The sequence below is a fragment of the Acomys russatus genome, chromosome 11, assembly GCF_903995435.1.
Source record: "Acomys russatus chromosome 11, mAcoRus1.1, whole genome shotgun sequence".
NCBI classification, from domain to species: Eukaryota; Metazoa; Chordata; class Mammalia; order Rodentia; family Muridae; genus Acomys; species Acomys russatus.
Window position 1 is genome coordinate 33505057 of NC_067147.1, and position 144179 is coordinate 33649235.

The 144179-nt window shown below is 42.1% G+C and overlaps 1 protein-coding gene across 8 annotated transcripts; it reads right to left on the reverse strand.

Moving 5' to 3' along the window:
* Positions 1 to 10995: 10995 nt before the first annotated feature.
* Satb1 (SATB homeobox 1) lies at positions 10996 to 106125 on the reverse strand. 8 transcript variants are annotated; one of them, XM_051153051.1, is made up of 12 exons: positions 106103 to 106125; positions 81684 to 81929; positions 77890 to 78066; positions 77002 to 77128; positions 76114 to 76237; positions 57435 to 57546; positions 54493 to 54947; positions 46522 to 46734; positions 39104 to 39259; positions 15176 to 15379; positions 14518 to 14613; positions 10996 to 12827 (listed from the first exon to the last, which is right to left on the reverse strand). In XM_051153051.1, exons 2-12 carry the CDS (start codon positions 81892 to 81894, stop codon positions 12315 to 12317), a joined length of 2388 nt encoding a protein of 795 aa, XP_051009008.1. In that variant the 5' UTR covers positions 81895 to 81929; positions 106103 to 106125; the 3' UTR covers positions 10996 to 12314. The 8 variants fall into 8 exon arrangements, with proteins under 8 accessions (XP_051009008.1, XP_051009009.1, XP_051009007.1 ...); XM_051153052.1 differs by lacking the exon at positions 106103 to 106125 and adding an exon at positions 105400 to 105461; XM_051153050.1 differs by lacking the exon at positions 106103 to 106125 and adding an exon at positions 99433 to 100310.
* Between the last annotated feature and the right edge of the window lie 38054 nt (positions 106126 to 144179).

The following is a 144179-nucleotide window of genomic DNA, read 5'->3' on the forward strand; positions in this document are numbered from 1 at the left end:
ATTGCCCCAGGCAGCAAGCAGCATGGGATAAATACCGGTGTGTACCTTGCTTTCTCCTTTTCCTGTTTTTATCCAGTCCGTGAGATGGTGCCAACAACTGTCAGGGTTTTCTCTCCTCAGTTGAGTGTCTCTGGAAACACACAGAGATGTGTCTCCTAGGTGAGCCCAAAGCCAGTCAAGTTGACAAAGAAGAGTTCAACCTTCACACACATCATGGTCACTGAAAGCCCACCGTTCATATTAAGCTTCATTCTACCGCTGCGAATATTATGGGTTTGGAGGAATTTAGAACAATGTGTATGTGATATACAGAGCTGCACAGTTTTCTGCCCTAGAATCCTGTGGACTTCACCTGTTCTTTGTTCACTCTCCTCTAGCCCTTATTGGCTTTTATATCCACTTTGAGAATTTCCTAGATAGTGGTATGGTTTTTTTTTTTTTTTTTTTTTCTTTCTCCTAAATATGGTTACTTGGGGCATTACATTATGGGACTCCGTATTTTTGTCTTGTTTTGCTTTGTTTCTCTGTGTAGCCTGGCTGTCCTGGACTTTCTTTGTCAACTAGGCTGGCCTCGAGTTCACAGAGATCCACCTGCCTCTGCCTCCAGAGTGCTGAGATTACAGGCGTGTGCCAACATGCCCGGCTGGAACTCTGCAGTTAATCTTTTGCTTTCACTAGCTTTCTGGGTTGCTGCTCTGGCAAGATGCAGCTTTGTTACTGCCAGGTCAGGGCAGCCATTCCAGCTTCCCTCTAGGGCTCTAGGCGTCTTCCTGGCTGGCTAACATGGAAGTACCTGTAACTGTCCTCCTGGCAGCTTCCTCTGACATTGCTAGGACTGAAATAAGAGTCCTGAAGGCTTGACTGTGCACCTGACCTCCTTCAGTACCATCCTTTGGATCCAGAAGCATCCTTGTACAGCCAACGGAGTAGAAATCTAGACCTCTGCTCTGTTGACCAGAGCTGTCCACGGGGGGTGGGGGAGGGGGGAGACTATGCTTTTTCCAGTGGTGTGTAGAAGACAAAGTGTGGCTACTGTGTAGTTTTCTGTCTTGGTAGGGTGTCTCTTTTCTTCAAGTAGAGAGAACAGGCTTTGGTGACTTCTTTTGTGTGTCTCCCTTGGTATTTCTGAATAGTTTATTTCTTTATTGTGTGTCTGGAATAGATAAAGCATAAACAAAACTCAAGGAGGGCTGGCAAGTCAGCTCAGTAGCTAAGAGACTTGCTGGGCTTGGTTTCCAACTTCCATATGATAGCTCAGAACTGTCTAACTCCAGTTTCTAGGGATTTATTACCCTCTTGTAGTGGTACACAGACATACATGCAGAAAAAAAACCCCATACGTATATATAAAGAAGATGTAAATATTTGTTTGAAGAAAACCCAGGGAACGTTGGATTATATTGTTCCTTGATTCTGAAACCCCTAGCTCTCTCTCTACCATCTTCTGGTAAAGTCACTTTCCACAGAAGCCCAATTCCTTCAGTTGCACTTAGCAAAAAACTAATAATAACAATAATGATGATGACGATGATGTAAAGCATCTCCTTCTTTTTACTGTAAATGAACATCTCTAAACATGACATCTATGTATTATGTTTTTGTTGTGTGTGTGACACTATACTGTACATGTGAAGGTCCGAGGGCACCTTGCTGGAGTCAGATCTCTCCTTCTATCATGTAGGTGTTGGGCGTCTGACTCGGGTCCTCATGCATGGTGGCAGATACCTTTATTGGATGAGCCCTCTCAATGGGCCTGACATCAATAGATTTGAGAATTTAAGGATTCTTGAGTTTGGGATTTTATGAATAGGAAAACAAAGCGACAACACAAAAAAGATGTTTAGATGTGATCTTAATAAAGTTGTTTTCACCAATGGAGCCATATGAACACAATTGAAAACAAATGGCCATCTCCTAATCTAACAGTATCTTTTCATACACACACACACACACACACACACACACACTCAGACTCCAAAAATCTCAAAAAAAAAAAGCTCTGTCCTTTCAAATGCACAAATGTGGTGTGACCAGAATATGTGACTTTTCTCGCCTCTATGTACTCAGAGGCAATCCAGGTACTGACTGGAAACAGAGAGGGAGGAGGCTCAGCTCTCACAACCTGACTACAGTGGGAATAAAATTGTTCATAGAAGGGCAGTCTAGAATTTTGAGTGAGATGCTTCCCCGTTCGTCCTGTGGGGTATGCCTCAGGGAAGTTTCTCACAGTTGATCTCTAAAACCCAAGCTATTTTTCTGTGCAGGGCACTAACCTACATATGCCCACATTCTAGAATGACTATCCAATAAGGTAGACATCAATTACGTCCATGATGAATACCCATGATGATGTAATGGCAGAAGCTTGTTTTAAATTTTTAATTTTTATGTGTATAAGTGTCAGATACCCTGGAGTAGTCCACGTTCTTAACTGCTGAGCCATCTCTCCAACATTTCTTCGTTGCTATTTTTCTGTGTAAATTTTTATTTATCTTTCTTTCTTGTGCTTTCACCCTGCCCGTCCCTATCCCTGCCCTAACCTTTTAAGCCTAGGAGTTATTGTGCTAGATGTGGGGGTTTTTTTTTGAAAGCAAAGAATACATAACTAATTAAAATTAAATAAATATTTTAGTGCAATCCCAATGAAATTAGGCTCTGCAACTGCTTTCTGTCAGACATATTGACAGTATGAGTCACCCTGTCTCTTCAGGTTACTGGAGACAGAGTTGAGACGGGCAAAGGCAGAACCCTTGGCTTTGCATCATGGCTCTAGCAGTCTGGAAAAGATTCCCCCAGCATGAGGGTATGGTCTTTGTGGAAAAGAGGGGTTCTCTTTATGGAAAGAAACGCTCACATCCCCATAGTCTCTTCTTATATCAATAGAACTCTCTCTAGACTTGCTTGTTTCCCAGACATCCACCACGCCAAGTGTCAATCTCACCTGAGATCCTCCACAGAAGAGCTTGCAGTTGTCCATGGTGTCAGCTCGGAAAGGAACTGGCTCAGGCTTCCGTGGGGCCAGGATGCAGAGTTGCAGGAGGGAGCGAATGCTCTCACAGTCTCATCAATACCACAGAGCAGATGGATACAGCAATTAGTGTAAAAATAATTTTGCCAAAAATATTAACACTTCTAGACTTTTTTTTTAACCAGGGAGGGGTGAAGTTTCAACTCAATAATTTTCTGAATTTCTAGAATATTTATGGGTGAGCAACAGGATATAGGGGCTTTGGTTTTATATTTATGTGGAGGTCAAGGTAACTGATAGAAGCAAAATGTAGAATTGAGAGCAGAAAGGTTTTCTGGTTAGTATGTGCCATGTGGGGCATGGTAGCACATGCTTGTAATCCCAGCACTCAGGAGGCAGGGGCAGGCAGATCTCTGTGAGCTCGAGACCAGCCTGGTCTACAGAGTGAGTTCCAGGACACAGGACAGCCAAGGCTACACAGAGAAACCCTGTTTCAAAAACTTTAAAAAAAAAAAAAAAAAAAAAAAAAAAAAAAGCGCTGCAGCTCTTTAGACAAAACACTGAAGTGATTGTTTTATTCTCATTTTTTTTTCAAGTTGTCCAGAACAGCTTAGTTTGATGGCTTGAATAGAGACTAACAAACATTTTCTGCAGAGGACCAGAGAGAAAGTATCACTGGCTTGGTGGGCCATGCAGTCTTTTACAAGCATTTGGACTCGTTGGTTTGTTGCACAAAAGGAGTTACAGAGAAGATGATGATGGAAAGGGATGATGATACTCAATTAGACACAATTTGCAACATGGGTGGCAGGTAGATGGCGACTCCTGAGCTAGAGCCATGACCTGGCCATTTCAGTTCCTCCATTCCATATAGAAATAATCTGTCTTCTCCCAAGTTAGAGCGTTTATTGGATGTATCAAACTTCTAAACAGTCTACACCTTTGAAAGCATTAAAAGAAGTCATCTTGGCATGTGGTTTCCAAAAGTTTTTTCATACAGTAACAAACCCTGTAGACGTTATGGCTCCCCTCCGGTGGTTTACTTACTGCTCAAGCATCCTGGTCTTCTTCTTCTGTTTCTAACTCTTTTTTCTTCTTCCTTTAGTATATACTCATTCATTCTTCCTTTTCTTTCCATCGGTCAGGTGGGGTTTTGTAGGGTAGTGTGACATCCTAGTGAGGAGCAGTGGGATAAAATGATGTCAAGAGCAGACAGAAGCCTCGGAGAAGAACCCAGTGCTTGCCGGGCATGGTGGCACTCGGGCGGCAGAGGCAGACAGATTCCTGAATTAGAAATTCTTTAGACCACTCTGGTCTACAAAGTAAGTTGCAAGGTAGCTAGGGCTACACAGAAAAACCCTGTCCTGAAAAACTAAATTGAAAGAAAGAAAGGAAGGAAGGAAGGGAGGGGGGAGGAAGGAAAGAAGGAAGGAAGGAAAAGAGGGAGGGTGGGAGAGAGGAAGGAAGGAAGGAAGGAAGGAAGGAAGGAAGGAAGGAAGGAAGAACTCTGTGTTTATTTGTATCTGATGTGAATGTATAGTAAATTTAACGGAATCTACAAAAATAAAACTATTAAATGACCTTAGAGTAAATTCTAGGACAGATAGAAGTTTCCCTATATTTAGAACAAAGCATGAAAATATTTTTAAGTAAGTAATACTTAGTACTGCATTAGAATAAAAATATGAAATAAATAAGACTGCCCACTGGAAACTATAAAACATTCTAGAAGAGGCCAGGCAGTGGTGGCACACGCCTTTAATCCCAGCATTTGGGAGGCAGAGACAGGCGGATCGCTGTGAGTTCAAGGCCAACCTGGTCTACAAAGTGAGTCCAGGACAGTCAAGGCTACACAGAGAGACGCTGTCTCAAAAAACAAAAACCAAAACAAACAAAAAACCAAAAACAAAAATTCTAGAAGAAATAAAAATTCTCAATAAAGAAGAGATGATACCCTAAAATGAGCTGTGAGATCCAGCAGGTCTCACACAGCCTTTGGGAGAAACCAGCAAGCTAAACCTAAAGTGACAGGAAACCGAAAAGACACCAAGTCCCAAAGATGACTTCGAGGAAAATTTGAAACTACAGACAACCCAGCTTCCAGGATGGTTCCAGAACTGCAGCAGTCAATGCAGGTCCAGCGAGCAAAGCAAAGGGCAAGAAAACCAGGCAGGGACTTTAGAGGACACTGTGTAGTCATTGACACTTGACGAAAGTGCTAAAGTTAATTTAATTCTAGAAAGAATAATCCTTTAAGCAAAATGTACAGAAAAAATTGGTGTGTGTGTGTGTGTGTGTGTGTGTGTGTGTGTGTGTAAGGGAAATTTGGAAAAGGGAATAGAGAGAATTGTGATATAGATCTTGAGTGTGTACAGCAACTAGTTCAAGGTCGACCATAGATCTGATGTAAACCCTAAAACTAGAACTTCTAAAAGAGGAGATAGGAAAGCAATCTTTGTGGTCTTAGACTAGTCTCAACTCAAGTAATATTGGAAGTAAAACCTTTCAAAAATATTAAATTGGATTTCACCACAATGAAGGACATATATCCTTCATAAGACAGTTTGGAGCATGAAATGATGGTGTCTGACAGGAAACACTAGCAAACCACTTTATAGATAAAAGGATCATCAAATTTCAATAATAAGAAAGCAAATGACCTAAAAAAACGGAGAGGGGGCCCAGGCCAGTTTTGTGAAGATGGTGGCAGTTGAGAATGGGAAGGATGGGCAGGTAGGATGACTGGGGACCTGCCTATGAACATGTCACACCACTAGCTGTGTTTGTACATGCACGATATGTAAAGTTGACACATACAATGTACAATGTACCAAATTGTACATCAAATGGGTACATTTATTTTATGTAAGTCACACCTTAAGAAGTTTGATAGTTTCTACTAATAAAATGTATTTTTTATTACATGTGTTTCTCTATGTCACGTTACTTTTTTGTGTGTTTTTATTTGTCCTTCACATTTTCATGTTTTCTGTCCAAATTCTATATTAATTTTAAAATACTCTAATTTATGATGATATATATGGCAATCTTAGCAAATTCTTTTCATGGTAAGATGTTGCTATTTTTTTTTTCAAGAAGATCATGAGATATGACATTTAAAGACTTTTGGAAGCCTCTTTATATCTGTTCATTTAAAATACAGATAAAAAGCTGGTGAGCTGGCTCAGCCTACAAAGGCACTTGCTTCCAACCCATGACCTGAAGACTCACATGGCAGATGGAGAGAACCAATTACCACAAGTTGTTCTTTGATGTCTACACTTGTGCTGTGGTGCGTGTATATGCACACACACACACACACACACACACACACACACACACACACACACACACTCAATAATAAGCATAATTTCAAAAAGAAAATTAAAATGCACTGCAAAGAGGGCTGTCCATAAGATATGATTCTTATTCCATTTTGTGTGATCAAATTTTCAGCTACATTGTTTGTTCTCATTCATTCACTCACTCATTCATTCATCCACCAAATGTATTTCTGGGGCAGGATTTGAAAATACAAGACTCTGATAGTACACTCTATCTAGTTGCAGTTCACGTATTGAATGAAACCCTATTGATATTAAATGCAGAATTCTGACATCTGACTGGTTTGATTTTATCTGACATATTATCTTTTAAAGGTAAGAAAAAAAAATGCCAAAAGCCTCCATGAACTTCAGTACCTGGGGCACAGAACTATTAATGAAACCAAGTTCTTATTCTGAAAAATAAGGTTTCTGAACTGTACCATTTGGTATGTGAATTGCTGAGTGCATCTGGGACGTCGGCATTGCCCAGGCCAGCTTGTCTCTTACTGTGCGATTCCTAGTTCTTCGTGCACGAACCCCTGTTTGAACTGTTTGTTTTTTTAATCTCCTCAGGCAAGGAAGATTCCTGTCCTTTTTAATTTCCTTTTCTTGGGCACATTACAAATACCCTCCCTGCATTTCTTCAGGTCCGTTGTAGTGAAGCCAACTCTTCATTTTCTCTGCCTCTCACCTGCTTCTATTTATTTGTGTACACGATGTCAAAGGAAAGCAAAAAGCAACACCTCAGAATACCACCTTGAAAGCGAAAATGCCAACAAATTCTTTTCTGCACCTGAAGCTTTTAATTCTTTAATCCACGGTGGAATGTTGCTTAATTACATATTTTATTATGCAGAACTGAAAATTATGTACTTTAGTTTCCGAAACAATATGAAAGCATGGACTGTTTATAAAGAGAGAGAGGCTGGCTTACCTCTGGTTTTTCTCTTAAACATATTTGTGGGGTTCTCCTCTTAAAACTTGGCTCTTTGAGAAAAATCTCAGAAGGCTCTGGGGGAAAAACAAAATTTTAAGTTTCCTCTAGAAATGAGAAGATTCACTGTTTGGCAAAAATGCCACATAATCTTGCAGTACTCCAGTGGGCAAAACCTGCCAGACAATTGGCTTCTTTCTGTAGATGCTTTGTCTTAATTTCTGTGAGTTTCATAAGTATTTATAGAAAAACGGGATGATAACGGGGCTTTTCTTTTTTGTGTGTTTTGTTGTTTGTTTATTGTTCCATTTTTCCTAATAGTTTCTTATGAAAAAAATGTGTGTATGCCTCTCATTCATAAGAAAACAACAGAATTTGGGGTTTTTATTCCAGGGTGAAGCATCTCACGTACTGTTTAAATCAGTGCTCAACTTTTTTTTTTTTTTTTTTTTTTTTTTTTAATAAAATGCATGTTGCTTTGTATCTGGATTGCACTGTATTCAAGAACTTCATTGAGAAAATGGGAGAATTGAATTTAAGGTTCATGTGGCCACTTGGTAGCTGAGCAAGTCAGTTAGTGTATTGGAGCTTTCCTGTTCACTTGTTTCTGAAGTGCGGATGTTAGCATCTGCTGTAAGTGCCTCCTGGTGGGATGAAGAGCCTTAAATACGACACAGTGACGTCTTATAAAATGAAGCACTTTTCAAATGTTGCTGTCAGCCTAAGCATGTTGGAGGGCAATGCTGGCAGGTTGGATGTCCTTGCATCAGAATTAAAACTACAAATGTGTGTGAGTGACACACACGGAGCTGCTGTTCGGCAGGTCTGTGGCCTGGACAAGATGGTCCCTTACATTGTGTTGCTACAGAAGCAATACATCAACGCGCACCGCTCATTATGTGTGCTTTAACACTCTTGAGTTAGCAGGCACCGTCAGACCTTCCACAAGGGGAAATTGGATAGTTATAGACACCACGTTTTTCAGTGTGAATTAAGGACTGTCACTAAAAGGAAGATTTATTTGAATGTATTTCTGAGTGAGCTCTCAGTAAAGAAATAACACTTGGTGCAAAATAGATCACTTTGCACTTTCTCCACTCTGACCTTGCACACAGCTCCACCGCATCTCTCACTAGCCACAGCTATGCCAAGCCCAGGTCAAGTGCTTTAGTTACAGCGGCTGGAAATAGCCCATAGGAAAAGATGACCTCATACCCATCTTTGGCACAAGGAAAATGGCTGCGACTGAATTTTAGTAGTGTTCTTTTCATAAAACTAAATGTATGTATACACATATATGTAGAGGAATATAAGAAAGGCTTAAAAATGTTGCTCATATTTTAAACATTAATTTCAAACTATTTTTATTTAACATATGGTATTGTTAAACATGTATAGTAAACTTGACATACACCTTTCACCAGTTTTGTTAGAGGGCACTTTATATTTTATCAAAAATTGTGCGTATTAATAGATTGTGGTTCAGCTTTTGTCCAAAGACATGCAAGTATCCACTATTTACATTTAAAGGGTCGCTTCAGAGGGAACACTGAATTCAAGAATAGGCCCCTTGAGAAAATTCCTTCTACGAACATTTTTGATGGTTCCTGCCTTGGAGCTGCTGGGTCCCACGCTGCCATCACATTTCTGGCTGGCTTTAGCACAATAGTCCCATCTCCATTGCTATATTACAGGCCACACACATTTTAATTGCTCTTGTTGAAAATATCACCAAGCAGTTCATAATATATCATTTATTGAAAATATTGTGACAATCAAGGACCTTGTTATCAGTCAAATGTGAACAATTGTGACCCAGGAAGAATTTAATAATAGCACGTGTGGGACACTCATTTTTAATCACTCCTGAACCATTTTATTTTATTTTTTCTATTCAAGCTATGTATTTTAGATAAGCATAGTTAGCTATAGATACTACTGGGGTGGACACTTAGGCTCAGAATTTCTTAGTGCTAAATTCCAGTGAATACACTCTTTATACATATATACAGACTTTGTTACCAAGTGCCACACAAGTAGGGCACATATATTAGTTACCTTTCAAAGGTTATGTGTCAACTCTGCATATTGTGTGGCAAGAAGATACTATCAACATCATTTTTTGCATAATGTGCAAGTACTATATGGCCACAGAGTGTAATACAAATTAGTGGCAAAGTGCTGAGTGAAGGAATCCATGACAGACTCAGATGCGCACAGTTGAATATTACCCAGAAACTACCTGACTCCGCTAACATCTTAACAGCACGGAGCACTATGTCCTGTCCAGCATTCAAACATCTCCGAAGTACTGGGACAAAATGAAGTTTGCTAAAGGAATTTTACCAACAGCCATAGGCAACAAGAGAAACATGAGTGACGATGACATTGGGAAACAACACGGATCACTAGGAGAAATTTTCCAAAATACACTGTCTTCAACAGTTTTGCCCACACCGTCATGACCGTCATGGTTTGCCAACGTGTGCTTTTTCCTAAAGTAACAGAAAGTCATGCTAAAGTTCAAACATCTGGTAATTTTTGCTGGCACCATGGTGTTGCTTTCTAACACACTCGTTTCCTAGGAAGTATCATTTCAAAAGAACTCAAGACTGCTAGGAAGGGGTAAAATCTTACTTGCAACCTGATTTCTCCTTCCAAAAACCTAACACTTTTTATAAGTATTTTGGTATCTTAAGTGTTGGTTGGTTTTTGTTTTGTTTGTTTGTTTTTTAATTAAAAAGGCACCAATTCTACTTGATGCTCTGTTGACTCTTTCAAACCTGGGGAAAAGGAGGACTTGGTGGCATGCTAGTTGTTTGTTTTCTGTTTTTTTGTTTTTTTTTTTAACATTTGAATTTTAGCTCGTATTATCTTAATTCAAATGCCTCTAGCTCTAATAATTACTTTTCTGCATCCTAGCAAACAAGAAAGTTTGCATTGTTTTCTCATGTAGTTAAAAAAAAAAAAAAAGGACAGGAAATGAGTTTGCATCAAAGCAGCAGCAGTTCAGCTATGTTTCAGAGTAAGGTGTTAGTGGAGTTTTCAAGGAGCCCATTTTGGACCAACAGGAGGGGCCTGCAGCTCCCAACCCTGAGCTCCCCAGGCCTGAGGAAATGGTCCTCAGGAAGAGGATAACTGCAGAACTCTGGCTCCATGAACATACCCCCACTAACACTCAGGGGACCCCCAACAAAGGGATACAAAAGACAAACAGAAAAACAAAAAACCAAAAGTTTTTCTAGAACCACAGCACACCTGCCACTGGGGCATGGAGGGCAGCTCAGAAGTCGGTTAGGGTTCTGGGGGCGTTACTCATATTTTCTTTATGTACTTCTCAGTTTCGACAATGGCAGCCAAATGAACTCAGGGTTATTTACCTTTCCTACTTGTAAAACAAACCAAAACCAAACCAAATCAAACAGCCCAGTCCCTCCCCTAAATGCTTACTATGAAGGGTCCTCACACAGAGGGTCTCTTAGTTCTGCTGCTAATAATGGCTTTTAAGAATACACCCTAGCTTAAAGAAAAATATTGCCGTAATTGAAGGAGTGTGAGGAAAAAGCGGATACAGCCTTTCCAAGTACTTATCAGCTACATTAAGTAATATCTGTTGAGGTCTTTGTCCAGCGTAGTAAGCAAAACAGGTTGTTATCTTCTGCCTTGTGACATCCCATACCTACTTAAAAGTGAGCATGTGTGCGACTTGAGCTCCGTAAGCCGGGGGAGTGTTCAGTTCTCTTGACTGAGCCCGCAAAGCCAGCATCACGTACCTATGTGCCATGGCTGTCCTTGAGCTTGGCCCGAGTTCCTTCACATAAGCAGACAAACCCTGCCATGTCATACCATACAAACAGTTTTAATTGTGTAGTTACAGTCAATAACCACTCCTAATCAGCACATTTCTGCATAAAGAAAATTGTGATACACTTATAAAAACAGCAGCTGTAACAAAATAGCTGGTGTTTTCATAGTCATAAACTCATAAAAAAGAAATACACCTTTATACAGAAATTTTATACAGATGTCGCTTTAAAATTGATTGTAAACCAAAGGAAGACACATTGCAAACATCAATTATTTTCACATTAATTGCATAATTTTCTAAGGTGATCTATTAGTTTTATTTACCTAAGCTTATTTGCATGATAGTAAAAATTGCATACAACAACAAAAGTGAAGCTTCTAGAGTGAATTGCTTGGATAACATAGACTTTTATAGGCAACTGTGTAAAGCACATTTTCTCTATTTAAAACTTTTAAGACACTTTGTTTTACTGCCCATCAAAATACAGTTATAAATAGAAAGGAAATCAGTATGCTAACAAGAGAAGCAACATTACATTGAACAGAAATTTCCAAAAACTTAACTACAACATGTTGCTGCAGGATCTACAAATAAATAACGAGGACTAAATTGTGTTTCACATTTTCTTTTCCTTAAAAAAACCAAAACAAAACAAAAATCATGTAACAATGAGAATGAAAGAAAAAGTACAGTGAACTTTTATTTCCAAAATAAAAAACAAATTTTAATTACGGCAGTGCCATATAATACAAGGCATTTGTTGGCATATGTCATCTTTTAACTGCATTCCACAGTCTATAGTTCTTTTTTTAACATACAATCGAGTAACAAACTCTTTTTTTTCCTTTTTCTCTTTAAAATAAGGGGCCAGTTTCCAAAGACCAGTGTGGAGTGTTACAGAAATAATTAAAGGAAAGGCAGTCATAATCACAGAAGTTATAATGCTTATTTGAGGTTCCAGAATAATAATAATTAAAAGGAAAACCAATCTCTGGTATCATGCTGACAGGGCACAACACCTCGGTGCAGCCCTTGAACACAAATTCTACCATCAAACAATCCTTGTTGCTTCACCGTGGCTGCTAAGCAGTTTGTAAAACAGAGTAAAACCTTGAGTGCAGTTCTGTCTAGTCCGTCCGACTTTCTGTTTGTGCAAGTTTCTGAAGATTCATTGGTCAAACGATAAACAATGAAGGGGTTTCTGAGCGAACGCAAGGTGGACTTTTCGTTTTGTTAGTAAATACGAGTGGTGCCGCGGCTGAAAGGAACACTTTTCTCTCAGTCTTTCAAGTCGGCATTAATGTCCGTGCTCCCTTCCACTGACAGCTCATCCTCTAGTTTGACTGAAAAAAGGGTGTTGGTGCTTTTATCCTGGGCGTTTTCCTCCAAATCCTTAAGCAACTCTTCATCTTTGTACTCGGCCACATCCACCTCCAAGCCGGAGTTGTCCTTCAGCTTGCCGTGGTGCTTAAGGTAGTACCGCTGGTTCTGAAAGAACTTGATGATGGTGTATTTCGGGAGGTCAAGCTGTGCGGACAGAGTCTGGATGGCCTCTTCATCCGGGTACAGGCCCACATCTTGGATGAAGCTCTGAAGGATCCCCAGGGCTTCCACGGAGATTTTGGTTCGTGGCCTGGTCTTCTGCCGGTTCTCCTCATCAGACTCTGCAGACGAGGCCACCGTGGGCTGCCGTGGGGGGAGCCTGGGGCCTGCCTGGGGTTGCGGCTGCGGCTGTGGCGGTGGCGGCGGTGGCTGCTGCTGCTGCTGCTGCTGTTGTTGCTGCTGCTGCTGCTGCTGCGGAGAAAACAAGCAGACAGTCAGATGCTGGGAGCCTGCTGGAGTGAGAGGGGGGTGCTTGCCAAAGCCTGTGCAGTGCCTGACAGGGAGGGGCAGACACTCCGAGAAAGAGCAGGCCAGCTAACCGGGCCCCACAGCCTTTATTAAATAAACAAACCCGCATCTGAGCTCAGAGCTGGGCAGCTAGGAAGCAGGGAAGCTTGCAGGGCCACTGTGCCCCACTTACCAGTTATCTATGGAGGAGAAGAACAGCTGGGAAAAAAAAAATGTGAGCCATGCACTTGCTGAGAAGGCTATGCACCTAAGGCCGCCACCAAAGCACATCATGATGTCACTAATTAATAGACTTAAAAGAAGAATCCTTCTTAGAAAGGATTCCACAGACATCGTCAGAAGGTTGAACTACGCAGCCACAGGGAAAGCATTGTGCCCGGCCACACTGCGTTCTCCACCGGGAAAGCTTAGCTGTGCTGCACTCTGTGACTGTACCATGGAGGAGCGCATAGCAGCAGCTTCGCCCACTCTGCACACCTCTTGGAGGTGCAAGGATGCTTTGTGAAACAGCTGCAATTCTCTCTCTCTTACACACACACACACACACACACACACACACACACACACACACACACACACACACACACGCTTCCCTACCAAACTGCACTAGGCTAACACTAAGTTTTTTTTTCCTTGCCCCCACCAAATAAAGGTTCACTCCATTCTACACCAGCTGGCGAATTGTTTTGTCTATAGTAAACTACGATGTGACTAGGCTTTAAATTTAATGTATACAGACACTTTTTCATAATTAGTATCTGCATATGTGCTGTAATTCCTGTACACAATTATACGTAACAAACGCGTGGCATGTGTCTACTGAGCACTCGACATCCATAATTCTTATCAGCCAACCCAATCAACCCTGGGTGTGCAACGCTGCGACGCATTAGAGCATCCGTCCTGTGCTTAAGCCTTTCCTCTTTTCCCCCTAAGAAGCAATTTTATTAAAAACAATTTACATTTTCAAACAAGTACTATTTTTATTACTTAACATATATCTTTCTTGTCTTTGTTTTAGCTGAAAAATCGGGTTTTCGGGCTTTCACAATTATTTTAGTGCTTAATATCCTAAGGGATTCTCTTTTTCAATTTGTTTTTTCCTTAATAAATACTCAAGGATTTTTTTTCCCCTGGTGGATGGATAACTCTATTATTTTAGCTACAGATATCAGTATTTTTCCCAGATAGCAACACCAAGAAGACATGTGGGTGATTCAACCAAGATGCTAGGCATGTTCCTGGGGCCCTGGAGACAAGGGCATTTCCCTAAAGGAGAAAGTTTCACACTCAGAGCAACCTTCAGACTTCAAAAACAAGTTACAGTTAAATTCCACTAGAACATGCTGCTAAGTCCCTGAAGCCACAGAAAGCCGCAATACGTGGTCCCAGTGCACAATCTTTTAATCAAGTTCCTCACAGACAGCAGCCTCTCAAAAAATAAAGGGCTATGCCCCCACACAGGCTACATGAAACAAGGCTGAAGTGTTGGATTTCTGGACTTTGGCTAGAGCCGTGGTCATCCTATCACTGTCCTCAACACGTCTGAAAACCCTGACTGAGGAAGCTGGCTTTCACGACACCCTCTTTTCTCTCTTTCTCCTGGCACAGGGAACTGGTGCCCGCTCACCTGAGGAGCAGCACTGGGCCATGGTGCAGGGGTCAGCAGGCCTGGGAAGAAAGCGCTTCTAGACTCTCCTTTCCCAAGGGTGCTGGGAGAGGGGCTCTAAGGAAAGACAAACAGACATGACTCACCCTGTCCTGCCCTGGGATGGATAGGGAGGCTGTGTGAGGTGAAAGGCAGGATGAGGAGCGTAAAGCAAGATGCCGGGTGGGGTTTCCCTACCCCCCCCTCACTTGGGACAGGTTCCAAGGTATGAAATGTGCGGCCTTCCACCACAACATAGTGGAGCTTCCTCTCCTCCAGGGTAGTATGGTTTGAATTAGCAAGTAGGTGGTGGTTTAAATTCAAATTAAACACACACACACACACACACACACACACACCCCAAAAGATATATTCTAAGCTTTTATATTCAAAACCCAGTGCTAACCAAGACACCCTTACCAAACTTAACAGTCCAAAAGGAGGCTCCTGCCATGTTATGGTGAGGAGACTACACCCAACAGCCAGAAAGGCTTATTCCCCTGAGCAAGATGGCAGTGTGTTGCTGTCTCCTGTAGAAAACCTCTATGTAGACCGTGGGAAGAGGAGAACCACTAATTTCCCTGCTAGGTTGAAGGCTTTGTTTATTTATGCTGTGCTGAATTGGCCAAGGTAAACGAACCTGAATCTGTTCTGCTGGAACATGGATGATGTGGGGCGGCCTGTCGCCATGGTGATGCACAGCATTGCTCTCCTGCTCATAGATGGCATCGCGCTCAGGCTGGGGAAGGCTGAGGAACCTTCGGATCATGGACAGGTTCTCCCACAGGGTCCTGTTTTCTGGAGACGGGTCTTCTTTCCAGCGCAAGAGCTCACATAACCATCCCTTCAAAGCAAAAGGTAACAGGCCAGTTAGTGGTAGGGCTGGAATCTTCCAGAGATGCTAAAATGGAGACCCCAGTAGTTAGCTTTTTTTTCATCCACTCATCACACTCCAATCTGCTTTAATGTTTTTTTTTTCTTTTAATCCGTTAAGAGAGGATAGCTGCAGCTGTGGAGGGAGGAAGCAGGCTCTGCTTCTGACAAACGGTCAGATTTACATCTTAATGGGCAGACACATGGAGACGGCTTAAGTGGGCAAGAGCTCACTGTGCAACGATGAAGATCTGAGTTCGGTTCCCCAGATAAAAGCCTGTTATGTGCCACCCCAGGAACAGGGGTATGGAGACAGGTACCGAGGGCTTGCCTACCAGCTTAGTCTAGTCAAAATGGGGAGTTCCAGGTCCAAAAGAGACCCTGACTCAAACAAAACAAAACAAAACAAGGTGGAGAACCATAAAGGAGATCCCTGGCCATCAGCCGTTTGCCTCGGTAGACGCATGCAAACGCACGGGCAGCCTATACACTGAAGAGATGTCAGGACAGGCATTTTCAGGCCCCGAGAGCAAGAGAACACTCAGTGAGAGAGAACCGCAGTACGAGAGATGGGACAGAAACAAGGAGCTGGGAACATTCTCGCTTGCCGGTGCCACTGAGGGTTGAGGCGGCAAGGTCAGAGCTTTAGAAACAAACTGTCCCCAAAGGCTTTCCTAAGCTTACACTCTCTGTGTTAGACAGGAAGGGTGGGAGAGAGAACACCATGTGCTTGGGCATGAACATGGTTGGTGTTATTACCATGGGCATCTGGAGACTTCTGCAACAAGAATTTCTTAAAGGGAACCCCAGAGTCCTGCTTTTATGCCTTATGCCAATCAAAGTCCCAGTGTGACCCTGTGCCACCCTAAGATTTTCACCCACTGAATGGTTCGACAGAGAACCACTGATGCCATCTCAGATTTTCTTCCTGTCTACCCTGCTGGACCAGAAGCGATGGTGGGCTCCGGCTGGATGCTTTCCCTCCCTCTTTCCTGCTGGAGCCCACCAGCCAGGACAGCCACCCTCTCAAACCGCTGCACTGCCTGCTCACGGTTGGCTAGACTGGAGACATGTCATCTGGACACACTGGAAGGCAGCTCCACTACTTTGCTGGCCCCATCACCCCAGAGACCTGTGATTAGCATACAGATTGGTACAAAGTCTGCCTTGCCCCAAGTGGACAGCCCTCCTGTCCTGTGCACTCTTCAGAGATGCTGTCTCCGTTCTAGTCCCTCCTACAAGCCTCCACTGAGACCGCCCAAGTCCCTTCCCCTTCCCTGTTTCCCTTCGCTCTTTGGAAGCACGAGCACCATTCCCCATTTTTTTGGTTCTGCTTTTAGGAAACTGGTCTAAAATGAGGGGCTTTACTGAAAATTTCCAGGAAGCTAGTTGGATAGCAAGAGACCAGACACTGTACCTCTAGTATATATGAATTCTAGATCTATGCAGGGAGGTTCTACTTTTTCTGTTATTGGGAGATGAAACCAGAGAATTATATAGCTTTCTTTCTGTTTTCAAACTAAATGAGCCATTCAAAAGAAACTTCGATTTGTGATAAAGGTGAAAAGACACAAGGCCTCCTTCTCTCAGAATCAGTCGGTTTGAGAGATTTCAAAAGAAAAAAAGATGAGGGCCGGCACATTAGCTTCCTACTAGCTCATGATTCCAGCTGAGCTGTGCAGGTTTTGCTGTTGCTTTGTTTTGTTGTAGAGTTCAATATAACACTCACGGCTTTAGACACACCAGCCAAGTGCCTCTGAGAAAGTCTGGATACTTTCACAGTTGTTTCTAAGGAAGCAAAGAACACACACACACACACGTTCATGTGCATATGTGTATATAGAGATCTATGAATCTTCACATCTGTGTATACAAACACACACACACACACACACACACGCACCAGTCACCACGGTGATGACAGGACCCTGAGGCCTGCTTCTCACCTGACCCCAGCAGCTCTGCTGCTCTCCAGGCTGCTGGGAATGATGTAGTTTGGCTCTACTTGTATGAACAGACTATAAACTACGAAGCTCCACTTGAGTATTTCAAGTGTTCGAGACACACCTGTGCACCTGGTCCCCTAGAGATATTATTTGGTTCTTAGGGGCAAACACTATTTGGAGCAAGTCGTAAAAGTATCTATTTTCCTAGATTGAAGCCATTTCCTTACATTATGTCTGTAAATTTTGCTGCTGGGTAGGTTTTAGATATGTACCCCCTGGAGGCTTGAATGTGAACTGAGCTAAGAACACTTTCCTAACTACCTTGTCTGCGTCCTTCACTATGACCTCTGACAGAACCTGGATGCCTAAAAACTGGTCTTATTTGCTTTTCTGGAGAAGGGAAAAAGCTTTCTAATGTGGCTGGTAGAGTACTGTACTGTACTAAACACTGAGCTGCTATCATTTTAAATTTTTTTTTTTTAAGAAATAAATGCTTGAAGCTAAAAATTGTCAAAAGTTAAATTAAGAATGATTCATGTCAGAAAAGCTTCTTGGAGAGAGCTAAAAACACTGATGGTCTCATATCCTTCCGAAACTTCTTTAAGTAAGGCAGAGATCACTCGGCGCTTGGATATAAGTGAAAAACATGTGGATCACAGATGTTCTTTGGAAAAGAAAATCATTAGTTCCTTTAAAACAGCTAATAATAACAGCTAATTCCTAAATAATCACACTCATGCGGGTTTAACAAATATTTCAGAAAGAGAACCCTGACTCATTCAACAAACATTTTGCCTATATTGTCACTTCTGTGTCTCTGCACTTCCCAGACAGATCCTTATTTTTATTAATTGCCCATGACTAACATAACACTTCCAGCACTTTGCTATTAACCCCTGCCCTTAAATAATACTTCTAATTCCTTATCTCAAAATAAACGCGACGGATCTGCATTGAAGCGTGTTTCCACTAGCCTTTTAGAGATAGGACGGGCTGGAGAGACTGAAGTCAGATGCTTCATATAAAAATGTTTCACGGTGCATCTGGGAACTGTTAAAACTCTACAAGGGTCTGTTCACAAGAAAAAAAAAAAAAAAGGAAGGAAGGAAGAATGAAAAGAAAGAAGAAAAGCAGGTTGTGCTTATGTGATCTTTAACGGGTAACACACATTTTTGACACTTTTTTCTTTTGTCACAATAGAAATAGACTGATATATGCCCAACTAAGGTTGGCAAAACAGTGACTAACTTTATACTAAATACTTGCAGTGCTGTGACTGACTACCTAAATTTGCTTGCTTTTCACTCCACTAGTCATGACAGTAATCTATGATTTGAAGAAAGGAACTAAAGAGTATATAAATGCCCTCTAATTCCCCAATACCTTTTCTTAGGCCAGTTCCCCAAACCTTAGAATGAATGCATTTGGGAAAGTGATGAAGAGGTCTGAATGCTCCCAACATCTGACAAATAAAACCAAGAATCCCCAAGAAGTACCATGCTGCTCTGATGGGGAGAGAGATAACAATGGGATGCGGTGCTTTGTTATAAGGTGTGAGCATCAGCCTTTGAGGGGAGGTCTCCGAGACTTGATGTGCTGTGTACAACCAAAGGCAGGAGGATCAGAGAACTGCTTTCAAAATTAAATTAGATCACAACTCTTTAAACAGTACAAAAGACGGTGGTAACCTAACAAGCCTTCAAATAAAAGAGACCAATCCATTCTCAGAAAACTAAAATGGCACAAGGAACAACCTAAACTTTAAATGTAGTAAATTTACCAAGCAGCATCACACTGCATCTAATGAGGGCAAAATATAAACAGTAGCCACATGTAAATAAATTAGTACAACTTTCAGGATGTTACTACTTTTCAAACTGACAAAGTTTAATTTGACACCTTCTGTTCCAAACCCTTTGTTTCTATTCAAAATCACGCCTTGAGCTGTTGCTATCAATCACAGCACTTCCCTATTACTTAAAAAAAAAAAAAAACAAAAAAACAAAAAACAGAAAACAAAAAAAACACAAAAAACAAAAAACTGGCATGGACCCTGAATAAGCTGAAAATGCCATGCAGATGAATTCTGAGATAATATGTTCAAACCTGTTATATACAACACAAATCCTGTAAAGTTATGTATTGTAAACCTACATTTATTGAGAACTAAAAGTCTTAAATCCATCTGCCACAAAGGAGATACTGTTATGTACTTTATAGTAACCGACAGCCATCTGCAAATATCTTGCTATCGTAAGCAAGAAAACAGTGCAGAGGATGCTAAAGTGAAGGCGGGATAAGTAACATCCTTCTGACTGATTTTGGTTCGGGATCTATTAAGGAAACAGGGAGAAATGGGAAAGAGAAAAAGCAGAGTGACTGCCAAACCCGTGTAACAAAAATCAAAACAAACTCAGTGACAACACAATGGCAATTTATTATGGTCCATGAAACACATGACTGTATGCTCATTTTAAAGGAAAAATTAGCAGTTCCAAACTCAATATTCTAATGATGTGCTTTGCTGACAGAATCTTGTTGTGCCACATTTAAATAAAAATCCTGGCACCTCCATCTCTCAGCTGCTAATTTCCAACCAAGCTCAATCTCTGATTTCCATGCCACTCTTTTTTAGAGCAGTGCGTTCAAGTCAATTCACCGCAAAAGGGATACCCAGTGATTCTGAGGCAGGAAGTGAATGTCCCCTAAGAAATGCATTTGTTGTACTTGCAAATCCTCCCATACACAGAGATACTTACAAGGTCTGATCTGGAGCAAAGCTAGGAGTTTCTAACACAACTAGTTTTCAAGGGGAAAATAGACTTTGATACTATGTGGGGAGAGCACTTAATGCAATCTGCATATGTATATAATACCATTATGTACATATACATTTTAAAACTAAGAGCTATAAAGAGAGAAAGAAAAATGGCATGCTTTCCTGCTGCACCTAAGAAGGAAAATACATTTAAAAAAATAGAATGGTAATTTGAGTTCTAAAAGGCAAAACATTTTAAAGTCTGTATCTATCCCCGCTCCCCCTCATCTTTTATGTGTTATTTGCAGGAGTATTTTCTTCCAATCTCTGGGGCATATCGTATAATATATGATATTAAAAGAAATCAATCTAAATAGGAAAGTATTTGATACAAACATTTTAGTGCAAAGCATGAATTACAGTTTTGCAAGTAGTGGGAACAAGAACAGAGTACATAATCCATTAAACAGTACTTCTAACAAAAAATTCACTACCGTAGACTAAACTACACTAGGCATTTTGAATGAGTACATTTTCAACAACAACTAACTATAAAGCTAGCAATTTATCATTCAGGAAATAATTTCCTACTTTTAAAAGAATCTGTAAGTGTTACTTATGCAAATGAAGACAGTTTTTAATCTGCCCACAAACATGCTAATAGAGGGCAATTTTTTTTATTTACAAAGCTGCCGGCACTCAAGGGTAATTTCACATCAGTGTTCTCCTATAAGATGGGGAAATGGGTTCTAATTGTCAGAACTACCAAATCTGTCACCTTTAGCATAAAGGCTTAAGAGGTAACAAAAGATATCACATGACTGCTGGTTTTAAACCACTCCTTCCACATTATAGAAAGTGATTTATATGCACTGTACCCTAAATGTACTATTTTAACATATTATTTTGGGAGTCCTCACTTTCAAAGACACTCAAGATCTACATGTGAGGTCTGAATGGCTCTCAAGCCAAGTCACCATCTTCCACCCCAAAACACTCCTAACTGAACCCTGAGATGTAAAATCCATGGCAGAGCACACTGAAAGCATTTTAAATTATTTACTAGGTTAAAAGGGTGAAATGATACTTTAAATACATCAGATTTCATCATCTAGGCCATTTTTTTGGTGGCAAAGTGGTATTGATCTTTCCAAACGCTTAAAATTAGCTAGTTTGCAGAAGGTCATTATTTGATTAAAGGCATTAAAGTTGAGGGCATGAGGCGATGTGCTTCTTCTCTCTCAATTCAAATCATCATATAATTTAATAAAAAGGATCTCATCTTGTCTTGTAATAAGAACACTTGTCTTAGGGTAGTGTTCTTTACCTAACATGTTAACCTTAAATGCCACAAAATTCTTTAGAAGGGAAACCTCTGTTAAAGCCAATTATTCTATGGACTAAAGAGAGATTCCAGCCATCAACATTAACGAGGACCCATGTTGTCCTCCAGTGACTCACTGAGAAGTAACCCATCTTTCTCTTCCATTTAGCAGCATTGACTGTAGCACAGGGAGTCTAAGCAGACACTGGAGTGACTTCCCTGCTACCTTAACACTGGTCTTATTAAAGAAAAGATGGCGAATAAATTTGACCAGAGATGTACCAGTAAAAGCAGTTCCACACTGAAAGGAACAAGTTATATTCACTTTCTCCCGAGCTGGGTTCTAAAAGGAAATATAGCTTAAATATTCCTAAACGCCTCTGATATATTCATTTTCAAGGTGTGGATTCTGATATATTTGTTAAAAAGAAGAAAATGTAATAATGAAAATATTTTAAACTACTGCTATTTTAAACTCTTGAGATTATTGTTTTTTGTTTTTTTGTTTTTAAATTCCCGAGCTTCTTCCAGAAGCTCTCTAGTTTATTTAAGGGACATAATATCTTAGCCAAAAATCTGTGGCTTTCTATATTGGGGTAATAATAGGCCATAAAATGACTGTCTAGAAGTTTCTCGTTTGCCCCTTTGTTATTAAGAGGTTAAGCAACTCTAGCACCGCTTCAGGAGATTTATTATTAGCATAAAAAATAGCATTTACACATGCCTAGGAAGAGCCTCTTGGAATTTAGTGAAGTTAGAAGGGCTCCCAGAGTCGCTGCAAACCATCTTTATTTTTCAACTTTGCTCACAACGTGATCAGACTTAAAAACAACGACAACAACAACAAAACCAAGTGTCATTTGTTTTCTACTGTTTTTATTCCAGCCTCTTTCCTTCCCTCTCTAAGTCACTGACATAAAAGGCATAAGCGTGGTGGTTTTCCTTTGGCTACACACAGATTGTTCAGTTCATAGCAAGAGTATCAAGTGACAACTTGGCTAGAAGAGCTACAAATGGCTCTTACTTTAAAAGGCTGCAGAGGAGGGAATCTCCAGAATTTAACATATTTTCAGGAGAGAGAACTTGAGAAGGTGAAAAAAAGGAGGAATGAAGAAAAAAAAAGTTGGAATTCTAAAAAATTTTCTAAAATACCTACAACAGCAGTTCTCAACCTGTGGATTGTGACCGTTTTGCGGGTCGAATGACCCTTTTACAGGGGTTGCCGAAGACCACCAGGAAACAGATATTTACATTATGAGTCATAACAGTAGTAAAATTACAGTTATAAAGTAGTAACAAGATAAACTTACAGTTGGAGGTCACCACAACATGAGAAGTTATATTAAAAGCTCACAGCGTTAGGAACATTCAGAGCCACTAGGCTAGAAGACCGTCTCAGTTGACAGAAATACAAGATTTCAAAACTGGATTTGATTTGATTTGATTTTTTCAAGACAAGTTTTAATTGAGGGTATGGTTTCTATGCTGAGCTCCATACAACTGGCTTTGGCCATGTGGGGCCTATGGGTTGCAGGCTGCGCATACCTACGAGCTCTGAAAACTTCCAGACAGGTAAGAGACCAGGCTGATGTAGCTTCCTTGATCCCCCTTGAACATCTCTGAAAGGCTCTTGGGAATGGGACTGCAGGGTGAAAACCTCCATTCCCCACATCCACCTTGTGACTGCACAAGCTGCCCTAGTGTTCACTGTGACCTCTAGAGGTTCTCAACACAGGAGCAAAGCTCACGCCCCCACAGGCTTGCATTCAGTCCTGTGCCTGGTCATGTCCCTCACACTCACTTGGACTAATTATTAGCTACTGCTCAGCACAGCCTCATGTTCTGTTTTCTATTCTTTTACTAAGGCTTTTTTCCTCTCTCCAAATACTACTTTTTCCTCAAGCCATAGTCAAGCAAGTAGAATAATGGAGAGGCACACAGGGGACAGAAAACTGTAAGAATTTGAGCAAATCATCTCCCTGGGCCTCTGTGAAGACTGTCCTCTACTCTACAAAATCTGGAAAGTAACGGCATTACCCTCACAATGGCTGTTAAAAAATGAGACAGAGCACATCCGGTCTGATGCCTGTTCTGAGATAACTACAGAATGCTGCAAATTTAAGTAAAAGTACGTGAACAACTCATAGTCCATTTGGAAAGACACAATGTTGACACCTGTTAGTTTAAAGCAGCTGTGAAAAAGGTCATCAAGGTGCAGACACCAAGCGTGACATAAGAAGCCTGACAGAAACCCTGGGCAGGTTTCTCAACTTCTTCAGATCTCAAATATATCCTTTTTAAAAGTGAGTCTGATTTTATAACCTAATTCAATATGCTGAGAATTAGGAGTGAACACCTATGGAAGGGGCTTGGTACTCAGCAACAGTTTCAACCGTAGCTGTCACATATTGCTGTCGATGCTATCAAAGGGGCATCGTCCCACGGAGACTGGGACGCATTAAGAAGGCCAGAGAGGCTATGCTACCACATCCCTCTCTCACCTGGTTACGTCCTAAACAACAGCTCCGTTAACAACACTACTAACTCCACACAGAGGCTGCTGGAGTGTTAAAGTATAAAGTAGACACTCTTTCTGAAAGGTGAAAATACAGATGGTAAAAACGTCTGGCAATGGCCCTTAAAGGACAAATTCCTTTTCTGAGCCAGCAACTTTTCAATATTTATTCCAAAGAAAATGTAATATATACAAAGAAAGCTACATACAAATCCTTTACAATGATGTTTACATTCCCATCATTTGTGACAGCAAATGCTGAAAATAACCTAAACTCACTGATAGAAAATTGATGGCTACTACAATATGCAAATAGACACAACGCACACATATACATCCATACACACATATGCACACAAGTACATGTCTGTGTATATAAAGAGCCTAAATCAGGATATTAAATCAGAATATCTCTAGGTGATTGAGGTTATGGATATTTTTATGTTCTTCCTTATGCTTGTATTTTCTGATTTTTCTGTAGTGACTATGTAATAAAAATATGCATAGCAAATGGCTTTAATTAAAAATCTAATTTTTCTTGTCTGTCTCTTCTATAATCAACATGAGTTCCTGTCAACTCTAGCCCTCAGGAAGGCCTCTTGGATTTCTTCCACACTCACTGCTCTGGTCCCTCAGCCTTTCACTCTATGTCTTAATACTGATGACTTCTTTATTCCAGCCCATCCCCAACCCTACTGAGCTACATTTACTCCAAATAGATGAGAACACACAGAACCCTGTGGGTAGCAAACTCTCTCCTGCACTCCTCCCAGGGGACCTGAAAATATTCCAAGGCTCACACTTCAGTGAGTATAAAACCTTGGCAGAGCTCTCACCATGACAAACACACATGCCAGTAAGTTGTGGGGCACAGTTATTAAAAATGACCCATCCTGGGCAAAGCTAAAAGAGTGTGCACACCTCCATAATTCCTGGAGTCTCATGTATGGCTGCAAAGTCCAGCAGTGTAAATTTACAAGGAAGATGCTTTATTTAAAAGAAATAAGGGATGAAGTGAACTTGGTTTCCCAGGCTCGAGGAGGCAAAGGACTCAGGAAGGATCCTAAGGCAGAAGTCTACGACGTGCTTAGAAAAGGATAGCAGGCGACCAAGAAGAGACTTGATACCCTATGAGCATATACAGGGGGAGGAGGTCCCCCTCAGTCACAGTCAGAGGGGAGGGGAGTAAGGGGAAATGGGAGGGAGGCAGGAATGGGAGGATACAAGGGATGGGACAACAATTGAGATGTAATATGAATAAATTAATAATATTTTTAAAAAGAAAGGAAAAAGAAGAAGAAGAAGAAGAAGAAGAAGAAGAAGAAGAAGAAGAAGAAGAAGAAGAAGAAGAAGAAAAGGAAACTTGACTTTCCCCAAACCTCAACTCAAATACATGGACACACTTACAAAGTAGATGTGTGTGTGTGTGTGTGTGTGTGTGTGTGTGTGTGTGTGTGTGTTACTTAGTAATCACTATTAACATTTCATAGTGCTTCTTTCTTACTGAAAATTCTGAAGAGTCTTAAGAAAAGGATGATGCTGAATATTGACACATACCACATATGAGAGGAAAAAAGTATAAAAATGAGAATTTATAAAATAAGTAATCTTTAGCTGGTCATGGTGGCGCACGCTTTTAATCCCAGCACTCGGGAGGCAGAGGCAGGTGGATCGCTGTGAGTTTGAGGCCAATCTGGTCTACAAAAGCGAGTCCAGGACAGCCAGGTTTGTTACACAGAGAAACCCTGTCTTGGAAAATTAATTAATTAATTAATTAATTAAAAAATAAATAAATAAAATAAGTAATCTTTTATGTGAGTTACTCGATAGGGTAACACGTTGAGTTACACAAATAATTTACCACTAGATTGTTTTAAACAAATATTTCTGCACTACTGATTTATATAGAACTTTTCAGTACTGCAGACAGCTCCAGAAATGAGCTATACTCTCCATTATGCATAGTTAGGACTGGAGTATTAAAAATTTAAATCTTTCCTTTATGATATTCTAGGAGACGAACAGAGAGGTTTTAAGCCAAGAGAAGGCAGTCTGGAATTTACGAGTCATGGGAGTCAGACCCCAAGAGGGACAGCTATCTATGAGCTCCCAACTTGCTGATAAGTCCGTCTCATGGCTCAAAAACCACATGATTCCCTCCAGTATGCAAACCTGCTCATCAGAAGTTTATCTAATTTCAGAGAATCAAATCCTGTAATTCGTAAGTAGCTACTGAAGACAGAAGAAAGCGTGACTATTTCTGGAAGTATCCTGTGAGTCAGGGTGGTAATGGCCAAGCCAGAGGAGTTAAGCCTAGGTGCAGGCTGCCTCCATTGTTGCCCACATAGGCCCAGCACAACTGGAGACAGCCAGTACAGAAATGCCTCAAGTGTGACCCTGCTCTGTCCTCTGAGCGGGGTCCTCCCGCTGGTCCATACTCTTAGGAATACAAGGCTTGATGCGGTGCCTCTACCTCCCTGCTCGCAGGTCATCTCAAGGGCCATGTCCTAGGCAGCCACAGTGGAGAGGAAGGGAACACACGAGCACACACACATTTTTCCTCATCCAATGAGGTAAGAGCCATCCAGGATTCGGGTGTACATCGTTATTAAAAGTGTAGCTCAACTGGTAAATAAATTCCCTCGTGAAGTACAGCATTCGCTGTGGGTATCTACACTGGAGAAGAGGTTGTTGGTACCTTTTGGGGTTTTGTTTGACATGTTATTGCAATTATTGCAGTCCCCTCTTACTATGCTTTGGAGTGGCGAGCCCTTGAAATATAAGCACACCAGAAAGCAATAAACAAATTGGAAGAAAATGTTTCCCAGGTAAATTCAAACATTCCTAGGCTGATATGTTAAATATGTAATTGTTCCCTCTGCACGATCTATCATTGATCTCATCTCTTTGGTGCCATAGACCCTTCTGGCAGTCTGGATAAAGCCCATGGATGTCTCTTCAGAGGAAGGTTTTTATATGTTTGAAATAAATACATAAGATTACAAAGAAAACCAATTACACTGATATACATAATTGGTTTACGGATAACTTAGACGGGTCGGGTGGGGGGGGGGGGGGGGGGGGGGGATGGACCAGACTAAACTAATCTAACAAAAATTTCTGATGTAGCAAAAGGGATGGGTATGGTATGGTGTGTGTGTGCATGTATGTGCGCGCGCGTGTGTGTGTTTAAATTAACACACTAAACTCCAATTTAAAGCAGCAGCTTCCCAATGATAAAACAGAAAAAAAAACAGTATTTCAAGAGTTCTGTCGTGACATGAAGATGTTTTTCTGCTGATGGCAAGTTTGTATTACAAATGTTGTTGGGATTTGCTGCTGCTACTGATGAATACACGAAGCACCAACTTGTAGTTAGAAGTCACACAAAATGAATCATTTCTTTCCATCTGATTTCATTGTCCCCGTGCAGAACACAGAATAAGAACCCCTGAATGTGATGTGTCCACAGTCTTAAATGTACATATGCATACATACCTACACATATCAAATATATACTAACATACTGCATATATTATTTTTATAATTAATCTAGATGCGATCTCAGCCGATACAAATAACTTGTTATCTGTGTATTTGTGAAATGGGTTTCCTCCCCCTACCCCAAAGGAGCTTGTTTCTTGGCAGGGTTACTCTTAGTAGGACGGCTAAATCCTACTAGGAAGTCTGAGCTTCCCGCCAAAGGAGTTTCAGTGGTGCTGTACCTTTGATTACGTGTGTATGTGGGGGGGGGGGTGGTAAGATGGTTCTCATAACATCGGATTCTTAGGTCAGTTTGATTGAAGAAAACTTTTTATCAGATTTACATAATTCAGTTCTACTGACGACTGCTCCTAAAACACTCCCATGGCATAAGCAGCGTCAAGGAACAACTACACTCGGGTATGCATAGCACACTGTTTTCCTGTTAGTGGCACAAACTTGAAGACCGAGTTTATAAACTCTAAATGCAGCGTTAGTACTCTAACCTGGTTAGCTTCGTACTTTAATACAGTGACTCTAAAGGTAAGTGAGGCTGGGAGAGCATCCGCTGAGAACTGGGGACCTGCCCAGGGAAGCCTCGGAAGCACTTGTGGCTTTCCAGACTAGGGTCTCCCAAAGGGAAGGAGCTAAGAGAGCAGGACAGAGACAGGAGACATGGCACAGGGATGGAACAGAGGCAGGGGTGCTGGGGGTGGGTACAGGGAAGATAGGAGCTAGCACATAACGGGAAGCTGCCAATTGAATGGGGCACTGGGTCTGCTCAGTGCGTCCCAAGGGAACAAATGGGCATCCAATAGGTGCCTTTCAGATGAGCATACAGGCCAGGAGACTAGTCCACTAGAAGAATGAAGATAAAAACTGAGCGTAGGAAATGACTGAGCATGCATCCAGCCCTTACCCTGATGTCACAACGATGATCTACAGAAAATCTACCCAGCAACGACAAAACGCAAACTGAAAATTAAGCCTGATGGATAAGGCTTTAGTCTTTATGACCATCCAGGCTCCAAGTTACTTAGTTTCTTTAATCAAAATTACTAAAATAAAATTATTCTGCATTAGGCTATTACCCTTCCCCCAATCCAGAAACAAAAATGAACTGCCAACCAGGAAGAGAGGGAGAAGGCAGTTTAGGCAGTAACAGCTTGGCATGGTCTAAGCCGCATTTCCTCAGAGCATTTGTTTGTGAGTCTATATTTTACATACAGCCTTCAGTTCCCTGACCTTATTGAAAGTAATTTACTTTTACCTAATCTGCATTTCATTTAGAGCACCAAACTACCCGGGAAGTAGCCAAGGAGACAGAGAGCACTTGTGTTGGTGCTGGGAGGAAACCCTGAATGGTTCTGAGGAGCCCTTTGGGGTGGGACACTTCCTGGCAGGTACACATGCACTGTGTCCCAAGTCATGGGCTGCAAATGTGGGTGGTGAGCCTCCTCTCAAGGGATCTGTCTTCCACATTCCTTTTTCTTTTATTTTCTCCTTTCCTAGCCTCTCCCAAACCTGTGATTTTTTTTTTCCCCACCAGCCTGGAGATTCTCGCTCTGCCCTGATTTTTAACTTTTTAACACGCTATTCTTCCCAGAAAACATCCGAAAGAATAAAGGGCAGTTAAAGTGGATTTCAGATGTTGGTTACAAACCTAAACTGACATTCTCACGGACGCTATTAACAACGTTTGAACCACAGCATCCTGGCAACCCCATGTCCCAGAGCCCATGAAGCCACGCCTGCTCTTCCACTGAGTTCCTCTCACCCCCTGCTCTACTCTGCCTGGACCGTGCCGGCTTGCTGCATAATATAAGGGAGGGCTTCCAGTCATCGCCAACAAGTCTCATACCAAGATGCCATCCATCTTGGGCTCGTCTCAGTCTGTACAACATGGAGCTCAGACACAAGAGTCCAACACTCATGCCACTCAGAAACTATTCTCCTTGATCTCAGACCCCAAAGCAGCATTCCCCACCCCCACCCCACGCCCCATGCCTAATGAAACCTTTCCATTACTCAACCCCTTACCTTTTCTGTGGCTTATTCTCAAGCAAAAGCACCTAGGGACAGTACTGTCCATCAAGACAGAGTTCTCAATCAGACAGTACTCCTGTATCTCAGTCATACACACACCCCTGGGTTTTACATTGCTTGCACGAGGGCCTCCACTTCTGTGACAAGAAAGATTCTGTGTGACATCTTGACTCAGTTGTAACATATGGTTTGTATGGAAGATGGAGGATGAACCCAATCTTCCTCAATAAAGCAGGTCACCAAGAAAAGACCTGATACCCTATGATCATATACAGGGGGAAGAGGTCCCCCTCAGTCACAGTCATAGGGGAGGGGAGTAGGGGGAAAGTGGGAGGAAGGGAGGAATGGGAGGAGACAAGGGATGGGATAACAACTGAGATGTAATATGAATAAATTAATAACATATTAAAAACAAACAAATACAGAGGCTGAGTAGGCTATAAAGACAAAAATAAGCAAAACTAATGAATTTACAAAGATAGATGAAGGGTACAGAAAGGGGCAAAGCCGAGTGTGATGGCGTGCGTGCACCTTTAATCCCAGCACTCAGGGAGATAGAGGCAGGCAGGTCACTGGAGTTCAAGGCCAGCGTTGTTAACAAAGTGAGTCCAGGACTACAGCCAAGGCTACATAGAGAAACCCTGTCTCAAAAAACTGAGAGATGGGGAGACATGAAGAGGGGGAGAGGGATAGAAGGGGAGAGGGGAGGGGGCAGAGGGAGAGGGGGGGAGGGTGAGAGAGAGAACGAGAACCTAAAATAACTCTGAGGATGAACACTTTAACAGCTGAAATAGAAAGGATCTGACTAGTAGGCAAATCCTTTATGAAATGATTAATTTTCCCTTTCGAGTGACACCCCGGGCCAAAAGAACACACAAAAGACAGGCAGAAAATGTTTGATTCCATAGCAAACAGAGAATGCACAACAGCCAGGTCAGAAAGGAAGCTAGCTCCAGCGATCCAAGAGAATGAACAATGACCCCGAGAGCTCAGCAAAGACACTGTGCTCTACAGGAAGAGGAAGCCTGCCCCGTCAGCCAACACAACATGGAGGAGCTCGAGAAAGAAGCTGAGAGAGGCTCACAATTAAAGTAGTAAGGCAGAAAGACAGAGAGTATTTTGTTTGGCATTTAATGGCTTTGGGCTATATCTGTATTTTAAATGGAGCCATTGGTGTTCCTGTGCCTCCCTGGGCCCTTTCTACTTTTTTTTTTTAAACCTCCCTTTCCCACCAGCTCTGGTCTTCATGGGGCATCTAATCTTCTGAGCCTGGTGATAATTCTGGCCTTTTGCCATATTCTCCGTGATGCTGGCACCTTCCTCTAGCTCTCTCTGGTATTCTAGTGCAAAGGCCACCATTCTCCAACTCTATCTTTGAAAGGGACTGCAAGCCAACAAGTATCCATGAGATACATTTTTCTGGCTGAGACTGTTAAGTTTGGGGACTGTCTGACATCTGGCCACAAAGGCTAGAGTAACAACTTATTAACTGCAAAAATATCAATAATGAAAACTACCTTTGGAAAACCATGTATGCTCAATCTTACAAACTCATTCAAGAAGGGTTTACTTTATATATATATATTTTTAAAAAAGGCATAAGGGCAAAGGGCTACCACAGAGCAAAAGAAAAGAAATATTTAAAAAAAAAAAAAAGAAAGAATGAATGAATGAAAGGAAGAAATAACAAACGGAAGAAAAAATGATGCCCCAAAAGTCCCCTAGAGACCACATTTTTTCCCCCACTTAAGTTTTGGTAAAAAAGTATAAAAATGGAAAACGATGAGGTTTTAATAAATAATCTGAAGGGGGGAAAACCCTAGGTAACTTCTCCATTTTTCTATACTTAACTTCTTTTGATTGCACTTTATTTTTTCTTTAAGGACATCTTACACACATATACATACCCCAACCCTTAAAAAAAGGGGGGGGGGGCTGAAATTTTAGTTACACCACATGTGGTTTTCATTTGTGAAAAATGAACAAGCTGTTTGTGGTTAAACTGTCTAATCGCCTGTTATCAATCTAGCGCTGCATTCAAGATTTACAGGATGCATCAGCTTCTGTGCCACACTAGCTGGAGGGGGGGCGGAGGAGGAGAGAGCTTATCCTGCAGAATAATATTTCCAATGCAGCCACACTCGCACTACATCTGGTTGTGCTGGTAGCGGCAGTTAAATTGAAATATTTCACAGCGTGTGTCAGAAACATGCAGAATGGTAATTATGACAGATCTGATTAAGCCCGAGTGCCACAAGCTCCCTGGCCAGCGCTGGTTCTGCAGGTGTGACCTTGTGCGTGCCTGCGTGTGTAAATAAAATTAATTACAAGCGAGAGGGTGAAGGCTTCGGTGACATCACAAAGCGGAGAAACTCCCGAGGGGGAGACCTAATGGAATATTTTCCCTCAGTCTAATAATACAGTTCATATTGACTTGAGGTAATTAGTGGGATCATTAAAGCAGTTTTCCCGGCGTATTTGGCTGCCTGATCAGATTAGTGAAAATGTTCTTCAGAACAAGCCCTGTGTGGTCTGCCAGAGAGGAGGAAATAAAGAGCAACAAAGCATATTTTGGAATGATAAGCAGTGCCGGACTTTCACTCCAGGAAAACCTCCTTCCTTCCCCCTGGAGTCCACACACTCGAGGTCCTATCCATTCCAATCCTTCCTCGGTGCTCGTACCGACGTTGCAGATTCTCTCTCCACCGTCTCCTTCCCCTCTGTTAACTCAGACCACTTCATCACTAACAGCCATCCTCAGCTCCCCCAACAAATCTCCTCTAAACAAGGCAATTTTAAAATACATGGGAAACTATCCGAAGTGACTGTTTTACTATTAGCTGACAATATGGGGCAACTGGGAGAGGCTACCACACACATATCACACAGGCAAGCGCACTGAACGGGGAAAGAGCTGCCACTTAAAAGTCACCTGCTAAACAAAAGCTTCCTCTCTTACATAACCCTGAACACAGCCAACGCTCCTATGTGGATGTCACAATAGGCTTCACGTAGGAGGACGAAGTTGGGTCGCCCATTCTCTTCCAGTTGAGCAGATCGCAGAGCCTCGTCAAGAAGAGGGCCATTTGTTTGAAAATACTCTGTTGAGCACACTCTACCTTGCGACTGGAATATGCCAAGCGCTGTCACAGATGGCAGGCTCTGACAGTTCCCATCCGTAGTGTCGACACTCGACAGTTCAGCACAAGATCAGTGACATTCTGTCTCATTAGAACCACGCTAATTATCACAGCTAGTTCCAGGGAAACCATGTGTTGCGATGGTCAATTTGAAGGAGTCTGTGCATCAACAAACTGGTAATAAGGATCAGACACCTTATTATACGACAGCATGCTGCCTATGATCTGATTTACGGAATCAGAGGCACTGGGGCGGCCGAGGAGGCTGGCAGTTTATGAAACAGTGTGTTTAAACCCAATTCCTGCAGTATACTGCCTGAAAGGAGAACTGCTTGAAAATGACACAAAAGCAACTGGAATTGTTGAATCAAAAAAAAAAAAAAAAAAAAAAAAAAAAAAAATCAAAGGAGAATAGATTTTTTTTCCCCCTTCCTATTAACCTGTAGAAGTAGATTAAGACCCAGGAAGGAAAAACAACTTCATCAATTCGGCAATTAGAAATCAACTTCGCAAATGGATTAGATCTGGTATTTTACAAGTTATTTAGCAGCCAATTATAGAATGGCTCTCTTCCTGTAAGTCTTTAAAACACAGACATTTACTTTTTTTAGTTGGGAATCTGATTTTGTGCCATTTTACCAAGCAAAAGAATTACATACCAAAAAAAAAAAAAAAAAAAAAAAATGCTTAGAACAGATTCTTTCTAAAAAATGTTAAACTGCTGAGGCTACTTGCTAAGGCCCTGACGGCCAGAGAGTGGGCAAGACTCATATTCTCTGCCCAGGTCCTCTGAGGTATAGTTTCTTCCGGAGTTATTTTTCTATTGTTATTCTGCATAAACTTACTTTCATTGCTCACTCATTTCATAGGGCTTTTATTTTTCAGTTCTCATGTGATGGGGGAAAAAGGAGCTAAAATTAAAATAAAGCCTACCTTCATTATGCAAAACATAAAAGGTGATGACTGAGACTCCCAAGAAAAAGCTCACCTTGCCATCAGGCCGTTTGCTGAAAGATTACACCTGTATTCCATTCTGTGCAGACATTTACCGGGTGACATCAAGTTTTCATATGAACTCCAGTTAGGAGCTTTCCCCCTACAGTTTGCTCACTGCCATCTGTCTGTGTCGATGTTGCCTGTGAAGAGCTGACCTGACCGAAGCCTGAATACCAGTGGGCTTCTGAAACAGGAGCCTCCCTGGCGTTCTCAGGGCACACTTAGTGGCTTATGCTACCATTTTAGGACAAAAGGTGGCCTGTGTTAAAGGAGATGCTGAAAGTGCTTGTGCTTCCTAATGCCCTGAACGACTGCCCTGCGGCTGCGCACACAGTCGCCTTCCTCATTTCCTCTCTTGAAAACTTTCTTTACAGAGCTGGTCCAATAGTCACAAAATTCTTTTTCTTTAAATTTTACCTAAAGTTCTTAAAAATGAAAAAACTGTGCTCAATGAGCTGCAATTGTAGTTGTTACAGTTAAACCTATTCAGCTGTTGCAATAATAATAATAATTAATAATAATAATAACAAATTTGTGGCTTTCTGTTAACCTTAGGGGCTGAAAAGGTCTCTGACTTAGGTAAGCATAGTATTTAAGGGGTAAAATATTCCTTTACAGAACTTTTTAGCCAAAAAATGGACAAGTACACACCTTACTTAATAATGCTGGACCTGAAGACTCAAACCTTAGATTTACCAAAACATGTCGTTTGTTTCAGAAGACAAAAATATACTCCTATCCACAAATTTAATTCTAACTACAAATTTGGTCCTAAAAACATCATCTGACATGCAGTGGTGGACTGCCTGCTGTCAAGAGTGGCTGGTACTTAGAGCCATCAGCACCAATAGGCTGGCTTAGTAGTCACCTAGAAATAGACAAATCAATGTTCTAGAAAACTAGAACAATATGGATTCCGGCACTAGCACACATGACGACACCCTAAAACGGAGACCAATGAACCCCTCCTTCTTATTCAAGAATCCAGTACAGGGGCTTCTAACTTGACCTAGCAGGAAGGAAATGAGAGCTGCAGGGGGGTTGTGCAGGCTCTGAGCCTCTTTCTCCTCTTCACTGCTCCTCTTTCCCTTCCTCCTTTAGGCAAGCAGACAGGAGGAACCTGAGCTGCCACTGGCCAAGGTCCGGCTCTACCCAGCTGAAAGGAAAGACTAGGTACAGCTCCCAGTAAGGAGCCTCCACACAGCTAGGAGATGGGCTCTGAGGACACAGCGCCGGGAACTTCTCACAGCCTGCTGCGGAGAGATGTGGCACCAGAAATGAGAGAAACTGTGACTCCCACGTCTGCGGGGCCTCCTTGAGTGCCTTAAAATAAGAGTCTGCACAGGTGAAATCGTGCCACAGCAACGTCTGTGACGTGAACATCCTAAAAGAATGAATTAGCACCCAGCTTGTGCCGAGTGCCAACTCCGCTTTAACAAAACTAACGGTGCCTTCCCTAACAGGCTAGGATAGAGTGTCACAGGCTCCCTGGTTTATTTCGAGGTATTGTCACTATAAACTCTTTCATACACCACGTTTATAGCCCTATTTCTAGCCCACCCTGATTTGTGACAGGTTAACTGTATTTAAGACATCTCAACTAGCCAAACCTACAAGTCAGAGCTATGCTTAACTTTTTTAAACCTACGGCCCAAAACATTGAAGATCTGTTTCTCCTCTCCCTGAGTCTTTCTCATTCATACTACAGCCCGGCACCTCACAGCCAGAAGTACCTGAAATTGATAGAAGAAACCAAAACGGCTTTAAATTATCTGCTGTGTTCTACAAGCCATGTTAGTTTAAAGTAAAAAAAATCCTCTTTTTTCTAACCTGTTTCAAAAATAAAAATAAACACTACTTATGAATCCAGCTCAAACCATGGTAGCCAGAGTCCCCTCCCTTGCAGAGGTTAAAGGTGTGTGTCCAGCCAGATGCACTCACAGCAGCTAGCTCCCCTCCACAGCTGGAAGAAACACCGTGACCTGTGAAGCAGGTGAGAGGAATCGCCTAATGCGGATGGAGATGCAGCACAAAGCCTTGACTCCGCGCATGCAGCTGGGTCTGCAGACTACACATTACAGACACAAAATTCAATGTAAGAACTGCATGTACAAGGCGAGGCCTCCAGTGCTGCTAATGTCCCCTTGCTGGACACACACCTGAAGTCTCAGAGCTCTCGGGGGAGGGTTTGCCGTGGAATAAAATTAGATTCTAACATCTGCCACTATTAAGGAAAACCTCCACTTCCATCTCCCATATGAAAACACTGAAGCCAATGAACAGTAACCAAGCCTCGACACAGTAATGGTTATTACCCAAATCAACTTTTTTTTTTTTTTAAAAAAAACAGTAAAATTAGCAAATCCTGCTCCCATAATAATTTGAATGTTATCAGACTAAATGTTTGATAAAATTCCAATTTGACTCACCTGGAAAAACTGCTGCTTATTTGAATATCCGAAATAGAAAGTGTATTCACTGGTAGCTAGTCACATTACCTTCAAAGCTCATCATCTTTTTCAAGTTTGCAATAGCCTGCTTTTCTAGCCAAGCACAAAAGTAGCCTACCTTCCGTTCTCACTTGCCTATTTCATTTAGACACTTCTTTTAGAGGTAAGACAATCTCATTTCTATTATTCATCAAAGAGATGCGATGATGTAGTCCAGGCTAAAAGGCAGAATCAACATGGGTAGGCTCCTTGTACAGAAAATACTTCATACCTTAGTCACTGTGGCACATGCTTTACCTTCTAAAATGGAAGGTATTCTGACCCATAAATACATGATAAATAAATCACTTTTCTGCATCAAGTGTTCGGGACAAATCTATTACTTGAACACATTATAAAATGCTGTCATTTGTGTACAGTGCCCTGTAACTTAAAGGCTCATATGCAAATATTATATTTTATACACAGCCTACCTGGAGGAATGCTACTCTCTTCTGATGAGCCCTGACTCACTGTGTGAGGTGTAGACAATTATCTTAGAAGTTACAATTTTTTACCGTGTAAACGTCAGTCTGTTCCCTTTAGGAGATATGTGGGCAGAACAAAACTTAAACCCAGCGGCCACCTTTGTTGGTCAGATTTCCCATTATGATAGTCTCTGGACTCTGGCTCCCAGGTGTCCCTAGCTTTATATGTGTTTCCATAAAGAGGGCAGTATAACATCCAAACTGCATAAGCAAGGGGGAAAAAAACCCTGCAACAATGCTATAGGAAGTAGAATACATTAGCAACTGGGGTAACTATTAGAGGGGATGGGAGTCCCATGGCCACTTGGCTTGCAGCCTCTAACTGGTCCCTTGGAGTTCCTTCAACCCACTCATAGGAAGAGTAGAAGTTTGGGGTGTTCTTGCGATTCAGAGAAATGGCACATCTTAGAAGCTGCCTAGCAACATTGCAGAAACATCAAGCCAAGGCTCAGCAAAGGACTGGGGAAAAAATGACAACGTTTAAAAACTCTACAGAACACCAAACAGACCTGAATTAGCAGACTGCTGCTTCCTACATGGCTCCAAAGTTAGTATGTCAATCCAAAGGTGGGGACCCTCCACTATGACATAAGGAAGAGGCAAGCCACAGGTGGCTGGGCACTCGTCAGAAAGGAAGCAGAGAGGGGTGGGAGGAGCCGATGGAATTAAATGACAGGTGACAGGCCACGAAATGATACCGTCTGAAAAGCTTTAATAGTAACTTTTGTTTGTTTTGTTTTCACAGCTGACCTGATTATAATAATGTGTATCTTAACTCCTCCATTTTGGAGATTTGGAGAAAAGTGCCTGGCCCCTGTAGGAAGGCAGTCTGTTATGTAATTGGACAGGCCGGGGTGAGGTGGTGGTGGGGGGTTGGGGGGGGTTGGGGTGGGCTGTAGGATCAGAAAGAAAGGCAAAATAATATATATTTAAATAAGAGATCCTCATCATAATTAGACTAAGTAGTCAAAACAGGACTGTGCCGGTTGGGTGGGGAGTAAGAACAGGACATGTCTCCTTAACGCGCAGTCTTGGCATGTAAATGAAGACATCTGAAGAAGCACACAGGTCTGAAGCGGCTCGAACATTCTATCATAATTAGAAACATTTCAAGAGCCCTGTAATTTCCAATCAAAATTACAGTAATTTCCGATATGCGAGCCATGATTCATGACAGGATTTTACATTCCATGAGAGATTACGGTGGCCTGATGTATGACACGCTGAGTACAGCACTAACACAAACAATTCAGTTTAATGTTTAAACAGTACTTGATGTTTAGAATCTCACAATAAAAGAAACATATTATTGTAGAAATTATCACTTTGACAGTGATTGAAGGGTAGGCAGGCATGCGGCCTATAAAGCTATAATTTTTTTACAGTCCACAGCTTGAGTTCAATCATTTTTATATAACATTTCCAAGATATCCCTTAAGTGTTCATCCGGCCTACGACTTAAACAGGAGCAACATGTTCCTAAGGCAAAAAAGCCCCCATTAAGTGCCATTATTAATGCAGACAGAGTAAAATTTTAGGAAAAGCAGAAAAAAAAAATATTGTGCTATAAATTTGTCGTGCTGTGAGTACTCCCAGAATTGTATATTTTATCACAAACTGACAACAGTTAGGATGGTCTATAAAAGCGCATTTTGCGATTATAAGAACAGTTTATAGCATACCATTTCAAGTTACCCAACCCTCACCCGAGCCCTTGTGTGCCTCTGAGTCCCACCTCAGTGTTTCCATGAGAGGGAGGGAATTGTGTGCTCTAAGCCTTTAAAAAGGATTCATGACTCTGGTGATGGGCTAATAGACAACTGTGAACTTGTCCTACCAGATGAGTCATCCGCATATGAGCATCACGGTGGTAACAGGCTGCATGACCTAGCCGTTGGTTTTACACTGCTTTGAAGAGTTCCATGGCTGCCAGTTTAACTCTATGCAGTCATGAGAGGTGGTCAAGTTTTCTGAGTGTAGTTCAATTCGTCTTGTGTACAATGACAGAAAAACTAAAATCACTAATATGCAATGGTGTGTGTGTGTGTGTGTGTTTGTGTGTGTGTGTGTGTGTTTGTGTGTGTGTGGCTTTGTTCTAATAACTATAGAATAGCTTAGGTAGACTAGCTGCCAAAATAAAGAGTTGTCTGATGATTTGGGAATAAAAAAGTGAAGGTCACCTGAGGAAGGATGAAGCAACAGCACAGCATGCCTTCTGTTACTACGCACCAGCCTAGTAAACTGTAGTCGTGACAGCCCACTTCTGACTAAGAGACCACTCGAGGTATTCTTGCTGGAGCTGGGGTGGGGGGCGGGAGGGGTGGCATACAGGAAACCCAGTGGCCATGTCCTACATCACCACCCCACTGCTCAACAGAGTTTTCTACATAATACTGGAGGCTGCAAACTTCTCAGGGATGCGAAGTCACACTGGACACAGACCATGCCTTTCCCTGACCATGCCACAGGCGTCATGGATGGACATTCTGATGCCAGGTAGAGGCGCTTACCTGGCTTTTCGTGGCAGCAACCTTTGCAAACAGTGCTTGGGACACTTTAGCACGCTTCATTTCCTGCTGAATCTCGTCATAAATGGAGGCATTAATGTTCATTGTATTGTTCTCCGGCTTCCCATTTCTCTCCGTGGCCAGGGTAGCTGTTTTCACCTACAAAACATTTTGAGCATGGCTGTCATTTTTCATTAGCCAAATTGATCCGGAACTTCTCAGGCTCGCCATCCGAGCTAGGCATCGTTACTCGTTTTATGATCAAGGAGATCACCAGTGCGGTCACTCAACATTAGTTATTGCCCTGAGATCAGATAGCTTAAGTTAAGGAAGTCACACTGTCACAGATGATTGCCTCTGTAATGTGACAGCAACTGCCAGATGACGAGCAGGAAAAAATAATGCCATAAAGTAAGTTTTCTGGAAAAGAGAGGAGCTTCAAGGACTTGAAAACACTAAACTAATTGTCTCCCAATTACCTCCCATTTCAGCCCCTAACAAAGGAAATTCACAATTAAAGTCATAATGCACGGTCCTGTGTCTTCACTGGGTGCCCAGTGCCTAATAGGCAGTTACTTCACTGATAGCTGTTAAATACTATGGCCTTTTTAATTTCAGACTTTTTTTTAAATGCCTTTTCCTCTTACGTTTCATTTTAAAATCTTCCATAATAAAGCCATTTTCAGAACTGCATATTTAAATCTTCTATCCATCCATGAAGCAGGTAGAAAGCTTTGCTCAATTATCATAAAGGCTGGTTGCATTTCACACATGATGTCCAAGCTGTTTTGCCTGGTTATTTCATCTTTTCCTGGCATTCTGGTTTTCAATGACTTCCTTTTGACTTATAGAACTAGATAATCAGAAAATGTTTCTTGAAATGTAATTGAACATTTGTGTCAATTACAATATATATATATAACATTGGTGAACTCTACATATATATTCAAAATGGATAATCTTGGCTGAAGAAAAAAAGTCCCCCACCAACAAAGACTGGGGGTTTGAAAGCCAAATCACAACCTTAAAATCCGATACCATTATTATTTTTAATTCAAATTTTTAATTCTTATCACGCAATTATATGAAGCAGTCCTGAAGCTCTTCATATGAATGATAAGCTAAATTTTTCTTAGCTGATGAAAATGCAATTGATACCTTGTACAGAGATAGGACCATGCTGCTCACAGCAAAATGAAACAATGAGGAGCTGACTTTTTAGGGCCCTTTACAGACACCAAGGCTTCTCTAGAAACTTACCATCTTGCAAACTAACTTTGAACAACAGAAAAAGTACATGTTACAATAAATGCCCACATAGTAAAATGTCGAACTGTAGTGTTCCACATTCATTTCACTCCGTTCCCAAAATGCTTTGCATGAAAGGGAGCAGAGGTTGCCCCAGAAGGGGATTAAGTTCTTGAAAAATAAATATAAGACCTCTGTGAAAGGTACCTTCTGCATCCTTCTAACTTCTAGCCTGGAAGCAAAGTCATGTTTCCCTGACTTATCTCCAGGAGACAGGTACACAGCAAGACACCCTCCATGCCAGCTCCAGCAGCAGAAGGAAAGCATTAGGCTGTGCGGTGGCTGGCTACACCACAGGAAGTGGCAAGCACAGCAGCGGGGAAGGGAAAACTGTCAAGCGGTCTCAGTGGGAGTGGCAAGAGATCTCCAGGGCTCCTTTTCCAGCTCTGTGTCTATACTGGCAAGGGGTACGTTAAGACTGGAGGCCACTAGGAACCCACAGGGCTTTGAAGCCATAATCTGCTAAACAGCAGTTAGGAGCCAGAAGAGTTAACACATTACCATAAATTGCCTACAAAGTTGCTCTGGTGAGATTTGAAACTTTGCTCTGGGGTGGTCTTGCTCTGAGGCAGAGGGATAGATCTGATCACCCCATGGGGTCCCTTCTAATACCTATTTTTCTCACTGCTTTAATGAAAGAGAAAAGCCATTTCAATTGCTTTGAAAATTGAAGGTTATGGAAATGGGAGCCCCAAAGTCCAGCACACTAGAAGGAACAGTTTCCTGACAGCAATAGGTGTAGCAACAGGAACAGCTCTGGCTTTAGGAAACTTGGATTTCACCTGGTGTCAGCAATTCTCACTCGTTTGTAAAAATTAAATTGGAGAGTTTAAGTTTCTGGGATTCTGTTTATAAAAATGTCTTTAGGTTTTCTGTAAAGCAATTACAACTTGAACCAAGAAGCCAGAATCCTAAATCACAAAAAACAAAACAACAAAAACAAAACAAAACAAAACAAAAAAACCATATGCTGGCTTCCTGGTGTGTGTGGTGGGGAAAGAAAGCAGAAACGCAGCACTAAAGGAAACTTTAAAAAAATAGACAGTTAGTACCTGGCTGCATTACTCAGTCAAAAAGTATTCAGCAAAGCTCCTCTTACTGGCCCAGATACGCATCTTATCACAGATAAGCCATTAGAATTCTAGAACTGCATTTTTTCCTAAACACAGGAGATTGCTTAAGGGGAACTGACTTGGGCAGCTTTTCAAAAATATGAAAGCAGAATTTTTTTCCCCAGGTAAAAAAATGAAAAAATCTTTTCTACTTCACTCTACTAAGTACTATTTTTGCTTAGTACAAAAAAAAAAATCTTTAATCCTGGTTTAGCTTTTAATATTATATCATCCATTAAAATTCATAAAGTAGTTCATCCCAGGCAAAACAAACTACTCTACACTCTTCTCCACAAATAGCACAGGAGGTGAAATAAATGCAGTTGCAATTGGAATAGCTTTTATCAAGGTAGGTACACGACTCCATTATTACAGTGGCGCCAGGGAAGCAGTTAAGAGTGGGTGCTTCTATTCACCCTCCCGTGCAGGGGACAGGCTCAGCACTGGGGTCTACTTTTCATTTTGCTAAAGTTTTGCAGTAGAGCACACATTTTACATGAGAATCCCACTTTGCTTCTTCACTGATCGCTAAATGCACCAGATCATACTTTCAGGCTTATGAGACTAACACCCCCTCTCCTACGGGCAGACCTGATGCAGGAAAAGCTGAGACGCTGCCTGCCAGCATAAGGTGCTTACAAACATGAAACCAAAGTCTTGTGCTCCTCGAGTTATGAGAACAGAGGCTGACACTTACTGGCTTCTTGGTGTGTGAACATACGTAACAGGCCAAAGTAGGTGCTACGATTCCTCCGCCTTAAAACTGGAAAATTTGTTAGAACAGGTCAAGTAATGTGTACTGCTCTGGGTGGATCTCTGAACTTCAGTTTGCTGGAGTCTGTGTTTCTCTCAAAGACTGGGCAGTTAGTTAGGTGGCGTACGTTTTTCTGTGGGGTCTTGTTGCTTAGAAAAATAGGCTGGGCCTGCTTTTCAGAAGCCCTTTGCTGAATCTAGCTCATTACATTCTACATCTTAGAAGCTAATGGTTTTATAGCCAACATAAAAAACTAATCCAAATTTATTTTCCATGGTATGCCAATTACCTCTTCTTAATAATTTTGTGGGCCTACTTAGGGGTGATGAAAAATAGTCCCATGTAACACTGCCTTTAGTGTCATGGTTTGAACTTTTTAGACCTGATTTTCTTTCATAGGAATAATATTATTACTTTGCAAATCTAGAACTGAAAAAGCCACACCCTTTAAAAGACAACTGGTAATGAGAAATATTCTACAAGTACGTAACAGTTAATGTTTTCTGAGGAATCCACAAGTGATGGTTCTCCTTAGGTGCTAAGATCATGCCTGGAACTGAACCTGGAGTCAAGATGAACCTGTGCCTCATTACATTATGGGGGATTTGTTTTGAAAAGACAGAACAATACAGCGCCAGATTAATTATATATTCCTTATATGGAATTGGTACACTTTCCAATTCATTTCTATGAAACACCACACCTTACTTAGAAAGAAGCCAAAGAATGCAGGAAGAGATGCGAAAAACTGTAAAGTCTAAAAGAACTATATGGTTCGTTTAAAAATTACAACTTGTCAAACAGCCCTCATAGAAGTTAAAATTGGAAAACTTAACTCCAGAAGTCATCATGTATAAAAATACACAAGTAACACAAGGCTACACCTAAAGTAGAAGACATTAGCTTAAGCCCATCTGTTCTGCAGGACAAATCATTCCCAGGAAATAATCATTAGTTTTTATTTATAAAAATCCCTCTATTAAAATCATTAGGCAACTTTCCACAGCATATTCAAAAAAAAAAAAAATTCTGTAAGACAGATCAAACATTTTCTTATGATGAAGGTTTTGAAAGAGAATTTACTTTACGATACCAGAAACAGCACTGTGCAGTCATTCCAAGTAGATCGTTTGTCAACCATTTAATATACTGCACCCTCAAACACTCCCATTTCCTCTGACTTTCACCCTTTTCCTACAAACTGGGTATTTTGAGATGTCTTGAGGTAAAGGAAAATGCAACAAATTTAATTATGATTTGAAATTTTTAATTAATATATTTCATTTTTTTTTTTCATTTTTCTCCTAGCATAGGTTGGTATTAGGATTCAATGAATTAATGCATCTGATGGCACTTAGAAAACTGTGAACCATTAGCAGCCACAAGGTAGTTTTCCTTAAAACTACAGCATGGGATTTAGGAAAATATGCTTTGACAATTAGGTTTAGCACAAAGCGTCCCACCCCAAGGGGAGGACAATGACCATTCCTGGTTGCTTGTACTGGATTACCCAAGATAGGACCTCACTGGCAGCATAAGACTATGACTGGGCCAGCCATGAGCTTTGTTGTTTCCTGTAGATGAGCTGTTTCTCAGTAAGGTGTTTTTAGGGTACCCATCTGCAGACCCCTCAATCTATCCAGAGAAGTCTCATGTTAAAGATGACTTAAAATCCTTGGTCTAGGATGCCCCAGCAACACTGCAAAACCTTCCAAGGTGTAAGATACACACTGCAGAAGCTGAAGGGACTCCCATCTCCCAGGCTTAAGAGCATCTTGGTATCCCGTGAGTCACTCACTAAGGGCCTCTGCCTTTCAACTCTGATGCTTTGTTTTTGTTTTTTCATCAGAATCAGAGTGCAAGTCCAAACTCAAAGTTAGTCTCAAAAATAGGTTTCAAATTTATTTGTTTTACAGGAAATGAAATGCATAGTGATTTCATAAAGACTATTCTCTGGTAATATACAAAACTGAAGACAGTTCTGAGGGCTGTTTCTGTGTGTTTTCTACCTTTTCTTGCAAGTTTAGTTACCTGCATCTGAAAACCTCTCCTGGGGTTCTATGTTAACTTCAACTGCTCATTCACAACTGTCCTCACTCACCAAGATGGAGAGCATGCTTTCTCCCAACTCTATTCATTTTACGGTGAGATAACAGATCAAGAGTTTCTTAAAATTTAATGTGCTGCTTTAAAGGGTAGAATGGAACCAATTGGCAGCAAACACTGTTAGAACAATGAGTAACGCAAATGAATTCATTGAGGAAAAAGTAAGACACACAGGCCTCCATGTATCAAACAATCACCTCTGGATGTGGTTAGACAGCCAATAAAACCGTGCTAAGAGAAATCTGGAAGCATCTCGCAAAGGAGCTAGTGTCTACCCCTGTCCTGTCCCGTGGTCATCACTGGCTGAACAACCCAGGTGGGAGCTTGGTTGGTCTTAACCCCTTTGAGAAGAAAGGAATACAGCAAAAGATGTCTCAACCAAGAACCCTGCAACTTGGAAAAAGTAAATTACATATGTTTTCTAGCCCACATAGCATTACATATAGTGTCTTTATAAATACACACACAGGAAAGCTATTGAACAGGATTTTAAGAGTATATAGAAATTGTTACTTAAGAATTAATACAACTTTGGCTAAGAAAACCCTCAATGAATAAGGATTAGTGTGATCATCAGAACCACATTTAGAAAACAAATAAAATCTCCCAAATCCTAGGAAATGGAAGCTGTATAAGCACTAAATTAAATAATTGGGCAGATTAAAAAGAGAAGATGCTCAGTGGTAAAATTCATATTGTTATTAAAGAAGTAGTTTAAACAGCTCAAAACAAGAAAGAGTAAGGGCAGGCTAATGGCCCCAGTTGTAGAACCACCTTCTTAATGGCTACTATTAATAATAATAATAATAATAATAATAATAATAATAATAATAATAATAATGGTGTGGTAAACACTGAAAGTCTTATATTTCTTTATATGATCACCTACACAAGTCATATATATACATACAGAGTTCCTAACTCTGTATTTTAATGGAATCTTTTATAGATGAGGTTGCCAAGTCAACTCAGTAGCTATGTGTAGGCAGGCAGGCTATGTAGGAACACAGTGACCCTTCTCTCGTGCAGAACAGCACTATCTTATTACAGCCTGCTCCTACAGACATCAAGACAGATCGGTTTTCATTAAAAAATGACTTTAGAACATTATGTCAACAGTTCAAGACCTTCAACAAATAGCTGATGAGTGTGTCTGGTCTTTGTTTACAAAGTTCCTATAACAGTTTCGTTTCTTACCATTGAATGGGCTTTTCCTGTATTTCTGTACTTAGAAATATATGGACTTTTTGTTTATTATTGATGAAATTAAATTATTATTATCAATGATTGTGTTATGATATTATACTACATGGGCACTCTGAATTTGTGTTCTGTATTCAACTTTTTAAAGAACTTTAAAGGTTATTTTAGTTTTACAGGTTTGTACCTGTCAGAAACTCAATATGGAAGAAAATACATTTGCTTATAGATTTTAAGTATGGTCTATCAAACTTTCATCTAACAGTTTGTACTGAAAGTTCATTTCTTGACTTCTCATAGTAGTTATAAGGATACTTTTAAAATTTGATTTAAAACAATAAGACACAACAAAGTTACCTAGAATGTAGATTCTTTCTTTCCTTCCTAAAAAGTGGAAAAATTTTGAAGAACTAGAATGTGCCCATTTCTGGGAATACAGAGAGAATTCTTTATCAGTCCCATTTAAAGCTGCCTTCAAGGATTGTATTAAACTTAATTATGAAAGATTACAAACGAGATGATATGTAATTGGTACCAGCTGCAGTCCGTATTGGAAAGCATAAATATAAATGGAATTGCTTATTTATTTTTTATTTACTATTCAAAAGGCAGTCTTCACACTAGTGACATTAGCCAGGCCTTATTATTTCTGTTTTAACGTGTCTAGGTACCACTGTAATAATGACAGGAGAGGCAGATAGGTCAGTTCTTCAACCCTTAAGAACCTGAAGACTAGAAACAACAGAAAACAGTTTTCTTTCCTCTATCTAATTAGGAGTGGACTGTTTTCCATCAGAATTAGTATTTGGGATGAAATGCTCAAGCAAGTCTATGGAACTTTTAAAAATCTGTATCTATTTATCCAATTTCTTGCTGAGAGCCATCATTAAAAATCTTTTAGGGCAGGAGAAAAAAAAACTGCAAAGAAGAGGCGGCTGCACCTGGGGAGGGCGGCTGGGTGGTGTGCTCAGCAGCGGGGCAGGACCCATGGCGGAGGCAGCATTCAAGCTCCTCTCCCTCTCATCCTGGTATATCCGGTCTCTCTCGGCTTCTGGCAACTGTAAGAAATTCTGCATAGCCCGAAGGTTTACCAGCAGAGACTGGGATGCAGTCTTGGGGTCCTCTTCCTTTCGGAGGATTTCAGAAAGCAGTCCCTGCAGGGGTAAAAAGACACAGGGTGAGCTTGCTCCAGCCAGGGTGTGGGGAATGTCTTACCCCTGCCTTTTCCATGCCCTTCAGAAAGTGAGCAGTCAGAGGCTTTGCGTCTGTAAAGGAATATATTAGCTACAACTGAAGTGGTGGAGAAGAGAGCCTCGATTGTGTCCTCGATTTTATTAAGCATCTGCTTTACATAGAGCAGAAACTGAACCGGCCTAATTGGTCTCCTTTCTTTGAGTAGCTTAACTTGCCGTGAAATCTTTCACAGAGAGTCGGTGGAGGGAAGTTAAGAATGAGTGAAATCCCCATAGCACATTCTCAAGCTTCAAGACAAAGGCCCAGGGCGACCAACAGCTCAATGTGTTAACACACAAGCCATTTCTAGAGGGATGAGCCAAGCATATGAGGAAGAGACCAGAAAACGAACTGCAACACATCAACTGAAGACTGTTAAGGCTTTTGTTTATACAGACAATATTTTGTTATTCCTTAATCTTCACTTTACAGAAGGTCACAGATAGCCACTTGAATTTGCAGTTTAAAGAGAAACAGACTACCACAAGCAATTGTAAAACTTTCTATATCGTACGCATAGGTAACAGGTTGAAAACTTTGCACTTCAGAAACCACAGATCCATCCTGAAGTGCATAACCACTCTTCCACACTGTAAAAATTTATCCGATAATTTGACATATTGAAAAGAATATCATCAAATGTCTTTTAAAAACTAAAAATCACTGTTAGCAACAGCAAAAATGTACACACACTAGACATTTTTCTTAAGGTGTGCCCCCCCCCAAGAACTCAATGTTAATAGTTTTATTTTTTCCTTTGGAAGAATTTGTTTTTAGATGGGTGCTTTCCTCCTAATGTATTTGGAGGGTAGTCTGAAGCAAACGTACAGCACAGGCTACTCTGACTACATGATAAGACTTCAATCTTAAGCCTGCTTCCTTGACTCAGACATATTAGCAAGCCACAGTAGCGCTGCATCAAGCTTTTTGCACAATTTGACAGTCCACCCCACCCAAACCTTGCAGAAATGGTCAAAAGCATACTTTTGAGTGAGAGAGGGCAAAATAGACCCCCAAAGCATTAATATTGGGGGCTGTTTATGGTTTCTCAGAACTATTAACCTGGTTTCCTTCCAAATACCTCACGTCCACGCATCATGTCGCCTGTTGCAGTATGTGCGTACAGAGAGGATGAGAACACTGTCCCTTTAAAATAAACCATTTGATTTATAAGCTGGTGTTTAAGGGGAAAAGAACCCTCCAACAAGCTCTGGGGAATGGAGTCAATCGTAAGTAAATGTCTCAGTTGGCCTGCTGCAACCAAAGTCTGGATGTTGTATCTAGACTTTCATATGAAATGGTGATTAAGAACTGAGGTGCTGCCGGGCGTGGTGGCGCACGCCTTTAATCTCAGCACTTGGGAGGCAGAGGCTGGTGGATCACTGTGAGTTCGAGGCCAGCCTGGTCTACAAAGCAAGTCTAGGATAGCCAAGGCTACACAGAGAAACCTTGTCTCATAAAACCAAACCAAAACAACAACAACAAAAAGAACTGAGGTGCTTATCTTTTTGTCCATGGTGCTAACTAGTAACTGCAACTGTGTCTACTGAGAACAAAACACCCTGTCATCTGAACTCAGATGCAAACAAGTATTCAATCATCCAGCTGCTTAACTTGTTCTAGGCCAACCAATAATCGGACAATTTCTGATGTGTCTTGTGGAAACGAACACACATGGCACACGCAAACTCTGTGCCATTGCTCCTGCAAAACGCTATATACTTCAAACAAACAAACAAACAAAAACTGCTTGGAAACAAGGCACGGTGGCATGCTTATACTCCCAGTACTAGGAAGGATGAAACAGTAAGATCACACTTTTGAGGCCAGCTAGACTACACAGTGTGACCTAGCCTCAAAAACATACATACATCATATATACATATCACACACACACACACACACACACACACACACACACACACACACACACACGAAACAAAAAAACATGGCTGGTAAAGCAATATATAGCAAGTGTATAGGAATGTGTAAATAGATGAAAACACTGAGTATATACAAGATGCCATGAAATCCTCAAGTATAACAGACTAATGCCTTATAGTTACGTTGTTGAGAAATACAGAAACAATTATGTGTATATAGACTACATACAGAAAAGGGGGACATTGGCATATACCCTAACAGTCACATTAGACTGTTGGCATATACCTAACAGACATTAGACTATGACTAATGTCAGAAAAGAATCAAGGCCTTGAGGCCTTCCAGCCAAGGCAATCGAGCACTTCACTAAAGTCACCATTGTGTGGTACTTTGTAAAATGTCAATCTGCGTGATGCTGCTAACTAGTCAGTAAATTCAGAAACAAATCAGGGGCAAAGATACCCTGTAAATATTTCGGTTCTTCCTACGGAGTACTTGAAATAGACGTGTTAACTCGCAAAAAGACAAAGTAACACTTTACGTATCTCTTATTGAAATTGTTCCCCAGCAGGACTATGGTACGAAAGTCAAGTCCATAAGAAAAGCCCACAAAAGCACTTTCTTTGAAGTCCTGCTAACAGAAGACTAAGTCAGGGGTGTGGCTCAGCTAGAAGACAGATCATCACTTGGGAGGGAATTTGGTTTGAAATCAGCAAACCTTCCATTTAAGCACAGGAGTGCTGCCTCTGCAGAACCCTTGCCCCAAACCTTAATCATCCCTTGGAGTGGATGCAGGTTTCCTGCCTGGAGTTCTCCAATTCTCTGATACAGCGTTGCAAACCCCAGACAGTCGAAGAGCTTGAGCAGCCAGTGTAGACAGTCTACTGTGTTTCAGAAAACTTTTTTTTTTTTTGGCCCAGAGCTTTCAATGAGGGGAGTGCCCCCTGGTGGAAATGCCTGAGAAATGTTCTTAGAAACCATATGATTAGTGTTAATTTTTAAAAATTACTTAGAGATCTGGGATAGCCTGGATGAGTATGAATGGTGTTAGAACCCAGATACTACAGTGCATGTCTTGGTCCTGTTCAGCTTGTTGTTGGAACGACTTATGAATTCAATATGTATGGGACCCCTCTCCCCACTTTATATAGGTAGATATAGTGCAGTCTTACCAGGTTAGGCTAAAGTCATTTGTATTCATTCCTCGTGACTGACTGGTAGATCATTACCCACAATCCATCATACTGCATAAATGTGAAGGCCATGCACCCTGTCATATCACAGAACCAACTGAGGAACCAAATTTAAGTTCAGCCATTCTGTGTCTGATAGGTGCTCAATAAATTCACTCAACTAAATTAGGTAAAATCATTAGTAATCTTGTTTCCAAAAGGAACTCAAAAACATTATGAAGGGAGTTCCCAACACATCATACATATTAATTTCACAGGAAATAAGAATCTGCCATTCATTGGGATTTCACATCTTACAAATAATTAGATGTGTGTTGTATATATGAAAATATAAAATATAAAATTATTCTGCATTACTTAGTGGTTAAGTGAGAGGCCTGTTGTTTTTTTCTCAAATTCAATTAAAGAGTACATTTACTTATAAATTCCTAAACCTCTCCTTTTCACATTCCAACAAGAGTTGTACAAGTTATTACAAGTAGAATTCATTAGTAATTGCAAAAGAAAGAAAACCTTCAATAAATATTATCAGTACTTCCAAAAGCTCATTATAAATTCTTTAAAACAGCAGATAAGCGAAAGAGACGGCCAATCTGAACAAAAAGCCTGTCTGGCCTCCAGTTTGTCTCCTCTTTGAACATAATCACTGATTAAAATAGATTTTTATCAGCTCTCTGGAACTTCAAAGCCCTCAGAAAGAAAGAAAAAAAATTAAAAAACGATTTGAGGAAACCTCTCCCCTAAAGAGAAAGATTAGAATATTCTTCGGGCTCCCTGCCTGTTTGGTGAGTTCCTGGTCACATGTCCAGGTAAAAGACTATTTTCACACTCCACCTGCTCATGGACTCATGCCAAGCAAGTTACAAGGAGACGCATTCATCCCCGTCCCCCGCTAGGCTCGTCAAGAGCTGCCACCCAGATAATGGCACCTTTTTACCTTTTATTCAATAGTGCTATGGATAGTGGACTTTTCTTAAATTACGCTGAAGAATTATAGGAACACAGGAGTGATTTCTGTTATACTTAAGCAGGTGAATTTCTCTCCACCACATAATTCACAGAACTCAAATTCAATAAAACATTGCATGATGGTCCATTACTGTTATCAGTTTTGAAATAATCCATCTTCGTTCTTTATTTTACTGGAAAAATAAAGTGTGCCAAAGACAAGAGGGAGGAGACTGAGGGGGGAAAGCCACTGAACAGCATCAGAGTTAAACTCTAAATTTTATTTAAGTCTGTAAAGACATACATTTTCTTTAAATGACAGTATTAGAGAGAGGTGAACTGAAAGGTGTAAGGGCTGAAGCACCGGCACTCACGTCTGGCCATAGGTTGCCATTAAAAAGACATCAAGTAGACATAACCGAATGAATGGCATATGCTAAGAGCTACTATCTTCAGCAGCAGTGAAATAACATATGCCCATCATTCAGAAAGGGAACACTCCTTAACACAAGCAATTATATAAATTTCACCATAAATTTTCAGAAATGGTAGACTTTTTTTCCCCCAACATCATATGTGACAGTCATGAGGGGATTATGGTCTAATTTGGAAAGCCCTATTGAGATAATGAGGAGAGGCTCAAGAGTTAAAACAGGAAACCCAGGACTTTAAAGTTACTCAGAGCTGTCAACGACTAAAATAATCCTAACCATGCTACTCACTACGCCGATGATCTACCATACTCGGCACAGGGTGCGGTGTCTTTCTCTACCCGTATCAAAACTTTGCCTTTTTTTATGCACATATTTTACGGTAATGTTTGAACCCGGGTTGGAACAGCACGCTGAAATGGGAGCACACCAACTCGAGATGTGCGATGTAACTGCAGAGCTCTTGTCGCTACATATGCATCAGCATGTGTATTTTCGTACCCCGCACTCACACCCTACTCTCACTCTGCACCTGCTTTTATTGAAATGCATACACTCTGCAATAAACACACTACATGCATTCATATGAATGTATAATCACTGAACTAAATGCAGCTGTGTGTAGGCGCGTGTACGTGGTGTTTAAGTATGACCACTGAGAAATACATACATGCTTGTGTGTGCAAAAGCTGGCTGTCGATGGACACTTAAACATCCACATAAAACATCATATTTAAGAAAAAAAAATCCAAACAAGGCCCAGCATGTCCTTCCACTAAGACACATCAATCACCAATACATAAAGGTTTAAAATTAAGTCAGTTTATCAATAAACCCAGCGCTCCAAATAATTCTGAGTGGTGATTTTTTTTTTTTTCTTCTAAATGGCCCCTTTAAAAAGTGGTATATGGTTGAGGCTATACCATGCTGTTAATACTCAGAAAAATGAACTCATTGCTCCTCGTGTGAACCATGGAGAACAACCTTTTTAAGGTACTAATTCATATAAAAAGAGAGAATTCACCACTTACTGTAATAAATCCTACAGATAGCCACAAATGTTCTGTGTAAGAACCAGAGACAGACAAATAGTCAGCACTTCGCAGCCACAGCTAAGAGCTAACTCTGCTGGCCCCACCCCCTCCACTCTTCACACACACAGCACACACCCTTTCTGCTTTAGTATACAACTATTTGCTCAATTTTTCAAGGGCTTATCAGTAAATCTATAATCTGTGTCTGTGTCAATGCTGTCTTTGTCTGAAGGCTTTTAATTGAATTCAACAAACATTATCCGACTTTTATGTAGAGTTCCAGTTTTGGGCCCAGTATTAAGCATTACTGGTAATTACTGTATTTACAAAATAAAGAATGTGACCACAAATCAGAATTTCTAGGGAGTGACTTTTGATGCGCTGATCTTTTAAAATTATCGCCCCCAACTGAATTAAAGGGTCATATTAAATTTACTAGCTAATAATGAAAACAGTTTTAAAGCTGTAAAAACATGGATCTTGGCTTTAAAAAAAAATACAAAGTTTTAACCTAAGACATAACCCAGTATAAAATCCGTCCTTTTAAAAACAGAACAATGACAAACAAAAAAGCAGAGAACCAAAAACAGCTGAAGAAATTGAGAACAAGGACTGGGAAGGCCGCACTGGGCCTCCAGCACCTCAATCTAGCTAGTCAGAGCCAGCCAAACACAGGCAACAGCTGGGGCTCTCCCAGGTACAGGAACTCTGCTGACAAGGAATTAATATTACATTATTTTTATACCAGAATTTTATTTTTATAATTGTGTAATAAACAAAATAGAATAAAGATAAAAATTAGTTGGGCAAAAGAAAAAAGAAAGAAAAGGAAAAAAGAAAAAAGAAACAGTAAAAAAAACTAAAAAAACAAAACATTGTCATCAATGTTAAATGTTCCTATTTTAGTGTGCCTTGGCTAAAAATAAACACCATATACTTTATATTAGCTTGTAAACACACACACACACACACACACATGAAACCTTTATAAACACTAAGATAAAAGATACTCCCCTGCAGAGAATATGTCTCACAAGAATTTGCCCAGGAGGAAAAAGGCGTAAACATTAGGGCCATCTGTAGGCCTCAATGGGAAATCTAAATTGAGTATTCAAAACTAATACCTACAGCCAACCCAGCACAAGGCCTGCTGGATAGATAGGCCTGAAATACCACCAAGCCACACCTATTCCTTCACTGCCCAGGGAGTGCTACAGTGCAGTAAGAGGATAAGAGATCTGTTTATAGCCGGGCGTGGTGGCATAGGCCTTTAAACCTAGCACTTGACAGAGGCAGGCGGATCACTGTGAGTTAGAGGCTAGCCTGGTTACAAAGTGAGTCCAAGATAACCAGGGCTACACAGGGAAACCCTGTCTCAGGAAACAAAGAAAAAAGAAAATTTAAAAATGATTTGTTTGTTTTGAGACAGGGTTTCTCTGTGTAGCCTTGGCTATCCTGGGACTCACTCTGTAGACCAGGCTGGCCTCCTATTCAAGAGATTCTCCTGCCTCTGCCTCCTGAGTGCTGGGATTAAAGGCGTGCGCCGCCACTACCTGGCGTGAAAAGAGATTTTTTTTTTTATGGCTCTGGACTTACATTTTTTTAAGTGTGCTTTCTCTGGTCTGAGATAAGCTTTGTCAAACCAACAAAAAACCTCTAGGACTCTGGAAAAGGGGGCACCACACAATGTGCACACAGTGTCATAAGAAACCATACTTTGTCCAATGTATATAACTCTACTACAAAGATGAGGGAAAACAAAAGGGTAAGTCACAGAGAAAGGCAAACTAAGAAACGCTTGTGGAGAATTACATGACGCAGGTCACCATCAAGCTATACAGCATCAAAAAAAAGAAAAAAGCTAGAGAATTTCAACAAAGCACATTATTTAAGTCTGATATGAACAGAAACGTGGAAAAAGACACTAGGCTAGACACGCCTTCACCGTCTATTACTAACAGCTTACTACCCTATGGAATGAGTATAGACAATGCCCGTAGTTTGGCCCTGAAAGGGAGAGCACAGCAAAGGGAAAGAAGTGACAGAATTTAGGCATCACAGCAACAGGCAACGTGATCCCGCGTTAAGGGAAGCTAACCCAGGGCAAAAGAACAAACAGCAGCACAGATGCGGCTCAGGCCAGAAGCAAGGGAAGGAGAAGAGAGCAAGAACAACCGAGCAAAACTGACCTGAGTTCTGTTAAAAGCCACGCGTGCAAACACTGCCTGGGAGATTCCTGCTCGCTTCAGTTCATCCCGCACCCACTGGTAGATTTCTGAAGAGACTTCCGTGTTCGTTGAAACCTGCTGCTCCAAAGGCTTATTCATAGACCTACTGACAGGGGGAGGGTGGTTCAAGTATTGTTGGTTTAAGGACTGCTGGGCTAAGAGTCTGTTGACTGCATACTGCTGGTTCAGCAACTGGGCCATCACCAGCTGCTGGTTGACCAGCTGAGGGCTGATGGGTGTTGACACAAGCCCAGGGTGCAGGTTCGGAAGAGGGGTCCGGACAGAGGGCTGGCTGCCGTGGGAGAGCTGTGCAGGGGATGGAGGCTGCTCAGCTGTGTTCCCTGGGACGGGCTGCTGGCCAAAATTGACATGGTTGGCGCCTTGCTGGGATAGCTCAGACAGAGTATCCATTTCAACTAAAGTAGGAAAAAAGGAAAATCAAGTTCAGACAGCAATACAGAAAAAAATAATATTCCGATCATTGCTAATGTAAGAAATATAAAGAAGATAGCAAGCAAAGGACACACTGCAGAGTAAGGATGCCACGATCCAGGACACAGCTGACTTAGGCTGTGGGTGTTTTCCTCTGCAGACAGTTCCACACATGCTGAGTGCAGACCAGCACTCCTGTTTTGAAGTGTGGCTTAGTTTTAAGGCAGTGGTTCTCAACCTGTGAGTTGTGACTTTTTTGGCAAACCTCTATACCCAAAAAATATTTACATTGTGATTCAGAATCGTAGCAGAATTACAATTAGGAAGTAGTAACAAAAATAATTTTATGGCTGGGGGTCACCACAGCATGAGGATCTATATTGAAGGGTCACAGCGTTAGGAAGGTTGAGCGCCACTGACTTAAGGCATAAAATCTACCGTATACACAGTTGTGTGTGTGTGTGTGTGTGTGTGTGTGTGTGTGTTTGCTTTGAAGTCAAACTATTTACTGGTTCTCAGTTATAAGTGCAAGAAGGCTTTATAAGCAATGGTTGTTTCTTTTAAGATGGCTTTGAAAATATTGTTAGCTAAATGGCAACTAGAAGCCATGAGCTAAACTAAAAGCAAATAAACTATGATTTAAAAAAAAACAACTAAAGACAAAAATTACAGACATTTCATGATTATATTAACTCTAGCAATCCAGGCAAAAGGAGGAAGCAGTGAGTATGATAAGGGGTATAATAAGACGGGCATACGAGCTGGCTGCCATGCTTGGCATCATGTGTGGCTTGTTTCATTTAAGTCCCATCACGGACACTAAGGACATCAGCAAACACTTCTGAGGATGAAGCGAAGGCATAGAGTAGAGCAAGCCAGCACACCCAAGTGTGGCCAAAGCTCCAGTGCTCTTAACAGAAGCTGTGGTTCCAAACAGATGCTAAGGAAGGAGCAGAGAATTGTCCTGGTACAGTGGTGGCGCTGTTACCATTCTGCGATTTATTCCCACGTACCCAGGATGAGTGCTTCTCCCCTGGCTAGAACACTCCTGTGGATTGGCTGAGAGTCAGCTCTAACTGTGTCAAATGCTTTGCTGTTACACAGAAGAGACTAGAGGGAGGCTAGAAAGCAGAGTGTAACACAAATAGGTAAGCCTTTTCTAAAGGGCCACATTTCCCATGTATAGGCTCTGTTTGGATTTTAAATCATCATCATTTCTCCTTTCATGAAATACGCAGATTTTATAATCAGAGGAACTGGTCATCTTGCTATACTCAATGATAATATGCAAAATGTAACTAAGAATGAGAAGAAACCTTAAGTTTCTACCAGTGATATCAGCCCAACTGGGCCATTCACATGGAACAGTAATTCAAGCAGTTATTCCAAAAACTGGTGCATTGCCTTCATTACAGCCCTAAGCTATAAAAGGCAAAGAATCTGTTTTGGTAGATGGATGGCTTTTCTTCAAATATTAAAAGCTAAAACATGCTCAAAATTCAGGTCTCTTGTCTCTAAGTCTTTAGGAAACATTATTATTGTTGTTACCATTAAATGAATGTAATGGTGATTAACAGAGATTTACAGTAGGGCATGAGGGGCTTTGTCTAAGAGGCACCTCACTCCTGTCTAATTTTAACAGGTATTGTTTGGAAGGTACAGTATGTGAAAGAGGGAGGTACATTAACCTTAACCACAGTGTTTGCTCCCGTGAGCACTAACAGATTCACAGCAGAGAAAATGCCAGACTCCATCCAAATGCTCAGCCACAGCATGTAACTGTGACCTGTCATTTTACACCTCAGCTCATCTTGATGCATGTCCTACGTAACAAATGTTGACCTAACACAGCATATTCAGAGAAGGCGCTAGGCTAGAACTGAAAGTTCAGAAATGACAGTGTTGGTTCTGTTCCAGATAGGAAAGCAAGTGCCTACCTACAGCGGGGTCTGAAGCCATAAAAACCACTCCATCTCAGTGGTAGAAAGCAAACTGTCTTTAGCAAGTCAGATGCACTTACGTATTGTTTAAAGGCTGGTGTGAAAGCAGGCCCCCCCCCCTCTCTTTTTCCCAAACAAAAGCAAAAACCCTTAAAGCATGATTATGTCTGTGAGAAATCACAGCTGATATTAGTTATTCAAGGCCTGGTTAGGCCTTCACTGAGATATTACAAAATGACAGCTCTCCTCCTCACGCCTCGGTTTCCTGCATGTCTGACAACCGAGTCAGCGCGGCTGATTTAAACACAAACATTTATTGAATTTAATTATCTCATTATACTCATACCCAGTCCCCCACCCCCAAAGAAACATTCTAAATTGATCTCTAATTGGGCAATCAAAAGATCTGGCTTTCGATGTGACTTTGATAAACCCCCAAATGACATGCAATGGTATGTCGCCGCTGCAAAAGGGGGTGGGCTTTTTTTTTTTTTTTTTTTTTTTTTTCCTTCTTCTTCTCCTTTTGCTTACCCATCATATCCTTTGTCTTCTTGAAATGTTTGTACCACCTTCCAAATTCTTGACATTTTGCTGCGGAGACATTTGCATAGTACGTGCTGTTCACAATGGAGGAGATCATGCTCTGTGTGGAGAGGGAGAACACGTGTAATACATCATGGCATGGGGGGGGGGTGCCCACAACTTCAGCTGTGGGAACTGCTTTCACTTTCTCTAAATCAACCGGGACCAGAGCTTCGGCGTCTTGGAACTCATTAAGTAGATCATCGAATGCTTATCTAAGTAGCAAGCAGGAGCTCACACAGTCTTTCTTTACCCAATCTCTATCCAGCCATCTATTGCTCACAAGTGTACACCGATCCCAGTTAATCCAGAACCAGGGTGCTCATGAGGTGAGGTTATGGCTGAAGTTTATACAAGGACGCTGGTTTGTGGCATGGTGACTGAATATGACAGGTTTGCTGTCCAAAGCATAGTTCAGGCACCACAGCCATGGACATTGCCTGGAGGCCTGCCTGAGATCCAGTCTGGAGCCCTTTCTTTGACCTCCGCTTCCTGGCTACACCACCCAGCCTAGGACAGAAGGCATGGTCAAGTAGGAGGAATCTTTTTTTTTTTTCCCATTTTCTTGTTCATATTATAGCGCTCAGCTGCTGGTACATTAACAGTGCTCAGAGGTCCCACTTGAGCCAACTATCAAGAGCCTGCCTCAGAAGATGAGCATCTTCAGACTTGATTGCTGGCTTTATCTAGTAAAGAAAGCTTGAGTTGTGAACTTCAAATGCCCAGAAAATGTTTAAATACATACATTTTTGTGTTAATTAAATTTTTAGAGTTCCATCTACCAAAAAAAGAAAGATAAAGAAAGGACTATTTGTCATTTTCTCCTTGTTTTAAAAACAAAACAAACAAACAAAACTTGAAGAGCTGGACATAGTGGTGCATGCCTTTAATTCCAGCACTTGGGAGAGAGAGGCAGGCGGATCTCGATTCCTAGACAAGCCTGATTTATATTGTGAGTTCCAGTCCAGGTCAGACTCACAGTGAGACCCTGACTCAAACAAATGGAAACACACTGAAATTAGCATTTAATACGTAAAAATGAAGACAATACTGTTAATGTATCTCACTAAGAGAAGGTTTAAAGTAAAAGATAGAAGAAAACTCAACCACATTTTCAACAAGCAAAAACATTTTTCCCAGATAATTTTGGTTAGAGTAATTGCCGTGACTTCATTCCTGGTTCACCCATAGTCTCTAGTAGCTAAATTAACTCCCTACTGAGCCTTGGGAATGAGACTGAAGCCCCAAGTCTCCTGGTCCTGTGAGTTGATACTTAAGAGCTTAAATTGCAGACTGGCTGCTCTACAGGGAAACAGCTTACAGAAGACTCCATTGTCAGGAGGCCATGAACAACCAGAAAAGCCAGTTTGGGGACAAGAATATTTTTATATCATTATCTTCTTCAAGCTACTTCAAATGTAAAGCTCTTTGGGTTATTATTAACTCTGACATCCATCATTGGTGTTAATTTTGCAGTGCACACACATTCCTGTAATGTGCAAGTTTCGGGGATCCTCTATAGAACTAGGTAAGCTGGGGTGCATTATTTATGTAAAACACAGCTATCTCTCCAATGAGGCCCTGTGATAGCTTTTTTTCTCTGCACACTTTCTGCTTTACCGTCATTTTTACATTTTATTTCCCTAATAAGACATTCTTAATGCACTCGTGAAGCTCTGCCATTAATCCAATAGCTTGCAATTTCACTAAGAGCCTCGCCCCCCGCACCCCCCCCCCCCGGTCCACAGTGCAAAAGACACTTAGCGGGTTGCCAAAAGCAGAGCTAGAGGCCTACCTGGTCCAGCAATCCACCAACTTCCCTCTCACTTACTCTACTGTACTAACAGATCAACACTATTAGATTACAGTGCAACTGCTGAGATCACTGCTAGACAATGACAATCTGCGGATGGAGGACAGCCGATGTTCCTACACTTTGGCCCAATTAAAAAAAAAAAAAAAAAAAAACCACACTTTACCGAGACATTCTGACACTCTCGTATGTTACTCTGACACGGCATAGAAGTTCACACATGTAGAGACATCCAAACTTGCAAGCTTTTGCAGAGGTTGTCGGTGACTAGCCAGTCTGCTTTGTTTCCCATGGTTCTACGCATCACACTTATTGATTCACTGGCCGGCATGAAGAACACAAAGATGGGAAAGACACAGCCTCTGCCCGAGAAGCTTGTCACCTATTAGGAAGCAGGTGATGCACTATGTCCTTTCAATATAATGTGACTCTTTGCACAAATGGTGGGAGAGGAAAGGGGAGATTGCATAATGTGAGTGAAAATGTTCTGAAACACTTTAATAAAATTAAAGCTCACGTGTAAAAGTGATATGCAGCTCACTATTATCCATACATAGAAAGTAACGTCCATACATGCCCTGTTATCAACGCTTCGCCCGTTCCTGCTTAACCCTAAATTTGTAGGCTGTGCTGTAAAGCGGTTTCACTATGTTAGATTACCTGAACGCCTCCTTTACTTCCCTACTTCCTCTTTGGACTTATAGTGTATGATAACACAGATAGGTCAAAGGTGCTTTCAGTAGGACCACTGAGGAGATGGGGGAGCAGGAGAGGGTGCCTGCTAAGCCAAATTACCTGAGTTCAATGCTCAGGAATTACATAATAGAGACCTGACCTCCTCATACACACTCTAGCACACGAACATGTTCATACACAAAGGTACTCACACACACACAGAGGGGGGAGAGGGAGGGAGGAAAGGAGAGGGGGTGGGGGGGGAGAGAGAAACAGCTGTAAATAACAGGAGAATGGAAAATTTAATTTTCAAAATGATGTCTTCTCGTGTATGTGTAGGTGTGTCTCTTACTTAGTTTCAGAGACAGTCTCTTCCTAAAAATAGAGCTCATGGGTTGAGCTGACTAGCTGGCCAGTTAGCCACGGGGACCCTCCTGCTCCAGCTCGTAGGTACTGGAATTCCAAGCAGCTGCATGAAGCTCCCTGTGTTAAGTGCTGGGGATCCATTTGACGTCTTCGTGCATGTGCAACGAGCATAGTACCAACTGAGGCCTCTCCCTATCTCTACAGAAATTTCCTTAGGAAAATCAAAGGATGCACTAATTCAGTGTAGTACTTAGGTCAAGGCAAACAGCAAAGAAACACCTTGCCATCTGTTTCAACATCTCAGCTCAATGAAGCAGGGACGATCTCACAGCAGATATCAGGAAAAGACACCCAACTCCTCAGACCTGGATGTAGGCCCAAAGCTCTTGCAGCTCTGACTAGGAGCTGTCCATCCTTCAGGCTCTACTGTGGCCTGAGTCCTGCCACGCCATCACACCTTCCCACCTTCCAGCAGGCTGCAGCTAACACTGCGCACACTGAACATTTCTTCTAGACTTAACCCCAGATGGCCTGGGTACTCACCACAAGGTTGACCACACCTAGTGATGGCAGAGGGCCACCAAAAGGAAGCACTCCTTTGGGTCACTGGGACACTCTCCTCCCCTTTACCTTCAAGGTCAAAGGCAATAGCATTACTGTGAGGTGAGCCTGTAAATCCCAACTTCTTAGCTACAAAAGCCTTTGTTCATTAATTTGCAAGAAATCCCTCTCCAGGTTTTTCTTTTCTTCTTCTTCCTCCTCCTCCTCCTCTCCTTTTTTAGACAGGGTCTCTCTGTGTAGCCTTGGCTGTCCTGGAATCCCTTTGTAGACCAGGCTGGCCTTGAACTCACAGAGATCCGCCTGCCTCTGCCTCCTGAGTGCTGGGACTAAAGGTGTGTGCCACCACGCCAAGTCAACTCTACAGATTTCTCCAAAGAGGCTGATGGTGTTTCCTGCTCTGCTTCCTTGGTGTCTACAGATATGGGCACTTTCAAAGACACAACCTGTGTGGTCAGTCTGTGGTCAGTAGGGTAAAAACATTAACAATGTGGGAGTCAATTCATCCAACTGACAAAATCCCCACTATATAAATTCTCAGTTCAAATGCTGCCACAGGGCACACTAACCGAAACTAGCCTCAGATCCCAGTGTTGGGAGATACAATTTAAAAGTTGGCAGAAACTGGCCGTGGATCTCCTAACCCTGGTGTGACACAATATTCTCATCCTAGTAGCCAAGTTGTAAGCTTTTCTAAGATCCATAAAGCACACGTCTGCTCCCCATGAGGAGCTTGGCTCTTCCTGAGTCTGCTAAAGTTCCGATCTGTAAGAGTGCCATCTTCCCAGAAACCCCAGCCCTCTAGAAGGGTACCATCTGCCACAGGCTGAGCCTCCTTTTCAGCCAAATACATTATTTATAACCTTTCTAATTGTGAAAAGGTAAGGGTGGAAATTTTCTAAAGCCTGACTTACATATTGTTGGAACATTCTGAACCTTTGCTCGAAAAGCTGCAGGTCTCTCAATGTGAAAAACGGAAAAACGCAAGAAGCTGGTTGAGGTTACATAATTTTTCCAAATGTTATCTTCTTCCAAGCCCCGGCTAGGAAGCCACATGCGCTGCAGTGTCTATGTATAATGCACTAAGAAATGAAGGAAGGTGGCTTTCGTGTGCAGCTTGGTCATCTCAGTGGCCAACCAGACTGGTCTGGGAGAAGTACGGCCTTCTCAAGAACAAGATTGCCAACTGGGAAGGGACAGTGATATGATTACCCTTCAAATTGCTTTGTTGTACCTTTAACAACCCCCCTCAAAAAAAAAAAACACCCCAAAACAATGCTAATCAGGTTATTCAATCATTTAAACCAAAACTGTTCATGCTTTTCTGCCAAATCAACCAACCACAGCAAAATCTGTTATCTCTGATTGCTCAGCTTCCAGTCAAAAAAAAAAAAAAAAAAAAAAAAACAGTTAACCCCCACTATTCCAAAAGTTTCCCAAAATACCCAGAAGCAGGCAAGCTGGGGAGGAGGAGGCCAAGCCCTTTTTAAAGGGGTAAGCCCTGCTGCTCAGCATTTGCATAAGACAATCTATTCCTAGATGCCCATCAGCAGGTCCCTGGTGTTTCTGAGCTCCCCATGTTGGCCTTCGGCTCCCTACAGTGGCTGTTTAAACAGGACTGCAATGTCAGGATCATAACTTGCTTGGAACTTAGGTCTTGGGCTAACTGAGGTGGGAGGAGAAAGAGGTGGATTCTACAAAATGGTGGCTCAGCCATGCTGGAAGCTTGCAGGCTCCTTCAGCAGTGAGGGCAAGGGCTACCACACCTTATTTACACAATTATCTAAATACGATTAAACAGCTGATGGACAAATATTAAACTGGAAAATGTATAGTCATTTCAGCTTAATGTAATCCTCTTTCTGTAAACACCCAAGATGATTTTTTTTCCAACCAGAACAGTCCTGACATCTCATAAGCCTAAGGGTGAATAGCAAGAGATTGTTTTTGATAGTTATAAATATTCAAAAGACATGCAGACCATCTGCTTTCATAATACAGGTAAAGCAAGACTGAAATGGTGGCTGCTGTATAAAAATGATTCTTTTAACAAAGTCTTCCTCTCCTCGAAACTATAAAGACAGATGTCAAAAACTGTTTACACAGAGCAATCAGGAGCGTGTAAAATGTAATATTCCTTTTACACACAGTGCTTGCTAAAGAGGTTTTTTTTTTCTTTTTCTTCCCATCTGTGTGTTGCAACACATTTCTACAAGTTAAAAACATTTTTTTTTTTCAAACAGAGATCTCATGAATACCCAAAAACATGCGATCTGGTTTCTGAATGCTAATTAATTTCAGCTAAGGAATCAGAGTATCTTCTTCCTGTAGGAAGGAATCTATGTTTTGAATTGGAAAACTCCGGAGAGACAAGAAGGGGACTAATGACACACAGGTTCGGTCAATCTCATGGCTTTACCTCACTAGAGTGTATTTGTTCTGCCCATGCTTGAAATGAGAACATGTCATAGCCAAGGTCTTTGTCAGAAAGTTGAAAATAACTGCTTTCTGACAGAAATACCTGCACATGGAAAATATAAAAAAATAAAACCAAAAACTGACTTTTAAGTCTTGTCTAGGCTGAATGCTGTGGGAAACTCAAGAGTTATTTCCAGTGCTGGAATATTAATCTTGACATCCCCCTCTTATTTATTGTATTGGTGTCAAGAAGGCATTAAACACATGTTTGTAATTTTCAGTAAAATGAACATTTTCCTAAACAATCTATTGAACTACCAGCTCCTTGGTATTTTCTGTTTTCTTTCTTTCTTTCTTTCTTTTTTGGGGGGGGGGGGAAGCACAATTCCCCAGGTCTGTGTGTCCTTCCTCCTTAGGTAAGACTTGACTACATATGGCTGAATCTCCTTACAGTTCTTTATATATCGGTGGAAAAGTTGAAAGTCAAACTTGAACTTTCCATCAAACACAGCTGAATCAACCATATGCAAACACTATTGTGATAGATTCTTTGTTAATGGGGTCTTGTTGGAATCCCAAAGAACATAAAATACCATATACAGGATCTTTCTTTTAAAAAGGCACATCCTATGAGATGAGCAGGTAGTCCCTATCTGGTATTTGGGGATGGGAAGGAGGGAAATGCGCTTTTCTTTATGAAAGCAAGTGGCAGGACCACTAAGTGTCATAGTCTCTAATGTCCTTGTTAGCTGATGTCCTCCAAATTTTTCCCTCTGGGGTTTCTATTCCATTCTAAGTTATTCTCTTGGGAGTTACAACCAGAGCACCTTTGAAATCACAATTTGTTAAGAAAAGACAGATCACTTGAAAATGTCATTTAAACTTAAGTTGTCAAAGTTAGGGAGGGATCCTGCCATTCTTGATCAATCCTGGTGCCTGAAAATGGCATTTTCATTCAAAGTAGTCAGGACACACCACTCAAAATCAAAACTCATTATAAAGGTCTCAAGGAAGACCAAACAAAGTAAAAGAAAACACACCCATCTCTGCTCTCATTCCCCCCCCAATATATTTTCAAAAGTGAAAACATCATTATTTTGCAAAGCACAGATATCTTTGTAATAAATATCCAATAAAACAAGTTGTAGCTTTTAAAGAAAATGCTGGTATAGTTTCTGTTTCTCCCATATAATTAAAGCAATTTTACAAAAACCCCAGATGATATCATTTGACCAAACTCTCCAGCCTGCCCTTTTTTCTATAATCAAGCCACTTAAATATGCAAAGAGCATAAACTGTAAAGCATTTGCATAAAGGTCTATCATTGGTATTATTAGAAAGAGTATACAATGTTTCAAAGCAAGTATACACTACAGAGAAATCTGAATCCTCACTGTCTCTTCCAACAGTGTTCAGTCTGTGAGGGGACAAAGACACCATGGGAGAATCAGTTGTGCTATAAACACTTCACCCCTCAAACACACCCTGTACACATGTCTCCTGTGTTTGCAGAAAGCTTGGAGTCTCTTAGCATCTTGCTTGTGACATAACTATTCAAAATATAAATGTTATTGGGTTAAACATCACAGTAATCTAAGTAGACTTCACAGGAGCATTTTCTTTAGATATGCCAAGTTTGGGTAAATCTGGCTAGACACATCTGAAACTCCACAGTCATTTACACACTGGGGAGCTGCTGGCTGACTCCTTAACTGGTGGCCTGATGTGGAGGGATGAATGATTCACCTTTACAGAAGAAACACTGTCTAGTACCTGAACTTAGAAGAGAGAAAATATCAGACTGGCGATGAATTCCTCAGGTCTTATACAGAGCTTTCAAGCTTTCAAACTGCTTTAAGATGCAAAGTCAAAGGAGGAACTCTACTACTTCGAAAGATTCTCCTTTCAAAACATAAATGCTTGTGCTAGACTCTGAAACTATCCACAAGAATGTCACCTCTTTTTGAATTCTTTTTTCATACGAACTCTGTTAGATCTGAAACCATATTGCCTAAATATTGTGTGTGTAGGGCGTGGGGGGGGGGCGGGGATGCCCATCATACACCAAATGTGAGTGTGAGAGCACAGTACCTCAGCTAACCTTTAGGAACCCCCCTCTACTCGTTCCCCGACAAGGCAGGTTAGAACTTTCGGTCTGTACAAGCTCTCAGAACTCTACTTCAGGGGGCTGCAACACCATAATCAAGTGACTACTACCTCACAGGAAACTAGGAGAGGAAGCTTGCCCTTGACTTCAGGGTTCTTGCTTACCACTTTCAGACAAGACTCCCCATGTCTACTACATAAAGGTAAATCGATGTCATCTCTGCATTAAACACAAAGACCTGGCTTCAACCCTATCGATGCTAGAACAATCTTTCTGTGTAGGAAAAATGCCTCTGCCCATGACCTCTACAGTGAAATGACACTATTGGGATGGATTGCACGGCACAAAATAAAGAGCTTCATCCGTGCTGGAGGGATGGGTGCTCACACAGATGGGTGGACACACACGTCCCTGAGGCTCTTCACAGAATGGCTGAACAGTTATCTATATGTGCAGTCCTCTCTAATTGCAGGTGACTCTGGACCTTTACACAGCCGAATTTAGATCATATGTTTAGAGCCGTAAATGAAGTCCGCCGTGCCAGGCACTGGCTTTAGAGCATCGATGGAAGAGTCATGAGCCAACATTGGGTGAGGCCTCCAAGTTGGCAGCCTCAGCACCTGTCTGTAGATCACTGGGCTGTTACTGAAACCTAGCCCACCCCCCTGAATCCTTCCCTTAAATCTGAGAAGAAAATGGACAAACAGAAGTAACAGCTTAAAAAAGAAAAGTATGAGTCTTGAATATGACACAATTGAAACTACTCTGAAAAGGCTAAATGTGTGTGCAATAATGCTAGGAATATATCAAGAAATGTGTGTGTGTGCTAATGCTAGCAATACATCAACAAATGTGTGTGCAATCATGCTAGAAATATAACCAACAAATATATGTGCAATAATGCTAGAAATACAACAAATGTGTGTGCAATAATGCTAGAAATATAACCAACAAATATATGTGCAATAATGCTAGAAATACAACAAATGTGTGTGCAATAATGCTAGAAATATAACCAACAAATATATGTGCAATAATGCTAGAAATACAACAAATGTGTGTGCAATAATGCTAGAAATATAACCAACAAATATATGTGCAATAATGCTAGAAATACATCAAAAAAGGTGTGTGTGCTAATGCTAGAAATACATCAACAAATGTTTATGCAATAATGCTAAAAATACATAAAAAAATGTGTGTGCTAATCCTAGAAATACGTCAAAAATGTGTGTGTACTAATGCTAGAAATACATCAACAAATGTGTGTGCAATAATGCTAGAAATACAACAAATGTGTGTGCAATAATGCTAGAAATATAACCAACAAATATATGTGCAATAATGCTAGAAATACATCAAAAAAGGTGTGTGTGCTAATGCTAGAAATACATCAACAAATGTGTGTGCAGTAATGCTAGAAATACATAAGAAAAGCGTGTGTACTAATGTTAGAAATACATCAACAAATGTGTGTGCAGTAATGCTAGAAATACATAAGAAAAGCGTGTGTACTAATGTTAGAAATACATCAACAAATGTGTGTGCAATAATCCTAGAAATACATAAAAAAATGTGTGTTAATACTAGAAATACATCAACAAATGTCTGTGCAATAATGCTAGAAATATGTCAAAAATGTGTGTGCAATAATTCTAGAAATACTACTTCAACAAATGTGTGTGTGATAATTCGTGCTTAACAGTGATATAGGATTAACTCATTTTTAGCATTTTTCATACCTCTGGGCCATTGTATTCCCAAGACTATTGTTCTGTTTAAAAACTGGTAAATTCTGCAATCTATCAAGAACATTATAAATACATAAAAACACGGGATAGGCTGGAATCTCAATAAGTTTTTCTAAGCGAAGTGTGGAAGTCATTTGCTCCTGGGTTGGGTAAACTTCACATGCATAGCTACATCCAATCACGAAATGGCTTGCAAAGTCGGACACTGCAGAGGAGAGTGTCTACAAAGCCCTACGACCTAGCAACAAAGCTGCCAGCACCACCACGAAATAAATATGGTGCCATCATATGATATTGTTTCGGCTTAGCAAAAATTCCTGAATCCATGCTATGTCCAGGATCCATGCTTGTTGAAATGAGTAAAATTTAATCCTAGGGCTTGTGTGAGGTCCAGTAGGTAAAGGCACTTGCTGACAACCTGAGTATGACCCCGGAACCTGTGTAGTGGCAAATGAAAGCCAACTCCAGAAAGGCGTCTTCTGACCTCCACACAAGTGTCATGATATGACCCCCTCCTCCTCGAACAGGGGGAAAAAAAGTGTTTTACAATGTGGGGGAAAAAAAACAACAACTTAGTTCTGTTAACACAGTCAATTACAGTGCAGTCTTCCTACTTCACAGGTCTTTCCAGAACAGCATAGTGTTGGGTGCATGAAGGGCAGGAAAAGCTGGGGTGCTGAAGAAGGGGGTGAAATTAGCTAAGGAGTTAACATCCTCTTTGGCATTGTGTTGTCTAAAGTATCAAATCCGCTTCATTTGCAAATAGACATAAATTGATAACAGGTTTATATATTGAAACACAGGTTTCTATCTCCCCTCACTTTCATTAAAAGTGTCATATTTATAATGATTTAAAGGTGATACTAAAAGTATCTATTAAAGTTGTGTATATATATGTGTATATGTGTGTGTGTGTGTGTATAATACACACCTTTGCTTTTCACATAAGTTTTAGAAAGAAAGAAGCCTGAATCAAAATAAATCTAACAATAAACTCTTCTCTCTCTCTCTCTCTCTCTCTCTCTCTCTCTCTCTCTCTCTCTCTCCTTTTTGTTTTCTTTTCCAAGACAGGGTTTCTTTGTGTATCCCTGGATGTCTTAGAACTAACTCTGTAGTCAGGCTGGCCTCAAACTCAAAGATTGGTCTGCCCCTGCCTCCAGAGTGCTGAGATGGTATGCACCACCACCCAGCCACAAGCTTTTCTTACCCCATGTAGCACACAGAAATGTGATTTCAAGCCACTTGTACGATTTGGACATACAACCCAAGTTATTTATTGTCCACTTTTGAACTGAGAGTTAATTGTCCTCAGTGGTTTGGGGGGGTGTTAGCTCATTCTCACAGCAACAGCACTGCCCTCTCCCTCCTTTACGGATGAGGAAATCCCATCATGGAAAGCCAGTTGTTGATATTTCTGATGTCATGATGCCTGAGCTAACTTACTCAAGTGTTGGGGGAAGGCAGGGACACAGAAACACATATGTAAAGAGACAGCAAAAAGTAGCTGAGGGAAGAATTATTCTTTAAAAAGGAAAAAATCAGCACATTAAAAAACAAAAAGCAAATGAAATCAAGCTGTCAGTAACAGGGGCATCAACACACAGGCAGGTACTATTGGGATCTGTCACAAAGCCCTTAGCTGTTTCAGTCCAGCCCCACAGTTTTGATATATTTAGACAAACACCAGATAATGGTGCAAGTGTGGGACAGTCAGTGGTACCTTATAGCAAAAGACTATGTCTTATTTTCACAGATAAAAATGAGATAAGTGGCAATTAAGGCTGTAATTATTTTTTTCTTTTCTCCTTTTATTATTTAATTAATTTATTCAGATTACAACTCAATTGTTATCCCATCACTTGTATCCTCCCATTCCTCCCTCCCTCCCGCTTTCACCCTATTCCCCTCCCTTAGGTCTAAGACCAAGGGGGACTTCCTCCCCCACTATATGGTCATAGCTCAGCCATTAAAGGCTAGGCTCACAATCCAAAATACAGGCTGTAATTATTTAATGTCTAAGGTATCATTTGGTTTGCATCTTTAACCCCTGAGAATAAACTAATAAATTAGATTAGCATTTCTATAAGAAATTATTACAATATGAACTGTTTTCTAATGAAAAAGATGATTAAAGAGAACAAAGTTTTAGAGTAAGAATGAAAGCGAGAAAGACAGCTAAGAGCAGTGGGCTACCTCCTGTATGAGGAAGCATTCTGCAGCCTTGTGAACCAGAAGTGTCCCTGATGGCGCTCCAGCACCCCAAAATAACCCCATGTATTAGACCACAGTCCTCTTATATTTTTGTAGTGCCCTTCAGGCATGTATCCCAGGGTATTTTACAATCATTATGAGTTAGAATTAAAATCAAAGCACATACAATTCCTAATAGGACAGTTTTAAAAATGCAAAACAGAACAAATAACTTTTAAGCCTAGATTTGAAAGTCCCAACAGCCAGCGCCTTCCCCACCTCCTTGGCAATGAGCTGTGGGGCAGGCTGCTGCTCTCTCCTGCTAAGTTCCGTAGTTCCCAAAGAAAGAGGGGAAAATTGGATGTATGCGTGTCTGTTGGATCATTCTGAACTGGAGGGAGGGGGTTGTTTATGAGTTTCTTAGGGGTCCAAATCTGCTGCTGAACTAAAGTGAACTAAACAAGCAAATCCGGATAAATCAGAACTTGAAATTTCAGTACTGAGAAAGAAAACACTCAAAAGCAGCCCAAAACTATTTCTATTTAACAAGAAAATTAGTTTGGTGAGCATGACGGGGTTGTCAGCTCCCCTCCCCCTTTTTTAAAAAAGACAATTAGTTCAATAGACCTTCTCTCAGACTGGGCCTTCTCCTATGCTTTGGAAGTATCGTGAGCTCACACATCAGAAAGAAAAGGGCCATGCCCTCCTGATGGTTATTTTCCTTGTGTTAGTGATCCTAAGGTCAAAGGCAACCTAGCCTGATCTGAAACAAGGTGTCAGTAAAAATAATTCATTACGTGAAAATGAAGTACTTACACATTATTAAACACTTGAAACTGGCATAGCTTGAGCTCTATTGTGAAGATAGAGCCTAGAAAGTATTTGAGATCGATTCATTCGTGTTAGACAGTTGCTTTGTTAAGGTTAGTTTTTAGGATTAATAGATATGAAGGTTAGAAAAAGCTAACCAAGCTACTCTAAAAAACCCTACACATCTAAATCAGCTAAGAATAGGTCTGATATGGCTCTTAAGAAAAGAAAACTTGTAATTTGGAGGACATTTTCTTGCAGTTTACATAGACTGTAATATTGCTAAGTGGAAAAGGTAAATGATGTCCTGACTGGTTTAAGAGGTTAAATTATGCAAGTCATGCCAATTCACACAACTCCCCAGGTAGGGCTGACCTGCCAGTTACATAGTGCAGCCCACCACTGACAACGGTGGTTACCAACTAACAGCCAAACAACACCTATTTCATTTACGGAGCACTTCAGCACCTGACAAAGCAAATACTAATAGAAATATTAATAAGCAGAGTTCAAGGCCAGCTTGGTCTCAGCCAGCTCCAAAACAGCCAGGACTACAGAGGGATCTCCAAAAACTATTATATATTTTTATACACACACACACACACACACACACACACACACACACACACACACACACACACACACACATGGCAAGGTTCATGATTAGTAGGATTGAGGAAAAGCTTTGTAATTGTAAAAAGAGTATTGGCGGGGGGATCCTCCAGGACATTCCCTCAGAGGTACACTCCCGTCAAAGGTGCCTGGTGTCCAGCCGCAGATTTATAGCTCTGCACTAGGAAGGGACAAAGACATCAAGATAAAAAAGCTGCTCTTCAGGGTAAGTGCAAATGATGTCCTTGTATATCAGGGTAGACCCAGCCAAGCTAATGATAAAAGGCTTGCACTTTGAAATTAATCTGAGGAGTTTAACTGCCCACTAGACCCACTAAGACTAAATCTCAACTCCAGGCTTCAAATCAAAAGGCCATCTTGAGCTCAATTAAGGCTACCGACCCTGCAGATGTGAAAAGCTGAAGGGAAATGGCCAGAGATGAGTGACTCTGGACCCTCTCAAATATAGTCTCATCCAGCAGATGCTCCCACCCTCTGCCTCCACCTTTATGATCTAAACCACTCCCCAGGCTCTAAACCAGGGGCCTGAGACAGCAGTCCTTTTTTTTAAAAATATATTTTATTAATTTAGTCATATTACATCTCAATTGTTATTCCATCCCTTGTATCCTCCCATTCCTCCCTCACTCTCATTTCCCCTTACTCCCCTCCCCTTGTATATGTTCATAGGGTATCAAGCCTCTTCTTGGTAGCCTGCTTTTAAAAGAAGTCAACACACAAACAAAACCCGTGGCACAAAACACATGTGAGAGGCAATTCTCGCGAGTTAGAATAAACACAGCAAACACCTACACGTTTGTCAGAACTCCAAGAAAGGAAGTGTGTCCTGAACACCTGGAAACACCTTTGTCTGTGTGTGTGTGACTGAAAAAGACCCAAGGTTTAGCCCCTGGGCTCTGAGTAGGAAATTACTATGCAGCTTATTGTTGCCATGGGCACCCATCCAAACAGTGTGTGCCTGAGGTTCCTCATCTGAACATGGGGCTAGAGCTCTCTGCCACTAAGAGTGAGAGAAACACTCTGTACATCAAAAGCACCGCAGGAGTCAACTACACACTGCTAGTTCAGCTACCAAGGAGGATGCCTGACCCACTGGCAGCCTGTCAACATGTTTGAAAAGTTTAATATATATTTTGGAATGAACAAGTGTATTAATATGTGAATACATTTCATAGTCTTATGTGAAATGTGATATATGAATACTGATGATATTCTCAGGAAAGATCACTACTATTAATATTTTAAGCGTTTTTTTTTTTAAACATGTCATTTCAGTCCACATAACTACGAAAAACAAAGTACATTTTTTAAAAGTACTTCTGTATTCATACACTAGATTTTAACACTAGGTTACACTGCTGACAGAAAACCAAGTGAACACTGACTTTCTCAAATGCCTGTGGAGATGACTTTCAAGGCTCAAGGAAGGAGTGTGTTTACTGGCTAAGTGTCAGAAGAAGCCAGTAGTTTACTATGTGTTTTGTAAGCAACTGATAATAATACTTTTAAAATTAAAAAACAAAAATTTAAATGCAAAATTCCTTGACAAATGCTGTCAGGAAAAGGAGAGCTGAAAAATCACGTCCTCGGTGTGGTTTTCTTCTTTGTGTGTGTGTGTGTGTATGTGTGTGTGTGCGTGCGCGCCCGTGTCTTTATGAATTGAAAATCAAAATGACAGTCCTCATTCACTTTATGTAGGACTTGGCTTGGAGCTATCTCTCCTCCAAGTTAAAAAAAAAAAAAAAAAAAAAAAAAAAGAGAAGAAAGAAAGAAAGAAAGAAACAGAAAACCTTCCCAATTTGTTTAAAACCATGGAAACTGCGGGTGTGTGCATGCACTTGCACACCAGCAAGTGTGATGGAGGGTGGAGGAGGGGAAGTTAAGAAACATTCACAAAACAGATTGAAGAAAAGCCCCTCAGGAATACCTGACTTCAACATTTCTAGAAAGAAACATTAATTAGGCAGAAATAACAATTGACCTTTACTTACGGTACCTTTAACAAAATATCTGTCTTTGTAGCAATGTATCTATTTATCTAATGTTTGATTGAATTTAGTATCTAAAGCTCTAGGGAAAACGGGCATCAAATCTAATGTTTTATTGTAAATCAAAATATTTACTTTTATAACTCCCAATTTACATCCTAAATCCGTAACCCTCAAAAGTTTCATGACAACAGGCTTTTTTGTTCTGGAATCCGACTGTTTTCCTCCATGTAGTTGCCATTCAGAATGTAACAACCGACCTATCTAACCACAACCACTGAGAGACGCAAAGGCGACAACAAAGCATCCAATCTCAGATCTATAATGAGCTAAGCATTTTTAACATCCTAGAACATTTTACAAAAATAAACAAGCACGTGATACAGAGAACTTAATAAACACATGTCACTCTGCTTGGGCAGATTTATGGTAGGAAAGTACGAACAGAAATAAAAGCATGAGCTGTAAATCAAGCCACATACCCACTTATGGAATCTCTCTGCAGCTGGAGAAACCCTTAGAAATATTATCAGAGTAAACACTGTTACATCAAAACCTAAGCCGCATTCATTGTAAAAATCAACATCTATTTTTAAATGCAGCATGGGGCAAGAGCACAGGGAGAGGAGCAAATCAGGACTGGGATCAGTCATTAGCCAGCACCTTAACTAATCTATAGGGACCCATGCTCCCACACTGTCAAAGGAGGAGCCAAGGGAAAAATCATCCCTTCTAACTCCAAGAATCCAGGTTCAACTGGTCATTTGCTTAGCACGGAAAGGTCAATCCTACTAGTGCTGGGGACGGGGCTTGGTGAGCACCCCAGGCAAGTTCCCGGGAAGGCGCAATCCTGTCCCCTCATACTCCCTACTAGCAATAGATTTAGGGTCCAGTAACTCTTGTCACTGGAATGTTTTGCCATATTAAACAAAACTTCTAAGGTCTCTACAGTAAGATAAACCTGTTAAGTACTGTGTTAAATGTTCTCATGTCAATGAATTGAAAACTGCATGGGAAAAGTAGACTTAAGGCACGTGTGCGGATCAAGCTGCATTTTGTACACAAACAGTATTTATTTGGTAGGCATTTTTCAACATAGTATTTCTACCACCAAATCTCAAATACAAGAGAAAGAGGAGTTCTGTCAAACTCAGTGTGCATTGTGGGTGTAGGTCTTAGGAAGCCTTTTATCATTCATCCTTCCTAACTTTACCACAAAACCAAATGAGAAGCAGCTAATAACGAAAACACCCGTGGACTCCTTCCAGAGGAACACATGATGACGCTGCAGAATATAAAATAACTTCATCCGGAGTTCAGTCATTTTCAAAATACTAATTTCAAGTATCTGTTGCTTCTGCTAACATATGCATGATTATTTCCAAAGATATTTGTGGAAAAAGAGAGACTGCCATTGTAGCTTGGGGTGCAATGTCAGCCTAGCTCAGTCACTTAGGTATGGCAATGGGTCCTCCAGCCATGCAAGGACATGCTCTCTTCTGAAGGCCTCTCTCTAGAATTCCACAGGATGCAACGGCCCCAAGACGAAGCCTCGGGTTTCCTCTTGTCAATCTGCTTACCGTGATGACTGCCCTACACTCAACTCATTTCTCATGGTGGCATTAAAAAGATCCATAATTGATGCATAAGCCACAAGAAGGCGGAGCTCATTGGCTGCACGACCGTACAATAAATACTCGTACCAGATCCTCTTCTCCAGCTCAAAGAAAGAACAGATTTCTAGTTTTTGCCTGAGCTGACTTCTGAAATCGATAGGACACACACATTGCATGACAACGCAGGATATTGCTACATAGGGTATTTAGAATTCTGAGTAACAACGACAACAACAAAAAGTGGTTCATTCTAGGTCAGTCTTCCAATTTCCAAATGTTAATAAGCAAGCAACATGCTCTCTGGAGTTGTCTTCACAACACAGTCCCAGAAGTAAGTCGCTCTGCCTCATTCTGCATCAGACTGACTTAACTGTTGCAAATTCATTTAAATTACTTTTATTTTCTGGTTATAAATTCTCATACTCTCTATTCCAAGGATGAGAACAAGATAGTTGCTGATGGGATAAATGAATTGATTTTTTTTTTTTTAAAGTTTGCTCTCAAACACAAGAAAATGAACATTTAATAACACAGAGAATATAGAGTCTGTCTGTGGCTGCAGCTTAATCTAGATTTGCTCCTTTCCTGGAATTGCTGACACCAAAGCAGGGATCCAGGCCTACAGTGGAGCGAGGCTGAATGCACTGACTGCTGGGAAACGGCAGGCTACAGCCCACAGGCTTCCTCTAAGGTACCCAGGAATCCTCAGGGGCCTTGCACTAAAAACACATGGAATGAATGCCCACCTCAGTGTTGTAAAAACAAGCTCTGGGACCCTATTCCCTCCAGAAATGCTTATGCAGAGGAATACAAGTTAAAATGCTTGCCAGACCTATATTCACAATTACATTTTAAACTCGAATTAAAAGACAACTTTAAACAAGCACTCCAATTATTACTGTATCTTGGAGTGACCTCAACAGGGGTGAGGGCACTAAGGAGTGATGCTGGACCACACTATGGTGACTATCTGCTGAGTTTTATCAGAAAGGATGTTTGGCTTTAAACTTGGCATCAACTAATAAGAGTTTTAGTCCTCTACCAAAACTCTTTCCAGAAAAATGAAATTCAACAATAATAAATCTGTCTCATTTCAAGGAAAAAAGGAGTCCATTTTTAAAAGGTAAACTAATTCTTCACAACTGGCTGTAAACTCCTAATGGGCAATAATTATGGACCTTTTGTTTCAGCCAAGAGAATTCTTATATTTATAATTAAGATACATACATAATTTACAGTTATTTTCCACAAACCCTTTCTCATTTTTTATAATAGAGCCAGAACCCTATAATGGTACCATGGTCTCATGTAGCCAGCATCCTGAAATTGTGCACAGTAACACTGACACCATCCTCCCATACACCAAAGCTGAGGAGGTCCTGCCACTGTGAGCCTGCCTCAGAGAGGGCTCGGGGTACTCAGAACTTGATCTAAGAATGAGCTAGCAGAGTGTGGTATCTTCTGCCAGACTGTGTTTCCTGGGCACAGCCCCCAGCCTGCCAAGGGAGACGGGGCATGAAAAACTCTGCTCAGAATGAATCAAGCAGATTTTTTTCTCAAAGGTCACCAGTGGTCAAATCACTTAGCATTTTTAGCAAATTCTTGCTTCAGATACCAGTTGCTTGAAACCAGGGACGCCCATCAGACCTCAAGCAGTAGCTGCCCACGATGACATTTTATTTATGACACACTGTGCTGAGTACCTGTGAAAGGGGGCACTCCTTGGCCAGTGAACTCTGGTTCATGTCTTTCAGCAAGTCCTTCAGAGCATTCCTTACTGTGGTGTGCGACCATTGTTCGGGAGGCAAGTCTTCTAGTTTGGGGCAACTATTTGAGACATAGATTAGAAAGAGGATTATTACAGGATTGCATCCTGCTGCAGAACATTCCTTTAAGACAGACAGATTTCATTTTGCGCATCAAACAGATGCATCTGGAGATTGCTCTCGGTCTCCTGATTGTTCCGATTAGTTAATTACTTTATACAACACATCTGCTGTATCGATGCATGAATTATACATCAGCTGCCTGTGGTGGCTATTTTTTCATGTTACTTCTACCTTCCTGCTCTGATGCGCTTGGGAAGACAATTTAAGGTGTACTGCTTTCTCACAAGCCACCGTGAAAAGCATTAACGTATTAACTGATTTCCTCCCGCTACTCTGTTCAGACGAACTAAACTGGCAAAAATACGTATATATAAATAAATAAGATCATGGCAAAAGCGAATAAGGCATTCTTTCACAAATGTACACAGATGGCACTGTTCATGATATGCAAAAATATTTTTTTCTTAAGTAAACTTTATGTAAAATGCCTTCTTGTCATGCACCATTTAATCGACTAAAAGCAAAAGGTCTTATCTTTCAGCGGCATGCAAAAACACATACATTTCAGGGGAGAGGAGGTAGATTTTAAAGTCCTATGTTGAGGTTAAGAGAAAAATAACAGAAGGGGTGAAGTTACCAAATTCATTTAGATTAGCGTGTCTCAAACGCTGAGTTAATAAAAACTGCAAGCTAGCCAGAGAAGCATCCTGTGCACACAGGTGGGGAGAAGGGCTTCCCCTTACGGCTGCTGCACCGACTCACCTGTGTAGCTGGATTTTGAGAGTGACCACATGGTACACATCCTGAAGCATGTCTGCTACCGTGGCATCGGGGGCATCTGTCACATATGACAGTGGAACCGGATTCCACTTCCCCACCTGGATGAGCCCTGGTCCAGATAAAGAGAGGACATGCTCAGTGCTGGCTCTCGGGCCCAGCAAACGAGTGCTATGCTCTTCCGTACTGCCCCCACCACAAGCAATATTGTGATTTCTGTTTCAATGATTCCCTCTCCCTCAAAAAGGCAGGTCAATGAAGATATTCACAGCTCAGCTTTCCAAATTGTGAAATTATGTAAATGACTTATAGGGGCTGTTTATTATTTTGGAAATAAACACCCATCAATAAAAATCTATGCATCAGGCCGCAGTGTCCTAACTTAGAAGGAAGTTCTAATAAGACATAGCAGAACCGGTTCTAAATGGCTTTATGATTTAGATAAGATTCCCTATTGCAGTGGGAATCAGCATTGAAAAATACTTTACAGCCCATAAAACCATCAGAAACAGAATAAAAGAAACAGAACTAGATATTCAGTCATAAATGCAAATTGACTCTCAACAGTCCATCTGCTCAAATACGCTCCTCACTTCCTTGTGGGTCCTCAGTGGAGCAGATTATTAAGGTCAATAAGCATACTAATGATTCAGCTGAAGTAATTTAAAAAAAAAAAATCTACCTCGACATTCCACATGAGCAAAATGTGTGTTAACTAAACCAAACTGAATTAAACCAATTTTTAAAGCCACAGTCTATAAGGAAGCAACATAAAACACAGGCTGCAGCTCTTTGACTAAAATGCTCCCTGCTTTGTCTGAGAGGCAAACAGGAGGACCAGCAACTTCCCATCCCCACAAGCATACCATTTACCTTTGGCCTGGGCAGCAGAGCTGTGCGAATAACCTAGAGACAGCAATGCCATCTCTATCAGCTGATTGAAAAGCATATCCTTTCTCACCAACACAAATTCCGCATGCTCCTCCTTGCAATCATACTCAATGGTGTTTTCATAATGTTCCACCACGCAGAAAACTGGTAGCATGGTTCCTATCAAAAAGACCGAGGAAAAGATAGAAAACCAACAGTCTTCAGAAACAGTCTGGAGGGAGGAACACCTAAGCTATGAAAATAAATCTTCACCACAGTGAGAGGAGCCTCACAGCTTCCCAGACAGTCTGGGAAGAGACACTGGCACAAAGACACACATGCAGTTGTTTACTGTTTGAAAGTTGTACAGGAAATACTTTAATTTCCTTAACATGAACTTGGTCTTGAGGTAACATGGGCTCACCTCTCATTTTAATAGTGCATCTTCCAAAATCGGTGACTGCAGAATTACTTATCTGACCAAGCAGTAATGCTGATGAGAGACAAATAAGTGTCTGGTGTGATTTGCTGTTAAGTGCCACACGGTACACAGAACTCGCTGCACTTGTCTTCACAGAGCCCACTTTCTTAGTGCACACACACTTGCGTTATTAACATCCTTCATCTGCTTGTGTCCAAATTATCCGAGGACACAATTATTTTTCTGCCCCTTCTCAGTATTTCCTCTAACTGGTTCCATAAAAGGAACACAAAACTTAACCAAACCGATGCTTGTAGACACTGTTTGAATGCACATAACATAGGAAAATAACACTTCTATGACTGCCCATTGCATCTACCTGAGGGGGTAAAAAAAGACATGACAGCAGCTGTACGTCTTTAACATTAACTATTTCTGCTGCAGTAAATATGATACAGATGGCAGAGAGTGCAAAGAAAGCTGGCCTTACTGACACGGACGGACTGCATGGGTCTGCTGCTTCCTTGGTGCCTTACTTTCACCCAGTGCAGTAACTCGGTGGCACAGGCCACACTACTACTGTTGGCACAGAGGCTTGCGCTAGAAGCTGGCATCCACCTGCGGTGGCACTCAAGGTATTAATCCAGTACACTGACAGACTTCCAACAGTTACAGAAAAGGGTTAAAAACAGATGCATCTGCACAGTACTGTGGCACACTGCCAGGAGGGTATCATCTTTAGCATAAATGATGACAAAGGTTACTTTAACAGGGCGCCCAGGATCCCCAATTAGTTCCACAGTATCCCTGCCTGTATCAACTCCATACTCCAGACCTGCGATGGACTCGCAGACTCCGAACTTATGAAGGTGTTAAGTGCGCATCGACCATCAACCATCGACCGCTGCCTAGGATCAGCATTTCCTACTGCCAGGGAGGCTCTTTTGCTTCTGCTGAACAAAAGCCGACCATAAAACAGCTTCATCTTCCCACATGTGTGTCTTCTCCAAAGCTTTGTGAACTGTTCACAGGAGATTCCAGCTCTGACAATTAAACCCCTTTAGGTTTACTTAGAAAAGCTCACAAACTCACTCGGAAGTACCAGCAGGCTAGGCATGAAAAACAAGCCGCAAAGCTTGCCAATATTCTTGTCATTCATTCAGCTGTTTTATACCAGAGAGAGAACCCGTCAGGGATCAGAAGAGAACTTGGGGAGACCGCAGCAAAAATAGCAATATGCAAACTGGTGATTTTCTTCCTTGGCTTGAAGGTATTTTGGCAAAATCTCTTAAACAAATAAAAACACCCAACCCTTTTTTCTTAGTGCTTTCTCAGCTTAGCCACAATTTTTATCTAGCACCTGTCAAACAGAAACCATGCACATGAAAAATAAGATTAAAAAAAAAAAAAGCTGCTTTAGAATTTTTTTTGCTGTTTGTATTAAGCACAAACCCTTCTAGAATTAGACTATGTTTTTAGGCTATGTGATTTTGAATGTAATACATTTCTTAAAGCATTTGAGCAGGAGAGAGATGACCGTGCTCTGCTTCCTCGTCTACTGATGTCTGCACAGTTGGATTAGCAAGCCAAAAACATATATACTGGGTTTTTCCTCCCATGGAATCAAAGAGAGGTGTCAAACAGGGAGCAGCTTTTCAGACCTCAGCTCTGCAAAATAACTGAAACCTTTTTAAACCACTGAAACAGCCTGGATTGACTCTGTGCTTAATTGATCAAATTTAAAGGTGCCTTATAGATACTAAAGGTGGCTATGGATACGACAGCAACAGGATCATCTAATTGCAAATCCGGTGCTAGAACTGGCATGGTTGCCCTCCTGTTAGTGGGAGTAATGGCAAACAGGAGCCTTCGCTGGACTGCCTGCTTGTTGGAGCTGGTGTTAGGCCAGACTTCTAACTACAAAAACTTCATAGCCTTCCTACACTAGAAAGGGAGAGTACTGGTCACTGCTGAAAGCTAAAAATACCACATGATTTAAACCTGAAGGCAGTCTTACAGGCTTTTGCTGGAGGTTTATGGGCCTGTGTAAACAGCACGGCTGCCATACGGAGCAGTGAAGGCTGTAGAATCCTTGTCTAAAACTGTCCTGGCATTAAAGTTTGCTGTGCAAATATCACATAATACCAGAGACAGCTGAAATCTCCTATTTAGGAATTTATGGAACTTGTGTGTTTGCAGGCGTCAGAAAGTCTTTTTTACAGAGCCTCAGCACTACACAGTACAATATTAATGTACTCTGTTTGAAAAGCCATAATAAATTATATTTTTAATGCTCTTACCCTGGCTTAAAGATGCATACATTCTTGGCAAACAATCAATAAATAGGGTAATCATGAGTAGAGGCCAAAGAATTTGCTGAAGTGCTGTTTTTCCATTTTTAATAGATAAAGATCTAACAATACGGACTGCTGTGTCTGTTTATTTCAGGATCAATATATTCTTTGTTTTCGCCAAACCAAGGGAAAAAAATAAATGATTGTATGATAAATGTTATGCATCAAACACAATGAAATTCCTCGGCCTCCTAACTTTCTCTACTTAATATTCGTGGTTGGTAAAAGATGGCATTATTATTCTTTGCTTAGCAAATGCAGGAAAAATCTGGCTCCTATATGTTATTCAATGACACAATAAAGTCCCCTGTGAGGCATACAGGAAACCCCACACAGGAACTGTCTTATGGGGTGTACAATGTCCAACACAGGCAAAGTTGTTTAAACTCCAATTTAATACTAGTAGAAAATCACTTGTTTATATTTTTTTCCTTTATAAACTTGTCTGACTCTTCCTTCCCTTTACCAAAAATATACAAGTATACCAAAAAATGTAAAAACTAAAATCAGAGCATTTTTCACAGTTAAATAATCACTTTGCTCTTCAGAAAATAAACCACAATAAATTACATCACAAATCTTTGTTCTCATATGTCAGGACCATGTCCTGAAATCTCCTTACAGTTAGTAATCTCAGGAAAAAACCTATGGTGATTCTCAAACAAACCTCAGTGTCTTACTCTAACTCAGGGTCAGTTCAAACACCAGCCGCCTGCACATCCTTAACCGCAGTAGTATCTACAAATGGACCCTGTGTAAGTGATGACCATGACGCTTAACTCAAGACTTTTACTATCCAACTATTCCAATGCTTCCAGTCTTGGGTTGGAAAGAGGTGCCACTGAAAAACAGCACTTTCAAAACATGATTGACACGACAGCCCAGAACGTCACTTCATTTCACATCCGAAAGAGGTCTAGAAAAAGAACAGTCACAGCATGTTCCAGCCCTCCACCTCCACACAGGGTGGCCCTTGGGCAGACATCAAGCAGCTTTCCAGGATTTGGCTGGCCAGTATTTACCTTTCCTAAGGTTGGTTTTCATCAGATGGCCCGAGTGTTTTAAAGGCACGCCCTGCATCTTTGCACCTGTGCTCCCAAGCCTTCCTCTTCCTAGTGGGCTCCCGTTCTGCTCCAGGCGGGCAATCTTGGCTGGTGGGCCCTTCGGATCGCTCACATTGTTAGACATTTCTGAATGCTCTTTCCCCTGAGTTGCCTCGTTCAAATGATCCATACTCAAGTCACTGTCTTACAGATCACCTGCCAGAACTGGAAAAGAAGACGTTATCAGTGGGTGGAGGTCCGCAGCTACGCCTGCCCCATACATGTCTGGTCCCTAGACGTTCCCCTCCACAGACACATTTGTGCAGCTACCGTAATGATCTAACCACACTGTGCTTCTGTATATTGTGGAGTCTAAAACTACAAGGAAAAACGAGCTTCCTTTCGGAACAGGGATAACCCACAAGATTAAAAAGAAAGTAACAAATCCTACTCATTCATACACTCTCAATTTTTAAAATTAAAAGTTCATGACAGACTGTGACCGTAAGATTTTTTTTTCAATGAAGGATGGAAAGATTATCAGTGTAAAGCATTGAGCTTGTTAGGTCCTTCCACTGTGACATATACTGCAATCTCTATTACAGATGAAAACCTCAGCGGAGCACTGCCAACACCCAAATGCTTCTTAACTTGCCACTTGCTTTATGAGTCAGGGCAGCAAAAAGTTTTCTACTATCTGAGTCTCACGAGTTCCATGCTGTTAAAGATCTCAAGCCTCTGCTCAAGCATGTGGCTGGATCACTTCAGCCCTAAGCACACAGGAAGGTGTGAGGAGCTTCCTCAACTATCTTGAGTCTTTTAGCAGGACAGCTTGTCTTTTGGAGTTAATATTTAGGTGTTCATTGCTAACTGGGTGCTGTTAGTAATTTAAATCGGAAAAAAAAAAAAACCTGAAAATATTTTATATAACACACAAAAGTGTATGAAGCTCAAATTTTTTTTAAAAAAAGAAAATCCCACATCATAAACAAAACACAATCTCCAGTATTAAAAATTAATCAGTATACAAGGGCATAAGCATCATAATATCAGAAATACGTTAACTTTCAGTTGTGTTGAATATCAGACTTGAATTTTGAATACTGTTTATAATAAAGCAACTGCACAATATACTGAAGTTACTTCTAAATTAATAGTTTTAAATAGGCTGGTCAACAGAAGTGTGCTATGAACTTTCATTAGCCTTGAAGTATTGGGGATATTTAGAAAGCCAGAGAGAATATGACATCACTTTTTGCAGCTGTCTAGTATTTTGAAATATCTTATACACTTTTAAAAATAATTACAACGCGCAAACTCTTTGGCTCTGGATCAGCTGAGAGCAGCTTGTGTTAGATGGCTTTTCTAGAAACATCTCTCTCTCTCCTTAAGTCCATCCTACTTCATCCTATATAATCAAGAAATGGGCTGGACATGTGATCTGGGTGCTTAAAGCAACCTTAAGAATGCCAATCCGAGCTGGAGAGATGGCTCAGTGGCTAAAGAATGCCAATCCAGGAACTACAAAGTTTGAGAAATAATAGTTCTTTTATCTTTGTATTCAAGGGTAGCAGGCTAAGAACTAAAGGTTTACCCTTGATCTTGGTCCCATCTGGTTTTGGTTATGAGGTTCATTAACAATAAATGCATATTTTTAAGACTACATTTTAATCTCGATCACTCCTTTCCATTCTATCAAGCTGCAGTCTAAAGCTAAAATCAGAGTGAAGATTAACTTATTCAAATTACGATGCAAAGCTGATTTTTTCCAAAATTGGTTGCCTTACCCTGGTACAGAAGACAAAATTTAAAGCATATGAATTAAACAGAAAAAAAACTGACCCTTGGGGCAACTTAAGAAAAAAAAAAGGGAGGGGGGAATTCCCAACAGTATCAAAGTTAATACTACAGAGCATCTTAGATAGTCACCAGGCTTAGCAGTGCTATGTGCTGGAAAAGAAAGTGGTGGACTTCAATTTAGTTAATGTATTGACAGCCAAAATATCACACAGGTCATGAAAAGCTGTTTTTTGAATACACACCTAAAGCATCTACTAGACACTAGGTCATTTTCTAAAAAGGTTTGCATTATAAAGTAAAATTACATGCACATAAAACACTCAATCTAATACTACTTTAATACTCTATGCCAAGTTCATCAAATGCCAGGCTGGAGCTGAGTCCAGCCATGGCCAGGAGGCCTCCCTACACTGACAACACCTAGCACTAACTGGTCTCCACCAAAGCCCATCTCAAGAGTTTTGAGATACAGTTTTAAAATCCTTTTAGAGTACTGTATGGATGGCACACAGAAAGCAGGCTACTTTCCCAAAAACTCATTTCCCTGTCCATAAAATCAGACCGCGTAGGATCCTTCTTGGACGGAGCTGATATAGTGAACTCCATCTCAGTAATTATTTCCTTTAAGAAGCAGGAAATAAGAGCCCGAAATTCTGATTTCAAGAAAGTACTTTTTTTTTTTCCTTTCTCTCTCTCTCTCTCTCTCTCTCTCTCTCTCTCTCTCTCTCTCTCTCTCTCTCTCTCTCTCTCTTTTTTCTTTGCATCGTGGGTTCCTTTTCAAGAGTTCCTCTTAGGGTCCTTTCCTTCCCGACAGAACCCCAGAAGCACATTTGAAGAGCCTGTGCCCTTATCCATTCCATATGGCCGGCACGATCCAGGCCAAGCTTTCACTGTGACCTTTTAAAGAGACAAAGAAACAAACTACTATCTAGCAACAGCAAAGCTGCAGTTTTACTGAGTGAAATTAGCAAAACCGACCTGAAACTCACCACTTCAAAACTTGACAGCATATAAATAACAAAACAAAGGAGATTTCCTTTGCAGCCCGGGTTCTTGAAGTGAAGTTCAAGACTGGTGTTTTCTATGTCCTTTTTATTATTATTATTATTATTTAAAAAAAAAAAAAAAGCAGCAGACCTGAAGGCGACTTCCCCTGAAATTGTATTATTTTCTCTTCCCTTACCCCCGCCCCACTAAGCGGGGGAAGGGCAAAAATAAACGTCTAGAAGAGTAGATATGGGAGGAGGGGGGTAAAAAAAAAAAGTCACAATTCGAAAAACATCATAGCTAGCTTGTAAAATGTCTAACCTCAGAGAACGGGGTTTGGAAGGGGAGGAGGGGAGAGTGGGAAGTAGGGAGGAGGGAGAAGGTAAAATTGATCTGACAAGTGATTCGTTGGGGGGTGGGGGGAGTCGTAAAAACAAAGCGGAACCCGTTAGGAGCTGTACACTGGTGGTACTGGGGAGGTGGTGACAGAGGACTCTCTTAAAAAGAAAGGGGGGAAAATCACTGCGGACAAGGACTCTAGAAAGGGTGGGGAGAGGAATTAAAAAAAAAAAAAAGATACCCTCCGCCCCCTCCTCCCGGGGAGCTCCTGAGAGAGCGCGGAAAGTCGGCTTGGTGTCACCCTCGCCAGACTCGTCAGAGACCCCGGAGCGTCAGGGAAAGGCCACCTCGCTTTCTTCCCAGCCGCCCCCTCCCCCTCCCCAACAATCGCGACTGCGATTAACAAACCTTAAACTTTTTCCCCACCGCCTCGCACCCCCACTGAGGGTATCTAGCAGGGGCCTGAGAGGGTGAGGGGTAGAGGGTCGCGCCAAGAGCCCCGGGAAGGCACTAGGAGGCCACTTGGGAGGCCGGCGTCACCGACAACCACCCGGGGGACCCTCTCCCTGCCCATGGACTCGGGGACCCGGAGAGCCCGGGAGCAAAGACGGGGAGGGAGGAGCAGGGGGGGAGGGGGGAGATCCGAGGGCAACCCCGCCGCCTCCTCGGCGGCCACTCGCTCCCCGCCCCCTCCCCCCAAAAGTCGCCAAGCTCTCACTCAGCCCGAGTCGGAGGTAAACAAGGAGCTCGACAATGGCAATGAGACTTGGGGGCGCAGCCGCCGCCCGGAGGCCCCCAAAACTGATGCAGAGTTGCGCGGAGGGCGGTGGGTGCCCGGCTGCAGGCGGGATCCCCACGCAGGCGGCGAGGCCGGAGTCACCGGCGGCCCGGGAGAGGCGCGCGGGGGTCTGCGCGCGCGTGTGAGCGCAGCTCCCCGGACGGCTGCCCGTCGCTCGTTCGTGTCCCCTCGCGGCCGCTCTGCCCCCATTAAACCAAGAGTTGACTCATCCCGGCCGCGGTGGCCGCCGCCGCGCCGCTCAGGGCTCCGCGCGTCCTCCCGGGCTGCAGCCCTCGCCGCCGCCGCTGCTGCCGCCGCCGCCGCTGTGGCTGCCGCTTCTTCCTCCTCCTCATTTTAATGCGAGGCACCGGCTGGCAGCGCAGCCTCCTCCCGGCCGCCCGCAGCCTGCTACCCCGGCGGGGCCGCCGCGTCCCGGGCGCGGGAGGGGGAGCGCGGGCGGCGGGGGCAGGGTGCGGGAGGGCCGGGAGGGACCGGGCTCAAAACCCGGGCTGGAGGGCCGGGATCGGGGGAGGGGCGGGGGCGGCGGCGGCGGCCCGGGAAGAGCTGAGTGGGGCGCGCGCTGGCGGCCGGGCGCGCGAGCATCCGTAATGAGCCGCGAGCGAGAGAGGCGGGCGGCCGGCCGAGTGTACACAATGCCCGGCGGCCCGGGGGCGCGAGGAGGATTCGGGGGCTGGGGGGGGGGGGCGCCCCGGGCAGGTGCGTGCGGGCAGCAAGGAGGAGGAGGAGGGGCAACTCAGGGACCCAGGGCTGCCCTGGAGGGACTGGGGCGGGGGCATGCAGGTGGCACTTGAGGTGGGGGCGCAGAGGGACGTGGCTGGAGGGAAGAGCCCCACGGAGTGCCTGGGTAGTAGAGCAAGACAGGCGAGAAGCCTAGTAACGCTCTCCCCAATACTTATTCTCAAAGGAATGTGATCTCTAAACTGCCAAGAGTGACATCCACTAACTGAGTTAAGGCTTTCGGAACAAGTCAGAGCTACTGATACTTTGGGCTTGTGAAACATGCGGCGGCCCGTAGTGCTGGAGTTAAACTAAATTTGGGTCACTGGAAACACACCTGACTTGCTATTACAAAGGAAAAGATGTCATCATTCTTAAAATACTTCCCATCGGGCGAATATAGGAAACTTTGGGTTAGTGAATGCATCTGTTATGGCAATAAGTACTTTCATGATCAGGAGAAAGATCCCCGGTTACATCATTGGCCATTATTACACAGTATGACCTTTTTTTAGATAATTAGCTAAACACAGTATACATGAAAATAAACACTATGACATCTCACCCAAAATAAAAAATGCATCTTTTAATCACTAAGGTTTTTAGCCCCACCCGAAAGCAGTTTATCAAGCAAGAGGCAAGTGTTACATTTTGAAGAACTATTTTGAAGAATTCAGTAGTAAAGGAAAGATGTAGATCAGAAAAACACCATGTGATACTTTTCTTTTTTTAAGCAACAAGTTAGGACAACCGCAGAGATAGGGACGAGATATGCAAATGAAGCTCTTTAAAGCGACCAATACACTCTCAGGCACACTGTTTACACTAGAAATCTAAAAAAAGCAGAAGGTAAAGTAGAGGAAATTATGGCCTCTTGGGAAGGGCAAGTTTAGGAGAAGCACAAAGAAAATAGATTGCTCCAAGAGTACCCAGGTTCGACCACAAACCGAAAGGTTAGTCAAAATTGAGAAAAGCAACCGTGAATTTAAAAAAAAATTATGTGTGTGTGTGTGTGTGTGTGTGTGTGTGTGTGTGTGTGTAATCGAGGCAGAAACATACCATCCAAAACAAGGGAAGAAGTTTAAACCACCTTCACCACAAAAGGATAAGAGTACATTTTTTTTAAAGTTGAAATGTGTGGGAAATGTGGAGGCTATTTACAGTATAATAATCAATAAGGAAAATACAAATACAGCCAAATATAGCACTTGTGTGGGAGTCTGTATTGTGACTGGAGGCTAAACTTATTTTGAAAGATATTTGCTATTTAAAAGAACAAACATGATTATCTTGATGAGAACAACGTTGTTTTTCAATGGGACACATTAAAATTTCAGTCTCCAATGTGGATATCTGAATAGCCCTTCAAATTCAAATTGGTAATACCTGACATGTTTCCCAGAAACCTGACCTTTCTTAGTAGGTACAGTATGTCCTAGTGTCCTGCTGGGTGAATTAGCATAGAGAGAGAGAGAGAGAGAGAGAGAGAGAGAGAGAGAGAGAGAGAGGGAGGGAGGGAGGGAGGGAGGGAGAGAGAGAGAGAGAGAGAGAGAGAGAGAGAGAGAGAGAGAGAGAGAGAGAGAACTACACTGGCCGACAAGGCAACAAAATGTCTCTAGCTCATGCCACTCAACTTCAACTGAATTCTTAGAAAAAGAAGGAAGGAAGGAAGGAGCAGACTAGCTGGCTGTTGGTCAAAATAAATTTTGAGCTAAAAGACAAGAACACTAAAAACAAGAGGTTTCTAAGATGTCATATTTCAACAGGGGAGTGAAAATACTATAAATGTTTCTCCAATAATTTTATACAAATAAGTATGACAAAATGCCTTCTGATTGCCTCAGACTCCCAATGACCTGATCAATGCTAATGTAACCTGGGAAAGCTATTCATAAACAAAAAATATAAAAGTATAGAGTAAGGACCGGCGTGGCCTAGGGAAAATGACAGAATAAAAGAATGTAATGGTATCTAATAATGACTTTATTATAAAGAATAACAGTATAGCAAAATCATCAATCTACTAGTCACATGCATATATTAATTTCCCTAAAGCAAATTCTTTTTTTAAAGAATAAACTATATGTTTTTTAATTGTACAGGTAGAATGACACACAGGCTGATACCTAGTAAGATGCCATAGTGATTATTTTTATTACTTTATTATTATTTTTATCACTATATACGCTCATGAGAGTGTGTGTATGTGTGTAATCTTCCTCTTTAGTACACTCGCTATAGCCACTAGGCACTGGCCAGAAAAACTCAATCAAAATAATAAAAAGAAAATTATATCACCTTCCTATATCTGGTAGCATAAGCCATCTTGGGGGGGGGAGGGGGCGGGATATTACCTGATTCTACAGGTACATCTTGTCTTTAGCCATAAAGATACAGGCAATTGTTGAAAATAGTTAAAAACAAGATAGAATTTATAAATCTTGCTATCAAACTGGAGCATTTCAGCAGTCCAAGTCCTGGGGCACCAGGGCATGACCTATTCAGCACATGGATGCAGTCAGAACAGAGTGTGTGTCCATCTCTTCTCATGTGAAAGAGGCATCTAAATTGGCAACACAAACGGAATGAGCATGAAATATTATAACAAACACACAGGACTTTAAAAACTTAATGAAAGGACGCTGCATGTTTCAGATGTTAGCCGAAGGCGCTAAAACACATTTAGAGTTGTGAATAGTGTGTACAGTCATAATAAACAGAGAAGGCATTTAGAACTGGATGCTTTCAGATACGGCAGCTCCTCTGGTGACTGTTTATAAAGCTCAGCAGCATAGTGCTTTCTATAGACATGGTTTGGTTTGGTTTTTATCTTTTTAAATTGAAATACAGTTGGCCATCTCCACTCAAAGCAGCTCCATCCACGTAACACGTTGCTTTTTGTCATGTCAACTCTTTTGTTTTTGGCTTTTGCTGCAGGTGGTATTTTCTGTAGATGAGTTTCTGGGAATATGGTCTGTGTTGGCCATATAAGGATAGCTACTCAAGCCATATGTTTTGCTGTCATGTGTCTCATTTTTGTCTGTCTGGGATGTCAGTACTGATTTCTACATCGTTTCTCGAATGGACCAAACAGCATTTTGCTAGAGCACGGAGGAAACACTGGGGCCGCGGTCCAAACAACTTTGTCAAAACACTGTCGTGCGTGAGGAAATGCAATATCCTGTAAATATTTGCAGCCTCTTGTCTCGTGTCATCTATGACCAACATCGTGACAACTGCTTACAGTTTGAGAAAGAAGCCACTTGTTCAAGTTCATAGGTTTGCAGTCTATGTCTGCATGCAGCTTTACCAACTAGAGCCCACATCATTGGAGGTCATGGCAGAGCATATGCTAATCAGACTTACTCTGATCTGTGGGTCCTGCAGTCAACTTAACCCAGCCTTGAACTTGGGGAAGTTCAAGTGCACCCCTCGTGATTTGCCCTTACTAAAGCCCCAACTAATCCTACAAGTAATGGGCCCTAGCATATATTCTTGGAGCAATCTATATTTCTCCTTTGTAGTCGTCATCACATTCTTAATCAACTAACCATCTGAGTGACTATCAGTCAAGCAGGCATCTCCCTTATGGAGCTGAAAGCCCTTTGAGTGCAGAAGTCTCTGCTAATTGCCACAGATGAAGAACTGAATACAGTATTCTTGCAATAGTTACATTATGACTGCATATAGAAGAGCAAGGAGCCCTCGGTGTTTTTTTGCTACCAATCTTCACCATTAATTGCACTAACAGTACTTTTTGAGAACTGCAGGAGCGAGGAAGCAGGAATGGTGCAGAAGGTGCTTGCATCACTTATCTTCCTCTGTCTTTCTTTTTCTCCCCCCCCCCCCCCCCCGAGACAGGGTTTCTCTGTGTAGCCTTGGATGTTCTGGAACTCACTTTGTAGACCAGGCTGGCCTCGAACTAACAGAGATTTTCCTGCCTCTGCCTCTCAGACTAATGCTCAATGAGTTAAAATTATGTAAAATTTACAAGTTAGGGTCTGGACAGGTGGCTCAGAGGCTAAGAGCACTGGCTGTTCTTCCAGAGGACCTAGGTTCAATTCCCAGCACCCACATACCAGCTCACAACTGTCTGTAGCTCCAGTTCTAGGGGATCTGACACCCTCATACAGATATACATGTGGGCAAAACACCAAAGTATGTAAAATAAAAACAAATAAATCTTTTTATTTTTTTTAAGTTACAAGTTAGTTCTTCTGCTGGGCGTGGTGGCGTATGCCTTTAATCCCAGCACTTTGGAGGCAGAGGCAGGGGGATCTCTGTGAGTTCAAGGCCAGCCTGGTCTACAAAGGGAGTCCAGGACAGCCAAGGCTACACAAAGAAACCCTGTCTCAAAAAACCAAAACCAAAAAAAAAAACAAAACAACAAGTTAGTTCTTCTATCCCTCTTCAAATGTTCCATGGTCCTGCCTGGCTAGTAGCTCACGCAGTGGCACAGTATTATAGATTATAGGACATTTCCCATTACAGAAAGTCCTACTGGACAGCACTTACCTAAAGAACTCCTGTAAAAGATGCGTAAGTGAGCCCAGGATCTGATCAGGAGTCTTAGAGGTGCTGACTGGCTCTCAGACATTCTAATGATGTCTAAACGGAGATCATTTTCCATTTTAAAATTAGCCCATATATCTGGAATGTTACAAGGAATGAGACTAGTATACCATTGAATACAAATTTAAGATAACTTTCCAGACATGTCTGCATTTGAGAGGGTCCTGCAATACACTTGAAACAATATGCAGTTATTGTAAATACTGCTTGCTGTGATGCTTCAATACCATATGCACGAATGTGAGAAACTACAGCCGCTCCACCCGTCCCCCAGCTTCTTGTGAGGCTAACACAGCCCACCTTGGATCTCCGTCAAGCTTTAACTGTAGATACCTGGTACACTACAGGAAAAAAAAAAAAATGTTAAAGGCTGGAAAAAGTTGCAGGAGAAAGCAAAATATAATGACGATAAGCTTTAGACCCGAGATTATAAGGGTTTGGGGCTTTTCCCCACTCAAGGAATTTGGGTTTCAGTTATAGCCAGACTGGTAGTGATCTAAAGATATCACCTAATTCCTCTGAGGTTGGATGTAAATGCCCAATGGTAGATTCCCAACAAAAAAGAATTTTTGCTAGCCAGGATTTATTGAATGAAATAGTTTCAAAGCCACCTTTCCTTCCAGAGACATTAGTATAAATCTTTGACAAGGTCTAGTGGAAATAACTTCATCAAAGTTGCCATTTCTATCTAGACCCAGATCTAAAAACTGAGTAGAAGACCAGTGAAAATTCCTGCAGTTGCCACTGAGTCCACTCAGAATAGGCCTACCATTGTACCTTTGTCTCCAGATGCCTGGCTTTATCTTATGGCTCCTGGAATGAATAAACTTCAGGCCTCTTTTCTCTTGGGACGGCTCAGCTATCCCCTTTATTATACAGGTTAGATTAGCCTTTGCTGTCCCAAACCTGGTACGCTGCAGGGGGAAAGGACTACAGCTAGAGCTTCAGCTTATTTTCTCCTGCCTCTGCGTCTCCATCACACTACTCAATCCTACCAGCTCTGTAGCATTCAGTGTTCTTACACAGATACTTCCAAACTGCAGGGATCCAGGCATCTTAAAATGTATCGTGTGTGTGTGTGTGTGTGTGTGTGTGTGTGTGTGTGTGTGTGTGTGTGTGTGTGTCCAGATTCTTTCACTGTGCCTGCTGCCACAGGAAGAAATCCCAGAACTGTTTGCATGAAGGAGTGCTTAAGCGTCTTTGGAAGGAAAGGCTTTGGGGAATCACAGCCCACTGCCAATTGAATGGTTGAAGATATGTGGGCCAGGCAGTGTTTTTAAGGTTCCCAGGATGTCTCTGCTAAATGATCAGGTCTGGAATCCACTAGCTTAGGCAGTACTTTGGAGACAGGGACTCAAACAGGCCCGCTATGACACCCCTGGACTAAGGTTTTTAACCTAATCCTGGGGACACTTTGAAAGACAGGTTTGTTACAGGTACCAGCAGTGAGGGCTCCAAAAGTCAAGAAGTAAAAATGTGCAAGCATTTGTTTCAAACAGACAGTTAGAGGGTTAGGAACAGGATATTAGATCACTGAGTTGGTAAAAAGGGGTATGCTGTCCGAGGAACCGTGATAAATTAGCATTTGGGCACTTGTATGAGATTTACTGGGGTGCCAGAAATCCTATGCAGGTATGTGATTTATCATCACAGACATAAGCGACTAACCACAAAATTACACATGGAAGCTCAGCTCTACAACTAGTCTATTATTTACTGGAGCCAGAACTATCCAAGTTTCCTCTAAATCTCTCTCTCTCTCTCTCTCTCTCTCTCTCTCTCTCTCTCTCTCTCTCTCTCTCTCTCTCTCTCTCTCTCTCCCCTTCAGCACAGTTGAGTGTGATCAGCCCCCCCCCTCCCCCTTCAAAACCACTATTTAACCTTGAGTGGGCTTTTCAAATAATTGAGAGCTTTTCTTCTTTTTCTTTTTCTTTTTCTTCTTCTTTTTTCTTTTTCCAGGCTGTCACTGTATTTGAGCAGAACCAAAGTATTCACACTGTACTGTACGTGCCCTGGATGCCCTGACACTAAGTGACATTTCAACCTTGATCAGTAAAGTGGAACTCCTGGGAAACCAGAAGGGCTCTAATTCCAGTGAATTCCAACAGCAATCCTTGCCAACCTTCAGCCAAGACAAACCAATCAGGCGTCCTTAAAGATGTGGATACTATCATTGATGTTTTCTGGTTTAGTTGCATGGATAAAGAGTTTGATGCCGCAATAGGCTCAAATAACATCTATGGGGACATCAGCCAAAAGCAGTACCTACATCTAGTACTGTGCTGCCATGAGCAAGGAAATGCCACAGGACACTAGAGTAGGGGATGGCCCACTGCAAAGGAAAGCCACAACCTGAGACAAATCCTTCTCACCTGGAAAATGATTAGCCCCCATTTTAAAGCTTGAAATCCGATGAAGCAAAGGAGGAGGTGAGCTCCAAAGTAAATGCTATTGGGCTGATGGATTCTTCAGAAGAGCCTAGCTTCCCAGGGCTTTGTCCTTACCTGCCAACAGCCACAGTCCAGTCTGTGCTAGATCATTAATTCATAGGATGAGTGTCTGACCCCAGAGATAATTAGCCTGGACTGAGAATCACCAACCAGTATCTCACCCATTTTGAAGGTCCTCCAATCCAAGAAGATAGATACTTTTTACTCAACACAGTATCTTAGCAAAGGAGGAAGAGAGCAGAAAGACTGAAACAAATGAGCACAGTCAGTCCAAATATTCTGTGTCTCTTTTCCCAAAGCCTAACAATTACATTTACTAAATAGTGCATCTTCCCTCAGTTGCTCAAGTAGAAATGCATCACTGAGAGGATGGTATAAATGTAGTCTACGTAATAATCTATACATTGTTTATAGGTGATGACTTAAGACTTTTTTTTAACAAAGTTCTTAAGTCTAAATTAATTAATTTCAAATTTAGCCAGTTATCTCTCAGGTAGGAATAAGGATGAAATGGTTAACTTCTCACCCAACAACTACAAACATTCTTTCCTATGTGATGCTGCCCTCGATACAATGTTATAGCAGTTGTTTCTGCTGATTTTGTATTAGGGATTTTCATAATAGCGGTAAAATTTTTAATGAACTGGCAATTAACTTATAAATTATATTTTACTCAAGTTCATATTTATATAGATTATTTTTCTGATATGCATTACTAAGGAATATTAATATGTAGTGAATCTAAATTAAAGATACATTTATTATGTGTAAAAGCATTAATTATGATAAATAGCTTTACAGTATAACTATAGAAGGCCTAGTTACCTGTCCTGAAGGTGGCTCTTCATTAACACGTTTATTGTAAAACTTAATTTATTAGCAAGTTAGGAAAGATGTTTTCTTCAAGGCTGCCAAATACAAATAGCCAAAACAAACCGGGTATGGTGGCGCATGCCTTTAATCCCAGCACTCAGGAGGCAGAGGCAGTTGGCTCTCTATGAGTTCCGAAGCCAGCCTGGTCTACAAAGTGAGTCTAGGACAACCAAGGCTACACAGAGAAACTCTGTCTCGAAAAACAAAACAAAACAAAAAAGCCAAAACACTATGAATGTAACATATATATAATTCCTGATTATTTCCTGGTTCTTCTTGCTGTAGGTAGTTTATTGTATATATGTGTAATAATAAGTATATATGTAAAAATATTAAATAGAAAAATTAAAAATTAAAAAACTTAATTTATTAGGTAACTAGCATGGACTATACATTTACATGTAAATGTCCAGCTGATACAAAGCAAAAATTTTATAAATAATACTACACTATAACTTTTATAAAAGAACTAGAGAACCTTGAAGCTATTTTTTAATCGTTTATTTGTAAAAGGCTTTTTCATTTGTATTTCTTACACATAAACATATGTGAGAGACAAACAGCATATTTGTGAACACTATTGATAGGGACCAGCTTATAACTGTCTGGAGACTATGCAGCTTGATGGACGGTCAGTAACAACCCTTCTCCCATCACGTCTACAATAGAAGCAAAGCTCCATATTCATGGTACATTTAATGTAAATGAAATTTTTTATCTCTTTGAATGTAATTAAGGCCCTTGAAACCAAGTCTTGAGCTCACTTTGTACAAAGAGAAGTTATCACTAAAAATTTAAAAAGCTTTAATCAAGTGTAAATGTCTCTTTGAGGCTGGAAAGGGCCACAGTTTGAGATATAAAACCAACTTTTGTGGAACTCTTAATAGATTTGAAAAACCCAATGGTCTGGCCAATATCCAAGTATGTTTAAACATCTATGTATATGTATATATATACACACACACACACACACACACACGTGTGTATATAATGTACATATGGAATAACATGTAAATGTACAGTTAACAGTTGCATAACATGCAAGAGGGGATTACTCAATTAAAAGTGGGACACCATTGTTTTCATCAGAAACCCTTTAAAACCCACAGTTAATGTAACACCCTATTATTAAGCAACTCCCACAGAATGGGGATCTGACATAAGGGAAAACAAGAGTGAAAAAAAGATAGGGAAACTAGGTGTGGGTCTTCCTTCCCACTCCACTATCGGGCTGAGCTGCCATAAGCTAAGCAGGATTCAACATCTATAAAACGAAGGGGCAGAAGAAGCAGGTGTTTAGGGCCAGATCAAGGTATCTCTGCTTTACAGTAATGAAAAAACGAAGTTCACTTTAAAAGGGAAATAACAAGGAAATGTCGCACTGCTACATTAGATGTTTGTCTATATATAAGAGACAGGTGTCAAACAAACAAATTAATAAAAAAAAAAAAAACCACTAAGACAAAGAGAAACTTTAACTCACCAGATTCCATCTGTTACATTTGAATATTCATGCATAACTGATTATCCATGACTGGGAAGTTCTTTTCTGAGTAGCCGTCCACAGTTTTCTAAACATTATGTATTAAATCACTACTAAAGTAGAAGGTATTTCAGAAACAGCAAGGCAGAATAGGAATATTTTAAATGAAAAATTACATGCTGGTTAATAATAATACAGCTGACCTATGTTTAAGGGAGAGAAATTTTAATCATGTGCATATTAAATATTAATAACCTATTCTGTTATTGTTATAATAAGGTTAAGTAGGCTTCTCCATGCTTAAGGAAAGCAAGAGAAGGAGGAACACAAAATAGTACAAAAGATACAGAGATGAGAGACAGACATAAGGAAAATGTGTCAATAATAAACAAGAGGAAATGAGAAAGAAGGAGAGGATGAGGGTGGAAGCTAATCTCTATGTGTCATTATGACTGCCAGAGTACTGGCAAAGAAGCAGCATCCTTTTATTTCAATTTTAATCATTTCTGAATTTTAATACCCAGCTCCTTTTGTAATTCTCCTGGCATTCCCCATATGCCTCCATCCCAGCCAAAACACCAGTGTAAATTAAATGGCAGCCAACCACACTACTGATGTAGCCTTCCCAAAGAATCTACCAGGTGACCAAATGCAAAAAAAAAAAAAAAAAAAAAAAAAAGGTAAGCCTACCTTACATCCCTCAGGACCTCCAGCCAATTAACTGGCTCAATGTCTGCTACTTTCTCTAATTTTGAAAAGGACAGTGGTTAGGGAAGCTACAGAAGAGAATCGTTTAAAAAAAAAAAAAAAATCCAGCAAGCCAGTGGTAATACAATAATCAGTGACCATCAGGGCCTGGGAAAATGAGTTTGCTCTCACTGGCACTAAGGAGCATCACATGATTATTTAATTACAGCTCTAATTTTTGTCTCGTGGATGGCAACATATCAACAATTAATAGGGCAGATAGAGGAGAGTGTGTTTTTAAAGAGACAGAATGTGTGTGATAACGCAATAGGTCACACAGCAGTGCACCACTTAAATGATATTTTTGTGTGTGTGTAACTAAATAGGAATGTCTTGCAAATAGTCCCACACATGCTTTAAAAAGATAATAAAATTTTTAAAAGAAGTGTCTCTTTTTTTTTTAAGATAACTTTCAAAGAATGCCTGTAACCTCTCTGAAAGTTAACATCCCATCCAGCTACTGAGCCCTATTGTTGACTCTTGTGTGAGTTTTAAGCAGTGAAAGGATACACTCTCAAATAAACACCACAAATCCTATTCTATTGGTAAATGAGATACAAAACTACACTTTTTGTCTTCACGCATTCATCATGGCTGACATCTACTTATTGGAGTCCTGAGAAAATACCACTGTATTTGGAAAGAGGAGGGTACAGATGAAGGAGGCAGGCAGCACTCGTGTGCACTGTGCTGGGCTCTGGGGTAACAGCTAGAGCCAAGCCCTACACGGTCCCCCCAAAACAAGTGCAGGTCAGTGCTTTGGGCTGATCCTGAAGAAGTCTGTTAACACAGCCCAACTTCTAAAGGGAGACTTAACATAATCCTAAAGGAAAGCTGGTGAGCATAAGACAGAAACTCTAGTACAGCTGTCCAAAACACGGCGGAGGACGGAGCCCCCGACACTTAAAGAAGAAAAACTTTCAATAACCTACCCAGCAGGCATCATGGGAGGATTAGATGCACATCCATCAGCAAAAATGGAAAGCTAAAAGAGAAAAGTCTCTTTCCTCAATAAATCTTTACACTCAATATTACCCAATTATTAATTTTGCTCTCCTTAAATGAGTGCTTACTGTATGGAAGACAAGAGAGGCTAACTCGCCTATTCAGTCTCTCCTATTTTATCTGGTACAGAAATGTAGCTTGTACTCACTTCCTTCTGTAGTTTAACACATTGTATGATGATAAATAACAGCAATACCTGTAAAGCTTGCCAAAGGAGGAATGCTCCTGTGTTTCTAAACGCTACCATACGGGGTTACAAGGTCTACAAATCCATCAAAGGAATTCAGTTAACCAATCCACGGCAAGTGTTTAGGTAGCAAACCCTGTGGTTCCAGTCACCGTTATACTATGACAGAAGCCACAGCTGAAACATAGGTTAGAGATTTAGGCAAGGAGCATCATCATGGTGGTCAGCTGTTCAAATATATATTTAATTTATATGGAATTAAATTATATGGGGTTGTATGGAATTGGGAATAATGTAATTTGACTAAGGAACATTGACTATAATGATTCCACAAAAAATATTCATCAGGCTAAATCAATTCACTACGCTTCTCATGGTCTACATTGGCCAAAGTCATCAAGAAACAAGGAAAAGTGGGCATTTCAAAATACGGGGTGGAAAAGCTAACACTGCAGGAGTGGTAGGCATATCTAATGCCAGGAGGAAAAGCCATGGAGCCAGCGCTAATGGAAGAAGAAAAAAAAACAAAGGCATCCTTTAACTTGCAGAAGTTTTCAAATTAAAGCAAAGTAAAGTACCTTAGTGAAAAACCTTTGATGGTTCTTGACCAAAAATGTGACTCCATACATTCGAAAAGATATTTTTCAAGAATCTAGCAAGCAGCAGCTTGTGTGCAAGGGTATACATCATTCTTCCTTAACATGGTTGTTAATACAGTTAGCATGTCTCAGAAAAAGGCTGTAATTAACCGTCTACTGCTCTAATAACACTAATAAGCATACAGTATGATTACAATACAATGACTCCATACACACTAAGGCTGTCATTTTTAAACTTTTAAGATAATGTTCTAAATTGTTTCTTAGTCCTCTTAAACCATCAAAAAAAAGTAGCTCACCTAAGAGTTTTTGGAAGCATGGTTATTAAAATAGGGATCCTGCCTCCCACAGACTAGAGAACTGTTCTACCACGAAGCAGGGTATCTATTGTTTTATTTGGATTATTTTGTGAATTCTACAGAACCTTTAAAAATGTAAAGCAGTAAGCACTTCTTTTGTGTGTCTCGTTCACTAGAAGAATATTTCCTTGGCAAAGGAACGGCTTGCTAAATATCAAGAATCACATAGAATTAATTGTTGTTGATCTCCAATGATCCCCATTGTCTGCTTCACTGGAACAAGAAAACCCAATTGCATTCAACATCAAACAGCTAATTATGACTACAAATCTACTCAAGGATACCTTCATTTCAGAAGATATCTGCACAGAATAAGTGCTATTTTATTTATAAATATATTACAGGGAGATATTTACAATATCAAACTTCTTTCGCCTTAAAGTCCTTAACATACTAAAAACATTAAAAGGACAAACTGTCATTCACACCCTTTTAGCAGCACACCAGAAACCACTGAGGAAGGTTACAGAAGACTTTCTAGCCATCAGCTCTGGCTTCCAGGAAAACTGCATCTGAAGAATTCCCCACCACACAGATGACACACTGTCTTCTCTTTAACTGCCTCAAGGAAAAAAGGTCTAAGAATTTCCCTCTTGGGGACTACTAGCACATCTCACTACCCAGCAATGAATGCCCACTGAAAAACTGTCCTTGGCACCTGATTTCAAATCATCCACAGCTGAGAGGGAAAAAAAAAAAAAAAAAAGCTATGTCCCACAGAGACAAATGCCCAACTACATCACCAGAGCAAAATGCCTGTCAGTCACTGTGGCTGCAACTGAGCGCCTGTAGAAACTTCTCAGATACTTACCCTCTCAAACACCAGAGGCTGATCTTCGACTCTAAGCCTAGAAGGTCTTTGATGGGGTGACAGTGCTGAAGTTCCCTCCCTGGCAGGCTAGCAAGGCAGGCTAGTCCCGAATGAGGTGGTTACCAGTTGCCTCGGAAGCAGCTGGACCATGTCTGCAGATCTGAGGGAGCCCCACAAATCAGGTCATAGCTCTGAGCAGAGTCCAGCCCCCCCCCCTTCAGCTGGGTAGAACGCCCTCTACTTCCTGCACACCTGGGTGGGTGGAGAGAAGGGAGCTGCAGAGGGAGACTGACTGAGATTCACAGACGTGTCTAGTAAAGTCACAACCAGGTGGAGCCAGACATCTACCTCGGTAAAGGTTTCATCCTCAGCACTGGGACTTGCACCAGTAGGCACTCAAAAAAATATGTTCAACAATAAGTGGGCTCCACAATGGGTGATGGGGAGAATAAATTAACACACACTTAAATGCTGTCTCCAGCAAGACCTTACCTCCCCTGGAAAGAGAACAGACTCTGAATGCGTGGTTACAAGGTGCTTCTCCATTAAATGTCAAATAACTGGACCAAATAAATCCCAGCAGGAAGTAGTGGCCTAAGTCCTGGGATATATCAGCTGACTACCTTTCATCTCTCATAACGGAGCCAGACTCCCCCGCTAGCTGCATCACATCCTTGGAAGTCCATTGAAGGAGATAGTTAGAATTACTATTACAAACCTTCAGACAGCAACAACTGTGCAAGTGATACAGAATGACTTGAAGGAATAAAAATAGGCCAATATGCTAGAGAAACGCTCTACTACTAAATCTCACCCGGAATATATATATACACACAATCTGTATCTATTTACTCTAAAATGAAATATCTGATCTTAAAAAAGACTTAAAAATAAATAAATAAATAAACAGCACAAGGTACCGTTGGCATAAGATCAAAAGTACAAAGTAATGTGTGTTAATGTGATGATCACACTCCATGAAGACATCGAGCTTAAATAGACTCACCATTGAGAACAGCAGTCAGCAGTGATATAGAAATTACCACTGGAGAGGCTTTTTCTTTGGGAGAGTAGAGGGAAGGAACCTTGTGTAACGGATTTGATTTACATGCTTGCCGTATTAAGACCATATTCTGCACTGATGTCAGCGGAGTACATGGTTGGAGATTGACAACTGTGTATAGGGCAGTAAGAGCGAGAGCTCCTCAGCCGACTTAAACAATAAGCGATGTCTCAAGTTAATCATGAGTTCCGGCACTCAACTTTAGAAAGATTTTGAGGTTTCAGGGGGGACCTTGAAAGGGAGGGACCAATAAATATATTCAGGATTATAAAATAAAGGTAGCAAATAAAATACAAGTAACAACAACCCCTATTTTGAGGATGGCAGGTTAGCAACAAGAAAAATAAAGAAGGCAAGACCATGTTTAGAGGGGAGCTAGGAAGCCATCACTCAACCAGCAAGCCCTCCTTTGTAGGCATGTTTGCAGAACTGCATGAAAAACTGAAGTGTTCCATTCCAGAACTGGAAGGGAAGAGACCTTATCACAGGCGTCATCTAAGGAGTCAGATAGTTTGATCTGTTTGAAACTTTGCAGAAAGTCAATTTAGCAAACACATACTTGACTGTGCTTGAACACATCTGTCCGGGGGACGCCTCAAGATGAGTTCAGTTCAGTGGCATGCCAACGTGCTGAGGGTTTGATGGGGTGCAGAGGAAAAATGTCCAGCATTTCTCCCAACTAGTTTTCACATGACAGAAATGAGAAGATGCTATGATTCTTCTTTAAAGTTTTGCCACTAGGGAGTGGGGAGGAAAACTGTGAACCCCTTCTTCCCAGCCAAGAAGAGTGTGAATCCCTGGGTTATAGCCCAGGTAGATATTAAAACAGAACAGAGCCGTTATTTAGTGGTGACAGGAATATAAATACGTGCACTAACCTATAAACTGGTATTTACTTCAGGAAGGTAAGTAATATTTTTCCTCTGATTGCTGAGCTGTCAGTTTAATGCAGCGTAAATAAACAGTAGGTGCCTGCTAGCTTGAAGTAGGAAGTGCTCATTGCACACGAGGAGCAGATTACTGAAGCCTGGTGCTCATCATGCTGAAACATAACTTTCATTTTACCAGAAAATATACCCTACTGTGGGTTATTTTTCGTGCCTGATCTATTAATTAACTTAACTCTATTCTGTCAAAATGTAAATCAATTTGTAAAAAAAAAAAAAAAAATCATCATCACAGAGTTTTGGAATAGGGAGACCAAATCAATTTCAAAAGCAAATACTAAAAAGGAACGCTTCATATAATAAGCACAAGCTACTTAAAGGCAAAAAAGGTTAAAGAACATATTTAAATAAAAGAACTGAATAACCTGAGCTATTTACTTTACTCGAATTCTTCCTCCTCTGCTAATTAAAAGCAACTGGCACCTCTAATATTCTGCCACCTTATGCTAGTGTGGTCTCTTCCATATACATGCATAGTTTGCTCTAAAACATCTAAAAGGAAACCACTTATGGGAATTAAGCTGTGCTCTCTTGTTTCAATAGGAAGGAGTCTGAATAATCCCAAGAGACTAGCCAGGTCTGAAGATCCTTCCTACATTCATGTATAATGTGGTTTTCTTCCTAGTTTATGTATGGTACAAAGCTACTGCAAAATATAGCAACTGATTTTCCCCTTACATATGGGTGCTGAAAAAAATGTTTTGTGGCATCATTTTAAATGAGAATTCATCTAAAATAAAAGTGCTTAGAAGGATTTTCCACCTAAAACATAAACACAATTCTGATAACCGACCAATAATTTGCAAAGGAAAAGGTTTTTTTTTTTTAAAGAAAGAATATTTTTGCATTCAACTACAATGTCTAGACATAATTAGAAGATTGATTTAGTCATATGCATTTATGTACTTCATCAATTCCAAGCACTAATTTAATATTAATTGCAATCACCCAATATAACACGTATGGAAGAAATGATGTGTTTGTACGAAGGGCCTATCTATGTATGTCCTGTTTGGAAATTTACAGAGGAGATGAAAACCACTGGAGTGCTTTAGAGAGTCCCTGTTATATGCCCATGTTGTGTTTAGTTTAACACTGTTTGTAACCAAAATATTTCTACAATAATGAGGAACAGGTGCCTGTCACCTGACCTTTTTAGGCCTAATTTACAACCCCCAACCTGTCACATGAACAAATAATTGAAATTCCCTCCTAGATTTTCAGACCTTGCTAGTCTAATGTGGTGTTTCTCAGCCGTCACACAGCAGCATCATAGCTTATTCAGTCACAGGTTCATATAGCTGACAACAGACTTCTTTGAAGAATGAACCAATATTCATTTTGTTGTTGCTCTTGTTTAAGATGCCGGGAGACAAAGGAACTACTTTTGTAGATTATCAACCAAAGAATATATTAATTTATTACGAGTGAACAAAAGGCATTCCTTTTGAATACTTTTACATACAAAGAACTATTATTTATTACATATTTCAGCTTGTGGGAAAGTAAGGAATGCATTGATTCTGGAAATAGCTATGTGGATTTGGGAAGTTCTTTAGGTCTTTATCATCGTTCTCCTTCCCCTACCTCAAATACATTTTAAGAAGCTATTACTTCAGGGAGGAAATTCCTATTTGTTCTTTTTTCATCCATCATCTGTATTCATTATTCAGAAAGGAAAACAAAATTGAGCAGTGATTTTATTTCTCTGGCATAACCTTGTTACATGTAGCCATATTCAAATTTAACAATGCTTTGTATTTTATTGCTCCTGTTTACATATTATGTATTACATATGACTGAACAACTCTACATTTAAAATATTGTTTCCATTAGAAAAAAATGAACTAATAAGTGTCAAATAGAGATGAAGAATAAACATACTTGGTATATTTATAAGATGGAGTCATTTAAAATGCACACAAATAGGATGAATATTTTGCTACTGTTGCATGTTATATAGTATGCACATTGCTTAAAGTGTATTTATTTAACAATGCCCTTAACCAAGTTAATTAAAGTATTTCTGCTTGGTGACTGTGTTAAAGCTTGGGAGGTAGTGAATGATGCCGCCAGTTACTTCTGCTAAGTTAAGTTGAAATTAAGCACTTATTATAACCTTTCCTAACAATGTGAGAAAGACTGAGTAAATATATTAAATTTGTTTCATAACAGATGCTTGGGTTGTTAATATTTAAGATGCCTATTCATGCTATTCCTGTCTGCACATTTGTCAAAAATGTAAGCTTGAATGCTAATGTTTGCCAGCAGACTGGAGCAGCCAGTGTATGCAGTTACTACTGTTCTACAAAAATAATATGCCATAGAAATAAAGAACCACTGCTAACTCATAACATGAGTTCCACAAGGGAGATTCATAAAGGTTTTTAGAGCCAACACCTCAACCCTGGCTTTCCTCAGACTTAGTGTGGTCATGACTTATTTATTTATTTATTTATTTATTTATTTATTTATTTTATTCATTGTAGGAGAATCTGACTACAGAATAAATCTCACTCTTTCAGAAAATCCACTTAGGATAAGGTGCAAATTTAAATAAAGTTTGGAAGGCTGGGCTACAGTTAGCAGCCCAAACATTGTAAATCCCAGGTACTGCTTAAAGACAAAACCTGACTCCTAGCAGAATGAAGCTCTGACTCTTGTCCACTCCCCTCCTGCCTTCTTGGGAAAGTCGGGTGCTCCAGCTTCCAAGGATACAGGCATGCAACCCAATAAATCGCGAGCAGGAAGGTTCTTTCCAGAACTAGGTGTCTTCCCTGTACTTATGACTAGGTGAAACCCAAATCCTAAACCTGGGAATCCAGTATGTCCCAGAGAAAGTTCCCCTAGGAAGGGCGCAGAAGTCAAAGTTGTCAACAGGGCATTTCGAGAGAGGACCCAGTGGTTGACATCTTGTTAAATAAAATCTGGCCCTAGTGGAGGCCAGGGCCAAAACCTCTACCCTGAGCTCTACGCTGCTGTCCTCTCGGTCTTCTGGGATCGTCCCAGAAGGTACCTGTTTAGCGCCTTTTGCCAGTCACTCGCACGTGTCACTCTCCGGACCTGCTACTTGCCCCCTCAGTCCCTTGCATTCAGGCTCTCCAAACCCCAGTTCGGACGCCCTGGGAGCTCTGCAATGGAGGAAAACTTGAGAAGGCCGCTGCTTTCGGGTGTGTACCGTCGCAGGGAAATGAGGAGTTGACCCGGGGGCTGCACCTGTGAGACCACAACCCCAGCAGAGACTGTACGCACGTAGCCTAGCTTCCCGCCCAAACCTAAACCTGAATCACCCTCCAGGACCGACCCGCGATCGCCAGCGATGGCTCGACGAGCGCTGTACTTCGGCTCTCAAACTCTGGGCTCCAACTTGAGCGCCCAGCGCCCGAGTGGCTCCCAGGATAGAGAAGTTGCCACAAACTTCCAGGGCTCATCTCCACCGCCGCTCGCCAGCAGCCAAGTAGGGCTGGCCGGGAAAGGACTAGGGGAGATGGGCCAGGATGCTGAGTGAACTCCAAATCTGACGCGCGCGACCTTTCCACTCCACCCGGCACCTCGCCGCCTTCCCGGCAACAAGGCTCACGGAGCGGCTCCCCTTTCCCCTCTCGCCCGCTGAGGGCTTCCCCCTACCCCGTATTACTTCTCTAAGAAGGCCATGCCCACGACCTAGACGAAAGTGTCCAACCATGGTCTGCTGGGCAGGTGTGCCGGAGAAGCAAGGACCCCAAGAAAGTCCGCATCCCGGCCATGTCCCTCACTTCACCAGCCCAGTCCTCCCGAGTGCCTGCGCGCGAGAGAGAAGGGCAGGCAAGACCCCGGCACGCGAGGGGCGCAGAGTCGCCCCAGCCGGGGCCACTGAGAAGTTTGGATCGGTTCCGCATCCGCAGAAAACGGAGGCGAACCGAGCAAGAGACCCAGAGCGTGAGCAGCACTGGCAGGGAGCAAAGGAGCGGGACTCACTCAGGCGTGGAACCGGGGCAGAGCGGGCCAGCGGTGCGGGCCGAGGCCGGGTCGGCTCCCCGCGCGGGCGCGCCGGGCGGCGGACTTCCCGGGCGGCGGCTGCAGCTGCTGCCACCTCCCCGCCGCCGAACTGCGACCGCCACGGAAGTTAATGGCAACTTGACTTCAAGTTGTCTCCTCTCCCCATCCGAAGTGGGCGTTTAAAGGGGGCAGAGCGCGGCGAGCTGCGAGCGGGGAGCGCGCGGGGCCGAGGGGGAAGGGAAGGGGCGGGGGCGGGGCGGGGCGCGGGAGGGGGCGCGGGAGCCGCTCAGAGCCAGCAGTGTGGAGCGCAGCGCGGGCGATCGGGGCGCCCCCACGAGAGCCCCCCCGCGACCGCCGCCCGGGGGCCGCGCGTTCCAGGCGCACCGCGCACTCGCCGCTCGCCCGCGTAGGGGGCTTGCGGACCCCGCAGCGGGAGCGACCGGGCCCGGGCCTGCCTCCCCCGCGTCTGTGGCCGCTTCTCCCCCTGGCGGCGGGATCCTGGGCGGCCGGTGGCTCCGAGAGCGCGCAGTGGAGCCCTAGCCCGAGCCGAGCCGAGCCCGAGCCACCACCGCCGCCACATCCCTGCGCGCCGCTCGGGTGCGGGGTCGCTGCGAGAGAGCGGCCCCGCGGCCGCCAGGGTAAGTGTGGGCGCGCCCGGGAGCCCCACCGCCCCGGCCCTCACCTGCACCGCCCCCGCCGCGTACCCTCGCCGCCCGCCGCTTCCTCTTGTCGTTGTTTTCCTGGGCTTTGGGGGTGCGGAGCGCGGGGCACTGGTGTGTGTGCCAGCGGAGGAGGAAGTCAGGTGAGAGGCCCCGAACATCCCCCCTCCCCAAGTCAGCCTGTGTGGGGTGTGTCGCTCCCCAGTAAGGGCATGCGGGCCAAGTTTTCCCCCTCTCTTTGATGTTTGATGGAGAAGCTCTTTCCTGGAGGGGAGCATCCTTCCCTTCAAGCTAATGAGCTCTCTCTTCTTTCCCATCCTCTTCTGCTGGGCACCCCTATTGAGTGGACAAGGAAGGCGAGGGGCCTCTTGCAGACCCCCCCTTCTTTCCCCCAGCCATTTGTATCAGTATCCCTTTCGCGTTGGCAGCTGTAAGTCGATGCACCCCACCAGAAGATGCTTAAGCTGGTGTCCAAGTCACCTCTGCCACCCTGACCCACCCAAAAGCTGGGGCAAAGAGGTCAAGAAATGCGAATTTCATTGGAGGGAAGGCAGGGCCCAGGGATCTTTGAAAGTGGAGACGCTCCAAAGATCTCTGAAAGATCAAACTACCTGGAGGCTCGGGACCCCCAAGCTAAGGAGAAATTGGACTCTATCAACTTTAGCTCACTTCTCGGCCACTCTTCCCACCCTCCCCCCCCCCCCCCATCTCTAAGGAAGCTAATCAGCTAACAGGTCTTTTGTTTCCTGTTGTGTCGCCTCTGGGAAATTTGCATTGAACGTGAAGACAGAAAATTACTACTGTTTACTCAAAGTTAAGGGGGTTGCAGAACGAAAACAGTTTTTACTTTCCTCTTTGTGTGTTTGGCAAGGAGTGGAGCTGTTAGGTTCGTGGCAGGAATTGCAGAAGCTCAGTTGTAAAAAATAAGGACTGTAGACTGCCTCGGTCTGTTTTTAGCAGCTGCACTTTCTTGAGTTCTTTCACATAAGGCTTGCTCTCTCATTAAGTCCCCATAAATAATTGTATGTGGAGCGAAGACAGTTAGGGTGGCAGGACTGAGATTGCTAGGAGTTCCATCCCTCCAGCTCAGAGCTGTTTGCAGGGAAGTTCCTGGAAAGTGACTGTGGGCTGAGAATTCAGTTTTTCCTAAAAGCTCAATCAGGTCCTCTTCTTCTACTTTTGCCTATGAATCAAGCACAACACACGGTGGGTGACTAGCAATTTGAGCTTTGGTGGCAAACAGGTTCTGTGGTTGTTTGCTTGGGTTTTTGTTTGTTTGTTTTCTTTTGATTTTTTTGTTTGTTTGTTTTTTGGTCTGAGGTCGGTCTAAATGAAGCAGAATGGCAAAGTGCCTGCTGCTCACCGAGAGGCCCCTCCCTTGTTGATCCTTGAATTCCTTGGAATTCTCGTCTTTTTTTCAGTTGCTCATCATTTTATTCAAGAGACTATTCCAAAGACATAAGGATGTAAACAATGATGAACTGACATTCATTTGGGGAACTACATGCCCCCCCCCCTTAAGACGAAGAGCCCCCTGGAAAGCAAAGCAGACAGTTCTGTGTGATTACAATAGGCAAAGTAAAACATGGGTTTCCCTTCTTGGCTCAGTCCCCCCCACCCCACACACACACAAGTCCTAGGTGACATCAAATCCTCTTGCCTTGATTTGCCAAGAAGCTCAGTTGCCTGGCTAGTACCAGTGTCTTCGGTCTCCCCCCCCCCCCCCAGAAGGACGGCCGGGTGGGAATGGAGGCTGTACACGTTAGCCCCCCCCCCCCCCCCGTGATTAATAGGATGAAGCCTAAAGTGAAGCTTAGCAGACATTCAGCAAAATGCATCAACTTTTTTCTCTTTTATAACCTTATATATTTACCTCGTAGTTCAGATTATCCACTAAGCCCCGTAATTTAGGGTAATATCTTTCCTAACTTAAAACAGGAGGACATTTTTGCCCCAACCTTTTCCAATTTCTTTCTCTTCCCATCCCGAACAGTCATGTAGAGGCAGCATCTAGGCCCTCTCAGAGTACAGGCACCCCTCCCTCCCCCCCCCCCACACACACATACAGTGAGGTGGCATACACTCACACAGAAACACACACACCACACAGCCTTTTATAAATCATTAGATTTTTGTCATAGGAGCCAGCATGAAATGGTATAATTAACAGCTAAAGATATTTTAATCATCTTATTTTATGTGTGTGGATCTTTTGCCTGCATGTATATCTGTCCACCGTCGACATGCCTGGTGCCAGTGGAATTCAGAAGAGGGTACTGTTACAGGTGGCTGTGAACCTGAGTCTTTTAAAAGGACAGACAATATCTAAAGCACTGAACCATCTCTCTGGACCATATTATGTTTTTTTGTTTTGTTTTGTTTTTTGTTTTTTGCTTTTGTTTTTCGAGACAGGTTTTTTCTGTGTAGACTTGACTGTTCTGGGCTCGCTTTGTAGACCAGGCTGGCCTTGAACTCACAGTGATCCTCCTGCCTCTGCCTCCCAAGTGTTAGGATTAAAGGCATGTTGCCACCACCGCCTGGCTCGTATTAAGTTTTTCTAACAAATCTAAATGCTGCATAAGTAGTTGAAAGATCAATAAATCTGAAACATACCAAATGATAGATAATAATAATTAATATCAATAGCCACACTGATTATTTCAGGAAAGAGTACAGTATTGCCTACTACACTATGTACAAAGAATGGGATATGGCCTTAGTAGGAAAATATCGTGAGAATATGAAAAGATAACTGGGTCAGTGAGGGCTTTGTGTCAAGGAGAGAGACTTCTTCCCCTTTCTGACTGCCATACAACCCTGAGCATGCCTGGTCTCTAGGGCAGAGGACACTGGGCCTGTGAGCCAATGTGGTGGGTAAGAGGTGTTTGCCACCAAAACTGCCAACTCGAGTTTGGTCCCCAGGTCCTGCAGACTCCTCAAAGTTACCCTCTGACCTCTGCACAAGAACCAGGCACGCCAACCCACGCAAGAAACAAATATAACTTTACGTTTTATTTTGTTTTGTTTTTTGTTTTTCAGAGACAAACTTTCTCTGTGTAGCCTTGGCTGTCCTGGACTCACTTTGTAGACCAGGCTGGACCCAGAACTTCATAATGATCCTACTGCCTCTGCCTCCAAAATGCTGGAATTACAGACATGCTCTATCACCACCCAGCTAACATTTGTTTTTAAGGAAAAGAAAATACAGACTGAGGATCTGCGCTTAATTTTCAGTCAAACCTTTAGATATCATTTAATCAGATGTCTTAAGTGGATTGCTGCCCCCCCTAATCCATACTAGCAGGGATTTGGGGGTTCAGAGCTTATCACAGAGTAGAGCCACAATTTTTAGTGTGAGAATGAATGGAGAATGAATAAATAATAAAAGAAGTCATTCATTCCATCTTTGTGTGCTTGGCATTTTTTTTCTCAAGCTGTACAGATTTGGTGTTCTTGAAACTCACCGCCATTACTTAAAGTCTGGTATTTGTAACAAAACAAAGCAGATTTTTGAGGATGGGCTTTTGGTTTGAGTAACAATTCAGATTTCTGGTATCCTAGGATCAGCCTCAAGTGCTTTGTTGGTCTGTTTCATTTCACTCCAGGCCTTGAGCTAATGGAACAGTCACCAACTTGAAAGTTTCATGTTCGGGAAGGTTACTCAGGAAGGTGGCATGCTGGCATTTGTGAGCATGATTTAGGCTCTGCAGTACTCAGCCAGGACTCTCATGGCTCTGCAGAAGCATCCTAAGGTAGTGCCCACTACCTTGTGCCCAAAAGTAGGGAGCTGTGGTGTTCAGGACACAGATCTGAGGACTCCTGTATCGGTGGCAAGCCTTGCTCTCCATCTACCAACTCAACTGTCCTATCCTCCTCTGTGGCCCACATCTTCCATTCTGGTTGAGCCAGAAGGGGACCAACTTGTAGGGAGACATAATGTGACTCTTTCAATGAGGCACAGCGCCCACCTCCACCAAAGTTAAGTCAACCCCATCAATTTTCTATCAGTCTTTTACATCGACTAATACTACATTTTCTTTCTTTCTTCTTTTTTTCTTTCTTTTTTCTTTCTCAAGACTTATTTTCCTGGCAAAGGTATGATAAAATAGAACTGTAAGCAACATCTTGAAAATGTCATGATCATTACCAAAATCTGAACATCGACCTTGAACAGTCACCTCTCACACTGTAAGGATCAAATGTTTTACATTCCCTTGTAATGAAAAAATATTTGTTCATTCACCATTTGTGCAACATTTTGTTCATTCAATAAATATTCATTAAATACCTAGTAGAAATCAGGAGCTCGGCTAGGGAATAAAGACATGATTAAGAGTTGTCTTTAAGCCAGGCTTGGTGGCACACACCTTTAATCCCAGCACTTGGGAGGCAGGCAGAGGCAGGCGGATCACTGTGAGTTCGAGCCCAGCCTGGTCTACAAAGCAAGTCCAGGACAGCCAAGGCGACACAGAGAAACCCTGTCTCGAAAAAACAAGAAGAAAAAGAAGAAGGAGGAGGAGAAGGAGAATAATACATTCTCCTATTGGTCAGGGAAAAGCCATTTCAATGCTAATAGAAGTACTAGGGCCTATGGGAACACCTAACAAACATTCCAGCTAGAGGCATTTTTAAAAGTTCCGTAGAGGAACTGACACTTGAGCTAAGTCTTGAGGCAAAGTGGGATTCCTTTAGCTAGATAGAAAGGAAGAATACTGAAGCGGAGGAATCAGAGTGGGCACTAGTCCTTGTTTGGAGAACTGTGAAGAATTCAGTGAAGCTAGGACTTGAGTGGATATTCGTAAAGACGGAGCCCAATCTGGTCCACATTATGAAGGGGTTTACAGATCTTTGGAGTTTGCTCATCGCTTATTCCTAGGATGGCAAATGTTCTAATTCTCACCCGGTGAAGCATAAATGTAAATGAACAAAACTGACCCAACTAAGATCATAAACAGTGATGGTGCATTAGTTACTTTTTCTCATTGCTGTGGCAGAACATTTCACAGAAGCAACTTAAGGATTTCTTTGGGGTCACAATGGGGAAGGGGAAGGCCTGGCAGCAGGAGGGTAAGGCATCTGCTCCTAGGAAGCAGAGACAGAGAGACACAGAGAGAGGCAGAGGTGCTGGGCTCAGTTCACTTTTTATTCAGTTTCAGTCCAGGACCATAAACCACAGGATGCTCCTGACCACATTCAGCATAGAGCTTCGCTTTTCAGTTAAATCTCTCTGGAACCAGCCTTACAGACACTGAGAGTAAGTATCCATGGTGATTATAAATCTAGTTAAAACCTGGGCATGGTGGTACACGCCTTTAATCTCAGCACTTGGGAGGCAGAGGCAGGTGGATTACTGTGAGTTCGAGGCCGACCTGGTCTACAAGGCAAGTCAAGGATAGCCAAGGCTACACAGAGAAACCCTGTCTCAGAAAAACTAAATAAATAAATCTAGTTAAGTTAAAGGAGGGCCTGGTGGGGCAGGCAGATCTGTAATCTCAGCACTTGGGCAGCAGAGGCAGGCGGATCATTGTAGTTTCAGGCTAGCCTTGTCTACAAAGCCAGTCCAGGACAGCCAAGGCTACACAGAAATACTGTCTTGATAAATAAAAACAAGCAAATCCAGTTAAGTTGACAGTTAAGAGTAACCATCAAGCTGGGCGTGGCAGTGCACACCTTTAATCCCAGCACTAGGGCGGCAGAAGCAGGTGGATCTCTGAGTTCAAGGCCAGCCTGTCTACAAAGCAAGTCAAGGACAGCCAGGGCTGTAATAGAGAAATCCTATCTTGAAAAAACAAACAAACAAACAAACAAAAAACCAAAAAACAAACAAACAAACAAAAAAAGAAAACCCATAAAGGTGGTGGCGCTCACCTTTAATCCCAGCACTCTGGAAGCAAAAGAAAGCAGATCCTTGTGAGTTTGAGGCTAGCCTGGACTACAAAGTGAGCCCAGGACATCAAAGGCTACACAGAAAAACCCCATCTTGAAAAACAAAACAAAAAAAAGAGTAACCATCCAAAGAAAGACAACAGTGGTCTGAAGAATGCATTCTGTCCAAGAACAACATCAGATATTCCAGTTTCTAAAGTACAACTAAAGCCCATGTTTATATGAGAAATTGAAATAATAAATATTGCTGGCTTATCTACGTGTTAAAGTACACTGATTTTGGCCTGTAGACATATTTTGTGTAGTTTATGTATGTGCATTTCTAGTAAGGCTAGACTCTCCAGTAATAATGGCAGATTATATTTCACTTTAGAGTTCTCCATAGTCATATGCCCTAGACTTCTGAGGATTTATTTTTTAATTGACTCAGGGGTTGGCAAGATATCTTAACAGATAAAGTGTTAGCCTAGCCATCAAGGCTTAGAGTCTTAAATTGGATGCCTGTGGCCTATATGTTAGGAGACCTACACACATGTACCATGACTCATAATGCACTCATACACACATATTACATGCATAAATAAATGTAATAAAGTTTTTATTGTAGGGGCTGGAGAGATGGTTCAGCAGTTAAGAGCACTGGCTGGTCTTCCAGAGGTCCTGAGTTCAATTCCCAGCAACCATATGGTGGATCACAACCCATCTGTAGTAGAATTTGATTCCCTCTTCTGGTGTGCATGAAAACAGAGCACTCATATACAGAAGATAAATAAGTGAATCTTTTAAATTTTTTATTGTAAAAATAAATGAATAGTAGAAATTGACTCCTCCACAGGCAATGAGGAGAGAACTCAGATCTCTACCTCTCACTTCTGGACTATTTTCCACTGATAGGCTCAGAATGAGGGGTAACACCACCTTCCATTGTGTGGGCCCACCACTGATGGACCCACCAGGCTTGAGTGGATGGAGCCAGTCCAATACGCACACAGATGGCTTCAGCTAAAGTAAATGGGTCACAAAGGTGAAGGGCCATATAACCAAATTACATTTTAAGCAAAATAAGCACACACAGGCAAAACAGCCTAAAGCTGTTACTTCCTCTGTGGCCTTGAGGAAAGCTGCTTTCTGCCTCAGTTTCCTCAGGGTGATAGGGATTGCATATTTCATCTGTAGGAATTGCTGGAAAGACCGTGGAGTTTGAGTTTAAAGACAACAGCTGTTCCTTTGTCACTAGTTCTGTGTTTGTCATTATTATTCTAATGGAAATGGAATTCAAGGACAGAACAAGGAATGCAAAGTAAACTGAATATAGTACATGGTGTGTGTGTGTGTGTGTGTGTGTGTGTGTGTGTGTGTTGTGTAGGGGCTACCAGAATGAGTTGACGGTGTGTTTGGAGGGCACACTGACGATAAGTGCAACCTCCATTTCTTCGATATTTTTTATGTAAATATTTTAGAAGACTTTATAGACCAGGCTGGCCTCGAACTCACAGCAATCCACCTGCCTGTCTCTGCCTCCCGAGTTTACATGAGGTTTTTACAACATCTTCTATTATGTGTGTGTCTTAGTCAATGTTCAATTGCTGTGAAGAGACACCATGACCACAGCAACTCTTATCAAGGAAAGCATCTAATTGGAGCTTACTTACAGTTTCAGTGGTTTAGTCCACTATCCTCATAGTGGGGAACATGGCGGCACACAGGCAGACACTGTGGTGGAGATGCTGAGACTTAGTCATCTTCATCTGCAGGCAGCAGGAAGATAGAGACAATGGGCCTGGCAACCCTCAATGTCACACTTCCTCCAACAAGGCCACACCTCCTAATCTATGTCACTTCCTAATGGCCAAGCATTCAAACACATGAGTCTATGGGGACCATTCCTATTCAAGCCAGCATATAGTGTGCCGTAAAGATAACATAGGCCCAGGTGGTCTGTGCTCTGTGCCACCAATGGCCTTTGAGACTCATTTTCACTTTGGGATCCTCTCACATATAGCTAGGAAGAATAGCACTCACATGTAATCCCAGACCTAGGAGATAGAAGCCTAGGGTTCTGGAGTAAGACCCACAATAAAGCCCTGTCTAAAAAGCACAAATATAAAAAAGAAATAATAATAGAAGCTGGAAAATAACCTGGTTTAGCTAATGGAAAAGGCAACCAAAGCTCTAGTTATGATACAGACAGGTCTAGAGTTCACTATAGAGAGCAGAGTAGCCTTGACCTGGTAGGGATCCTCCTGCTCAGCCTCCCAAGTGCTGGGATTGAAGGCATGTACCACTGTACCCTTCTTACTTTAATAATAGTTGCCTGGCATAGTCTGTTACATGCAAGCTCTGCTCCATCCAGGATGTCCTCTTGTGTTTAGAGCCTAAGGAAGACCCTGTAGCAGACAGTGACCAGGTAAGCAGGCAACAGTCTGGAACAAACCAGTGCCCTGTTGTCAGACACATCTGATGGGTGTGCTTCCTCTGAGTTTGTGGAAAAAGTCAATTCCAGTGATGAATTTTAAGCCTCCTTTTGTTGTTGTTGTTGTTGTTATTAGTTAAGGTACTGTGGTTTTCTTAAGCTCATAGCCGGGCATGGTGGTGCCCGCTTTTAATCCCAGCACTCAGGACGCAGAGGCAGGTGGATCTGTGTAAATTCAAGGCCAGCCTGGTCTACAGAGTGAGTCCAGGACAGCCAAGGCCACACAGAGAAACCCTGTCTCAAAAAGACAAAAATAAATATAAATAAATGAAATAATAGTCTTCTTCTTAGAATTGATTAGTTCAAAGAGTTTACCCACACGAGCCTCCCACTCCTTTATGTTCACAAAGCAACAGTGAACAAAAAGGTTCTCAACAAATGGCGTCTGGGAGGAGGGGCCATGGCTCCATCCCTACCTTACACCATGTTCAAAATTCCTTTGGTGGAGATTCTAGAAATAAATGTAGAAGCTTGGGGCAGATGAAATGGCTTGATTGGTAAGAGTGCTTGGTAGGCATGTTGCCCATTAGAGTTAAGTTACTGAGCAAAAAGATCATTTTCCTGCCTTTTCACGGGTCTCACAGAAGACTCCTCCCGATTGGCACAGTTGGGTCCAGCATCCACCCTGGGTCTAATACACTGACCAGAGGCAGAATGATATTTAAGAAGGATGTAGTGGTACCTTTTATCCATGAGAAAGTAGGATAAAAATGGCATTTCCAGTTAATGGTCCCTCTGTGTTTCCTCCTCAGCAGATTGGAAGCAATGTGGGGAAGTTTTGTGCTTGGTTGTGGTAGATTTTCAAGGCTGTACTGGTACTGCATATTCACATATTGACTGATACATCTTAGGAGCCATAAACATAAGTGGTGCATTTTACAAATGGGCACATTTATTTGCAAATTATTAGCCAAGATCTATCCACGTGCAGACATGCTTTGTTTCAGTCTGAATATACAATAAAATTATTTTAAATAACTTTAATCAACTTCAAAAACAGCAAATTCCAAGACAATTAGGTTAACTTTAAGAACTCGTATTTATTGAGTTAACAGATGGTAAATTAAAAAACAATGAAGCTAATTTTTAAAATCATTCATTGAATAAAGGAAAAAAACCAGACTTATTTGACAAACTGTTTTTAAGCTGGCTTTTCATCCTAGTAAGCATATTTTAAGATTCCAATTTTGGGAGCTTCTGGAAAGACACCAAATGAGTTGCAGTATATGAACACTCTTCCATTGAATTACTTTTTTAAAAGCTTTGGAATCATCCGAAAAATAATTTTATGTATCAGCAATAAAAATATAAGAAATAAGCATTTCTCCATATTGGACAGATGAGGCATCTGCTTCTACAGTTCTACTCTGCTCTCCAGGGTGTTCCTGCGGTCCTTCACCTGCCTTGGGGATTTCCTGTGCCTGTAGAAAGAAGCCACTGCTGGCCAGGACTGCAGTTCTGTTTTCATGAACACCAGAAGAGGGAATCAGATTCCATTACAGATGGTTGTGAGCCACCATGTCATTCCTGGGAATTGAACTCAGGACCTCTGGAAAAACATCCAGGACTCTTAACCACTGAGCCATCTCTCCAGCCCTCAAAATTGCATTTCTGCCACAAAGAAAACTCACCTGTGTGAGGTCTTCTGGACGAAGTCCACCAGTACACTATAGTACACTATTATGTTAGCTTCCCTAGCATCTGCCCCTCTGATCTTTTCTCCACTTGTAAACATCATCTGAATTTACCCATGAAGGGATAATTTCTATGAATGGAGAGGGAAGCTCGGGGTTGAGGTTCTTTGCCTGTTCCCACTAGGATGGGGATTCCTTGACAGTTCCTACACAGGAGCAGTAAACACATCCCAGCACAAAAAGACTGCCTGCTTCCTGTGTTCCGGCTCAGTCATATGACTTGCCCAGACTAGAGATAACACTATAGCAAGAGAAATAACTGCACTGAGTTTGAGATCAGTCTAATATGAGAACTGAACTGTGGAAATAGAAACGGAGGGGTTCGCTAAGCAATTTGGAATACATTGCTTCATTTTAAAATTAGTTTTACATTTGCTTATTTATGGGTTGGGGGCATGCCATGGCATACGTGGAGGCCAGAGGACAATCTGTGGAAGTTAGTTCTTTCCGTCCGTCCACCATTTGGATACCAGGGATTGAATTTAGGTCATTAAGCCTGGCAGCAGGTTCTTTTACTGGCTGAATGATCTCCATGACTAGGAATGTGTGTACATGGTTAATTGTTCAACAGTGGCCTGGTCCTTCCTTGATGATGACCAATTGGAAACTGTGATGTAATTTGTTTCATGGCCCTACAAAGTCTACCTAAGATCTAGTCTTCCTTACATTTTCTATGCTAATTAATAATGAATCAGACTGCCATTTTCTGATTTGGTAAATGTATTAGTTAGATTTTGAGTTGACATATGAAAACACATCACTAAAAGGATTCTAGTTAAAAAGAGACCTTATCATTGAAACTTTAGCCTTGAGCCATTTCCCAAATAACTGGTCTTATTATAACCTTTTGATAATCTGAAGCTTCTTAGGAATGTGATTAAAATAATGTAGCAAGAGAGACTTGTTTTTAATCAGACAAGAACAGGTAAAAAAAAAAATAAGAATAGATTGTGATAAATGAAAAAATACAATAAGTGAAATTTCTGTGCATATCAGAGGTTTACATGGAAAAATATCTGAGTCGTTCCTAAGGAAATAAATATGTTAAAAGGAAAAAAAAAGGAACCTAGGTAAGCAGGTTGTGTGTTTCAATGTACAATGTGAATAGATGTTTGCCCCTCAGGGAAGCAAACATCACTTTCCTACAACCCTACCACTAACAAGGGTCACACACAGAATACTGCATCATATATACTGAATGTTTTATTTGAGTGAGTCTTGAATTTATGAGTAAAATAAAGGTTTCTCCTAAAAAAAAAAAAAAAAAGATGAAACATAAGCTAGAAGAAAATAATGAAATTTATAACAGGAAGAAAAAAAAAAAACAGTTGTGCATAAAAGCAGTGTTGGTGGGGCTAGAGAGAAAGAGCTCAGCAGTTAGAAGCACTTGCTGCTTTTCCAGAGGACTGGAGTTCAGTTCCCAGCCTCATGTCAAGCTGCTCACAACTGCCTGAACTTCAACTCCAGGGCATCCAACACCTGATCTCAAAGAGCACCTGCACTCATATGTATACACACACACACACACACACACACACACACACACACACACACACACACTTAATTAAAAGATAAATAAACCTTGCATTTGTTTGCTTTTTTTGTTTTTGTTTTGTTTTGTTGTTTGTGTGTGTGTGTGTGGTTTGTTTGTTTGTTTGTTTGTTTTTGAGACATGATCTCTCTACGTAGAAGCCCTGGCTGTCTTGGAACTTACTATGTAGACCAGACTAGGCTCAAATTCAGAGATCTACCTGTCTCTGCCTCCTGAGTGCTGCAATTAAAGGCATACACCGTCATATCCTGCCTGGAAATAAATCTTTTTAAAAAGACTGCTACCATTGTAAGGCTCTTCATAGCAAAATGAAGGAATGCAGATGAATGCTTTTCATAGGAGGTAAAAATGTAAAATTGTAGAACAAAAAATTCCTGCAGGTGGATGGGGGAGGGGCTGCATATCTCCTCAAATGTGTTTTTGTTTTTGTTTTTGTTTTTGGCTACTTTTTTCAGTGCTGAGGTAAAAAGAATTCAGGTCCTTGTGTGTACCAGGTCTGCTGTCTGGGTTTCTGTGTCAAGTTGACACTAGCTAGAGTCACCAGAGAGGAAGGAGCCTCAGTTGAAGAAATGCCTCCATGAGATCCAGCTGTAAGGCATTTTCTCAATTAGTGATCAATGTGGGACGACCCAGCCCATGGTGGGAGGTGCCATCGTGGGGCTGGCAGTCCTGAGCTCTATAAGAAATCAGGCTGAGCAGGCCATAGGAAGCAAGCCAGTAAGCAGGACCCCTCCATGGCCCCTGCATCAGTTCCTGCCTCCTGGTTCCAGCTCTGTTGAGCTCCTGTCCTGACTTCCTTCAATAATGAGCAGCAATATGGAAGTGTAAGCCAAATAAACTCTTTCCTCCCCAACTTGCTTTTTGGTCATGGTGTTTCATCACAGCAATAGAAACCTTAACTAAGACACCAGGGAAAACCGGGCTTTGGTGGTGCACGCCTTTAGTCCCAGTACTTGGGAGGCAGAGACAGGCGGATCTCTGAGTTCGAGGATAGCCTGGTCTACAAAGCAAGTCCCGGACAGCCAAGGCTAACGCAGAAAGACTCTGTCTCAAAAAACCAAAATAAATAAATAAATAAAATAAAAGATACCAGGGAAGTGCTTCTGTCAATGAGCTACAACCCATTCCTTGGTTCTCTAAGACAGGCTTAGGTTGGCTTAAAGTTACTATATAACAGAAACTATCCTCAAGCTCTCTTTCTTCCTTCCTTCCTCTTTCTTTCTTTCTTTCTTTCTTTCTTTCTTTCTTTCTTTCTTTCTTTCTTTCTGGTTTTTGCAGACAGAACTTCTCTGTGTAGTCTTGGCTGTCCTGGACTCATTTTCTAAACCAGGCTGGCCATGAATTTACTAAAATCTGTCTGCCTCAGCCTCCCTGAGTGCTGAGATTACAGTTATGCAGCCCTGCACGTTCCTGGCCTCAAATTCTTAATCCTCCTGCCTCAGCTGTCCCACCCACCTTGTCCCCAGTAATGGATGCCCAGCTTGTCATTAGCCTTCTTTAAAGATCAAAACCTTTGTCATTCAAAGATTTGAGGTAACCTTTCACGTAATTATATTGGAAGCCAGTTTGATTCTGCATTTTTTTTTTAACACTAGTTATTAGCTTATTTGTGAAAGCAGCTAAATAAACTTTTAAAATCTTCCAGGTATCGGAAAATAGCAACGAGGAGCTGGTTCTGCAAAAAATTTGAGTGAAGTGCTGTCTATAATTCTGGGGGAGTAGAGATAGGGGAACGGTAAAACAATTCAAGAATGGGAAATTTCATTTTAAAAAACGAGTGCTCAGCACCGAAGGTGAAGACAGACTAGTAAGTGGATCAAGCACAATGACATCAAAATGAATTAAGAACAGATGCTGTGACTGGAGAGCAATGGTTCAATGTAGTTCTGCAAAGGACGCTGTAACTAATGGCTGTGGTGCCCAAGGAAGGGGGGAGACTCTGAAGTTAGAACCTTAGTGCTCAGCCACTAGTCAGCAATGCACTTTACAGCACTGGACAACAGTCCCATGTAGGCACCAGCAGAATTGAAAACCTGTTGTTTCTTTCTCTTAACAATTACGGAAGATAATAGGAAATAAAATATGGAAAATACACACAAAAAAATATAGAATGCATAGGAAGCAATAAGAAACTTTGGGCAAGTCCAGTCAAGGTCAAACATTCTGAATTACGATCGAAATTTTCCTGTTCAAATGGAAAGATAAAAGTGAAAGTCTAAGCTGGGTGGTGGTGGCGGTGCACACTTTTAATCCTGGCACTGGTGAGGCAGAAGCAGGTGAGTTCAAGGCCATCCTGGTCTACAAAGCAAGTCTAGGACAGCCAACACTTGGGAGGCAGAACAGGTGGATCTCTGTAAATTCAAGGCTAGCCTGGTCTACAAAGAGAGTTCCAGAATAGCTAGGGCTATTACACAGAGAAACCCTGTCTCGGGGAAAAAAAAAAAAAACAACCCACAAACAAACAAAAAACCAACAAAACAAACAACAACAACAAAAAACTAATAAAATTTCAAAGTACATATGGCACTATGAATATCAAGTAAAACACAGCCTTTACTTAGCAAACTGTGGGTTGGGAAGATGGCTTAGTGTTCAATTGAATGGTTGTCACACAAACCTGGGAACCTGTCTTCAATCCTGAGCCATGTAAAGCCAGGCACAGTAGCATATGTCTAAAATCCCAGCACTCCTGTGGTGGCAATGGGAAGCAAAGAATCGTTCTGGGCAGCTGGCTTACACCACACAGTAGTGCACAACACACTGCACTGACATGCACACACACACACACACTCAAAACAATTTAAAGTAAACAAAAAATTAGTTTCCTAATCATTAATAGTGTAGTTAAGCAATAAAGGAATAATGACACTTAAAAGTATATAGTAAAAGCTATAAACAAAAGAATTTAGCCAGGCATGGTGGCACACACCTTTAATCCCAGCACTGGGGAGGTAGAGGCAGGGGGATCTCTGTGAGTTCCAGCTCAGCTTGATCTACAGAGTGAGTCCAGGACAGCCAGCCAGGGCTACACACAGAAACCCTGTCTTGAAAAACAAAACAAAACAACAACAAAAAAAGAATTTATATATTCTATCTTTCAATTTTTCTTTGGTTGGTTGGTTGGTTGGTTTTTGTTTTTTTGAGACAGGGTTTCTTTGTGTAACAGCCCTGGCTGTTCTGGCCAAGTAGACCAGGCTGGCCTCAAACTAACAGAAATCCGCCTGTCTCTGCCTCCCAAATGCTGGGATTAAAGGTACGTGCCACCACCACTAGACAGTGGATTTGTGGTGGGGAGGGAGACAGGGTTTCTCTGTGTACCCTTGGCTGTCCTGTACTCACCTTGTAGACCAGGCTGGCCTCAAACTCACAGGGATCTGCCGCCTTTACCTTCCAAGTGCTAGGATTAAAGGCATGGGCCACCACTGCCCAGCTAGACTTGTTTTTTATAAGAAGAACAAAATAGCTGAAGCTCCATGACTGATTCTAACCCAGACATATGTGATCTACAGAAACAGAAAGGTTTTTTTGTTGGGGTTTTGGTTTGGTTTGGGTTTTGTTTGTTTGTTTGTTTGTTTGTTGTTTTTGATGCTCTTGTTTGGTTTGGTTTAGTTTGGTCTGGATTTTGAGACAAGGTAGCCCTCCCTGGTCTGTAATTAAATTACCAGGCTGACCTTGAAATCATAGAGATCGACTACAGTCCTGGAATTAAAAGTTACAGTCCTGGGATTAAAAGTGTGGGCCACCACTCCTGACCTTAGACAAAAATGTTAAAGAGTTGCCTTAAATTAGTCCAAAGGTTGGCTCTAAATTTAAAATATTTTGTTTGTTTCCTTGTGTTTGTTTGAGGCAGGAGCTCACTGTGTACCCCTCCCTGGCCTAGAACAATTGTGCACCAGTCTGCCTTGAACTTAGAGGTCCGACTTGCCTCTGTCTTCCAGGTGCAGGGTTTACCAAAGTGCACCACCACAGCTGCCTAGGATATACTTACATTGTTAAATTGTTCCATGGACTGGATCCACTGAGCATCAGGGGAAGGAAACTTTAACAGAATTCTGGAAGAAAAAATAAGTAAAAAAGCAAAACTCATCTCTGAGCAGGAATAGTAATTAGGAGAAACATTCTGATCAATTTGTTAAGATGTATTATAAAGTTATAGAAATTATGTGACACTGGCAGTAAAATAGATTAATGAGGCAAAATATCCTCCAAATAAGTTTTACAAAAGAATAAAGTGTTTGATAGTGATAAGAGTACAAATCAATGTTGAGATAAACATTTTGAAACATACAGACAGATTGATTTGTAAAAAAGAAAAATGTTTAATATATGTATGTATATATTAGGGAAAAAAGTACATGAGGGCTGGGTGTGGTGGTGCTCGTCTTTAATCCCAGTACTTGGGAGACAGAGGCAGACGGATCACTGTGAGTTCGAGGCCAGCCTGGTCTACAAAGCGAGTCTAGGTCAGCCAAGGATACACAGAGAAACCCTGTCTCAAAATAAAACAAAATAAAATAAAAGCACAGGAAGTCTGATGGAGCTATTTTCATGGCTTAGAATGTTGTAATATGTACAAAGTGAACAATAAAATATACTTGATTACATTTTAAAACAAAACAAGCTAAGTAGCCTACCCACAATCATCTGAACATAACAGAAAAGGTCAATGTGCTTTTTACACATGAGCTCCTGCAGACTCATAACAGCGACCAGCCAATGCATATGATATAGAAATGGAATCATACTTTACAGATGATGAAAAGTGGCATATTTGCAAACATAGAAAAACATCTTTCCTTAATCATCATATGAATTTTCACTGAAACAAAAATAAGTTGTATTTTGGTTTAATAAATTATCTTTAAATTAATGTCAAGGACTTATACTCCCAGCTATTACATTTAGATAAAAATGGATGAAATCCAATGAAGAGTTATTTAAAGACATCAAAAACTGTAGGATGGAGAGAGCTTAAGAGCCTCCAGGATGCAAGGAGTCCAGGAGACCTTATATTTGCCTTACCTGCCGGGAGCTAAATGGAGACCATCCTTTAATGGAGACAGGATCTTTCAGAGGCTCAAAGTACCTTAACAATTTCCCACCATTTACCTTTTGGAAATAACTGGCAACAGAAATCAATTAGACAATAACACCAACAAAAGGTTTTTATCTTTTGACTTAGTTAAAGTGTCTCTGACAAACTTAAGCTATTTCCTTTTGAAACCTTGTCTCATGCATGAAGAGATCTGCTCGTACGGATTCCTGATGGAGGGGCTCTTTAGGCTGTGCCTGGATCCCTCATCCTCATTGGTCCATTTAATGCCCACAACAACCCCAGATGGACCTGCTACGACTAACATCATCTTACAGAGAACTGAAACTGGCTGGTCAAGGGTCAAGGTCAATATGATGCAAATGTGCATCAAGGATCGAGGGCTTGTCTGATCCAGAGGCACTGGAATCTACCTTAGGCTTCTGGAAACACCCTAGCACCTCCGGAGTTGCCCCATAAGCCATGTGTGCCCAATCTATTTCATTTTTGTAAGTATTGAAAACGGTCTGAAGATGGAGACCAAGGCTAGAGATGGGGTTCAGTTGACATTCCCAGACCACAGCCTATCAGGTCTCATTCAAACAGCCTGTTTCCCCTTCCTCGGTGTGCCCAAATGGCCTCCCCATCAAGGGGAACTGATCAAATCTGAGGCACCAGAGTTCATGTCAGAGGCAGTCCCCACTCCCCCCACAACCATGGAGAATGAGCTGTCCATTGCTTATGTCTGAGCAGGGGCTCTAGGTTTACTGCATGTGTTGTCCTTAGTTGGTGGAACAGTTTGTGCAGCCCCTACCCTGTGTCCAGACCCCCTTACCTTGATGGTCTCCTTATGGAGATCCTGAACCCTCTGGGTCCTTCCAACCCTCCCTCCTATTCTTCCATACCACTCTCAGCACTCCACCCAGAGTCCAGCAGGGAGTCCTAGCAACTGTCCCAATCCCCCACTGGGTGGAGTCTTTCAGAGGACATCTATGTTGGGCTAATATTCACTTATAAGTGAGTATATACCATGTGTGTCTTTCTGGGTCTCGGTTACCTCACTCAAGATGATCATTTCTAGTTGCAGGCAAGTGGGTGGAGCAAGGCATTTTCTTTTTCTTTTTTTAATATATTTTATTAATTTATTCATATTACACCTCGATTGTTCTTCCCTCCCTTGTATCCTTCCATTCTTCCCTCCCTCCCATTTTCCCCTTAATCCCCTCCCCTATGACTGTGACTGAGGGGGACCTCCTCCCCTGTATATGTTCATGGGGTATCAAGTCTCTCCTTGGTAGCCTGCTATCTTCCTCAGAGTGCCACCAGCCATTTTCCTAATTAGGAATCAGTGGGGGTGGTCCCTGCCCATTGTGGGTGGTGCCATCCCTGGCTTGGTGATCCTGGGGTCTATAAAAAAACCATTTGAGCAAGCCATGGTGAGCAAGCCCTGTTTGAATTCCTGTCCTGATTTCCTTAGATGATGTGTAGCGATACAGAAGTGTAAGCTGAATAAACCCTTTTCTCCTCAACTTGCTTTGTGGTCATAGTGTTTTTTTTTTTTTTTTTTCCTTCCCATCTTTTTTTTTTTTAATTAATTTATTCATATTACATCTCGATTGTTAGCCCTTCCCCTGTTTCCTCCCATTCTTCCCTCCCTCCCATTTCTCCCCTTCTCCCCTCCCCTATGTCCGTGACCGAGGGAGACCTCCTCCCCCTATATATGCTCTCAGAATATCAAGTCTCTTCTTGGTAACTAGCTATCCTTCCTCTGAGTGCCACCAGGTCTCCCCATCTGGGGGACATGGTCAGTAAAGGGGCACCAGAGTTCGTGTGAGAGTCAGATCTCACTCTCCACTCAACTGTGGAGAGTGTCATGTTCGTCGGCTAGGTCTTGGTAGGGGTTCGAAGCTTACTGCCTATATTCTCTTTGGCTGGTGCTTTAGTTTGAGGAGGACCCCAGGATCCAGATCTGCCTGTCATAAAGTTCTTCTTGTAGGTTTCCAGGACCCTGTGGGTCCTACTATTTCCTCTTTCTTCCATGCTACTCTTGCCTAAAGTCTCAATCGGATATCCTCTCCTCTGACCCACTTTCTTGGTAAGTAAAGATTTTCATGGTACGTATCCCTTGGACTAGTGTTTTGATATAAGTGAGTATATACTGTTTGTCTCTTTTTGCTTCTGGGTGAACTCACTCATTATGATAATTTCTAGATCAATCCATTTGTCCACAAATTTTGGGAATTCCTCGTTTTTAATAGCTGAGTAGTATTCCATCGTGTAAATATACCACAGTTTCTTAGTTTTATCACAGTAGAAGTAGAAATGCTAAGGAAGCAGCACATAACCTGGGGTGGTAGTTCCATGGTGTCCCCAGTTCCTGCCTCAAAGGAAGGAGGGAAAAACAAAACAAAACAAAACAACCTAAACACTTATCAGAATGGGCCATACTTTTAATACAAAGTAAAGAGAAAAAAGCAACTCATAGAACTATAACAAATTAAAAATATGCCTTGACCGAGGATGGGCTCAGTGGTAGATCACTTGCTTAGGATGCCTGATGCCTGGGTTCTAGCTACAACATAGGGAAAAATATATAATTGAAAGCAAATGTTCAAAAAGGCTAGCCATGGTAATATGAGGACAGTAACACAGCAACCTCTTTTCTCATTTTCTCAAAAATATAAGACTGATTATTACTTATTACATTGAAAATGTACTTTATTATACGTGTTACAGAAGTATATTAGGCAAGAGCGTGGGCAGACAGTACATACTGCGTAGGCCTTCTCTGACTCGGTGCATGGCCTCAGCAGGTGACCTTTCCTAGGATTCCAATGTTAACATGAAAAAAAAAAAATGAAGATTAGTTCAGTAACTACCTAATGTGACAATTGTAACATAAATTCGTCCTCAAATGTGTAGAACTCAAACTGGTTAATTCGTTGTTCTTTTACAGGCAAACCCCATTTTCTTCAGAGTACTTGGTGACTAGGCAGAAATGACAGTTCTCGCAGCTGGTCCCCAGGTAGGCACACCAAATAGAACTTTTGTGGCTTTACACTGTTCTCAATTCATGCTTACTATAAATTCTCCAACACAGGTTTCTAGGAACCAACCAACATGCTATTGGTTGAGGGGGCTGTTTATGAACTTGTTCTAAGAAACTGACAAAAAACAAATACCTGAGGTTTTTTGGGGGGAGGAGGGGTTTTGTTTTGCAAGAATTCAGGGCTCTCTGTTCACAGCCTATCTCTCTGCATCCTGGCAGGAGTGACTGGAGCCACCTTGGAGGCCAATATTGTCTTAACCTCCACCAGCACTGAAGGAGAGCGCTCTCCTTCACCCGGCTGCTGGCAGCCTGTAGGTGTGTGGCTTTCCCCAGCACCTCCATCTGATGGGTTGAGTGCTTATCAGGAAAAGCTGTTTAAAATATAAGGCCCCCTTTAGTCCCAGTACTCAGGAGGCAGAGGCAGGCGGATCTATGTAGAGCAGGCCTGCCTGCTCTACAGAGTGTGTTCCAGGACAGCCAGGGCTACTCAAACAAAGCCTGTCTTGCGACCCGGAGGATTGAGAGGACTCCGGGGCGGGAGAGGAGTAAGACCTTTGCTTGTGAACTGAAGTCTGTCTGAATTGAATATCCCAGAGCACCTGAAAAGCAGTACACTAGCACACATTTGATGCTATCTTCTCTACCCTAGTGTGGAATACTGAAAACCTTGGAAGCTTTTGGTAAAATGCCCTCATTACTTGAAACAGTTTCACTAAAGCTGTGGAAAACAATGTATGTAGCCAGGTGTGGTCCCCCCTCCCCCACACTGCCCCCCCCCCCAGCCTGTATCCCAGCACTTGGGAGGTCAGAGACTGGCAGGTTGCTGTGAATTCGAGGCCAGCATAGTCTACAAGGCAAGTTCAGGACAGCCAAAATAACATGGAGAAACCCTGTCTCGAAAAACTAAAAAAAAAAAAAAAAAAAAAAAAAAAAAAAAAGAAAAGATAAGAAAAAGCAATATGATGCGTCTTTAAATCTATTAATGTCAAAGTTATGGTTAGTTAACTTGTTGGCTAGTGAAATCGTAAGACTTTGTAGCAACCCTGGCCAGTTGGACTACCTGGCTTTAACCAGAGGGTCTTGTGAAATCACAAGGGAGGACTTTACCTGTGATGTCTAATACCTGTGAGAAAGACGGTTACTTCTGATGGGTCTGTTGGGTCTCGCTCCGGGATGATACTGGGAGCCCTGGACAAGTCTGTCATTTCACTGATGTGCTGTGGTCACCATCACTGGCAACACCCTTTGGTTAACCTATGTAATAATTATATTCTGTCCCAAGGTCAATATTTAGCCTGTTGCTTTCGTGTCAGAATGCTGTGTTTTCCTAAAGCTATTACTTCTCTCAGGCTCATTCCTGGAAGCTTCTCTGAGTCTATCAGCTGCTTTCCAGCCAGTTCTGTCATCAGCTTCCTGTTCTGAGATGACACACAATGCCGCTTGTCATTGATTGTTTTTGGTCTGTTTGAGGCAGGTCTTGTGTAGACTAGGTTGGCCTGGAACTCGCGGCCTGTCTCTGACTCCTGAGTGCTGAAATTTCAAGCTTGTACAAGTCAATAAGTGGCCTTTATTGGCCAGCTATTTTTCTTCCTCACTCATATACATTCCGTCCTGACTGCAGTGTCCCTTCCCTCCACTCCTCCTGACCCCTCCCCCACCTCCCCTTCCCTAAAAAAAAAAAAAAAAAAAAGCAAGCCTCCCAGAGATATCCACCCAACAGGACCTAACAAGCTACAATAAGAGTAGCTTTGGCCAGCTTATAAATAAAACCAGTAGGGCTGGAGAGATGGCTCAGTGTCAGAAGCACTGGCAGCTCTTTCACAGGGCCCTGGTTCAGTTCCCAGCACCCACATGGCAGCTCACAACCGTCTGTAACTCCAGTACTATGGAATCTCAGACCCTCACGCAGACATACATGCGGGCAAAACACCAGTGCACATAAAAATAAATAAATAAATCATCTAAAAAGAAAACTATTGACTCTAAAAAGAAGGTGAAATTTTCATTCCTTTGTTTCTGGGCAGCTTAGTAATTCTGTACTCTAGAGGAACTTTTCCTGTGAGAGATTAAAGGACGTTAGAGACCTCTGGTTACTCTGATTACAAAATTAAAAAAAAAAAAAAAAGGAGGAAGAGGAAATGGCAGGTAGGGCAAAGAGTGGTCAATAAAGTTACCAGGGAATGGTTCCAGGCTTCACAAGCAGACTTTTATTTTGGTCTTTTAAAATAGAGCTGGGCGCCGGGCTGTGACTGTGCACGCCTGTAATTCCAGCACTCGGAAAGTTTGGTGAGGGTCAGTAAGATAGCTCAACAGATAAGGGCACTGACCACCAAGCTTCATGACCTGAGTTTGGTGGCCAGAACCTGCGTGGTGGCAAGAGAGAATGGACATCTGCAAATTGCCCTTTGACCTCCATGCATGTGCCTTAGCCTACACTGCTATTACCCACCCCAACACATACACAGCCTTTAATCCCAGCACTCGGGGAGGCAGAGGCAGGCAGATCTCTGTGAGTTTGCGGCCAGCCTAGTCTACAAAGCGAGTCCAGGAGAGCCAGGGCTGTTACACAGAGAAACAGTATCTCGGAAAAAGAAAAGTAAAACTGTTTGATGAAATAATAAGCTGTTGAACGCATGAACCACGAGTGAGTAACTTAAGAGGTGAGTCATACGAGGGCTGGGAGCAGGAAGATACCGTGAAAAGAGGGAATGAGGACTTCCTCTCTGAAAAAGTGACCTGGAGCTGAGAATCAGGAATGCACACGTGGCTTCCTGGAAGGGGACAGGCAGTGTGGTCTGTGAGCCTGCAGCATTCTTATCTCTAGGAGCGTAAAGGAAACATAACCCCCAGGTACTGACTGAGCCTCTCAGGGTAGTCACAGAAGTGAAGGTTGTTTTAACCATCTCTTTGGGTTAGATTGGGTTATAAATTCCATGCTAATGAAGGCTTTTAAAGGAGAGTGGTCTCAATCAAGGTCTTATTTCTAGGATCTCTGGGCAGGAGGTTCTGTCTAAGAGACTATATACTGTGTAACAGAAAGGACAGCTGAAGATGGGTGTGGTGACGCCAGCACTTGGGAGGCAGAGGCCAGCAGATTGCTGTGAGTTTGAGGCCAGCCTGGTCTACAAAGTGAGTCAAGGGCAGCCAAGGCTCCACAGAGAAACCCTGTCTCGAAAAACCAAAAAATAAAAATAAAAATAAAATCTCCCAGAAGCCTTTAAAAAGAGCCTATAAGCTCACTCGGGGTGGGTGGGGGGGGGGATGGGGTCTGCCATCTTGTCTGAATGGTGACCCCAACATGTTGGATCCTGCAGAATAAATGTAGTTTGCATACTATTTGAGTCTGGGGGTCTTTTTTTTTAGCATGTTCCGGACCCTAACAGAACCGCCCAAACCAAGCAGGAAGCTGCTCCAACAGGCCTAGTGTAAGGCTGGCAGAACGCACACTGGAGTGGGGTGGGGTCACGTTTCCTGGAGGAGAAATGAGCTTCCGGGAAACTTTTATCCTACTAGGAAAATGAGTCAGGACACAGAGACTCAGGAGTGACTGTGTGGGACACAGAGAGAGCAGGTGTGAGCAGCTGAGACTGTTAAAGTGACACATCCAGACACTAAGGAGATATACATCTCAGTTATCTCTGCTGAGGGGGTATCCTGTGTGCTGGGATTATAGGCCCTGCTCCAGCACACCCAGCTGAGAAAGATCTGAAGGGCAGTCTCCATGAAGCAAGGTCACTGCATGACACCTCACCACCTATGTTCCAAACCTGAGGAGAAAACATGGTCAAAATATAAAATTTACTACAGTCCATCTTGATTGTCAAAGCAACTAGCAAGCCTAGGCCTTGGGAGCCTGTTCAAAGGGCAGATTGTCAGTTAGGCATGGTAGTAGGCCTGTAATCCCAACCCTCAGGAGGCCAAGGCAGGAAGGTTGTTAGTTCCAGGTCAGCCTGGGTCACATCCCAGACCATATGCAAATAAAACAAACAACCAAAGCTAAAGTAAAGGAAGGGAGGGAGGGAGGAAGGCCCTCGAGCCACACCCTTGACCTGATGATGCCTCAGAACTACACATTGTCAAGGGTAACTCGTGTGCACATCAGTTGTGACTGCCTTAGGAGCCTATACCTGGCAAGCAGCATCCTAGATAGCATGGTACATAAAGTGGTTATTGTGCAGGGTGATCAATTCTGAAGCTGAGACCAGATCAGCCTTCCTAGGAAGCAGCAGGAAGATCATCCACATAGCCCAGGCAGGGAGAAGAGTAGATGGTACCAGCTAAGAGAGGCCTCCTGCCCCACACGGGCAAGTTGAGACACGCAGGGATGGCCAGGGACTGTGTGATGAGACAGAAGCTAGCAAGTTGCTCTTTTTGTGACTACCCTCATGCCATTTCTAACAATTCTAAGCTGATGGGGGGGGGGGGGCTCCAAAAATGGGTTGACCTTGAGAAAGTGGAGCCACAAGCAGTATGGGTAAACTCGTAGAGAATTTAAATAAATAAATAAATAAATAAATAAATAAATAAATAAATAAAAAGCCACTAACTGCTCCATCTTGCCATCTAGGCCTCACTCCGGCATGTAAATAAAGTTCCATTTTCTATTCCTCTTTACCTGATCTGATTTCCATAGGCCCAGGTCTGGAGCCTAGCAGGGACAATAAACATTTAATTAATCGTCTTTCTCCTCCATCCTGAACATAATTTGGTTCACTTTAAGCCTGCAAGCCAGTTGTTGTTAAAGTCGAACGTGCTTCCGACTGACTCCGAGGGCTTGTTAAAACACAGATTGTTGAGCGTCCTCCCGGGGTTTCTGATTCAGTATATCTTGGGTGGGGCCCCAGAATTTACATTTCTAATAAGCTCCCAGATAGTGTTGCTATGTCTGGTCCAGAGATCGAACTCCAGAGCCGCGAAGGCAACCCATTCAGAGTCGGATCCCAGCCACCAAGGGCAGCGGCTTGGTAAGTCTTTGGAATGATGATTCTCAAACGGATTCACCTTGCCCGTTGGTTGTGGAGCACATAACTTCATCCTCCTCTTTCATAGGAGAGGTGCTCTGCGAGAGACTCGCCAAGCCAGCTCAACACACCCGAACTGGGCTGTGTCCTGATCGACAAAGCACATCCTCTGATAAAACACAAGGACATCATGGCAACATCAATCTGTGGTAGAACTTTTCTTTCTCTCATTCTTTCTTCTTTTTTCCCTTTTTCTTTCCTTTCTTTGTTTCTATCTTATTATTTTTTTTTTTTTTAGTAGAAGTTTTTAAACATGAGTTCTCATTTGTACTTCTCTCACTTCAGACCAGTGACTATTCCTGGGCTAATGCTGGCCTTTGAAACGCTCTGTGAAGACCAGGAACAAAGGGCAATGCCTGGTTTTGCTCAGGTTCTCAGCTTTCCTTTTCTTTCTCATTTCCTGCTTTGTGGCACGGTAAGAGGGACAGATAGGAATAGTAGAAACATATTTCTCCTCCTAATAAAGTTTGGCTTTCAAGTTTTACTTTTTACAGAGTAAAGCCTGTCTGGGAATATGAGAGACCGACTACTAATTCTTTCTTGTTATCTCTACAGTCTTGCTGCAGCAATCTTCATCTCTGCATCCTGGGTGTGGGTACCTCCAGGCAGCAAAGGCAGTCACATGTGCAGAAAGCACATCGGTGCAAGGAGAAGCAAGCCTCCATCTCTCTGAAAATGGGCCAATGTTGATGTAATTATATCTCTTTCTACTTGGGAGAAGTGCAGGGAAAATCACGGGTATCCAAACAGGGCTTCAAAGCTCAAGTGTGCATGTGTGCCCTTGTCATCTGGTTTAGAGGTAGATATGGTAGAGTAGGTTTGAGATGAGACCCAATATTCTGATTTCCTACCATAGGCTCCATAATGCCACACAGCTGCTGGGCATGGGTTAGTGTGGGCTTTTTCTGAGGCAGAGTGAGAAGGAGAGCACCTTCAGGTCAGAAGCACAGGAAACAGCGAACGGTGTACACTTAGTAAGCATAGACACAGCATGAGACGTTAACTCAGAAGCACACTCATCAAAACATGGTGTTATTACTCACCTGGGGAAGGAAAGGCATGCAGGCGAAGGTGGGCCTGTCAGGCAGTCAGTGCTTTCCAAGCCTAAGTCCCCTGCAGGAGTTCTTGGATCTAGTCACCCTGTCACTGGGAGAAGAGAATCAGAGTTGCATGTAGCTAATTACCATGAAGCTGCTACCACCTCCAAACTTGCCTAAAGGAGATGGTTTCTGAGAAGTAATATTTCCCCTTTTCACTGCATACCTTTAACCTATAGAATAAAGCCTAAGGGGGTGGAGAGGTAGCTCTGTGGTTAAGAGCAGTTGCTGCTCTTGAAGACCAAGGGTTCAATTCCCAGCACCCACATGGCAGCTCACAACCATCTGTAACTCCAGTTCCAGGGTTTCCTTTTCTAGTTACCATGGGCATGTAGTACACAGACATATATGCAGGCCATGGACACACACACATAAAATAAGACAATAATAAAATTGTATGAAGAAGAATAATCAAGCTGGGTATGGTGGCACACACCTTTAATCCCAGCACTGGGGAGGCAGAGGCCGGTGGATCTCTCAAAACAAGTCCAGGACAGCCAAGGTTACATAGAGAAACCCTGTCTCAAAAAACAAAACAAAACAAAACAAAAAAGTTAACCTTCTTGTATTCCCCAATATGCATGGTCCACTTTGCAGAAAATAGAAATACTCTGATACATAACAAAATGAGATCGTGAGTGCAGAGCCTTTCGGCCTGATGGCAGGGTCAAGCTCATGACAGAGTTTCCTAAAGCAGTGCTGTTCAGCTTCTGTCACCTTTCACAGTCTCAGCATCTCTTCGGGGACCAGTAAAATGATTCTTCTTTCCTGGGTGCTAAGTTCAATAATCATTCTTCTTCTTCTTCTTCTTCTTCTTCTTCTTCTTCTTCTTCTTCTTCTTCTTCTTCTTCTTCTTCTTCTTCTCCTTCTCCTTCTCCTTCTCCTTCTCCTTCTCCTTCTCCTTCTCCTTCTTCTTCTTCTTTTCCTGACATGGGTTTTCTGTGTGGCCTTTGCTGTCTGCTGTCTTGGAACTTACTCTGTAGACTAAACTGGCCTTGAACTCAGAGATATACCTGTCCCTGCCTCAGAGAAGGGCCACACTGCCATGCCCAGCAGCTGTCTGGAATTATGGGGGCCTGTGGTAGGAAATCAGAGTAATAGGCCTCAGCCAAAACCTACTTCATCTTGCCTGCCACTGAACCTGATGCCAAGGGCATATATGATCAACCTGAACTTTGAAGCATTGCTTTGGTACCCATGCTCCCGCCGCCCCCCCCTCCAAAGTAGTGCTGAGATTAAAGGTGTGTGCCACCACATGTCATTGCTTCCCTTTAACAAGACAGCCTTGGTAGAAAGAGTTGTTCAGTTTAAAGCAACCCTGTAGACTTAGGCTCCTAGGACTGAGACTGCATGAATAGGAAAAACAAAATAAGTTGAGTTTTGTGTTCCACCTTTTGGCCCACTGACAGGCACTGGGAGCTGGTTGGCAAAACTATAGCCTAGTCTGCTCTTTGCAAGGTGGCTTGAAAAAGATGTTTGGAAGCAGTCGAAATCGTATTCTCCTGACTTTATCCGTAGGAATGTGAAAGTGTGTGCACCAGCAGCTTGTCCCTTTGAAGTATTTGTGTTCATTTTTCTTGCGAAATAAATATCAATAATTATAAATTATTAAAATGTGGTTTTAATGTTTTACAAGCACTTCTGATGTGTGTACTAGCAATGAAGATAGGGTCTCAAATAGAAACAAATGAGTCATCAAGCCAAGTTCAAGTACAGATAATATATTGATGTCTCTTAATATTTTTTTTTCCCTTACAGCTAGTTGTAGATTTGACCTATTATTTTATTTGCGGCTGTGTCACTTAAAACGTAAATATGTTGTCTCAAGTTCTTTGGGTAAGGTTCTGTGTATAAATAAATACAAAGAAGTAGCTAACAGTCACATTTCACAGTTGTTTCCTATTTAAATGTAGCTCTGATCCCTTAGTCAGGAGTCTGTGTAGTTCTTGGCTGATCCCTGCGGTTTCTGACAAGCAAAGTTGATGGATCTTTAACTAAAAGTGAAGGATATGGTCTTTCACACAAATATACTAATACCAGAGAAAGCGGGTTGAGAATAATTGTTCCTTCTCTCTGCCCTTTTATCCTCCCATGCTCTGTACTGAACCTAGGTAGGTTGTTGCTTGGGCAATCAAACTAATAGGTTTTCTCCTATGACGCCAACGAAATGAGCCAATTCAAGTCAGATAAAAAGCATAAAGGTAGGTTTACAGGGTGCAGCTCTTGGGTGGGTTCACAGTCTCAAGGAGTGAGGTCAGGGAAGTCGCCAAGGGGCTGGAGACAGAGAGGAGGGGGAAGGGAAAGAAAGAAAGAACACGCCTACCTTCAGGGAGAGAGAAAATGCAAAGCCAGAACCAAAGTGTCTGGGTAATATAGGGAAGCCCAGGCCCTGGGGCTGGAAAGTTCAGGGTACAGGGTGCTGTTTGTCTGCCATGCCCTGTAACAGGTAGGGACTGAGGGATTCTGGGGGAACCTGAAGGCCAGGTCCACTTTGGTATGTTAAATATGCACCTCAGCTTTTGTAAGGCTCTGAAACCCAACACTAACCTAGACCCCAAATAATGTTCTTGACCAAAAAATGTATTAATAAGTAGATAGGGGCCTCATAGATGAACTGTTCTTAGCTGCAGCCATGTTGCCTTGGTCTTGTGTTTTCTGCCCAGCCCATACTGGATGACATTTGTTTTAGGAAGCAAATGCTTAAAAATTAACAAAAGTAGCCAGGCGGTGGTGGTGCATGCCTTTAATCCTAACACCCAGGAGGCAGAGGCAGGTGGATCTCTGTGAGTTCAAGGCCAGCCCGGTCTACAAAGAGAGTTCCAGGATAGCCAAGGCTACACAGAGAAACACTGTCTGATTAAAAACAAACAAACAACAACAAAAAGTTAGAAAGCAAAAGAACACCTCTGTGATAGGAAAAGCCAAGTGTAACTTGACTTTGTCATGTTTTGTGAGATTCTTTAGAAGGATGTTTATCCCTGACAGGATGGCTCCTTGAGTGAGGGCTTGCTGCCATGGCTGATGACCTGAGGTCTACATGGTGGAAGGAAAGAACAGACTCCTGTGAGTTTTCCTCTGATCTCTGCATAGGAAAAAAAATATGAGGATGCACAAAATGAAGCATTGGCATCTGCTGGAGGAAAGTAGGAAACACACTCATGGCCAAACGTTGAGACTGGTTTAATAAATTATGATGTATAAGTTGAAAATCTCTTCACTTCCAAAAGGAAAAGTATAGAAAAATTTGTGATCATGAATCCAAAAGGAAAACTTAAAACTAACTTGTGGGCACTGAGATGGCCCAGTGGCTGAAGGCCTTGTAGGCACTGAGGTGGCCCAGTGTTTGAAGCCCTTATGGCCACTGAAGTGGGCCAGCAGCTAAAACCCTTGTGGCCACTGAGGTGGCCCAGTGTTTGAAGCCCTTGCTGCTGCACCTGACAACCCAAGCTCCAATCGTGGAATCTACAGTGGAAAAAGAGGACTGATTCCTGTTGGGAGTCATTTCTCTTCTTCTACCATATGCCAGGGATTAAAAACTCACGCCATCAGACTTGTGCAGCAAGGCCTTTTACTGGCTGAGACTTTTGGCCAGCCTAGTACATTTTTGTTTTGTTCTTGTTTGTTTGTTTGTTTTTCGAGACAGTTTCTCTGTGTAGCCTTGGCTGTCCTGGACTCACTTTGTAGACCAGGCTGGCCAGAACCGAAGACACCACAGACACACATGCTGGGATCAGGTGGGCTGTGCTTGGCCTAACAGAGAGCAGACGAATGGAAGTGGATGGCGACTTATTTTATGTATCTAAATCAAGGAGTGGGCTCATGATAGGAACAGAGAGACAGGCGTAGGGTCAAAAGACTCTGTAGGGGAGTGGTCCCAGGCCACAGTCTTCCTGGAAGAGGAAACTGGTGTAGATAGTCAACATTTGCCCCTGGGCCAGAGGAAGGCTTTCCTTGGGATCCTTGACGTGGCTTTATCCTAGTCAGCAATACATATTCACTCAGAACTTCATCTACTTTCCACAGAGAATAATAGTTTACCTTTAAAAAAAAAAAATGAATTTTAAAGCTGGGTGCCGTAGCACACATCTGTAATCCCAGGTGAATCACTGAGTTCAAGGCTAACCCGGTCTACAAAAGTGAGTTCAGGACAGCCAAGGCTAACAAGGAGAAACAGTGTCTAAAAAAAAAAAAAAAGAAAGAAAGAAAAAAAAAATGAGTTCTAGAGCTAGGATTTAGAGTATTTGCCTCACAAACAGGAGGCCTTGGATTTGATCTCCAATAACACACACACACTTCTTTGAAAGCTCAATTTTTTAAAATACTAACAGTTATATAATATAAGGTAGAAGCAGAAGGCCAGAGAGAGCACTCAGCTGGACCAGAGTTCCTAGCACCCACAGCAGGTGACCTGCTCCCCCAGTTCCAAAGAATCCAGTACCATCCTGTACACACACACACACACACACACACACACACACACACACACACACACACAAAACAATAAGATATTTTTAAATTTAACACACACACACACACACCAGATGAGTTATACATAAGAATAAGCCCATGCGCTTTTCATTTTACAGACATGGGATCTACGGCAAAAGCCTCAGATTTGAGAGTCTATCCACTAATTATGTTAGGTACTCAAAACATTAAAAGAGAAAAAAGAGCCAAGCGTGATGGCGCATGCCTTTAATCCCAGCACTCAGGAGGCAAAGGCAGGCGGATCTCTGTGAGTTCGAGGCTAGCCTGGTCTACAAAGCGAGTCCAAGACAGCCAAGGCTAACACAGAGAGACCCTGTCTCAAAAAACGAAGAAGAAGAAGAAGAAGAAGAAGAAGAAGAAGAAGAAGAAGAAGAAGAAGAAGAAGAAGAAGAAGAAGAAAGAAGTAGAAAGCAAGAAGTCATCCTGTGGAATAGTAAAATGACTTCATTGATCAGTCAGATAAGCCGTGAATACTTTGGTGAACTATTTCCTGGTGAGAAATAATTGCACACACTCAAGTTTACAGTTTCTTGGAACATCAGCAGTCCCTGGCCTAGCTAGTCCAGCTCTGGATCTGGAGCTGGCTTTAACATTCTTTCATAGATAAGAGAGCTCCTGAAGTGCCCACTGCATAGCAGTTTCTTTGATGACTATCTGATGGCAGATCTGGCATTTTCTACTGCCCTACACAGACATACTAAGCCTCAGGCACTGCTAACACATCAGAGAGGATGAGAAATGGCCCCTTACCCCAAGGAACTACACTATACCCAAAGGAGAAATAATTGGAAATAAATAGAAAGTTAAAAAAAAAAACAAACAAACATAATCTAGAGCCTGTGAGATGCCTTAGCACAGTGGTTCTCAACTGTGAATCTCGCCCTTGTGGAGGGGCCCATAGCAGATATCCTGCATGTCAAATATTTACATTATGATTCATAACAGTAGCAACATTACAGTTATGAGGTAGCAATGAAATCATTTTATGGTTGGGGAGGGTCACGACAACCTGTGGAACTAACTGTATTAAAGGATCAGAGCTTTAGGAAGGTAAGAACCGCTGCACTAGCAGGTCAGGTACCTGTCATTGCCAACCCCCATGACCCACATTTGATCTCTAGGACCCACAAGGTAGAAAGACAGAATTGTCTACCACAAGTGGTCCTTTCACCTACACTCGTTCTCATACATGCACGAACACAAGCAAGTGAGTGAGCAAGCATACACACACACTAAATGTAATTTTAAAAATATTTAAATACATAATTCAGGCACTAAAGTGGTAAAGAGATGGAAAACATGGCCTTACAGTGTTTCCCTCCAAATAATTTTTATTTGCAAAAGGGAAAAATAGTAACTTGGCAGTAATTAAAAAAGCATAGGATGGGCCTGGAGAGATGGCTTACTGGTTAGGAGCACTGATTGCTCTGGAAGAGGATCCAGGTTCAGTTCTCAGCACCCACCTGGTGGCTCACAACCAGCTGTATCTCTAGTTCCAGAGAATCTGCTGCCTTTTCTAATCTCTATGGGCAGCAGGGACACATGTGGTGTAGACAGATACATACATATAAAACTTACACATTAAACAGAGCATAGGAGACACGATTTTAACCAAACGTAAGGTTAATAACTGCCCTACTAAGACCTTCTGTTATGTTCCTGACAGGATGTGCTAAAGAGGGCATCTTACCTCTGTGGGTTCTTTCCCATCAGTTTATGATTGATCACCCCAAATCAAACCAAACCAAACCTCAAAAACCAAAGCACTCCAAATGGGTGAGGTTGAGGAGTATTCTGCAAAAATGCTTGGCAAGTGCTCACCAAGAATATTGTGTGCAGCTGGGCTGGAGCTACAGGAAGACCTGGAGTCCTGTCTTAGGAGCATGGGACAGGAAGGTAAGAAGAATGTCACCAATGACAAAAGCCAACTCAGGGACTATCTATCCCCTGATGGAAGAGGAGGCAGGGCGACATGAACTAAGCACCTGTGATTCTCGAGTGGGACGCAAGAACGGGAAAAGGACACTAGTGTAAAACTGGTGAAGTATGGATCGTCCCTAACTTGGTGTGTGTGTGTTTGATTTTTTGAGGCAGGGTTTCTCTGTGTAGCCTTGGCTGTCCTGGACTCACTTTGGAAACCAGGCTGGCCTCAAACTCACAGAGATCCACCTGCCTCTGCCTCCCAAGTGCTGGGATTACAGGCGTGCACCACTACAGCCAGCTAGACCCTAACTTGTTTAATTATACTGCACTAACATTAATTTCCTATTTTCGAGCATGGCACTGTGGACATACATAATGCTAATATTAGAAGACACTAACAAATGGTACAGAGTCTGTCCTACCTGCAGATCTTCTCTGAGTGTAAAATTATTTCAAAATAAAAAGGGTTGTTTTGTTTGTTTGGTTTGGTTTTTTTGGTTTCTCGAGACAGGGTCTCTCTGTGTTAGCCTTGTAAACCAGGCTGGCCTTGAACTCACAGTGCTCCACCTGCCTTTGCCTCTACCTCCTGAGTGCTGGGATTAAAGGTGGGTACCACCATGCATAGCATGGTGCATTGTGCATGCCTGTAACCTCAGCATTCAGGGAGGCAGAGACAGGCGGATCTTAGATCTCTGTGAGTTCAAGACCAGCCTGATCTACAAATTGAGTCTAGGACAGCCAAGGCTATACAGAGAATCTGTATGGGGGAAAAAAAAAACCAAATAAAAAAGAAAGAAAAGAAGAAAGAGACCAACAAAGCATGGCGATAAAACCTCCCAGTCCCACATCTATGGGAAGATCTGCTTTTCTTACCTTTTTAGAATCCCCAGCCCACAAATCCTCATATACTTTTATTACTTCATTTAAGAAACAAAAACAAGGGCAGGGCAGTGGTGACACATGCCTTTAATCTCAGCGCTCAGGAGGCAGAGGTAGGTGGATCTCTGTGAGTTCAAGGCCACCCTGGTCTACAAAGAGAGTTCCAGGACAGCCTGGGTTACACAGAGAAACCTTGTTTTAAAAAACAAAAACAAACAAAACAAAAGAAAGAAAAGAAACAAAAACAAATACACTATACACTAGGTTTTAGAACAACTCTCAGACCCTCTTTCTAAGTACAGCTATACCATACTTACACACACACACACACACACACACACACACACACACACACACACACACAATATTTGGAAGTACAAGAAGCAGGGGTATTTTTTAAGTGCCATGGCCAAAAAGAATGGCCCATAGGCTTAAGAGACTCTCAGGACAGGACCTGGGCTGGAGTTGTAACACTGCCCACCGGGACAGACAGGCAGCTTATGCCTGAGCAAGGCGAGGGACTATAGAAGAACTATAATGCTCCAGATACCTGCCTAGAGTGCTGCTAAGGGATGGACCTCAGACTGAGGGACTTGGAAACTAACCACTCATAATGTACCAAACTCAAAAGACTTTGTGGATGTGAGATCAGAACTTATGCTATCCACATAGTAGATAAGGCAAGACATCAGTGGAGGAAACCACACTGCAACAGGTGAAAAGATGGGGTGAGCAGTCAAATGCAAGAGCACTTAGTAGGCTACTCTCATGAATGGAAATCCCTTTGAATATTGGTTTACCATAAAAAGCCAAAGGAAGAAACTCGTCATGAACCCGGAGAAATCAGCACCTGGAAGAGCAGAGATAACACAGGCAATCTAATATACTATAAATTAAGTATGGATACTTTGTATGAACAGAACAATCTAGACACATTTCAAGAATAAGCTAAGAGCCAGGCTTAAAAAAAAACAACAAAAAATTTAAAAATAGTTACCTACTTACTTACTTACTTACTTACCACGTGTGTGAAGACACATACAATATGTGCGTATGATGCCTATGAAGAAGGCCAGAGGACAACTTACTTGCAGGAGTTGGTTCTCTCCATCTGCCAGATAGCTCAGGTCATCACAACTGGCAGCAAGTACCTTTATCACTGAGCTATCATTTTAAAACAGCATATAGTCGCTGGTATTAAAACCTCAGTAAAATCTTTAGATACAACTGAGAGCAAAAATTTAACACAAGAAAATATATGAGAGAATCACTCAGGGAAAAGCCAGAATGCACGTCTAAGACCCTCTGAGAGACGTCTTGAAAAAGGTTTTTTAGCCTTTAATTCTAGCACTCAGGAGGCAGAGACAGGCAGACCTCTGTGAGTTCGAGGCCAGCCTGGTCTACAAACTGAGTCCAGGACAGCCAAGGCTACACAGAGAAACCCTGTCTCAAAAAAACAAAGAAAAGAAAAGAAAAAAAGACTCATGGAAACTAAGGCATTATGGAGATGGCTCAGATAGTAAAATGCTGGCTGTGAAATTATGAAGACCTGGCAGCGCTGTTAATCGCAGTTAATCCCTCCTGGGAAGGAGCAGGCAGGCAGGCCACTGGGCCTTGTTGACCAGCCAGTCTCACTGGTGAGATTTGACCTGGTGAGACCCTGTCTCAAAAAGCGAGATGGATGGCACCTGAGGAATGACATTGGAAGTTGACCTCTGGTTTAGCTTCCATGAATGAATACACACACACACACACACACACACACACACACACACACACACACACACACACTCAATGTTCCTCTAGAAGCAGTTCTGCAAGGAAAGAGCAGAACAAAGAGTCATTTGATCTATGTACCTTCATGGTCACGCATCTCTCCAGTACTTGAAAATGAGATAATATGGCCATTTGCTCTGTTCAGGTTAATCCCATCCCTGGTTAACTCCAACCCAGGGCTCCCCTCTTGGACTATGCTATCGCTGACCAGAGACATCCTTTCTTTACATCCTCCAAAATCCTTGCTCTGTTCTAGACTGACCTTACCTTCTGATTGTGCTACGAGGAACCTCCACAAGACCCCATTCCTGTCTTGTTACGCCCTATCACGATATATAGGCAGCCAGCCATTCCCCCCGCCCCCACTTACTTCTGAATCACTGGCTCCAAACTACCCTATTAAGTGCTAAATTATATTCTACACCAAGAGTTGGGGAACGGCGAAAGCCAAACAAATCCTGGCCCACTGCCTGTTTTGTATGGCCTGCAAGCTAAGAATAATGCTTACACTTTTAAATGATTGGGGAAAAAAATCAGAAGAGTAATATTTATGGCATGCTTCAATTATATAAAACTCAGATTCTAGTGACCCCCCCACCCCCATTGTCCAATAAAGTTTAATTGAAGCTCAGCCACACCATTCATTTATGAACCTGCCCGTAGCTGTGGTGCTACAACAGAGCCGATAGTTACAGCACAGAATATATGGCTCACAGCAACTAAAATATTTACTATCTGGCCCTGCACAGATGAAATTTGCCAATCTGAACCTTTGTTCTGCTTCCTCTGCCGACTTTCCCGTGCATATGAATCCTGCCTCTCAAATTCACTTGAAATCTACTCGAAGCCACCATCATTGTCACCTGCTTCTTTTGTCTCTCTGGCACCTGACTCCATGTAGGACAGTTATGAATTATTTCTTTAGCGAATTTTGACATGTCAAGTACGGGATTTTAAGAAATGAGTCTGACTTCGCAGTACAGAGTGAGTTAGGAGGATAATAGCAGCTCATGCGCATTCATTTAGGCTCTGGGGGGGTGGGGTGGGGTGCTGGGGTGTTGTAAGGCCTGACTACATGCAGTTGAGAGGGAATGGTAGAGCCAGGAACCTGGGGAAAGATCCGGTTAGGTGACTTGAGACAGAAGGGAGAAGATAGGAGATTTAATCTGGCAGGTGAAACACAGTCTCCGGAGGCCTTAGCCCCACACAAGCCAGAAAGCAGCAGATAACCGAGACCAGCAAGCCCCTTGGGACAAAATGGGGATGGGTAGAGCCACCAGGCACGTGAAGGCCCACAGGGCAAGCAATTAAGGCACAGTGACCAGAAAAGTCAGCTGTCTGTAATTAGGAAACAGACCTTAGTAAATCTGAGGCTCCAGGAAAGAGTTCAGAGAATCAAACTGTTGGTGAACTGGTCTTCTATGTACCAGAACTGGGTAGTAGGCTTTGAGCTCAACTGGGTGTAGAGATACTGGTGTGCCATGTCCTTTGGGACCAAGTTGGAGCTTGGCTCCCTCTGCTGAAGACTAGAGACTTCGGTAAGGGTGGCTCTACTGTGAATGATACAGACCCTCAAATCTGATTGGGTGCCTGAATCACTGGACATTAAGTTGCAAGGAGGGTTGTTGCAGGTGCTGGGCCACTTTTCCCCCTCCCCCAAGGCATCGGTGCCAGGAAGGCTAAAGGTTAGCTGTTGAAGTAGAAGAAACTTGGCAAAGCCACCTGGAGGATAAAAGGGTTGTCTCCTGCTGCAGCCAGTACCGCCCCCTCTGACCACATCCCCTGGAGTTCACCTCTACAGGCAAAGTGCTTCTCTCACCATAAGCCTGTCCATAGGAAGCTTTGCTCTAGTTGTACACAAGCTCAGTGTGTGCTCACTTGTCCCCGATTGTCCACAGTCGCTCCACAGGGTGGGTAATTACTCCAGCTTCCCCACTGCCTACGTGGAATAACTCACAGGGCATTTTACATCTGTGCCCTTGGGACAGTAGCCACTGGCCCATTGGGGACATAAGACAAGACAGGTGTGACTGAGAGATAGCACTTTAAGCTCTACTTGATTTCAATTACTTTAACATTTAAAATAATCCTGCTAGGCATGATGATGCATACCTTTCATCAGAGCACTGGGGTGGGGGTGGGGGGGCAAGGCAGGTGGATCACTGAGTTCTGCCAATGCTGCCCTGTCAAAAGCAAGCACAACAAAATACCTTATCCTGGCTGATGGAAGTCTTCTGAGTGCAGTTACAAAATCCTTGGCTATAGCAAGTAAATGTTATGAAATACACATTAAGATGGAATGGGTATCCTAACTGAGTTATACTGTAAGTATAAAATACATACCTATTTTCAAAGGTTGTCAAAAATTTCAATATGTTACAAATAATCATTGAAATGTGATATGTTGGGTTTAATGGAATAAGAGAAACATAATAATAAAATTGACTCATTTAACCTGCTTTGCCACATTTAAAAAATATATAGTCTCAGTATATAGCTCTCGCTGGCCTGGAACTCACTATGTGTTCAAGGCTGGCCATAAAGTCATAGAGATCTACATTTCTCTGCCTCCTGAGTGCTAGGGTCAAAGGTATAACCCACCATGCCTGGCTTACTTTTTTTAATTTTTTATTTTTATTGTGGCTACTGGAAAGTTTGAAGCTGCCAGTTTGGCTTGCATGGCAACAGAAGTTGGAGAGTTCTTTTCTTCTGTGTCCCTCATTCTTACTAGGACTAACAGGCTGGGTATCCCAGGCCTTCTCAGCTTCCTCTTGTAGCTCCTCCTCTCTCTGTACTAGCTTTCCTGAGGTGATGTCTTTCTCAATCTGTGTTTTGTTGTTTGTATTTTTGTTTTGTATGCCGAGACAAGCTCTCCTATGCATCCAAGACTGGCCTAGAACTCACTATGTAGCTCAGCTTCACCTTGAAATCAAGGGAGCCTAGAAATGTAAACCTTTGACTCCCATGTGATAAAATTCTAGGCATTTGCCACCACCTCAGCCTGAGATATTGCCTATCCTAAACTCTTCCCCCTGGCCCCAGACAGGGTTTCTCTGTGTAACCTTAGCTGGACTTGAACTCACAGTGATCCACCTGCCGCTGCCTCCCGAGCCCTGGGATTAAAGGCATGCGCCACCACGCCTGGCTCTTAATGTACTTGTGCAAAACCTTTAAAAGTTCAGGATTTAGTCAGAATTGTTTCAGACTTCATGTTACCTGCTCATCACCTC

What these genes read in the sequence shown, in the direction of transcription:
- Satb1 (XM_051153051.1), bottom strand. Translation starts at nt 81,894, where the DNA reads ATGGATCATTTGAACGAGGCAACTCAGGGGAAAGAGCATTCAGAAATG. An exon ending in CACCCAGCCGCCCTCCCCAG is followed by an intron (nt 39,260 to 46,521) that starts GTGCAGCCGCCT and finishes AATGTTTTGTAG; the next exon opens with GTGAAAACAGCTACCCTGGC. An exon ending in TTCCAGCAGAACAGATTCAG is followed by an intron (nt 14,614 to 15,175) that starts GTTCGTTTACCT and finishes GTCTTTCCTTAG; the next exon opens with AGCCCCTCTCCCAGCACCCT.